The sequence below is a fragment of the Homo sapiens genome, chromosome 1 (assembly GCF_000001405.40).
Source record: "Homo sapiens chromosome 1, GRCh38.p14 Primary Assembly".
Lineage (NCBI taxonomy): Eukaryota > Metazoa > Chordata > Mammalia > Primates > Hominidae > Homo > Homo sapiens.
This window is the reverse complement of record NC_000001.11, coordinates 118,744,806-118,869,707: the sequence shown is the minus strand read 5'-3', so window position 1 is coordinate 118,869,707 and position 124,902 is coordinate 118,744,806. Positions and strand designations below refer to the sequence as shown.

At 38.1% G+C, this 124,902-nt stretch overlaps 1 long non-coding RNA gene across 1 annotated transcript, besides 3 other annotated features; it reads left to right on the top strand.

The window, feature by feature from the left end:
* Positions 3,401–4,600: an enhancer, noted in NCBI's record as "CDK7 strongly-dependent group 2 enhancer chr1:119407731-119408930 (GRCh37/hg19 assembly coordinates)". NCBI's record gives its function as "activates an origin of replication core promoter dependent on BRD2, BRD4, P300/CBP, MED14 and CDK7 cofactors, with strong dependence on CDK7, by STARR-seq in HCT116 cells {active_cell/tissue: HCT116}" and the evidence as "EXISTENCE:reporter gene assay evidence [ECO:0000049][PMID:35650434]".
* Positions 3,406–61,769, top strand: LOC107985447 (uncharacterized). The gene is made up of 3 exons (XR_001737805.1): positions 3,406–3,834; positions 60,747–60,857; positions 61,690–61,769. It is a non-coding gene; the product is annotated as an uncharacterized LOC107985447 (long non-coding RNA).
* Positions 16,441–17,062: an enhancer, noted in NCBI's record as "NANOG-H3K27ac-H3K4me1 hESC enhancer chr1:119395269-119395890 (GRCh37/hg19 assembly coordinates)". NCBI's record gives its function as "activates a minimal SCP1, AML or CMV promoter by ChIP-STARR-seq in naive H9 embryonic stem cells {active_cell/tissue: H9 hESC(naive)}" and the evidence as "EXISTENCE:reporter gene assay evidence [ECO:0000049][PMID:30033119]".
* Positions 26,955–27,155: a silencer, noted in NCBI's record as "peak393 fragment used in MPRA reporter construct". NCBI's record gives its function as "represses an SCP1 promoter by STARR-seq MPRAs in K562 erythroleukemia cells {active_cell/tissue: K562}" and the evidence as "EXISTENCE:reporter gene assay evidence [ECO:0000049][PMID:32103011]".
* Positions 61,770–124,902: the final 63,133 nt, after the last annotated feature.

Here is a 124,902-nt window from a genome sequence, read left to right as displayed (position 1 = left end):
TTTCAAGCAAATACCATTTTATCTTTATGTCAGAATACTGAGCTAATTGGTAAGGATAATGCTATCACATAGCAAATCATACTATGGATGGGACATTTGACAAAAATTTTAAGATATTTTGGGGATAAAATGGTGAGTCATGGACCGAAAGACAATACAGTCCAAGCTTGTAGAACTGAAATACTGTTAATGAGCTGACCACTCTAAATTCTCGAGGGAGCCCCCAGAGCTACACTACAGTGGATTTTGTACTTAGCCTTATCTTCACCAAAATCTTTGTTAGCAATTTAGGAGAAGTAGATTGCATATCAGAAAAATTTGTAACATATTATCACTGAGAGAAGAAAATAAGACACTGAACAAGGGGATCAAGATGAAAAATATGTTAACAGTCTTCAAAATGCGTCAGTAATTAAAATTAGCGAACTTAACAGAGGTGTGTATTTATTTTTACTTTTGAATTCCAAAATGTTTAGAATGTACAGAAAAAGGGGAGAACTATGTTGAAAAAGCACAAGTGAAAATAAATCTGTTTTTCTCTTTCTTTGTGGAGTTGTTGACTGGAATTTCAATGCAAGTCAAAGTATGTTGTGATTCTTAAAATAGCGGGTTCAATTCTAGGCTGAAGTGACCAGATTAAGTAAGAGAATACAGTAGACTCCCATCAGACTATGTGTATGGTAGTGGCAATAGTAGCAGTGGTGATAGAGGTGCTGTTAGTGGTAATGGTAGCTAATATTTATGGAGCATTTCTCTACCTGACACGGTTTTTCCATGGAAGTATTAGCTTAATATACATAGCAGCATTAGACTAAGGGCTGAAAGAACTTTAAAATCTCAGTGACTTAATATAGTAAAATTTTATTCTTGCCCCTGTTGCATACCATGGGTCAAGGGAGAGATGGGGGTGAAGAAATGCAGTCATGCGGAGACTCAAGTTTTTTTAATTTTGTAGCTCCATCCTCCTGTAAGTCCTTGGAGCTGTTTCCATTCAGTAGGCAGATGAAGAAAGGGAGGGAGGATCACACACAAAAAAGATGGACTAAACCAATTAGTGGGGAAAAAATAAGAATATGTGGAAATTTGCTTTTAACCTTCTTGCATGAAAAACAACCATTTACTCCATGTAAAAGCACTGATTTATTTGCCAGAAAAGCACACACACAATGTCAGACTTAGTCTGAAAGTGGTATATATCCTTAGGCCCACCTTCCCTTCCTGGAAGTCAGTCATATGGTCTCTTCTAACTACAAGGGAGGCTGGAACGTGGACTCCAGGGTGCCCAAGAGGATGAGCAGAGCACAGATGCTGGTAAAAACAAACTGTTTTTACCAGGCATAAATGAACAGGAATTGGTGCTATTTCTTTTAATGTTCAACATACACCTATGAGGTAGAAAATACTACTAGCCCCATTTTGAAGAAGGAGAAAAACAGATTCAATGGTGGCACAGTCCAGAGCTGTGTATTATACTTAAAGAAAAATAATGGCAAGTAACATATTTCAAAGCAATGGGATCTTCATAGGTATTTCATGGGATCTCTATACATGAAATAGGATCTTCATAGTAAGTTTGAGGGAACTGTTTATATATAACCTGGAAAGGATAAGATGACATGGATGCTATGATAAATATCTTTCAAATGGTTGATGAGTTGATTTCAACTTGACTTGAAATTATTTTCTGGAAGCTAGGGGCATTCTATTAACAGCCATGATTCCTGGCATTGGTAAGAACTCTTTGAACCAATCTAGATGCCCATCAATAGTGAACTGGATAAAACCCAGAAATATGGTACATATACACTATGGAATACTATGCAACTATTAAAAAATGAGATCATGTCCTTTGAAGCAATGTGCATGGAACTGGAGGCCATTATCCTAAGTGAATTAATGCAGGAACAGAAAACCAAATACGGTATATTCTCACTTATTAGTGGGGACTAAACATTGAGTACACATGGACACTGGGACGCATTTGAGGGTGTCGGGTTAGGGGAGCAAGAGAATTGAAAAACTACCTATTGGGTATTATGCTGATTACTTGGGTGACAAAATTATCTGTACACCAAACCCCATGAGACACAATTTACCCATGTAACAAACTTGCACCTAAACCCCTTGATGTTAAATAAAAATTTGAAAGAAAAAAAATGTTCCTATGCAGGCAAAAGGAGTACCTCTTATGGATATTGTTGAAGGAACTCCCAAATTGGGTAGAAGCATCTGTTCTATGATTTTGTGGGATAAAAAGACACTATCTGTACTTTAAACTTTTGCCATGGGGCTCTGCTTTCTTACTTGGCATTATGGCTGGAAACAGTCTTCTACAAATTTACCATTTGAACACAGTAAAATTTCTTTAATTTAGATGTACTGGGCAGGGTGTGTAAGTGTGAAGTTGTGGGGGTGGTGGTAAAGAGGAAGTAGGATATAAACAAGCTGGTCTGAATTAGGTATTAAGAATGAATAAAATACTATTAAAAATAAATTTAGTTTTATTCTATTATTTTGAACTGGATTAATATCACCTCCTTTTTGGATCTATTTTTAGTGACTAATCCTGATATTTTGTATGTGCTTTTCTGGCAAATAAATCAGTGCTTTTAAATGGGGTAAATGGTTGTCGTTTTTCATTCAAGAAGGTTACAAGCAAATTTCCACATATTCTTATTTTTTTCTCACTAATTGGTTTAGTCCATCTTTCTTAATATTGTATTACAAATGCAAACTAAATTTCAGACCCTATTCTAAAGATTAGAAACTAAATTAGGGACATTTGAATGAATGAGAAACATATACATCATTTTGTTCCTTAAGGCAAATCTTTGAGGAGTTTCTACTAATGCCTCACTTACGTGAAAACAACATAGTAAAATTTAATTTAATTTTAAAACATTCCTTTATTTAGATAAATTTTTATTAGACTGGAATTCTTATTCCCTTCTTCCTTCCCCTTCTTCTCTGCCCACCATCTGCTTGCTCTTAAGTTTGTGTTTTTTTTGTACTTGATTAAGTTTGTTGTTTTTTTTTCTTAATTCTTGATTAAGTTTGTGTGATTTTTTTTTTTAAAAAAGCTCTCACCCACAAATGTTGGCAGTAGTTAGGTATCCTGGGCTCTAGAGCCCTAAGAGAGCTTGAGAGGAAGTGGATGGAGCTGGAAGGAGGGGCGGGGCATGGAGCTGCTAGAATAACAATTTGCTGAACTGACTAACATTTTCTATGATTCAAATGATGGACTTTACTGGTGTTGTGTAGACTGAGTCCTACCGGAGGAGGGCGGAAGGCGTGGGCAGGAGTTCCAGCTCTCCCTTCCATGAGCTATGAAACCTTAGGCGAGTGGTTTAAATGTTCCAGAACTCGGTTTCCACATTTAAAACATGAGTATAATAAGATGACCTGCCCTATCTTCATCCACTTTTCAGAGTAATGTGTCAATATTGCAATGGATGTGAAAGTGCTCTTTTTCCCTCACCTCCATCTCTCTTTTTCTTTCTTTCTTTTTTTTTTAATTTAAAAATTACTTCAGAGACCACAACAGCCAAAAGATACCTAACTTTTGGGCAATTTTCTCAGAATCACCCTTAACGTTTTACAGGATGGGGGTTGTGGAAATTTGGCTGATTGAATGAGTCTCCTCTCCGGGGCTCCAAAAACCCGGTAGAGCTGATTTGCGCAGCGAAAGAAGCATTCTGGGGGAAAAGCTTCACTTCCTCAAAGAGACAGGACAGAGGCATCTTCAGCAGAGAACATTGTTCTGCTTTTGGGGGAAACAATGGCTGAAGAACAACTTCACACAGGAAGAGGCTGGGATAATTGAATTCCTTGCGGGTAAGAGTCAAGGGTGGATCTGGTTTTGTTATTAACTCCATGTGAAGTTCCATGTGGTGGTCATGAAAATGCACCCTAAGGACTTGCGAATACAGGGAAAATGACCAAGGGCCTAGATACTGCTCCTGAAATCTCCTTCACGCCAAGGCCACACCTCCCATGTGTGCTGCAGCCAAGGGTGAGCACGGCTGGGATTCTGAGGCAGGACCGTTCCTGGGAGATGTAGGGGCTGGGAGCTGACTCTGGCTGGCTCAAAGAGGCCCCAACAGCCTCCTCGAATCTTTTTCTTAGATGGCACAGCAGTCTAGGGCTCTTCCACCCAACCGTCTCATTCTCTTCTTCACTCCGGGTCAGACTTGCTTCCTGGTCTGAGTCTCCCATCTTTCTCCCTTTTCTCTCACAGAGCCGTTTCCTCTAATAAAATCTTTGCACATTTAATCCCAAGTTGACTTCTGCTTTTTATAGGATCCAGAATAACACAATTGGCAGATTGTCTAAATGGCTCAGCTTTACCTTTTATATCTTGCAAATTGGGAGAAATGGGGGACAGAAAGAGAAGCTAGAAGAGCAAAGGGGAACCGAGGTTTATTCAGTTACGTCTCCATGACAGAAGGAGACATACACGATTTCACATAATTATCTTACCAATTTAAACGTTCTAGGTGCTGTCTTACAGAAGAGGAAGCCCGTGTTCAGAGAAATTAAATAACTAGCTCAAGTTCACATAACTAATCATCGCAGAGCCTGGATTGGAACCCAGCTTTCTTCTAACTTCATGATTTTGTCTTTTCTTCCACTTTCTCTCCTTTTCTGGATGCTTTATTGTGAGGATCCAGATGAGATAACAAGTGTGAATGCCCTTTGAAAACGTAAAAAAAAAGTGTTACTCCGAAGCCAGAGGTATATTTTTATTGGTTGCAGTCAGGATCACTACATCTTATGCAGGATAGTGCAAAGTGAAAATGTGGGTCTCCTTGTTCAAATTTATTGAGCATTTCAAGATGACAATGGCAGAGCATTAAACGATGGGACTTCCTGAGTGTGAAACTCATGAACCTAGCCCTGGTAACAGAATCGTCAATATGGGGCAATCAAATTGAGCTTGTGGGACGTTTTCTAGAAGAATAAATTCTAAAACTTGATAGTTCCGAGAGGTAATGTAGAAAAGAAAGCCCTAGCTTTCAGAGGCTCTCAATGCAGTAGAAATGACCTCTGGCTATCTTTTGAAGTCATCTTGCATATTAAACAAAAACAGAGACTTCTGGGCCCAAGAGATCCAATAATGTTTATGGGAAAACAAGGGGCAAAGGGCAGGATGTGCCTGTAGCAGTTCCCTCCCAGGTCCTGTGTTTCTGGTGCTGGATACCTAGGCTTCATCTAAAGACATGAAGGGGTTTACCTCATGGAAAAGTACAGGCCCTGCTGCCTTTTCTGTCCAGCAGTATAAAGCCATACTTACTAAATTAGTTATGGGCTCAGTTTTTGGGGCAGCCTGCTCTCCTGAGGAGTGCTGCTGTCTTCAAGTATGGGGCAAACATTCATCATGGGCCACCAGAAGCCCATACTCACTTCACTTAACCAGATGAAGCCTGTGGAGGCTTCAGATCCAAATTGCCTCTTTAAGGGTGCCAGACAAAAAAAACCAATGTGATTCCTCCTGTGGCTGGGGACATCTTCTGTCAGGTCAAATATCTATTTGTCTGGAAAAACCTAGATAAGCCTCTTTGTAAGCAGTGTGAGGCATACGTGCACATTATCCTGGCCCTTAGTGCAGCTAGTTTCCAGTGAGCATACGGATCCTTTTAAACTAGGCAGGGAAATCCATCAGCATTGTCCTCATTCCCGCTTGGATTTGACCTTTCACTTTGAGCTTTTGACATGGTTAATAAGAGCTACTCTATCATTTCATGGCACATAAGCTGGTGACAGCCTGAAGGAAAATGATCATGAGTCTTAGAGTTATTGAGTGGTAGGGACCTCAATTGTCCACCCTTATGCCTTTGGGCAATCTAGCACCAGCCTCATCTCTTACCACTTCCTCATTTGTTCTTTGTGCTAACTAATGCCATACTGTTTTATATGTATTCACTTTTGCAGAGTCTTTTAACTGGCCTGGAATACCGTGTGTAGAAAGTAAAAAGTTTCCTCCTCAAAGTTTCCCTTCTTGTTAAAGAATAAATCATAAGTGTTAGAAATAATAGTTTCTTTTAAAGACTAACTTACTTCAAGCCTCCTTGCTTTGTGCTAATAACTCTTTGTTAAGCCCTATCCTATGTAACTGTTGGACATGCTCACAGACACTTTCCAGCTCACAGCCTACGCCCCTTCCTTATTTGGAAATGTTATTGCTTCCTTAAACCTTTCATGAGCAACTTCCTCTCCTTCTTTGTTCTTCCTTGCACTTACCTATTTAGGAAAGTTTTAGGTTATTAGCAAATCGGGTATTAGTTTAAGATTGTGAGGTCCAGTCCCAGCCAATGGATGCAGGACACAGCAGTCAGGACCATCCAAATGTGTAAGGGATAAATATGTCTGCTTTTCCTTTGTTCAGGTGTGCTCTCACCATTGTTCCATCTGTGATTGAGCACCCTTTCTGCAGAAAGTAAAGATTCCCTGGCTGAGAGATCTTTTGTCTCCGTTTTGACATTTCTTCGTGGCACTGATTATCTATTTCTAACACCTGTCTATTTTGTTCATGTGGGGAACTCTTACTTTTTAAAACTGCTGCTGAGAAATGTCAATAGCTTGCTCAGGGCCTCGTTCCTCTTTCTCAGTATTAACTCACATATAGTCATTATCTACTGTGTGTTGTCTTTCCTACTAGTGGTTGTGAGCTTAAAGGCCTGGAATTGTCCTTGCTGGTCTCCATAAGCCTGGGTATTGTGGTATGTAAACCACAGTAGATTTTCATTAATGATTGATGAATAGAAGTGAATGAATGAATCATCCCATGTCCAGAATATCTCTCCCAGGGTCTTTCCACAGAACCAAATAGTTTCCTAGTCCATGTTCTCTTAGTCTGGCCTCAGTGGAAATGTAAACATTGTCTTTGTATAACAAACTGTGGACCATACTCAGTCTTCATCTTTCACGGAGAAACAATGCTTGCTTCTTTCATAAAGTTATACAGGCATTTTTGTTTTGTTTTGTTTTGTTTTGAGATGGAGTTTCGCTCTTGTTGCCCAGGCTGGAGTGCAGTGGTGCAATCTTGGCTGACCACAATGTCTGCCTGCTGAGTTCAAGCAATTCTCCTGCCTCAGCCTCCTAAGTAGCTGGGATTACAGGCATGCGTCACCATGCCCAGCTAATTTTTATATTTTTTTGTAGAGATGGGGTATCTCCATGTTGGTCAGGGTGGTCACCCGACCTCAGGTGATCTGCCCACCTTGGCCTCCCAAAGTGCTGGGATTACAGGTGTGAGCCGCCGCACCCAGATGGGGAATTCTTTAAAAAAAAAATTTTTTTTTTAACTTTCAGCTACATTCAATGTTCTTTCCAGAAATTTCTACAGGAATGAGTCATAGCAATAAGGGGTTTATTCTTTGATAATATTCAGAAGGCCAGGATACAGTCAGCATGGCTTAATGGACTGTCCAGCTCTATAAAGTCACTCTTGAGTGGTGTTTGATTGAGTCTCTAGTTTGGGTGAGAAGAAAAATTTTCCCCAAAGATCAAAGGGGACCCATGTCTTGGAACTAAGGATGAGGTAAATCAATGTCATCAAATAATTCCACAGATTAGAATAGTTTAAGGATTGTCAGAGGCCCACTCCTGGCTTATAGTATTTATATCATCCACTGTTTATACCTGGAAGTGTTTAGAATCAATTCTATTTCACTTTTCCTGCTGAGAGTCATGGGACAGTTATTTTATAAGAGGAAGATACTGGCATATTAACTAAGTATCATTTCAGATTTTGGAGAAATATTAAAGATGATTTGTAAGACCATGACCAAGCCTGTAACAAGTTGGAAACATTTTTCAAAACCAAAAACACTTCGTTAGCATAGATCTTTTGAGTGGAGAAATAAAAGATATGACAGAAAAAACCCTAGGTTTATGGTAAAGAAAACACAAATGTCCATTTCTCTAGGCTGTAAGAGTTTTCAGCCTGTGATGTTTGCAGATGCCTCCTATATGCTGAGCACTGCACGATGGGATAAGGCTTTAACTCTGTTTCAAATTCAGATTTGTCAGAAGTACACAAGGTGTGGTTTGTTTTCATGGCAAAGATTAGAGGATGGGTGGGTGAGATCCAGTCAGTCATATCTTTACCCCATGAACCAAAGAGGGGGCTGCCATGACCCTATGGAAGGTGGTCTCTACCAAATGACCCCATGGAAGGTGGCCTGCCTTTGTGCCTGAGCACTCAGGCTTTTAGTGGCTGACTGCTGCATGGTAGAGCAGGCAAGGCTGGTGGAATAACAGTATCACTTTACTGTCCCAGGAGGATTTCAGAGATAAGCCTGGACATATTAGTGGTAAGAGCTCCCTCTGAGGGGTTGAAAAAATCTGGCCTGAGGTCTACCATGAAAGGAATGTAGGCAGGACCACATATAGATGTCTTAGATTTGTTTAGGTCTCTCCTGATTTCAAAGATCTTGTCTCATTTTTAGGCCATGTCAGATCAATGGGTCAGATCATGTTGTCTGATTTTTAATAAAAAAATATCGTTATGAACAATGTGGATAATTTGCAGAGGGTATTATCCACCCTTCAGATGATTATATGCTTCTCTTGGAAGGATTTCTTTGAAATTCTGAGAGGAGAAGCACATAGAGTTTCTTACATTTCAGGGAAGTGTTTTCCAAACTGTTTTCCAAGGAAGTGTTGATACGTGTTTATCAAAAATCAAGGGCTGTGGTTTAATAAATATTGGGAACATTGGGCCTAACAAAGTTAAGCAGACATATTTATGCAGGGACTTCTCAGAGCTCTTAATTTGCTAATATAAGTTGTGATTCTCTAAGACAAAATGAGAGATGTTTTCCAAACTTATTGCCTAAGAAAACATATTGCTCTGGCATCTTCTGATGGTATCATTCAAAAAGAATGATACCATCTCTTTTTGAAAACATAGTTTGAAAATAGGGTGTGTTTATAATTGGTCATCCAAGCAAGGACAATTTTGAGAGAAAAAGAGGCACTGTTAATATCAGTTTAAAAAACATAGTTTGAAAATAGGGTGTGTTTATAATTTGTCATCCAAGCAAGGACAATTTTGAGAGAAAAAGAGGCACTGTTAATATCAGTACAAGTGAAGCTAGGACTGTGTAAAATAAACTGAAGACATCTGATACCCTACTTAGAAGACATAAGCTTAGCTTCTTTCAGAGCTAACTCGATGGGAGACTTGGAGCATTGGGATTTTTAAGGAGAAGTTGGCATTGATAGAGACTGTTGTTGGGAATGCAAGAGGCATCAATAACAAATTCACAGTTGACTTAGGGATCCTTGTGCACCGCAAAGGAGGAGGACTTTGGAAGACTGCTTGGCAGAGCTACAAACAGTAGCCATCAGTGATAGAGGTGGGAAATACATTGCCATCCTCAAGCACAGCCTATCTCCCATGCAGCTGACCTTACCCAAGTCCTGTGTTTTAGCAGAATAACGTGCTCACCGGTGGCATCAGGTCTCAGTGTGAGTGCTCATGACCCCTACTTGTAAAATGGCCAATTGCAAAAACAAACAAGCAGCTTCAAGCACCTTGGGAAAAGAGAATGCCATTTCACTCAAGATGTGCCAAATAAAACAGTCTAGAAAAAACAAAATGAATAACTTTCTTGGGCCTAATGAGAAAAGGCAAATGTTTCTAATTCAGGCTTCCTCTGAGCCTCATCCCTTGATGGGCCATTGGAACATGGTCTTGCCGAAGTTGCTGTTATTTGCCCAGCTGACTGAACCTGCCTCACAGTTGGCTTAGATGTCCTGGGCTTCCTCTGAATGGTTGCATTTATTCCACATAGCATAGTGTCCAATTCCTACTCTGTACATCATACAATTTCACCAATCTTCCATCAGCTAAGATCTGGTGTTTATTTTGCCTGACTCCTAATCCTTGGGCCTCAACCAGAGGAAGACTACTAGATGATCACCCCAACATTCTTCTGTCCCTGGATCAGAAGAAGCAAGGTCTGCATCATTTATTATTTCAATATATATTTTTTGGTAAGAGTTTTTAAGCAGAAAGTAAACGGCATGATTAGATTTCAAAAATTTGGAAATAATCCTCTGGCCACAGTGAGAAGACTGGATTGAAAGGGACAATTTTGGGGGCAGGGAGTTCTGCAGGGAGGATTTTGTAGGAGTCCATGTCCATCTGTACTAGAAGCTGAGAGATCTCAGGTCCTCCAGCCTTCGAAGTGATTCTCCTGTTTGTCTTGTGTAGCAAAAGGACAGGAGTTGGCAGCAGCCTGTAACAAAGACTTACATTGTATATAGATTATTAATACACTTTTACAATGATCCCATGTAATCCTCACAGCTATTTTGTGAATTTGGAAGTACAGGGGTTTGTATTTCCATTGCAGAGACAGGGAACTCTGAGGTTCAGAGAGGTTTAGTATTTCTGCTAAAGGCCACTATGGTGGTTAATGAGGCAGCCAGGACTAGAACCCATTTCCTAATTCCAGTCCTGAATGTGTTTTACCTTAGCAAGCTCCTCACTAGACAGCAGTTCCTTTGGAGTTCAGAGTATCTGTGGTGAGTGTGTGAGGGGACATAGCGGGCATAACTCACCACTCAAGGCTGAGAAAATGTGTCTTCTCCATGGAGGCAAGGATTGGACTCCTGTTTCCTGAAAAGGACAGGTTTAGACATTGTACTGGCTTGAATACTGTTGTATAAATTTATATCTTTCCTAGAACCTTAGAATGTGGCCTTGGTTGAAAGTAGGATCTTTGATCATATTGGAGGTGGGTGGGTCTTAAATCTGACATGACTGGTGCCCTTAAACAAAGAGGAGAAGAGACAGAAACAGAGACACACTGAGAAGAATACCATTAAACAGTGGAGGCAGGGACTGGATTGACGCATTTACAAATAAAAAACTCCAAGGATTGCCAACAACCACCAAAAGCTAGGAGAGAGGCCTGGAGCAGATTCTTCTTCAGAGCACTCCAGAGGGACCACCTTGTTGACATCTTTATTTCAGACCTGTGGCCTCCAGAACTGTGAGAGAATACATTTCTGTTGTTTTAGGGCATCTAGCTTATGGTACTTTGTCAGGGTAGCCCTAGGAAACTAACATAGCCATGCTTTGGAATAGGGCTGTCCAATAGAAATATACTGTGACTCACATATGTGATCTTAAATATTTTAATAGCTGCATTAAAAAAGTAAAAAAAGAATAAGTCAATTTAGTAATACATTTAATTTTACCCAATATGAAAATATATTACAACGTAATGATAAGTATGTGAGGCGAAGGATATGTTAATTAGCCTAATTTAATCATACCACATTGTATACATGTATCATTTTTTTTTTTTTAATTTTTTTTTTTATTATACTCTAAGCTTTAGGGTACATGTGCACATTGTGCAGGTTAGTTACATATGTATACATGTGCCATGCTGGTGCGCTGCACCCACTAACGTGTCATCTAGCATTAGGTATATCTCCCAATGCTATCCCTCCCCCCTCCCCCGACCCCACCACAGTCCCCAGAGTGTGATATTCCCCTTCCTGTGTCCATGTGATCTCATTGTTCAATTCCCACCTATGAGTGAGAATATGCGGTGTTTGGTTTTTTGTTCTTGCGATAGTTTACTGAGAATGATGGTTTCCAATTTCATCCATGTCCCTACAAAGGACATGAACTCATCATTTTTTATGGCTGCATAGTATTCCATGGTGTATATGTGCCACATTTGCTTAATCCAGTCTATCATTGTTGGACATTTGGGTTGGTTCCAAGTCTTTGCTATTGTGAATAGTGCCGCAATAAACATACGTGTGCATGTGTCTTTATAGCAGCATGATTTATAGTCCTTTGGGTATATACCCAGTAATGGGATGGCTGGGTCAAATGGTATTTCTAGTTCTAGATCCCTGAGGAATCGCCACACTGACTTCCACAATGGTTGAACTAGTTTACAGTCCCACCAACAGTGTAAAAGTGTTCCTATTTCTCCACATCCTCTCCAGCACCTGTTGTTTCCTGACTTTTTAATGATTGCCATTCTAACTGGTGTGAGATGATATCTCATAGTGGTTTTGATTTGCATTTCTCTGATGGCCAGTGATGATGAGCATTTCTTCATGTGTTTTTTGGCTGCATAAATGTCTTCTTTTGAGAAGTGTCTGTTCATGTCCTTCGCCCACTTTTTGATGGGGTTGTTTGTTTTTTTCTTGTAAATTTGTTTGAGTTCATTGTAGATTCTGGATATTAGACCTTTGTCAGATGAGTAGGTTGCGAAAATTTTCTCCCATGTTGTAGGTTGCCTGTTCACTCTGATGGTAGTTTCTTTTGCTGTGCAGAAGCTCTTGAGTTTAATTAGATCCCATTTGTCAATTTTGGCTTTTGTTGCCATTGCTTTTGGTGTTTTGGACATGAAGTCCTTGCCCACGCCTATGTCCTGAATGGTAATGCCTAGGTTTTCTTCTAGGGTTTTTATGGTTTTAGGTCTAACGTTTAAATCTTTAATCCATCTTGAATTGATTTTTGTATAAGGTGTAAGGAAGGGATCCAGTTTCAGCCTTCTACATATGGCTAGCCAGTTTTCCCAGCACCATTTATTAAATAGGGAATCCTTTCCCCATTGCTTGCTTTTCTCAGGTTTGTCAAAGATCAGATAGTTGTAGATATGCGGCATTATTTCTGAGGGCTCTGTTCTGTTCCATTGATCTATATCTCTGTTTTGGTACCAGTACCATGCTGTTTTGGTTACTGTAGCCTTGTAGTATAGTTTGAAGTCAGGTAGTGTGATGCCTCCAGCTTTGTTCTTTTGGCTTAGGATTGACTTGGCGATGCGGGCTCTTTTTTGGTTCCATATGAACTTTAAAGTAGTTTTTTCCAATTCTGTGAAGAAAGTCATTGGTAGCTTGATGGGGATGGCATTGAATCTGTAAATTACCTTGGGCAGTATGGCCATTTTCACGATATTGATTCTTCCTACCCATGAGCATGGAATGTTCTTCCATTTGTTTGTGTCTTCTTTTATTTCGTTGAGCAGTGTTTTGTAGTTCTCCTTGAAGAGGTCCTTCACATCCCTTGTAAGTTGGATTCCTAGGTATTTTATTCTCTTTGAAGCAATTGTGAATGGGAGTTCACTCATGAGTTGGCTCTCTCTTTGTCTGTTGTTGGTGTATAAGAATGCTTGTGATTTTTGTACATTGATTTTGTATCCTGAGACTTTGCTGAAGTTGCTTATCAGCTTAAGGAGATTTTGGGCTGAGACGATGGGGTTTTCTAGATAAACAATCATGTCATCTGCAAACAGGGACAATTTGACTTCCTCTTTTCCTAATTGAATACCCTTTATTTCCTTCTCCTGCCTGATTGCCCTGGCCAGAACTTCCAACACTATGTTGAATAGGAGCGGTGAGAGAGGGCATCCCTGTCTTGTGCCAGTTTTCAAAGGGAATGCTTCCAGTTTTTGCCCATTCAGTATGATATTGGCTGTGGGTTTGTCATAGATAGCTCTTATTATTTTGAAATACGTCCCATCAATACCTAATTTATTGAGAGTTTTTAGCATGAAGGGTTGTTGAATTTTGTCAAAGGCTTTTTCTGCATCTATTGAGATAATCATGTGGTTTTTGTATTTGGCTCTGTTTATATGCTGGATTACATTTATTGATTTGCGTATATTGAACCAGCCTTGCATCCCAGGGATGAAGCCCACTTGATCATGGTGGATAAGCTTTTTGATGTGCTGCTGGATTTGGTTTGCCAGTATTTTATTGAGGATTTTTGCATCAATGTTCATCAAGGATATTGGTCTAAAATTCTCTTTTTTTGTTGTGTCTCTGCCCGGCTTTGGTATCAGAATGATGCTGGCCTCATAAAATGAGTTAGGGAGGATTCCCTCTTTTTCTATTGATTGGAATAGTTTCAGAAGGAATGGTACCAGCTCCTCCTTGTACCTCTGGTAGAATTCGGCTGTGAATCCATCTGGTCCTGGACTCTTTTTGGTTGGTAAACTATTGATTATTGCCACAATTTCAGAGCCTGTTATTGGTCTATTCAGAGATTCAACTTCTTCCTGGTTTAGTCTTGGGAGAGTGTATGTGTCAAGGAATGTATCCATTTCTTCTAGATTTTCTAGTTTATTTGCGTAGAGGTGTTTGTAGTATTCTCTGATGGTAGTTTGTATTTCTGTGGGATCGGTGGTGATATCCCCTTTATCATTTTTTATTGTGTCTATTTGATTCTTCTCTCTTTTTTTCTTTATTAGTCTTGCTAGCGGTCTATCAATTTTGTTGATCCTTTCAAAAAACCAGCTCCTGGATTCATTGATTTTTTGAAGGGTTTTTTGTGTCTCTATTTCCTTCAGTTCTGCTCTGATTTTAGTTATTTCTTGCCTTCTGCTAGCTTTTGAATGTGTTTGCTCTTGCTTTTCTAGTTCTTTTAATTGTGATGTTAGGGTGTCAATTTTGGATCTTTCCTGCTTTCTCTTGTAGGCATTTAGTGCTATAAATTTCCCTCTACACACTGCTTTGAATGCGTCCCAGAGATTCTGGTATGTGGTGTCTTTGTTCTCGTTGGTTTCAAAGAACATCTTTATTTCTGCCTTCATTTCGTTATGTACCCAGTAGTCATTCAGGAGCAGGTTGTTCAGTTTCCATGGAGTTGAGCGGCTTTGAGTGAGATTCTTAATCCTGAGTTCTAGTTTGATTGCACTGTGGTCTGAGAGATAGTTTGTTATAATTTCTGTTCTTTTACATTTGCTGAGGAGAGCTTTACTTCCAACTATGTGGTGAATTTTGGAATAGGTGTGGTGTGGTGCTGAAAAAAATGTATACTCTGTTGATTTGGGGTGGAGAGTTCTGTAGATGTCTATTAGGTCTGCTTGGTGCAGAGCTGAGTTCAATTCCTGGGTATCCTTGTTGACTTTCTGTCTCGTTGATCTGTCTAATGTTGACAGTGGGGTGTTAAAGTCTCCCATTATTAATGTGTGGGAGTCTAAGTCTCTTTGTAGGTCACTCAGGACTTGCTTTATGAATCTGGGTGCTCCTGTATTGGGTGCATAAATATTTAGGATAGTTAGCTCCTCTTGTTGAATTGATCCCTTTACCATTATGTAATGGCCTTCTTTGTCTCTTTTGATCTTTGTTGGTTTAAAGTCTGTTTTATCAGAGACTAGGATTGCAACCCCTGCCTTTTTTTGTTTTCCATTTGCTTGGTAGATCTTCCTCCATCCTTTTATTTTGAGCCTATGTGTGTCTCTGCACGTGAGATGGGTTTCCTGAATACAGCACACTGATGGGTCTTGACTCTTTATCCAACTTGCCAGTCTGTGTCTTTTAATTGCAGAATTTAGTCCATTTATATTTAAAGTTAATATTGTTATGTGTGAATTTGATCCTGTCATTATGATGTTAGCTGGTGATTTTGCTCATTAGTTGATGCAGTTTCCTCCTAGTCTCGATGGTCTTTACATTTTGGCATGATTTTGCAGCGGCTGGTACCGGTTGTTCCTTTCCATGTTTAGCGCTTCCTTCAGGAGCTCTTTTAGGGCAGGCCTGGTGGTGACAAAATCTCTCAGCATTTGCTTGTCTATAAAGTATTTTATTTCTCCTTCACTTATGAAGCTTAGTTTGGCTGGATATGAAATTCTGGGTTGAAAATTCTTTTCTTTAAGAATGTTGAATATTGGCCCCCACTCTCTTCTGGCTTGTAGGGTTTCTGCCGAGAGATCCGCTGTTAGTCTGATGGGCTTTCCTTTGAGGGTAACCCGACCTTTCTCTCTGGCTGCCCTTAACATTTTTTCCTTCATTTCAACTTTGGTGAATCTGACAATTATGTGTCTTGGAGTTGCTCTTCTCGAGGAGTATCTTTGTGGCGTTCTCTGTATTTCCTGAATCTGAACGTTGGCCTGCCTTGCTAGATTGGGGAAGTTCTCCTGGATAATATCCTGCAGAGTGTTTTCCAACTTGGTTCCATTCTCCACATCACTTTCAGGTACACCAATCAGACGTAGATTTGGTCTTTTCACATAGTCCCATATTTCTTGGAGGCTTTGCTCATTTCTTTTTATTCTTTTTTCTCTAAACTTCCCTTCTCGCTTCATTTCATTCATTTCATCTTCCATTGCTGATACCCTTTCTTCCAGTTGATCGCATCGGCTCCTGAGGCTTCTGCATTCTTCACGTAGTTCTCGAGCCTTGGTTTTCAGCTCCATCAGCTCCTTTAAGCACTTCTCTGTATTGGTTATTCTAGTTATACATTCTTCTAAATTTTTTTCAAAGTTTTCAACTTCTTTGCCTTTGGTTTGAATGTCCTCCCGTAGCTCAGAGTAATTTGATCGTCTGAAGCCTTCTTCACTCAGCTCGTCAAAATCATTCTCCATCCAGCTTTGTTCTGTTGCTGGTGAGGAACTGCGTTCCTTTGGAGGAGGAGAGGCGCTCTGCGTTTTAGAGTTTCCAGTTTTTCTGTTCTGTTTTTTCCCCATCTTTGTGGTTTTATCTACTTTTGGTCTTTGATGATGGTGATGTACAGATGGGTTTTCGGTGTAGATGTCCTTTCTGGTTGTTAGTTTTCCTTCTAACAGACAGGACCCTCAGCTGCAGGTCTGTTGGAATACCCTGCTGTGTGAGGTGTCAGTGTGCCCCTGCTGGGGGGTGCCTCCCAGTTAGGCTGCTCGGGGGTCAGGGGTCAGGGACCCACTTGAGGAGGCAGTCTGCCCGTTCTCAGATCTCCAGCTGCGTGCTGGGAGAACCACTGCTCTCTTCAAAGCTGTCAGACAGGGACACTTAAGTCTGCAGAGGTTACTGCTGTCTTTTTGTTTGTCTGTGCCCTGCCCCCAGAGGTGGAGCCTACAGAGGCAGGCAGGCCTCCTTGAGCTGTGGTGGGCTCCACCCAGTTCGAGCTTCCCGGCTGCTTTGTTTACCTAAGCAAGCCTGGGCAATGGCGGGCGCCCCTCCCACAGCCTCGTTGCCGCCTTGCCGTTTGATCTCAGACTGCTGTGCTAGCAATCAGCGAGATTCCGTGGGCGTAGGACCCTCTGAGCCAGGTGTGGGATATAGTCTCGTGGTGCGCCGTTTCTTAAGCCGGTCTGAAAAGCGCAATATTTGGGTGGGAGTGACCCGATTTTCCAGGTGCGTCCGTCACCCCTTTCTTTGACTCGGAAAGGGAACTCCCTGACCCCTTGCGCTTCCCAGGTGAGGCAATGCCTCGCCCTGCTTCGGCTCGCGCACGGTGCGCACACACACTGGCCTGCGCCCACTGTCTGGCACTCCCTAGTGAGATGAACCCGGTACCTCAGATGGAAATGCAGAAATCACCCGTCTTCTGCGTCGCTCACGCTGGGAGCTGTAGACCGGAGCTGTTCCTATTCGGCCATCTTGGCTCCTCCCCTGTATACATGTATCATAACATTGCATTCTACCTCATAAATATATACAATTATTATTTGTCAACTAAAAATTAAAAAATCATTTTAACATGTAATCCATATAAAATTATTAATGGTATATTTTATAATTTTTTTCACACCAAGCCTTTGAATCTGATGTGTATTTCACACATATAGCACATTTCAAATTCATACTATTTCACGTCCTCAACTGTCACATGTCACTAGTGGCTTTCATACTAGATAATGCAAGGTTGGATTTTCTTTCTTTTTCTTTCTTTCTTTCTTCCTTCCTTCCTTCCTTCCTTCCTTTCTTTCTTTCTTTCTTTCTTTCTTTCTTTCTTTCTTTCTTCCTTTCTTTGTTCCTTTTTTTTTTTTTTTTGAGGCAGAGTCTTGCTCTGTTGCCTAGGCTGGAGTTCAATGGTGTGATCTTGGCTCACTGCAACCTTTGCCTCCCGGGTTCAAGCGATTCTCCTGCCTCAGCCTCCTGAGTAGCTGGGATTCCAGGCATGTGCCACTACACCCGGCTAATTTTTGTATTTTTAGTAGAGACAGGGTTTCACCATGTTGATCAGGCTGGTCTCAAACTCCTAACCTAATGATCTACCCGCCTCGGCCTCCCAAAGTGCTGGAATTACAGGCAAGAGCCACCGCGCCCAGCCAAGCCTGGATTTTCGGAAGGCCTTTTCCCTTACAACCCTGCTTCCTGGTGCTCTCTCAGTTCCTATTGATTTGTTCTACATACACAGTCCCTCAAATACCCACTGCTTCTCCACTGGGGGACATCAGGGTCAGCCCTGCCCCTGGTGCCACCAGAATATCTTGCATGGAGGAGCTGGGGCAGAATTTTTTTCCAGACTTGCTGCTTCCTCACTATGGTTCCAGGACCTGTCCTAGGACTTTCTCATTGACTTGGGTCAATCTTGTTTTAGCCCCTGCTTTCTCCCGGGGGCAAGGTATTGTCAGTCCTCTGGCTCCATAGCTGAACCCCAAATCTCCATTGTCCCGAAGCACATATTTAAGCACATGTTCTTCCTTTTCTCCCTTCCACTACTGCCAGGAGTGAGGAAGCAGGCAAAGGTCTGAATCTGACACTGACAGATTCTCATGCTGATTCTAAAGAGATGCCCAAGACCAAATGTTATAAAGACAAACCATATGGGAACCCCAGCACTCTGGGCCATTAATAGGAATTTTTAAATGACTGTGATTGATGGCACTGCTCTTACAAGTCCAAGATCAATGAAAATGCATCTTGATCTTTTGAACTTGCTCGTTTTATCTTGGATCCTTTTTCTGTACAATGAGACCCACTTCTGTGATGCCTGGAGGCATCTGGAGCCCCTGCAATGGATTTGCCATCTATGCCCTTGCCAGCCAGCTGGAATGACGTAGGAATGGTGGAGGGTGAGAGCCTTGGAAACTAGAATTCTCATTGCAATGCTAGATGCCAAACCAGTCCTTACAAAGTGAAAATTTCACACTCTTCCTAGAAAAAGACTCTGGACCAAATTAGGAACATCACCCACATCGTTACTGACCCGGGGATGTTTAATTAATAAATGTTTATTAGATAAACATTTGTGTTCTTGAGTTTGTTTATGTGCCCCCATTTACCTGGGCATGAAAATAATTCCCTTTCTCCTTCGCCCATATTGTTCCAAAGTAATGAAGAAGGATTTGGTAGAGAATTTGCCTTAGTTTGGAGTCTTGAATTCTCCTCAGATCTGAAGGCCTGTCTCCCAAGAATACATCAGTGAATATAATTTTGCATGCAATTTCAGGGCATTCACAAACCTTCTGGGACTCATCCATGGACCTCTCACATTAAGGACAATTGGTGCAGAAAAACTATTATGGGCTCCAAGTGAGGGCATAAGATTGAGGTGGGACACTATGCCATTTGTTTAAAAAGAGGCAGAAAACCATATCTTTTTCTTCCTTTATGTGTTTCTCAGAAAGCCACAATGCTGCTTTATGAAGATAGGTTCTTTGGTCAAATGAGTTTGGGAACTACTGAACCAGTTATTCTCTCTTCACTTCCACTTTGGAAGTTAGTGATACAAAGCAACATATTGCATGCTTTTAAGACATTCAGAAGAAATTCCAAATTAATTTGACCAGATAATCTTATTTTTGTCCAACACTTCAAACAATCTGCCGAATACACTTTGGGAAACATTAAATCTGGACCATATAGACCATTCCATGTTTTGGTTTCTCCCATAAAAGCCACGGCGTTCTACTTTTCTCTCCACTTCAAACTATAGTGTATGTGTCTGCCTTTGCAGTGTCCTGGGTAGCATGGCTATTGGCACACATTGTTAAGTGTGGGGAGGCAGGGCCACAGATGAGTGCAGCAGGGCTGCCTTTTTTCCCATCCCCAGAAGTCATTATTATGCACATTGTTTTTTGCTAGGGAGGATGCCATTCTCATTGAATACAAAATTAACAATGTCCCCTGGAGTTGTGCAGTGGTGTGGTACTGGAGTGCAGACTTAGTTCTCAAAGGTGCTAACTGGCTTTTGCTCGTTCTTTGGGTTGTGGACAACTAGGGTTTTGCTTTGGTCCAGCTGTCTGGAGTCACCCAACAGGAAGGGCAGTTGTCAGGTTGGGTGGAGGACCTGGCTGAGAGAGGGACAAAGAAAATGTCTCCAAGAAGTTGGCATTGGAGGTAAGCCTTGAGGGACATGAGGGGTTAATTCAGCAGAGATACTCCTTGGCAGAGAGGATGGCCTGAACAATGGTATGGGGGCTTGCACATCATAGAACAAGTGATCTGTGGAGCATATACTGGGAAACAGATCTGCATAACTAAGGGGTGTCTGGCTGCATTTCCAATGGTTCATATTCTAGAGAAGGCCGCAGCAGTATACAAACCTAACTTCATTTAAAGCTCATAGTTTTGGTATGGTAGATAATAAAGGACCCCACAGAGTTAGGTGTCTGGCAGAACATTCCAACCCTCATTCAAGGGCTCAAACTTGGACAATGGCCATACATGGTTTCCCTTTTTAAAACTTGTTTTTGTTATTGTTAATTGTTAAGCCCTGGGTATTCTGTGAGAAACAATCCATCTGTTTCTGCTTCTTTCACACTTAACTTATTGAAACCTTTTGTAAGAGCTTTTGGATAGTGAACCATCCCTCAGAACCATTTCCATAAGCCTTTTAAGACTGTTTATTCTGAAGTAGGAAGTTGCTATTTTGCCAAAAGAATACGAATCTTGGGCCTGAGGACTCTACTGCTGGACATTCTGCCAATCTCATAGGCTTTCAACCTGGCCAAAGTGTCTCCCCATTCTGAATTGGAAGCTGCAGAGTTTCCCCCAGTTCTGTGACCTTATTGATAGAACAGACTCAGTTTTCTCCATCCTCATAGCATCTGTGAGATTGATCAGCTTCTTGGCACCTTCAACTTGCATAAAGTATGGAAGTAGGTGAGCTCAGCATGCATTTTCAAAATGTTCATTTCCAAATAAGATTTCTTCAAACAAGGTAACTCATAAGAACACGTGGATACTCATTCAGAGGGCAGCTGCCTCTCCAATTTCCCTTGGTTCATGATGTCAGGAACCACTTCTTACTTATCTTTGTAGCTCCAGTATTTATTTCAGGGTTCAGCATAAGACAAATGCTCAGGAAATGTGTGTTGATTGACCAACTACTGTCTAAGGGATCCGTGTGTGAAAACAAAAATCACAGAAGTTCTCCTCAACCAAACTAAACTAAATTTAAAAATATTCTTAAGGAATTATTATCGGTATGGATATTAAAACATGTATTAGTTCTGGGAGGCAAGTTTTCCCTCTGTTATATAAAGACAAATTTAGTGCTTTAATAAAAAGAATATCAAGCTTACCAGAATCCAAGGTGGTTTAATTTCCATGAGGGAGACTGGCTTGACTTGGAAAATATAACTGTTTTTCATATGGAAAGTGAAAAACTGGTGACTGTACTGGTTCATGTCCACCAGTCTTAAGGCTTTTGTCATAATAGTTTTGATGAGCTCAGTCAGAATTTCCAGTGGAATTTGAGAGTTTGAAATATTAATGCCTCTGATCTGAGGGAGGAAAAACCCTGAGCAAAGTGGAATCAGGCAGGAGTTATGGACACAGGCAGCAGATAGAGGCTTTGGCACCAGAAGACTGAGTTTGACGATAATGGTGAAGGCTTATTAAGCACTCAACAGCTGCCAGACACTGTTCTAAGTGTCTAACTGGCATTATTTTATTTAATTCTCATAACAGTAACAACCCAATGAGGTAGGAACTATTATTCTTTCTGTTTACTAATGAGGAAACTAAGGCACAGAGATGTTATCACTTGCCTAAGGTCACACAGCAGAGGATGGACTTGATCCCAAGTAGTAGAACTCTAGTCTCGGTGTTCTTTTTTTTGAGACAGAGTCTCACTCTGTCACTCAGGCTGGAGTGCAGTGGCGTGATCTCGGCTCACTGCAACCTCCGCCTCCCGGATTCAAGCAATTCGCCTGCCTTAGCCTCCCGAGTAGCTGGGATTACAGGGGCGCACCACCATGCCTGGCTAATTTTTGTATTTTTAGTAGAGATGGGGTTTCACCATGTTGGTCAGGCTGGTCTCAAACTCCTGACCTCGTGATCCACATGCCTCGGCCTCCCAAAGTGCTGGGATTACAGGCGTGAGCCACCACGCCTGGCCCAGTCTCGGTGTTCTTAATCTCTGCCTGGTAACAACACTGCTCATCAGCTATGCAATATTGAGAAGGGCATTTTGAAACCTTGACTCTGGGTACTCAGGACCATGATTGGAATATTAATAAGAATAGTAGCTTTGCTTTGTCTTCAGCACAGGATAATTCTGTGTACCATTTCAGGTAATGAATATTAAAACATTTGTATTAAAGCCCGAGATATACAATACTTACCTATTTATCTGAACAAGTGCCTGGCTCAGAGAAATGGCTTAACAAATATTTTTTGAATAATGGAATGAAGAAGAATAGATTTATAATAAAGCAAAACTCACTTTTTCTCCAAATCTGCTACGTATTTATTCACACAGGCTCTTTTAACATGCCATAATTCTTGCAGGTAAATGTAAATCTTATACTTGATATAAACATGGTATAGACTAAACACCTCCCAAAGATCACCTGCAATTTAGGTGCATTTCAGGGTCTTTCTTTCTTGGAATCATCTTATTTAATAATGAATATCAGGTAAGGTGGCAAACCTTATCATTCAAAAATTTAAATAAATGTCTATTATCTATCCTGTTCCATTCTTGAAAATTATGATAACTCAAGAGGTAGGTATCTCAGGGAAGAACACTGTGATGTGTGGCTGGAGCAAGAAATGTGTATCTCTTGTTCAGTGTTGAGTTTTGGCTCGTAGAATAGAGACTGGCTCATAATAGGTACTCAGATATCTGTTGAAATAACCCAGGAAGAGGTGTGATGGGGGGATTAGCAGCAGCTAGTCATAAACTGCCTGAGCAGTATGTGGGAAAGTGCTGGCCCAGGAGATAGCTGGATATCTGGGAGCCTTTTCATCCCAGGAGGCTCTTCCTGGGGGCCTTCCCACTCAGCCATGGGAAGCTGCTTCTCTCTCTATGAAGTTTAGACTTTCCTGTGCACCCAGAGGTATCTTTCAACAATCAGGAGCTGAGTGCTTAGACAAAGGGTGAGGTGAGCTTGGACAAAAATCAAGATGAATATCTGTGACTATGCACATACTTGGTACAGACACGTCCATATATGCAACAGACACAAATACATGGAGATTGAACTGAAGTAAATCAGGAATCCCTGGATGATCTACTGAACTCAAACAGAAACCACTTACGAATATTTTTTCTGAACTTTCAACTGAAACCTCTTCTACAATAATAATTGTAATAAAAACCCCAAACACAGACCTGCACACCAAAGAAATGAAAATACTCCTATGAATCAGTTTGAACTAGAACTGACCTCCACATTTAAAACAAACTACTGAGCCCCTGGATTAAAATATTATCCAAACAGACCATTAACCAAACTCCTATTTCCTCTCTTTAAATTCATTTAAATAGAATTATTTAATTATTTAAATTAAATTCATTTAAATAGAGCTACACTGTACTCTATGCAAATAATATGTTCAACGAAAGGTGAATGGACCTAGTTGTGAGAACCAAGTGTATTTTAACAGTAGCAGAGAATGGAATACATAAAATAACCTTATTCTGAATAATTTTACAAAGAAAGATCCCACTTGTGATGAGAATAATTGGATCCTGGTTTGTCTTTTAAATCGATTTAGATTTCCATATCTTGGCTTTTCCTAAAAAGTGGCCCCACCAATATTATGCTAAGTTAAATAAGCCAGGCACAGAAAGACAAATACTGCATGATCTCACTTATATATGAAATCTAAAAAAGTCAAATTCCTAAAAGCAGAAAGTAGACAGGTGGTTCCCAGGGACTGTGGGGGTTGGGGAAATGGAGAGATGGTGGTTAAAAGGTACAAAGTTTCTGTCATGGAGGGTAAATAAGTTCTGGGAACCTTATGTGCAACACGATGACTATAGTTACTAACGTTGTATTGTATACTTGAAATTTGCTAAAAGAGTTTATCTTAAATGTTCTTACCACACCAAAAAGGGTAACTATTTGAGGTGATAGATACATTAATTAGCTTGATTGTGATAATCATTTCACAATGTGTACGTATATTAAAACATTGTATTGTACCTGTTGTATATAAATACATATAATTCTTATTTGTCAAGTATACCTCAATAAAGCTGGGGAAAAAGTAGCTGACATGGTTTGGCTGTGTCCCCATCCAAATATCATCTTGAAGTCCCACGAGTTATAGGAGGGACCTGGTGGGAGGTAATTGAATCATGGGGCCAGGCCTTTACTGTGCTTTTGTTTTCTTTTCTTTTTTTTTTTTTTTGAGATGGAGTTTTGCTCTTGTCGCCCAGGCTGGAGTGTGATGGCGCGATCTTGGCTCACCACAACCTCCGCCTCCCAGATTCAAGGAATTCTCCTGCCTCAGCCTCCCAAGTAGCTGGGATTACAGGCATGAACCACCACAGCCAGCTAATTTTTTGTATTTTTAGTAGAGATGGGGTTTCTCCATGTTGATCAGGCTGGTCTCGAACTCCCGACCTCAGGTGATCCACCTGGGTCAGCCTCCCAAAGTGGTGGGATTACAGGCGTGAGCCACAGCAACCAGCTTTTCCTGTGCTTTTCTGGTGATAGTGAATAAGTCTCATGGGATCTAATGGTTTTAAAAGGGGAGTTTCTCTGCATAGCTCTCTCTTTGCCTGCTGCCATCCATGTAGATGTGACTTGCTCCTCCTTGCCTTCTGCCATGATTGTGAGGCCTCCCCAGCCATGTGGGACTGTAAGTCCATTAAATCTTTTTCTTTTGTAAATTGTCCAGTCTCAGATATGTCTTTATCAGCAGCATGAAAATGGACTAACACGGTAGTCTACAAAAAAAGTGGCCCCACCAGCCTACACATGTAGATGCATTTCAGCACCCTGGATCAGGCTGAGTATTGGTTTTTATTGTTCCTTGCAGGCTCCTTTGTCATTAAACCTCTGCTTTGAAGTATTTTACTGAGCCCGGTCCAAAGAGTTTCTGCTATGGCCTCCTGCCCAGGTTTCTGATCAGGGTCTTGGGAGCTGCACAGACACCTCAGGCTTGGACAGTGATATCACTGTTCTCAGATGCAGGTGAGCCAAAAAGTGTCCAAACACTTAATGGTGGTGGTGTCTCCAGTCTTGATCCAAAAGGAGCTGCTGTAACTCAGGAATTGATGAAGGAGCTAAATGATGATGGCACTCAGGCTCATCCAGTCTCAGGACACTCCAGAGATTTTACACAATACCACATCACACACAGCATGGATGTGGTTTCCACCAGCCTTTAGAGATTCACAGGCAAGTGAGCATGATCTGACTTCCCCACTGTGAAATGTCTGTTCATAGATTCTGGGGCCAATGAAATTGTGAAATGTAAGTGGTTTTAGCTACATTGCTCAGTCACCCACCATAATCCACCTTCTTGATTCCTTCATTATGCAACACTATACAAACACTACAATAATTTTCTAAACTTCTTGAGTTATTGTTATATAAACCTGATACCTGTCAACAGGTAGGAAGGTTATTGTATTTGACTCGGCACTATCTTGAAACTTTTTCTACCATGAGTAATTTTCAAGCTAAATTTTGTTTTAATTTGTTTTGTGTTAATTACTCTTTTATTTTTGTTTTTATTCTTATTATTTTTTACAGTTTCCATTAAAGTGCATATCCTCAATTCATTTGTAAAAATTAACTTGAGGAATCCTCTGAATCTACCTTTTTGCTATATCTCACTGTTTCCAATAAGATTTTCCCAGGAGTTTTATCTGGGTCTATATTAGAGGGTCACAGCAAATGAGTTTTAAATAATTTTCAATTCTTGGCCAATTTTAAAGCTCAATGCTTATTTCTACTACTCTGAAAGCATTGCTTCTGGATTTTGCCTCCATAGCTTTTCTTAAAAACTAAAAATTATCACACATTTAAAACATAAATAAATTCTTGTTATAAAAATCCAAAGTATAGTTCTAGAAAGAAGTTATAGTTTTTTCTTTCTCCAATTCCTTCTCAGGAAAGATGCACAGAATTGTGGCCCTTGTGCCTAAACAGTTAAGTTTGCTGGAGTTTCGGTGAGTCTTCCTGATACAGGAATTCTTGGATACTCACCAATTCCCTACAATAATTATGGATAGTTTAGCTGAAGTTAATCATCATTAGTAATCTCCATCTTCTACAATTTGATAAGCACCTACCATGTGCTGGGCACTGTTTTCTTTAAACCTATGTTTTTAACTAATAGGTGTTTATTCTGTACGATCCCTGTTTAAAATATGAGAAATATAAGGCTCAGAGAGGCTAAGTAACTTGTCCAAGGTCACATAGCTACTAAGAGGCAGGCCCAGATTGGAGATGAATATGTTTGACTCCCGGAATCCACGTGCTCATCTGCGGGATGCTGGAGCTAGCTATACCAGCTCACCACCATGATTCTGCACATCTTTTTGCAACTCTACCTTCCCTGACGTCACAATGGTAGTTTGAAATCCTGTATTTAGGCCATGGAAATCTGAAGATTGTACAAGTCAGAGCTTTTTGTAACCTTCGGAGACCTGCTTTTACTACTTTGCGTGTTCTCCTTTGCCAAACTACTTCTCTGAAGAGGAAGGACACAGAGTAAATCTACGGAAGCAGTGAAGGGAAATGGTTTCCAGAAACCTTTGCCCAAATACGTCATACTAGTTTTTGTGGTCGAATGAGCTATAAAAACTTCCTCAGCCAGAGAGCTTTTATTGACCGGCACTCAATACCCATCCTCAGGCCCCCACAAAGCACTTTTTATGGAAATTGCGTCAATATTTGCACACCCTTAACGAGGCCGTGTCTCAATTCCTGGTACTTCAGCATCTCCTCTGAGTTTCTCACACACTCTTGGGTAGAAAGGGGATTCTGCAAATCTAGTTAAACCAAATCTTCAGGGACTGATTACACAGGTCATGGATAATCCAAGCCCTCTTTCCCCCTACTTCTTTTCACCTTCTGGCCTTTTTACTGCTCATTAGCACCTCGGCCAGAGACCTGGGCCTGGGAAGGAGTGAGTGGGTGTGGAAGTCCCATCGGCCCCTCTGGCTTCTGGCCAGCAACCCTTGTGTAGCTTTTGTTAGGAGGAGTAACCTAGAGACGAGGTAAATTGATCCCTGGCATATGTGGGGTTTTATTCAGCTGAGTTACCGACATTGGCCTCACCCACTCCCAGCACTGCTTACACTGATGCCACAAATCATTAAGTGTTGGTTGCATTAACTGTCGTCCTACTCCATGGTTATTTAATTTGCTTCAAAATTTTTCACTGGTGGCCAGTTTAGTTACCACCATTTGTGAATCTGGTTGAGCATCGTGCAGCGAAGAGAAAGGAAGACAGAGACAATTCAAATTAAATAATGCTCATAAAGTAGGCCTTGAGAGAAGTAAAAGGCTGCTTTCTATGTAAGTAAAAGGCTGATTTCAGGGATATCTCATGAGCTGCTGCCCTTTAGTGCTTCCTGAAATTGTACTAGGAAGATGAAATATTTTATTCCATATCACTCCTTCCTGAAAAAAACCTTACATGTGTTGAATCATTATTAAACAAAAACATAAGCTTTAGTAAAGTCTTTGGGTATGGTTGTTTATTTGGCTGTGCATTTACCTGCTCATTAATGTATTCATTTATACAATACTAGAGCATCCACCATAAGCTGGATACAGTGCTTGGGATGTATTGCTGAGTAAAACAGACATGGTCTCTGTTCTTGTGCTGCTTGAAGTTTTGTTGGCAGTACAAAGCTAATAAATAGGGCACAGCTATACAGAATAATGAGGGATCATATTTTAGATATGGCAGGGCTGGTCAGAGAAGGTTTCTCTGTGAAGAGACATTTAAACTGAGATGTGAGCAATGGGAAGAGACCCATCATGTAAAAAGCTGGGAAGAGCAATCTTTTCTCCAGATTGGTCAAACAGTAAGCTCAGAGGCTGTGGGGTGAATCTTACATGCTGAGGAACTGAAAGAAGGTCAGTGTGGCTGGTGTGCATGAGGAAGGGGGAGTGGCAGGAAACTGGATTGGAGAAGTCACTGGGGACAGGGGTGAATGGGGGCACATTATGCAGGACTTGCAGGCTTTAATAAGGAATTTAGACTTAGTATTCCAAGTGCAATGGGAAGGTATATCAGTCAGAGTTCTCCAAAGGACCAGAGCCAATAGGATGTGTGTGTGTGTGTGTGTGTGTGTGTGTGTGTGTGTGTGTGTGTATCTATGGGTGGGGAGGATTTTTTAAATAAGGAATTGACTTACAGGATTATGGAGGCTGAGAAGTCCTGATCCAGGCAAGATGGTGGTACAGTTTCGGCACAAATTCCAAGGTCTGAGCAGCAGGAAAGCCAATGATGTATGTGTGAGTGTGCGTCTGAGTCTGAGAAACAGTAAGGCCAATGATGTAAGTTCCAGTCTAATTCTGAGTCTCAAGGCAGGAGAAGGTCAATATCCCAGCTCAAAGACAGCTATCCAGAGCAAAAGAGTTCTTTCTTCCTTAGCTTTTTATTCTACTCAGGTCTATAATATATTGAATGAGCTCCCCACCCCATATTATGGAGGCCAATCTACTTTAGTCAGTGCCATCGTCTGAATGCTTGTGTTCCCCCAAAATTCATATATTGGAATCTAATCCCCAATGAGATAATATTAAGGGGTGGGAAGTTTTTTGGTCATGAGAACTTTGTCATCACGAATGGAATTAGTGCCCTTATAAAGAGATCCAGGGAAGCTTGTTATCCCCTTCTGCCATGTGAGGATGCAGCAAGAAGGCACCATCTATGAGGAATGGGCCCTCACCAGACACTGAATCTGCTGACATCTTGATCTTGGACTACCTGGCCTCCAGAACTGTGAACAATGTCTTTCTTTTTAAAAAAGATTATCAAATTTTATTTTAGATATGGGGGTATATGTGCAGTTTTGTTACATGGTAATATTGTGTTATGCTGTGCTATAGAATATAAATTTCTGTTGTTTATAAATTACCCTCTCTGAGGTATTTTGTTATAGCAGCTCAGATGCATACTCAGTCTATTCATTCAAATGTTAATCTTACCCAGAAACACCGCCCTTGCCTCAGATACACCAATAAATAATGTTTAACCAAAAATCTGAGTACTCAATGGCCCGGTCAGATCAACACATAAAATTAACTATCACAGAAGTTATGGAAGGGTTTTAAGCAGGGAAAGAACATAAAACATATTTTAAAAGTTCTACTCTGGCTTCTGCATGGAGAATGCCTTGTAGGGACTAGGAGTGGAAATGAGGAGGTCAGTTAGGTGGCTATTGTGAGATTCTAGATGAGAGACAGTCATGGGATATACCAAGTTGGCAGCAGTCAGGATGAAGACAAGTAGATAAACTCAAGATATAGTTTGGAGGGAGAATTTATGAGACTTATTTGATGATTTGCACATGTGTCTGTGTGGGAATTAGGGATCAAGATGATTCCCAGGTCATATGGTTTGATTGTGTCCCCACCCAAATCTCATCTTGAATTCACACATGTTGTGGGAGGGACTCAGTGGGAGATAATTGAACATGGGGGCGAGTATTTCCCGTGCTGTTCTCATGATGTGAGTAAGTCTCATGAGATCTGATGGTTTTAAAAAATGGGAGTTTCCCTGCACAAGCTCTCTTTTGTCTGCTGCCATGTGAGATATGCCTTTCACCTTCCGCAATGATTGTGAAGCCTTCCCAGTCACGTGGAATTGTTAAGTTCATTAAACCTCTTTCTTTTGTAAGAGTATCCCTTTATCAGCAGCATGAAAATGGGCTAATATACCAGGTTTCTGTATTGATGATGGTACCATTTCTGGGTTGAGTGAGACTGGGATAGAGTTAGGTTAGGTGGTAGTGGGGAGAATTAAGAGTTCTGTTCTGAACATGTTCATCTTGAATACCACTCCCTTAAGCTTCAACTTGTTGTGTACATAAAGATGTTAGGAAAAGCTTCCTGAAATAAAAAAGGAAAAGCTATTAAAGGAAACTTAAATGTTTGAAATGAAGTTTACACATCACGCATTATTCACTTTCTTATAGTGATTTATTTCCCTGAGTACTCACAGTAAGCAGCACACACATATGCTTGAAAACTTTCTTAGAAGTCAACGAAGTTTCTGGAAAACATTGTTTTGCTCTTTCTTGCAGATTAGTTAGTATAGTTATCTTTAGCCTTCTGCCACTTTTTTCATATGCTAAATTATATAGAATCATTGATGGAGGTTATGAGCTCTCTTCTGTTTCTTCTTTTAGCATTAATAAGAACTATTCACATGTATTGAACACTTATTATTTGGCATCCACTTTTCTAAGAGTATGACATGTATTTATATATAAATAAATAAATTCTGGGAGATTACTATTATTATTTCCATTATAAAAGGGGGAAATGAAGGAGAAAGTGTATTTACTTGTCCAAGATCATATAGCTCACAAGCAGCAGAGCCAAGATTGTATGCTAGATTGTTATATCCTAAGAGAACTTGATCTTTTGACCATCGAGTCCTATTGCTCCTTGACAAGAGGTTGGAGAATAATCCATGTGAACTTGCCACTTAAACCATTTTAATTGTCTAAATCACTGTTTCCAAAACCAGCTGCTCATCAAAATCACCTAGAAAGCTTGTTAAAATAAGACTCCCTGCTCTGTGCAGACCTAAATCAGTGTCTGTTAGAATTGGGGTTGGGAATCTGTGTCCTTTATAAGTTTTCCAAGTAATTCTGATGTAGCCAATCTACACAGCAATATTTTTTAAGAATAAGAGATACAAATTATCTTTTATCGCTTTTCATCCTTCTGAGACAAAATTTACTTTTAAATAGTGCTTGTTCTATTCTTCCCTGTTTTCAGACTGTTCTCTTTGATTATGAGCTGAAAGCTCCATAGAATCTCGGAGTTTTGCTGTCTGCATTCAGTTAGGATCATTCTTTCACATTTCCCCATTAATTCAAAGTAAACTTTACAGTTGAGAAATTATATTTTAACTTTTAAACTTTTTTAAGAGAAGGTCAACATTTCCCTAAGACATTTTCCATAGTTTCAATATTTCACCACAAAGGCTAGTTGTTTTCAATTTGAAACAACTAAAATGAAAAAATGTGGCTTTTATTTTAGATTTTTTTAGTTGAAGCATCCTAATTTATCCAGAATAAAAGAATTTTGGGGAATATTCTACCCATTTTTGAATTTTCATATTTTTTAGTCTCAAAAAAATGGGTTAAAGCTCTTCTTCAATCAAGACCTGGGTCTCTACAAAACTGTGAGGGAGGTAGTTAGTCTATTGTGTTGTTCCAGTTACCACTTCCATGCTACTCCCCAGTCCTGCTGTGTGTGCTTAGTGGCAACTCAGGACTTCACGTGGTATGTTCAGAGACGACGACCAACCTTCTTGCTTTACCTGAAACTAACGGTTTATTTGGGGATGTGGGATTCTCAGTGCTAAGACTTGGTCAGTCCTAGGTCCAGGAAAGTTTGTTGCCCTACCTGTATTATAGAAAGAGAATCAGCAGGAGGAAAGATTATTATTCTTTTCTGTTTCCCTGAGATGCTATTAGCAGGTACCCCAGAGCAAGAATAGGTTTATATTCTAAGTGTGAAAGGAAGCAGTTGTTAATAACATGCTTGGGTACCACTGTGTTGGTGAACCTGCTTGGGCAAAGAAAAGTCAAGAACTGGAGAAATTATGCTGAAGGGACCCTTTTTTCTTCTTCCACTGAGGAATAAAATACAATTTCTCAATGTGGCTCTATATGAAAGTTATAGTCTAACATTTTCTGTGTTAAATTTGGGGCTTTCCCATAGTTCAGCGTGCATTTTAACTGTCAGATCTTTCACATCAGATAGGTAAATTCTTCATACTAGACCTGAATCAGGTAAGAGATGGTGCTGGAAAATGATTTGAGAAATCAAATGTGGCATTTGAGGTAAATTTCTACTTCTCCCATGCAGAGGGGTGGAAACTCTTATGTTCCCCGACCCCCCTCTCTCACTGCACCATGATCTCATCACTTTCTGCAGAGTGTGTATCATGTATTGTAAGTATGTAATTATTTGTGTATTGATATGTTCAATGTTCACTCCTCATTTAGCTCTTTGTCTGCCTATGCACTTTACAACTTTGGCTTTTATTTTATTTTATTATTATTATACTTTAAGTTTTAGGGTACATGTGCACAATGTGCAGGTTAGTTACATATGTATACATGTGCCATGCTGGTGTGCTGCACCCATTAACTCGTCATTTACATTAGGTATATCTCCTAATGCTATCCCTCCCCCCTCCCCACACCCCACAACAGTCCCCAGAGTGTGATGTTCCCCTTCCTGTGTCCATGTGTTCTCATTGTTCAATTCCCACCTATGAGTCAGAACATGCGGTGTTTGCTTTTTGTCCTTGCAATAGTTTACTGAGAATGATGATTTCCAATTTCATCCATGTCCCTATAAAGGACATGAACTCATCATTTTTTATGGCTGCGTAGTATTCCGTGGTGTATGTGTGCCACATTTTCTTAATCCAGTCTATCATTGTTGGACATTTGGGTTGGTTACAAGTCTTTGCTGTTGTGAATAGTGCTGCAGTAAACATACATGTGCATGTGTCTTTATAGCAGCATGATTTATAGTCCTTTGGGTGTATACCCAGTAATGGGATGGCTGGGTCAAATGGTATTTCTAGTTCTAGATCCCTGAGGAATCACCACACTGACTTCCACAATGGTTGAACTAGTTTACAGTCCCACAACAGTGTAAAAGTGTTCCTATTTCTCCACATCCTCTCCAGCACCTGTCGTTTCCTGACTTTTTAATGATTGCCATTCTAACTGGTGTGAGATGGTATCTCATTGTGGTTTTGATTTGCATTTCTCTGATGGCCAGTGATGGTGAGCATTTTTTCATGTGTGTTTTGGCTGCATAAATGTCTTCTTTTGAGAAGTGTCTGTTCATGTCCTTCGCCCACTTTTTGATGGGGTTGTTTGTTTTTTTCTTGTAAATTTGTTTGAGTTCATTGTAGATTCTGGATATTAGCCCTTTGTCAGATGAGTAGGTTGCAAAAATTTTCTCCCATTTTGTAGGTTGCCTGTTCACTCTGATGGTAGTTTCTTTTGCTGTGCAGAAGCTCTTTAGTTTAATTAGATCCCATTTGTCAACTTTGGCTTTTGTTGCCATTGCTTTTGGTGTTTTAGACATGAAGTCCTTGCCCATGCCTATGTCCTGAATGGTAATGCCTAGGTTTTCTTCTAGGGTTTTTATGGTTTTAGGTCTAACGTTTAAGTCTTTAATCCATCTTGAATTCATTTTTGTATAAGGTGTAAGGAAGGGATCCAATTTCAGCTTTCTACATATGGCTAGCCAGTTTTCCCAGCACCATTTATTAAATAGGGAATCCTTTCCCCATTGCTTGTTTTTCTCAGGTTTGTCGAAGATCAGATAGTTGTAGATATGTGGCGTTACTTCTGAGGGCTCTGTTCTGTTCCATTGATCTATATCTCTGTTTTGGTAACAGTACCATGCTGTTTTGGTTACTGTAGCCTTGTGGTATAGTTTGAAGTCAGGTAGCATGATGCCTCCAGCTTTGTTCTTTTGGCTTAGGATTGATTTGGCAATGGAGGCTCTTTTTTGGTTCCATATGAACTTTAAAGTAGTTTTTTCCAATTCTGTGAAGAAAGTCATTGGTAGCTTGATGGGGATGGCATTGAATCTATGAATTACCTTGGGCAGTATGGCCATTTTCACGATATTGATTCTTCCTACCCATGAGCATGGAATGTTCTTTCATTTGTTTGTATCCTCTTTTATTTCACTGGGCAGTGGTTTGTAGTTCTCCTTGAAGAGGTCCTTCACATCCCTTGGAAGTTGGATTCCTAGGTATTTTATTCTCTTTGAAGCAATTGTGAATGGGAGTTCACTCATGATTTGGCTCTCTGTTTGTCTGTTATTGGTGTATAAGAATGCTTGTGATTTTTGTACATTGATTTTGTATCCTGAGACTGCTGAAGTTGCTTATCAGGTTAAGGAGATTTTGGGCTGAGACGATGGGGTTTTCTAGATATACACTCATGCCGTCTGCAAACAGGGACAATTTAACTTCCTCTTTTCCTAATTGAATACTCTTTATTTCCATCTCCTGCCTAATTGCCCTGGCCAGAACTTCCAACACTATGTTGAATAGGACTGGTGAGAGAGGGCATCCCTGTCTTGTGCCAGTTTTCAAAGGGAATGCTTCCAGTTTTTGCCCATTCAGTATGATATTGGCTGTGGGTTTGTCATAGATAGCTCTTACTATTTTGAGATACGTCCCATCAATACCTAATTTATTGAGAGTTTTTAGCATGAAGGGTTGTTGAATTTTGTCAAAGGCCTTTTCTGCATCTATTGAGATAATCATGTGGTTTTCGTCTTCGGTTCTGTTTATATGCTGGATTACATTTATTGATTTGCATATATTGAACCAGCCTTGCATCCCAGGGATGAAGCCCACTTGATCATGGTGGATAAGCTTTTTGATGTGCTGCTGGATTTGGTTTGCCAGTATTTTATTGAGGATTTTTGCATCAATGTTCATCAAGGATATTGGTCTAAAATTTTCTTTTTTGGTTGTCTCTCTGCCCGGCTTTGGTATCAGGATGATGCTGGCCTCATAAAATGAGTTAGGGAGGATTCCGTCTTTTTCTATTGATTGGAATAGTTTCAGAAAGAATGGTACCAGTTCCTCCTTGTACCTCTGGTAGAATTCGGCTGTGAATCTATCCGGTCCTGGACTCTTTTTGGTTGATAAGCTATTGATTATTGCCCCAATTTCAGAGCCTGTTATTGGTCTATTTAGAGATTCAACTTCTTCCTGGTTTAGTCTTGGGAGGGTGTATGTGTCGAGGAATTTATCCATTTCTTCTAGATTTTCTAGTTTATTTGTGTAGAGATGTTTGTAGTATTCTCTGATGGTAGTTTGTATGTCTGTGGGATTGGTGGTGATATCCCCTTTATCATTTTTTATTGCGTCTATTTGATTCTTCTCTCTTTTCTTCTTTATTAGTCTTGCTAGTGGTCTATCAATTTTGTTGATACTTTCAAAAAACCAGCTCCTGGATTCATTAATTTTTTGAAGGGTTTTTTGTGTCTCTATTTCCTTCAGTTCTGCTACGATTTTAGTTATTTCTCGTCTTCTGCTAGCTTTTGAATATGTTTGCTCTTGCTTTTCTAGTTCTTCTAATTGTGATGTTAGGGTGTCAATTTTGGATCTTTCCTGCTTTCTCTTGTGGGCATTTAGTGCTATAAATTTCCCTCTACACACTGCTTTGAATGTGTTCCAGAGATTCTGGTATGTTGTGTCTTTGTTCTCGTTGGTTTCAAAGAACTTCTTTATTTCTGTCTTCATTTCTTTATGTACCCAGTAGTCATTCAGAAGCAGGTTGTTCAGTTTCCATGTAGTTGAGCGGTTTTGAGTGAGTTTTTTAATCCTGAGTTCTAGTTTGATTGCACTGTGGTCTGTGAGACATTTTGTTATAATTTCTGTTCTTCACATTTGCTGAGGCGAGCTTTATTTCCAACTATGTGGTCAATTTTGTAATAGGTGTGGTGTGGTGCTGATAAAAATGTATATTCCGTTGATTTGGGGTGGAGAGTTCTGTAGATGTCTATTAGGTCCACTTGGTGCAGAGCTGGGTTCAATTCCTGGATATCCTTGTTAACTTTCTGTTTCGTTGATCTGTCTAATGTTGACAGTGGGATGTTAACTTCTCCCATTATTATTGTATGGGAGTCTAAGTCTCTTTGTACGTCACTCAGGACTTGCTTTGTGAATCTCGGTGCTCCTGTATTGGGTGCATATATATTTAGGATAGTTAGCTCTTCTTGTTGAATTGATCCCTTTACCATTATGTAATGGCCTTCTTTGTCTCTTTTGATCTTTGTTGGTTTAAAGTCTGTTTTATCAGAGACTAGGATTGCAACCCCTGCCTCTTTGTGTTTTCCATTTGCTTGGTAGATCTTCCTCCATCCTTTTATTTTGAGCCTATGTGTGTGTCTGCACTTGAGATGCGTTTCCTGAATACAGCACACTGATGAGTCCTGACTCTTTATCCAATTTGCCAGTCTGTGTCTTTTAATTGGAGCATTTAGTCCATTTACATTTAAAGTTAATATTGTTATGTGTGAATTTGATCCTGTCATTATGATGTTAGCTGGTTATTTTACTCGTTAGTTGATGCAGTTTCTTCCTAGTCTCCATGGTCTTTACAGTTTGGCATGATTTTGCAGTGGCTGTTACTGGTTCTTCCTTTCCATGTTTAGTGCTTCCTTCAGGAGCTCTTTTAGGGAAGGTCTGGTGGTGACAAAATCTCTCAGCATTTGCTTGTCTGTAAAGTATTTTATTTCTCCTTCACTTATGAAGCTTAGTTTGGCTGGATATGAAATTCTGTGTTGAAAATTCTTTTCTTTAAGAATGTTGAATATTGGCCCCCACTCTCTTCTGGCTTATAGAGTTTCTGCCGAGAGATCTGCTGTTAGTCTGATGGGCTTCCCTTTGTGGGTAACCAAACCTTTCTTTCTGGCTGCCCTTAACATTTTTTCTTTCATTTCAACTTTGGTGAATCTGACAATTATGTGTCTTGGAGTTGCTCTTCTCAAGGAGTATCTTTGTGGCATTCTCTGTATTTCCTGAATCTGAATGTTGGCCTGCCTTGCTAGATTGGGGAAGTTCTCTTGGATAATATCCTGCAGAGTGTTTTCCAACTTGGTTCCATTCTCCCCGTCACTTTCAGGTACACCAATCGGACGTAGATTTGGTCTTTTCACATAGTCCCATATTTCTTGGAGGCTTTGTTCATTTCTTTTTATTCTTTTTTCTCTAAACTTCCCTTCTCCCTTCATTTCATTCATTTCATCTTCTGTCACTGATACCTTTTCTTCCAGTTGATCACATCGGCTCCTGAGGCTTCTGCATTCATCACGTAGTTCTTGAGCCTTGACTTTCAGCTCCATCAGCTCCTTTAAGCACTTCTCTGTATTGGTTATTCTAGTTATACATTCATCTAAATTTTTTTCAAAGTTTTCAACTTCTTTGCCTTTAGTTTGAATTTCCTCCTGTAGCTCAGAGTAGTTTGATCATCTGAAGCCTTCTTCTCTGAACTCGTCAAAGTCATTATCCATCCAGCTTTGTTCAATTGCTGGTGAGGAACTGCATTCCTTTGGAGGAGGAGAGGCGCTTTGCTTTTTAGAGCTTCCAGTTTTTCTGCCCTGTTTTTTCCCCATCTTTGTGGTTTTATCTACTTTTGGTCTTTGATGATGGTGATGTACAGATGGGTTTTTGGTGTGGATGTCCTTTCTGTTTGTTAGTTGTCCTTCAAACAGACAGGACCCTCAGCTGCAGGTCTGTTGGAGTTTGCTAGAGGTACACTCCAGACCCTGTTTGCCTGGGTATCAGCAGTGGTGACTGCAGAACAGCGGATTTTCATGAATCGAGAATGCTGCTGTCTGATCGTTCCTCTGGAAGTTTTGTCTCAGAGGAGTACCCGGCCGTGTGAGGTGTCTGCCCCTACCGGGGGGTGCCCCCCAGTTAGGCTGCTCGGGGGTCAGGGGTCAGGGAACCACTTGAGGAGGCAGTCTGCACATTCTCAGATCTCCAGCTGTGGGCTGGGAGAACCACTGCTCTCTTTAAAGCTGTCAGACAGGGACATTTAAGTCTGCAGAGGTTACTGCTGTCTTTTTGTTTTTCTGTGCCCTGCCCCCAGAGGTGGAGCCTACAGAGGCAGGCAGGCCTCCTTGAGCTGTGGTGGGCCCCACCCAGTTTGAGCTTCCTGGCTGCTTTGTTTACCTAAGCAAGCCTGGGCAATGGCGGGCGCCCCTCCCCCAGCCTCGCTGCCACCTTGCAGTTTGATCTCAGACTGCTGTGCTAGCAATCAGTGAGACTCCGTGGGCGTAGGACCCTCCAAGCCAGGTGCGGGATATAATCTCCTGGTGCACCGTTTTTTAAGCCCATTGGAAAAGCGCAGTATTAGGGTGTGAGTGACCCGATTTTCCAGGTGCCGTCTGTCACCCCTTTCTTTGGCTAGGAAAGGGAACTCCCTGGCCCCTTGCACTTCCCGAGTGAGGCAATGCCTCGCCCTGCTTCGGCTCGTGGGCGGTGCACTGCACCCACTGTCCTGCACCCACTGTCTGGCACTCCCTAGTGAGATGAACCTGGTACCTCAGATGGAAATGCAGAAATCACCCATCTTCTGTGTCGCTCATGCTGGGAGCTGTAGACTGGAGCTCTTCCTATTCGGCCATCTTGGCTCTAAGCCACAACGTTGGCTTTTCTTCTCCAGTTTGCAAGTTACATAGCACGCTTCTTCCTGCTTGTGGAGCCAAATTTTAAGCCTCACAGACATGGGAGTGTATTATGTGAGTGTGTTGCAGGGTGGAGTGGTTGTGCACTGTGTTAACTCCTTTCAGGCAAGAGTTAGATATAAAATAAATCAAGGGACATTTGGAGCAAGGGGAGATGGCAGATATTATCTTCTTCAACCTCTTTTCCACTATTATTTGATAGACACGTAACTTTTTTGGTATTTATGTCTTTCTTATCTTTGCCTTTAGTTTTCTACTATTTCCCCTCCCTGCTTTACCAAGTAGGGTGGGTCGAAAGGAATTGTTGGGCCCAGCAGTAGAACAGGATTTGGGCCCCATTATATTGCATATCAATCCTAGTTCAATCTTTCTGCCCCAGGGCCTATATTCCCTCTCAACGACCCAATTCTAACTGATTTTCACTGCTCAAATTCTATTCCTTCTTCAGTGTGCATCTCAAATGCTTATATTTTCCTTAGATCCTTCAGACAGAAGGTATAGCTTTCTCTCCTTTTCTTTTTTATAGCACTTCATTGTTGTAGGTTCTTGTGGCTATTTGTGGGCGGGTCTCTTCTCTCCTGCTTTTTAACATTCTTCAGGTCTGGGACTTTTCTTTACTTCTTTGCTTCTCCATCTGCACTTAGCACAACTCTTGGCACAGAGAGACTTTAGTAAATGCTTGCTGGTGGTTGCTACTACACTTCAACTACTCTAATTTCCTTTAATGAATCCTATGATAGGGTCATCTTCCATGGGTTTTTCTCACTTATTTGTGTAGCCATTTATAGTTTCAGCTTGTTTCACATCTTGGGGGTAATGGGTTCCATAATCATGAAATCTATCATGACAAATGACTCATTTATTTATTCCTTCTCAGTTTGCCTCTTTCTAGGTTCAGGCAGTTGTCTCCTAATGAAAGTGTGTGTCCCCTAGATGGACTTATGATTCATTAGATTTCTAGCATGTCCCCTTTCAGTCTATCTTGAGTGTTCACAACTTATCCAGTTCCCCCACCCGCTTCTTCCATTACTTTATTACTCTTCTCTATTTCTCCAGCTCCATGTTATGCTTCCTCCTGTGGGTGGAGCCTCCTACCAGGAATGGTGTAGAAATGGAGTGGGAGGAAATGAAGATACAGAAGAGAAGGAAGTAGAGATTCATGTCCTTAAGCAGCTTGCAGTTTAGTAGAGAAGCTTACTACATTTGAGGTGTAGATACCGCTTGTATTACCTGGATATAAAGTGGTGGAAATGGCATAAAAGTGGAACCCTAAGCATTTTGTGGTATAAGCCATAGGTATCCATTAGCGTGTGAAAGCAAGTCTATCTATCTGTATAATTTACAATCTGACCACATGGGTGATTGGACCATTATAGATACCAGTAGATAATGACAGCAACTATAATAGCTATCATTCACAAAGCATCAATTCTGTATCAGGTAGGTACCATGCAATTTTCTCACTTTGCTTTATCTTTTGCAACACTGCAAAGTTGGTATTTTCCATTCCATTTTACAATTAAGGATACTGAGCCTTAGAAAAGTTAATTAACCAGCTGGGCACAGTGGCTCATGCCTGTAATCCCAGCACTGTGGGAGGCAGAGGCAGGCAGATCACAAGGTCAGGAGTTCGAGACCAGCCTGGCCAATATGGTGAAACCCTGTCTCTACTAAAAATACAAAAATTAGCCAGGCATGGTGGTGCGTGCCTGTAGTCCCAGCTACTCGGGAGGCTGAGGCAGGAGACTCGCTTGAACCTGGGAAACTGGCTCTCAGTGAGCCGAGATCACGCCACTCAATGATCTTACTTGGACAAGTAAGATCATACTTGCCCAGCACTCCAGCCTGGGCAACAGAGCGAGACTCTGAAAAAACAAACAAACAAAAAAAGGTAATTAACCAGGATAAGTTCTTGGGACAGATTGTAGTTTAAACTCAAAGTCCATGATCTTTCTACTACAAAATAAAGCATTTTTCCTTAGGGACTTAAACAGTAAATCTGTAATTTTAGGACTTTCTCAGGACAAATAAATTTTTGAAAGAACTGCTTTTCCTGGAAATCTGTCCTATGTGGATAGGATATCCAGTGAGTTGTTAAGATGGACAAGAAAATTCACGTAGACTGGCTTATGGTAACTATCTTGCTTGAGGATTGCCTAACCTGCATAGTCTCTAAAAATAAGTTAGAACCTTTGATTAAAATACATTTACTCTTTTAGGCCACTAGAGTACCATTTACATAATATGAGAAACCAATGATTGATATTATTATCAAATCAATATTTGGATCAAAATATATTGAGTAATGTAAACTGGAGGACACAATGAGGTTTAGTAGGGCTGATATCCAACTGGGACACACTAGAATGGCTGAGCTCCACTCTCACTGGTTGGTGCCTGATGTATTAGCTGTTAAATATTTTGATCATTACTCCAAGATATTAGGGATAATTCCCATCCTCAAGGAAATAACAGACCAATTGAAAAAATGGAACATCAATAAGCAAAACTTTAAATAATAACAGAATTAATGAAAAGGCAAACAACACTCTATCCACCTTAACTTGCTTTATTTTTCTTCTTAGTGTGCATCTGCCACTAAACATACTTTAAATTTGTTCATTTTCTTATTGTTTAATGCTATATCTCGAATACTGACAACACTGCTTGATCCTGTTGAATAAATGAATACATACGGTAGGCATTTAAATCAGTAAGTTTGTGCTGGAGTGGTTAGGGATAATGTCACGGGGAAGAAAAAAAGAGCAGAATCTGGAAGGAATAGATAGTTTTGGAAAAAAAGAGGTTCAGGAAGGGGGAAACTGTTCTATGAACAACAGCATGGAATTTAGATAATACCCTTCAAGCAAAGGATTTGTGAGTAAACTACTCTGGTTTGAACAAAGGGAGACCTTGAAGTGGCCAGTTTATACCAAAAGGTGTAATGCGCAGTCTGTGAGAACTCTTTGGGGCATTTAAGTTGACTACTGACTGTCTAAAAGCACTGAGGAGGTGAAATCTGTAATGACTGAGACTTTTAATTGTCAACAACAAAACATCCATCTTTATTCCTTTGCATGAGTAATATGGGTTGAAACTTCATTTATGAGAAACAATAAATGGAGGTTACAAATATTTCTTAGCTGATGCTCCAAAAAGGAATGCCACTAATGAGAAATGTGCAAATGAGTACTGCTGGCTGAGATTTTAAGGTTGATGCATGAAATTCTAATTTTTTAGATTGTGGTTTTATTTTCTTTTGGTGTTCCCCTTGCTGTATTGCAACTTTCTCATTTAAAACAATAATTTAAAACCAATTTAAAGACAAACACATGCACATATAATTGTGCACTTGTGTGGTGCATGAAGACACACACACACACACACACACACACTCTCTCTCTCTCTCTCCCTCTGTCTCTCTCACACTCCCAGGCACACAGCTTCTTTCAGCTCAGCTTCTATTTCCTCTCATCTGGCAGCTTTCAGAATAATCTCACCCACCTGTTAAATCAGAGCATGTCAAGTTTAATTTATAACAATGAGTAAAAACAGGATGCTACAGAAAGCATTTTAATTAAAATCCTTTAATTGGATACATGCTTCTTGTGAAAAGGGAGCTGTGGAGAGGGCCTCTTTGTCGGCACCTTTCACTCCAGTTGCCAGAGATTGTTGCAGGAATGGCCTTGCAATTGGAACCAGGTCTCCAGGGTGGAGGAGGTGGGGAAAGAGGTAGAGGCTGAGAGAGGGAAATTGGGAGCAATAGGGAAGGACAAAGCGGGTGAATGTCCATGGATTTTGTGTAGAAACACAGCCTGGGTGTTTTCGGGAGGCAGTTCTACCAACAGCTATTGATATCATTTCACGTTGGTTTCTTCTTAATCCTTTCATCATTCTTAGGATGGCATAGTCTCTAGGGGGAATCCACAAATACCCCTGACTTCAGATACTAGTTTAGGAAACCTTGGCAGTGTAGGCCAATTGGTGAGTGTGGGCAGTGGGCAGATGACAGCATGGGGTTTGGAAAGCCTAGCTCTTACACCTGTAGTTCCTTAAATGACAGCACTTAGCACTGTCCAGCCTACACTGCAGAAATAAAGTGTTGGACTCAATTAGAGCCCAGTTTAAGGAGGGGACTGTGTGCTAAAGCCAGGGGCTTCGTCTGGAAACTATCCCAAGTGCTCATATGGGGTGACAGCAATAGAGTGTGCCAAGAGAGCAGAAAGGCATGGAAGTGTTTTACTGGATGCACTCAAAGTAGCAGGGAGAAGTGGGAAGTGGAAGTAGTTTCAGTGTCAGGTATGTTGTCAAAGAAACAAGATCCTAAACTGAGTTGATGAGAGAGGGGAGGATGAATGGATTTTTACCTCCTTGGTTTGGCTTCAACTTGCAGTGCCAGAGGATGACGCAAGAGAGTCTAAAGGATATTGGTTCTTCCCTCTGAGTGAACAAATCAGCACTATGTCCTTTCGGGTGTAGAAAAGAGACACACCTTGAAGGATTTTTTAAGTGCTGTTCATCCATTGCTACTGCTTGGCTCCCAGAGGCTCTGTTTGCCAAGAAAACAATAGTAGCCAGTTTTATTTGTTTACACTTATTGGTTCCCTCTAGCGGTATGCTGGTAAATGTTGAACAACTACCCTTGGGGAAGTGAGGAGAGGGTAGAGAAGTTCAATTTGTAGCATTTTCCAACTTCCATGGTGTGAAAATTTCCATCAAAGTCCAGTTGAAGATATTAATGGATTAACAATCAGCTGGCCAAAACTCTGAAATTAAAAAATGACTGTTGGCTGTAATCCTAGCACTTTGGGAGGCTGAGGCGGGCAGATCATAAGGTCAGGAGTTCGAGACCAGCCTGGCCAATATGGTGAAACCCTGCCTCTACTAAAAATACAAAAATTAGCAGGGTGTGGTGGAAGGTGCTGGTAGTCCCAGCTACTCGGGAGGCTGAGGCAGGAGAATTGGTTGAACCCAGGAGGCAGAGGTTGCAGTGAGCCGAGATCGCACCACTGCACTCTAGCCTGGTGACAGAGCGAAACGCCATCTCAAAATAAATAAATAAATAAATAAATAAATAAATAAATAAATTGTTGTTAGAAGCCAGTATGAGCTGGTTCTAGCATACCACTGGCTCCTTTATGCCCTAGTTAAGCTTTCCTGTAGGAGGTATCTACTTTCCTGCCCCACTGACTTTGGGATTGGCTATATAACTTGCTTTGGGCCTTGAAATATGAGCAGATGACATAAACCACCTTCAAAGGTTTAAATGTGCTTGCTTGTGTGGTTTGGCTCTGCTCTCCCCACCCACTTTGAGCTTCTGTCCTCTATTTTGGAAACAGCTTGCTCCAGTTAGTGGCTCATCCTTCAACCTGAGTCTCAGAATGAGAAGGCACAGGGAGCTGCCTAAACTGAGGTATTCTCAGCATAGCCTGACAAACCCACAGCAAAGCTGCAACCCTCATGTAATGTGAGCAAACAAAAGTTTGTTGTTATAAGACACTGAGGTTTTGAGATCTGAATAGTACAGAAATTTTCACCTAATCAATAAACACTAAACAACTGTTGGCACATAGCCAATGCTGTGGGGTTGTATCTAGGTGATGCAAAAGAACTAGAGATTCCAAGTTCTAGAAGAAACTTAAAAACCCAATTATTTCAACAATCTGTGCTACTTAAACCTCTTCTATAACACCTGTGCCAAATGTTTGTCTACTTTAGTTATTCTCTTTAAACTTGAAAACCTCTGTAGCTGTGGACATCTTAGTACCTCTTGAGAGTGTCCATGCTATCTTTGGCAGATCTGAATGTTGGAAAATTCTCTGTATGAAACAGAAGCCATTCCTTGTAGCAGACACATAGTAGCCCTAGTTTCATTTTGCCAGGCGACACAGAAATTTTATTTATTCTTCTACAGGCAAACACTTCAGATTTTTGAAGATAACCTATATTTTCTACATTAAATTGTCTCTCCATGTGAAACTCCTTAAAATTCTGAGGAGGAAAATGTAAACCTAGAATTTTTTTACCCAGTAAAAGTGTTATTATTCAAGAGTAAGAATGAAATAAAGATTTGTTTTTGGATAAACAAACCCTCCACTTGACATGATTTTGAGGCTTGTTACCATTCTGGCCCATCCTGTCCCATATCTCTACTTTGTTTATATTGACGTGCATCAACCTATTGAAAGTGCAGCAGAATACTGGACTAAGATATAGGCCCAAGAAACTAGAAGCCAAAATTTGAATACTGTTAAGACAACAGGAGACATAGGTGTAGACATATAAATGGGAGGAGCTAGAATGCAAATCCCTGCGTAAGGCTAGTACCTGGAAGAGTAGAGATGAAGACAATGCCCAGAATGTAGCCTCGGTACATAACAGGATAGAAAATATGAATGAGAAATTAAGAATCATGGAGGTTAGAATTAAAGGGATAATATATATCTAATAGGAGCTACAAACAGAAAAAATGGAGAGACTAAGAAAAAGGTAATATTTAAAGATTATATCATAGCTGAGATATAAAAATTTCAGTTGTGAACTCCTGTTTGAAGAAGCACAATGAGACTTGAACAAGACCAAGAAAAATATATTCATACCTTTTAGTATAACATATTCATAACTTTTAGTATAACAAAGAATAAAACAAAAATTAAATGTAGCCGGAGGCCAAAGAAGAAATATTGTCAACCTAGAATTCTAGTCTTATTCAAGAGTGAGTATTGACCATTCACAGGTCTCGCTAAAAGAATTTCTGAAGACATTTCTTCAGAAAAAAAGGGACCCAGATGGAAGGCAAAGGTGTACAAAGAACAGAATGCAAAAACGTTGGTATGTATGTAGTCTTTTTTTTTTTTTTTAGTAGATAAGATAGCAACGGAAGTGTGCTGGGCCCATAAAAAAAAGTGGATAGATGTAAGCAAGCACGAATTGTAAAAAAAAAAATACAAAATATGGGAGGAAGATATCATAGTTAAGGTACTTTAGAGTCCTGCATCTTTCTGGGGGACAGAGATAGTGATTTTCAATTTTGTTATGTCAAATATACAAGTTAAAAGTGCAAGGTAACTACTAAAGGAATAGTGATAGAAGGTGTAATTCCGACAAGCAGAGTGATCAAAAAGTATGCAAACACTGAAAAGAAGAATACATATCAACTTCAAGTTATTGGTTATTTCCTATAAGGAATAAAAATGCATGGGATATAGTAAGATTGGTAGGAGAGGGGGACTTGTCAGCCATATTTGCAACATTGTATTTATTTAAAGACTCTAAGGCAAATAAAACAAAATGTTAAAGTATTAAATCTAAAGGGTGGGTACATTGGTGTCTCTTACATTAACTTTTGTATTTTTTATATACTTCAACTTTTCACCCTTAAAAATTCAAATAATTAAGAGTAAATCCAAATTTCTACAAACCTATGAAAGGATGCCAAAATTTACTAGTAGTCAGAGAAACTGACTACTGTAATGTAATATGATATATTACATATATATCATAATACATAATATCAAATAATGATGAGATATTACATTTAGACCACTGGATAGGCACAATTTTAAAAGAACTATAATAAGAATTGCTGAACAAGATGTATGAAAAAAGACAGTCTTTTGTAGTAGAAGCATTATGGCTTTTTTTCAGAAGTTAAAATAAAAATACATAAACTCTTTTACCTAAAAATTTCAGTTCCAGGAATCTATCCTATCAGGATAGATTGTATTTATTGCAGTGATGTTAGTATGAGCAAAATACGGAAACAAAACAAATGGCCACCCTTATAGGTGTGATTAAATGAGTCATGTATTCACAAATGGGTAAATTGTGTAATAAAAAGGAAAAAATTAAAGATACGCCAGTTTACTTGGAGGCTTTTTTTTAAAATAAAGAATTGTGTGATAAAAAACAAGATGTAGGAAAAAAATGTAGATGGTATTATTCCATTTTTGTTAAAACAATGTTCAAAAGATTTTCTTATATGTGTGTATGCGTATATATGCCTCATAAAATTATATGATGCTAGTAAAAAAGCAAATGAATACAAATTGGTTATAAACGTGGGCCTCTTTGGTGGGTGTGAAGATATTTTGGACAGAAATGGGGAAAGAAGAGTGACAAGAAGCCAACCAAAAAAAAGTGTTTGGGGGGAGACTTACAAATATTCAGTGTGTCGTATGTTTATAGCGGCACTATTCACAATAGCAAAGACTTGGAACCAACCTAAATGTCTAACAGCGATAGACTGGATTAAGAAAATGTGGCACATATACACCATGGAATACTATGCAGCCATAAAAAATGACGAGTTCATGTCCTTTGTAGGGACATGGATGAAGCTGGAAACCATCATTCTCGGCAAACTATCGCAAGGACAAAAAACCAAACACCGCATGTTCTCACTCATAGGTGGGAATTGAACAATGAGAACACATGGACACAGGAAGGGGAGCATCACACACCGGGGACTGTTGTGGGTGGGGGGAGGGGGGAGGGATAGCATTAGGAGATATACCTAATGCTAAATGAGGAGTTAATCAAAATAATAAATGATAACCCTGTTATTGAAAAAAAAAGAAAATGGTATTTCCTATGCATGCCGTAGGATTTGGCAATCAAATAAATAAATATGCATGCGGTAAAAAAAAAAAGAAGAAATACATTTCCATATATTTCTTAGTTTGAACATTACAGTTTTAGAAAATTAAACACAATTTAAAAGTTCAATTTTAAGGTACATTTTTATTGAAGAGAAGTATGACAGAGGATCAGTTAAAAACTTTTAGAAATAAAAATGATTACATTAGGGCAAAATCCTATGGGGAGATAACTGGAAATGAGTTTAAGCAAAAAAGTGTATATAAATTTTCTAACTCTTGAATTTTTTTTTAATAAAATGGTTGCTGGTGTATATCAGAAAAAAAATTAAATAAATAAATAAAATACAAATGACAAAAAAAATTCAGTGTGTTAGTTAACAATCACATTCATGTGCTTATGTAAAAATATATGAACATGTAAACATAACTAAAATTCAAAGCACAGAATTCAATGATAGAAAGATTAGAACAGTTTGGCATACATTTCTCAGCTTCAGTAATCACTATGATTTGCACCCTCCCCCTGCCGCTTGTTTTTATAGCGTTTTACTCTGCCACTGTCATGCGAGGTCACTCTACAGTTCTCTTCCCTACCTCTGAAAACCGTTGCCCTTTTATCTGGAATATTTTCCTTACCAACATTAATCTATGTATATTGGAGTGAATTGAATGAAATTCACAAAATTTGCAAAATAGTTAAGAAACTGAGTTAAGGGAGACAATTGAGGCAGAAGTAAAAAATGAAGCCTCTGTGTCTGAGAAGGAATAGGGCATGTTGCCCAGAAGTGACTTTTTACCACTGGAGGAAGTATGTTGGCAGCTATTGGGAAGTACTATTGGATGAATTTGGTAAGACTGGTTGTAAGGAATCCAGAAAGGCTAGCAGGGAAGGCTGGGCTTGAGACAGTATTTACCAGAGAGCTCCTGTATGTTTTCAAGCAGTGCAATTACAGCGTTTAAGGAAGATTTGTTTTCAGTGGTATTCAAGATAGGAAAGAGTGTTGGGTAATTCAGATACTGACTGATGAAAAACTGATATAGAGGAAGGAGAGGAAATATAATGCAAGTGGCAGTAAAGGGATATCTGGAAAGACCTATGATTGTCTGGATATTATGGAGGGAGGTCAGTAATGAGTCCAACATGACTTCATTTGAATTTAATAATTAGGAAGAAATTTGGTATCACTGGGAAATGGTTTAGAATGATTAATTATGAATAATTCAGTTATCATTGCAGTGTGGTTTTGATATTAGTTATTCGATTCATCCTCACATCACTGTCTTTGATTTCTTTAACCAGAAGTGGAGAGTGTGGAATGTCCAATAGATCCTCCAGTTTCAGGTGCTGGTTTTGCATAATCTAGTGATCTGCTTTCATGCTTCGTTCTCGTTTATGCTGATCGCTGCCCTATGCAAACCTAATTTTTCTATACAGCTGATTTACTAATTGAGACCATTTAAAAATCCTCATTTTCTTCCAGATTGTACAAATATCAGTTTTAAAATAGTCTCTATCAAAACATCATGGATTCCATGAATTACATTCGCACATTTCCAGTTATGTATTTTCCAACTAGCTGTTGTACAAACTTACACATATTCAGAAATGCTGAAAGGTTTCTCTTTCAATGAAGAGCTGTTTTGTTAATTCAAATGTTATTTTCTAAAGAAGTGGGAGGATTTTATACATATTTGCACAGCCAAATGTTATGAAGAACATTCTGTGCTCATAGTTAGAAACTTTTTCCCTTGTGATTCAATCCTTTCACATGTCCTCCTGGCTATAGCATCAGAAAGAAAAGGTTATCCAGTTAGTGTTTTGTTGAAACTCTCTGTCAATGATTTAGTTTCTACCTAAATGTGGTTTATGTCCATCCTGTGGGAGTCTATACAATTTATATAAGAATCTGAGCAATGCTAATGGCCAACCTATCAGTGTAGACCAGAAATCCCTCTGGAGTCAGAATTAACCCTAGTTGCTCTTGCTGCTAGCATCTCTCTTTTTACCAGGAAGACATGGCTTTCAATTGAAAAAAAATTGAGGCAAATTCTCTGTATAAATTTCTTTTTAAAAAATATTTTTTACTAATTTTTATTGGTTGCTCTAAGAAGTACAGTATGCCTCTTTTAAAATACCAACTTTCAAATTACAACTGCAGATTTGTCACATGGAAATATCGCATGATGCTGAAGTTTGGAGTGCAGATCCCATCACCCAGGTGGTGCGCATAGTACCTCGTAGGTAGTTTTTTTTTAATCTCCCACGCAGTAGTCCACGGTGTCTATTGTTCTCATATTTCTGTTCATGTGTGCTCAATGTTTAGCTCTGACTTATAACTGAGAACATGTGATGCTTGGCTTTTGTTCCTGTGTTGTTTAGGATTATGGCCTCCAGCTCCATCCATGTTGCTGCAAAGGACGTGATTTCATTGTTTTATGGCTGCATAGTATTCCATGGTGTACATGTACCATATTTTCTTTATTCAATCTACCATTGATAGGCACCTGGGTTGAATACATGTCTTTGCTATTGCGAATAGTGCAGCAGTGAACATATGAGTGCATGTGTCTTTTTGGTAGAATGATTTATTTTCTTTTGGGTATATACCTAGTAATGGGATTGTTGGGTTGAATGGTAGCTCTGTTTCAAGTTCTTTGAGAAATCTTCTTCAGATTGCTTTCCACGGTGGCTGGACTAAGTTACATTCCCATCAACAATGTATAAGTACTTCCTTTTTTCTGCAGGTTTGCCAAAGTCTGTTATTTTTTGACTTCTTAATAATGCCATTTTGACTGGTGGGAGATGGTATCTTATTGTGATTTTGATTTGCATTTCCCTCATGATTAATGATGCTGAGCATTTTTTTCATATGTTTGTTGGCCACATGTACGCTTTCTTTTGAGAAGTGTCTGTTCATGTCTTTTGCCTTTTTTTTTTGTTGTTGTTGTTTTTGAGATGGAGTCTCACTCTGTCGCCCAGGCTGGAGTGCAGTGGCGCGATCTTGGCTCACTGCAAGCTCTGCCTCTCAGGTTCACATCATTCTCCTGCCTCAGCCTCCCGAGTAGCTGGGACTACAGGCCCCCACCACCATGTCCGGCTGATTTTTTTTGTATTTTTTTGTATTTTTTAGTAGAGACAGGGTTTCACTGTGTTAGCCAGGATGGTCTCCATCTCCTGACCTCGTGATCCATCCGCCTCAGCCTCCCAAAGTGCTGGGATTACAGGTGTGAGCCATTGCACCTGGACTCTTTTGCCCATATTTTCATTGGGTTATTTGTTTTTTGCTCATTGATTTGTTTAAGTTGTCTATACATTCTGGGTATTAGGCCTTTGTTGGATGCATAATTTGCAAATATCTTCTCCTGTTCTGTCTGTTTGCTCTGTTCATAGTTTCTTTTGCTGTGCAGAAGCTCTTTAGTTTAATTAGGCCCCACTTGTCTATTTTTGTTTTTGTTGCAATTGCTTTTGGGGACTTAGGCAAAAATTCTTCACCAAGGCTGATGTTGAGAAGAGTATTTCCTAGGTTGCCTTCCAGTATTTTTATAGTTTGAGATCTTACATTTAAATATTTAATTTAGTTTGAGTTAGTTTTTATATATGGTAAGAGGTAGGAGTCTGGTTTCAATCTTCTGGATATGCCGAGCTATTAATAGTTTTCCGAGCACCATTTATTGATAAGGAGTCCTTTCCCCATTGCTTGTTTTTGTCAGCCTTATGGATGATCAGATGGTTGTAGGTATGTGGCTTTACTTCTGATTTTTCTATTCTGTTCCATTGGTCTATTTGTCTGTTTTTGTACCAGTACCAAGCTGTTTTGGTTATTGTGGCTCTATAGTATAGTTTGAATTCAGGTAGTGTGGTGCTTAGGACTTCTTTGGCTATTCAGGCTCCCTTTTGGTCCCATATGAATTTTAGAATTTTTTTTCTAATTCTGTAAAGAATGATGTTGGTAGTTTGATAGGAATAGCATTGAATCTGTAATTTTTTGCACAAATTTCTAAATCTCAGATAATCTTTGCAGAAGTAGGTGCCTCATCCTCTAGAAATTTCACAATTTCCAGAGAGGTCTTTCCTTATCTTCCTTTATGGGAAAAGAGTAATTCTTTCTATTGACAGATGTCTGTGTGATCTAATAAACACTTGAAGCTGGAACCATAAGGAAAAGATTTGTTTTTAAAAAGGCAAAGTTTTTAAAAAGGCAGAGTTTAATCTTGAGGTAAACTTAAAAAAATAAGATGTTGATATATACTCCAACCTCAAACAATCATAAAGCAGTTATCTTTATACCTTTCTGGGTGTTGAGTTGTGTTATTCCCTTAAAATGTGAGAATGGATGTCCACACAATCAAAATATATAACTTGGGACCAGAGGGCATTTTTGGCCAAATCACCTGTTGTAGGAAGAATACTCATACTTAGTATAAACATTTACACCTCGATGTTCATGCAGAGATAATTTGATTTAAGTGAAGTGATCCACATAAGGTTATAAACAAGGTGAGGTCCAGAGCAGATCCTTTTTTACTATGTTTTTTATTATGTATGCTCTCCTTTAGACCCACGACTCCTGTAGTATTGTTTTGAGAGGCCTCCAGGTAACCTAAAAGTTGGTCTTAGGTAGCATTTATGCGTTTTTATAATATAACTTTTGATGCTACTATTCTGAATCTCCAAATAGAGATTTATTTCTAATGATTAATAAAAACCTAAGCATTTTATCTGAGTTACACTAGAGAGAAGACTCTACATTTTCTTGTAATTTTTTTTTTCAGCAGTACAGTGTAGCCAGCAGGTCTTATCTGGCTAATGATCAGAATTATTGAGGCAGACCAAAGTGCCCTTTTATGGCATCTAAACTTAAAAATTAATTTTGCTTTTCATAGGCTTACTGAATAATGTCTCATTGTAATTCCTAAGATATGTAAGTATTCCTAGATATTTAAAAAACCATATTGGGTGCATCAAACAATGGGAAGCATTATGGAGAAGCTATCTCACGTATTCTTATTTATTTCGTGATATCCAACATGGACATCTTACAAACGTAAGACAATTTTGCTTCCAAGCATTCTCCCTTTGAAGATTATTTATCAATTGTCCCTTTGGGTGAGACACTGCTGTCTCATCCCCATTACCTTGTCAAGTCCTAAAGGATGTTAGCAGACCTCAGAGAAGGTGAATTTCCCCTTTCTTCTAGAATAGATATGTCTAGGCAACATCAAAGCAAGCTGACTAAAAAAAGCTTTAATCAACTGAACATGTCTTTTTGGTATCTAATGCTTTGTTGAATCTGTTTCTGTCTTTTTCCCTCTCCATTTCATTTAGCTGACAGGTGTGGCCATTTAGAAGAATGTTTAAGCTTCAAATTCAACGAAACCCATGTTTTTAAATTAGGAACTATGTATATTTCTACCCTGAAAGATCTCAAAGCACTTTAAAATTTTCTCTGTGCTCAAGCACAAACTCACTATTGGGATCATTTTACCTTCCACTACGTGTCTATATTAGAGGTGGAATGCGGCAGCTGTTTAACCCTGAGAGGCTTCCCAGAACTTGAAGACAGGGAATGAAGAATTATGTATTCTATTCCTTCTATGGTTTCAAGAGGCAGAACTAGAATCTAGTGTGACCAGATTAGAATCTGCCAAGCCTTCTCAATTACTCAATCAGTAGGAGTTGAATAAATGCAGATGGTTAAGGTCTTATATTCAGGGCCTTGTTTCATACATTGGTAAGGGATGGTAGCTTCTTACATTGATTCTCACTGAGGAAGTATGTGGGTTGAGAAACAATTTAGAGGCAAATTCCATTTTGTCAGGATGCAGAAAAAGGCTAATTGGTGAAAGGTGGCAGAAAGAGTGCAGGGTTGTGAATACAAAGACTTGGGAGTCCTTCATCATGTATGAAGATAAAGTGATGTAGATGAACTCCAGGTAATTGAGTATCTTCCATATATATGGAAAAACCCTAATTAAATGAGAACTGGGCCCTAGAACCTTTCTTCAAACAAACTTTATGGTCTTTTCCCTCCTTATTTGAAAAGTAATACATTATTCTAGTTAAAATTTTTGAAAATATTAAAAACATATGACTCTTTATCCCATTATCTATAGTTAATTGTTATTATTTTTTTGTGTGAATTTCCTTGTAAGGTTTTATCTGCATATAAAAAATATAAGGAAAGGAGGAAGTCCTCAGTATTCATGACCTACCCAGGCACAAAGAAACAGAATGTGACTGGGGTTATGAGGCTCATCATCATCATCCAAATATAATATTTTCTTCAGAAGAAGAGAGGTTTAGGAGCTAGAACATATTATTGATGATAATAATTTACAGTAAATTATCTGGAGAATGTTCTCAGTTCTTCAATTTCCTGAAATAGATCTGCCTTATGATTGTGTAAATATTTGTAGAACACGGCTTGGTTGAGACAAAAACAAGACAGGAATATTCTGAAACTCTGAAACTTTGGGGAAATTATAATTTTATTTAGTGTAAATAAACATTCATATATTTATAAAACCTTCTGACACATCACTCTCTTATCCTCGTTTCCTTTTTGGCTTTTTGTGCTTTTGGAAGGGAGGGTAGTGAACTTTTACATAATTATGAAACCTCTGACGCATCACTCTTTTACCCTCATTTCCTTTTTGACTTTGTACTTTTGGAAAGGAAAGTGGTGAGGAATCAAAGGTTTTGTGAAATAGCACCAGTTTAGAAGGGGGTCCAAGTTAAAGCTAAGTGTTTTTTGTCACTTTATTCAGCCTTTATCTGCCCTGTTGGTTCTGTTCATCTGTGGAATACATGGTGGATGGCCTATGGACATTTCCACCATTTTACTTACAGTGGATTTAGCTATAATGATCCTAATGAATCAGGAAGACAACAGATATAATGTACTGATGACAGCTCATGGTAATTATAAAACCTCAGAGATGCCCCTACGGATCTCATTTTATCAGATGCTTTCTATGCTAAACTAAATCAAGACGTTCCCTCATCATTTCAGGTGCTAGTTAATGTGCTAAATGGTGTGGAATTTTATGACCATAAAAGGTCAAGTTTCAAGAGTTTTATTTTTAATGAAAATTTCCTGGCATCTAAAATGTGAGGTCCAATCATACTGAATTCATTGGCAACCAGACCTGCTTAAAAGTGAAACCCCACTTCCCCAGGGCTTTCAAGTCAGAGAGGAGAAAGTCCCCTCAGGTTGCTCCTACTCTTGCCAGGTTTCAGTTATAACAGAGAATCTTTTCACAAAAGGTAGTCAATTTATATTTCAAGCATTTGAAAGCATATTTCATTGGCTCATCTGGACACTGGAAAATCTTATGTCTCTTCCTGAGTGATTTGGCGCATTACTTTGGCACACAGCAAGAACTCGCACACCTGGCAAATCATCTCAACTTTTTTGATGCTCAGAAGGAGGCTTCAAAACTAGAAGCATTTTGGATGGTGAGCTATGCTCATTGTGCCCAAATCCAAAGAATGTGAAAACAACTATTTATATTCAGAGATGGGAAGTGGGAACAGAGAACAAGGGCAGGGGGCGGGAAAGAAGACACAGTTTCAAATGAGAAAAGAAAAAGAAATATGGATGTATTATTTGATCAAAACTTATTTATTTATTAAATATATATTTTTATATATATATATATTTGAGACAGGGTCTCACTCTGTTGCCCAGGCTAGATTGCAGTGGGCGATCATGGCTCACTGTAGCCTCGACCTCCCCAGGCTCAGGTGATCTTCCCACCTTAGCCTCCCGAGTAGCTGCGATTATAGGCATGTGTCACCTCATCCTGCTAATTTTTGTATTTTTAGTAAAAACAGGTTTCACCCTGTTGGCCAGGCTGACTTCGAACTCCTGACCTACTGACAAGCAACCTGTCTGTCTCAGCCTCCTAAAGTTCTGGGATTATAGGTATGAGACACTATACCCATCCTGATCAAAATTTAATAAAGCCATGAACATATTCCAATGAGTGTATTATTGATTTTATTAATGTTCTGTCTCAGATACTCAGTCATCCTCTTTGTGACTAACTTGAAATTAGGTTTCTCATAAAGCCAGAGAGTAATGCAATTCTAATCTAACATCGAACAAAAGGTTCTTTCGGCAGGCTTACAATTTTGTAAACACAGGCAAAGGAACCAGTGTTTCCTCTAGTGGGATCACAATTCTGTAAACACAAGCAAGATCTGTGTCTTGATCTGTAACTGTGTTACAGTTGCATCTGTTACTTGTGACTCAGTTGTTTTACAAGAGCCAGAGGACTTGAAGTGTAGGGAGCTGGAGACCTCTCTTAGACACACAGGCTCAATGTACTAAAACAGTATCCAAGGACATCATTCAAGTTCCATGGTAATGATTCTTTATGACATATGAAAAGCATGCAGTATAGTGCCTGGCACATAGTAGAGACTCAGTAATATTTGTTTCCCTATACTCATCACTGAAATGGGATTCAGCACTAGGAGTAACTTGGGACTTCAGCACTAGGAATACGTTCTTTCTTTGCCAGATCTTGATTATTATTATTATTATTTTTGAGACGGAGTCTCACTCTTGTTGTTCAGGCTGGAGTGCAATGGTGCAATCTTGGCTCACTGCAACCTCTGTCTCCTGAGTTCAAGCAATTCTCCTGACTCAGCCTCCCAAGTAGCTGGGATTACAGGCGCCCACCACCACACCCGTCTAATTTTTGTATTTTTAGTAGAGATGGGGTTTCACCATGTTGGTCAGGCTGATCTTGAACTCCTGACCTCGGGTATTCCACCCGCCTCGGCCTCCCAAAGTGCTGGGATTACAGACATGAGCCGCCATGCCCAGCCCAGATCTTGATTATTGAACTGCAACTACTGGAGGTTCCATATTGGATGTATCTATGTATCAGTATGAATAACAGAATTCAGAAGTCACTCTATTATTTGTTGAAAGAAAGAATGGACTAATACATAAATGCACAAATGATTAAAATCAGGGTTTGAATGGGGGCATAGTAAAGGCTAGTAGGTGTTTTTTCCTGAGCTCTCGTTTCTCTTGCACACGTTTTAATTTTGTTCTGTACTTGGAGATAGAAGAACGCCGGACTTAACTGTGGGGATCAGTAGGGACTAGAGGGAGTTTGAGAAGGGAGGAGGGGGTAAATGGGTGTCTGAAAATCGGGGCCAGCTGGTAAGAAGATGAGACAGAGTGCTGGGAATCCAGAGGAATCTGGAATATAGTGCTGGATTTAGGGTTTGGAAAAACTTATAGGATTGAATTCAGGTCACAGATGGGTGGCGGGGAGAATCATAATACAGTTCATTGACTCATTTATTATTTATCCACATTTATTCATTCCACAAATATTGAGCTTCTACTATATGATAGGCACCTTATTGCTTACCAAGATACAACAGTGAACATGACAGACACAGCTCATTAAAGTCTAATCGAAGGAGAGGGCGAAGGTCACTATTTTAAACCTGCATCAAGTTCTGCATTCTGTAGTGTCTTGCTAGAGACAAATACATCACAAGTTTTGTCTCATTTGTGAAGGGCTCCACTAAAAAGAACACTTTTACTTATGCTGGTACTCTGATTAGGAACTTTTTCTAACGTGTGTGTGTGTAGAATTTCTAATTGCACCAATGAACTTTCCTCTAAATTCAAAATATGAAACATTTGATTGCATGGTATAGTATGTGAGCATAATGGTCCCTAGAAGCACTCATTGGTAATGAAAAAATGGTATCTTGTGGCCATGACTGACCGAGGGAATTAAAGATGGTGGCAGTTTTTCTTTTCTAGCAGAAAGAGGGAATGTGTTAGCAGAGTTGGTTCTGGAAGGAAAATGGCAAAGGAATTAGGTATTAAAATATCCACATTTTTGGAAATTATAGCCTGTGATCTATGTATCTTGGGTCATAATCAATTTGAGTAAGGATTATTTCCTCGGAATGGTTTTCAGGTATTTGAGAGTGATATTGAGCAATATTTGGTACAACCAAATTGCAAAATCCTGGAAGCAATGGGACATCCCTTTATGCTTCTGGAAGCTCGTTGTCACGAGATTTGACCTAAAACTTTTTACACAGCCAGCTCTTAGTCATTTGTGGGAATACAGGCCAAGATTGGTATACTTTTTTTCTGCCCGTTTGTAACAATTCCAGATAGTGTAAATGATCAGCAGAAGTTCTGTTGCAGTAATTCATTTCTGGTTCAAGTGTAGTTTATGACTGTACCTCCACAGGTCTCCATGCCGTCTCCTCTTTCTTTGTGCTTCTCCTATTGATACTGCCTTAGGTAAGAGCTGTTAAAGGTATAACAGCAGAGTGGCATGTGAGGAGAGACCATTCATCAATAGGCAAAAATAAGTCTTAGTTGACTAACTATAGACTTTAATCACTTGTCTAAAATTACATTTCTTTAAATTACTGGTTTCTAACTGCACTCTATTTTAGCATCCATTTCTAGTCTTTGACTACTATAACTTTCGTTTTATTTATTTACTGTTTTTTAAAGAGAGGGTCTCATTCTGTTACCCAGGCTGGGGTGTAGTGGCATGATCATGGCTCACTGCAGCCTCAATCTCTCAGCCTCAAGTGATCCTTCTGCCTTGGCCTCCCAAGTAGCTGGGACCACAGGCATGCACCACCATGCCCAGCTAATTCTTAAAAATTTTTCATAGTGATGATATGTCAACATGTTGCCCAGGCTGGCTTCAAACTCCTGGGTTCAAGCAATCCTCTTGTCTCAGCTTCCCAAAGTGGTGAGATTAGAGATGGGAGCCACCACGCCTGGCCTGGCTACGCTACTATATCTTATTTTCTATAATTCTGTCTTTGAACTGTTACAGAACAAGTGTGGGTCCGGGAAAAATGATAATGTCAGTGATTTAACTTTCACTTCTTTGGAAGCCTCTCCCATATTTTTTGTAAGGTTCTTTTCACTTTCTTTTTGTTGCCCAACGTCTCTGAAAGCTTCTTCTCAGAACAATATCTGTCACAAATTATTCATATCTTGATGTAAATTTAGATCAGTATGTTACATTTCTTTGGGATGTTTCCACTTTAAGATTTTCCTATAAATATGTAATAGCATTTTTTTTCCTGTTTCTAGAGGAATTTAAGCTTTATTGCCCCAGGAGCAGGACTAATATTTTACTGGGTAAGAGCCTTCCCTTATGTCCCTATTATTCCACCAGGCCACCCTTAGGTTAAAGGCTGGCTCCTCCCATAAACTGTACTTCAATTGCCCATCTTGGATGCAGACTGAAAGTCTCAATTCACTTTGACTTAGGCTCTATAGAAGCCAAGGAGAGGCCAGTATTTATCTCTGTAATGAGACAAAGGGCCTTTGAGAGAAGGATTTGTAAAAAACTGGCTGGATATGGCCCATCTTCTTTGTTTGTATGATAGCTAGCCTCCAAGATGACCCCCAATGATTCATATCTCCTAGAATTCACACTGTTGTGTAGTGTTCCTCCACTTTGAATCTGTGTGACCAATAAAATATGGTGGGAATCACAGTATGTGACTCTTGAGGCTGAGTCATTAAAGGCATTGTAGCTTCCATCTTTATGTCTTAGATCCTCTACTCAGGGGGATGCTAGCTGCCATGCCGTAACACATACTCAAGGAGCTCCATGGAGGTGCTAAGGCAGAGGTTTCCACCAATACCCAAAACCAACTGGACAACCATGCAATTGTGCCACTTAGGAAGTGGCCCAGCCCTTATCAATCTTTACTTGATTGCAGCTACAGCTGACATCTGACTGCATTCTTCTTTCATAAGAAATCCCAAGTGAGAATATCCAGCTAACTTATCCTCAAATTCTTGACCCACAAAAAGCATGAGACATGATAAATTATTATTGTTATTTTAAACGACTAGTTTGGAGTAATTTGTTACTTGGCACCATCTCTCAGCTTTCCAGCACTAATCGCCGACTCTGGAAATCTTTACATAAAATGCTGGCAACAAATTTGCTCCAAAGTGAATTGTAATTTTTTTCTAACAAGATAGGGTGATTCAACTGAAGGCAATTTAACCAAATACAATTTCATATGAAGCAAGCTGACCAATATAATCATGTGTTGGAGTATGAATAGCCTGTCTCTAGTTTCATGACATTTTTAATTTTGGTACATCACGGAAAGTTGTTTTGTAACCCCTATGAATCTTCAGGAATTTTTTTCTGCCTTTTAGGATTTGGGAAGTTTCTACTTTTATTTTACTTTTATATATCCATTTCTCCAGTGACTAGGATATATTTTGACCAAATTGTTGTTGGACCACTCTATTTCCACAAAATTGCTTTCAGTCAGATTTTTTTTGGCTAAATCATCCATCATATTGTAATACTTTCTATATGTTACCTCTAATTGATCCATAAAACTTTAAGAAACAAATTCTATAAATTCACACAAAACAAACCCTTTAATTAAAGTGAATCAATGATAAATAATGTAATAGATGGCCTCTAAGACCATCTTAATGATCCCAAGTATTCATACTTTTGAATAATCCTCCATCCTTAAATGTGGCTTGGACTAATTGATCCACTTTTGCTGAACAGAATATGGCAGAAGTGTTCAGATATAACTTCTACGTTACATACTTTTAAAAATAACCTTCTAAGATTAGGTTATAAAAATAATGTGACTTTTATTTTGGGAATATTCTGTTGCTCTCTTTTGGATTGCCCACCCTTGGGAAAGCCATCTGCAATGTTACCAGACAGCCTTGTGGAACCCTCACTATAAAGATCATGTAGAAATTAGGTCGGGACTAGAAAGAAGACTCAGTAGTTGGACTAGTAATAGTTTTTCTGTTTTAATAACAACAGACTCCCAAAACAATGAGGCCAGATCTCTCTGAGGGTTGTTGGACAGCCTCAGCATTTGCTGAGTTCTAAATTGCCCAGTGTTTTCACTGAGTTAGCAGACAGTGGTCCTAGCAGAATCCTTGGTATGAGGAATTGTATCCTGCCAATGACCGCATGAATGCGTTTGGAAATAGACCTCCCTCAGTCAAGTGTTCAGATAAGACTGTAGCCCCGGCCCATAGCGTGACTGCAGTTTCATGAGACAATCTGAGCCACACATACCCATCTAAGCTGTGTCTGGATTTCTGATTCAGAGAAACTATAAAATGATAAATGTTAGTCATTTTAAGCCTCTATTTTTGGAGTAAGTTGTTACACAGTAATAGAAAACTAATAGAGGGGACAAGAGCATTGAATTCAAAATGTGTTCTAAAAGATGGATTTAGATTCTTTGCTTTATATCTTTTGTAAAATCAAGTCTTACTCCTGACCTTTCCTGGTAATTCAGGAAAGCAACTTACTGGGGTTAATTACCAACTCTTCCCTCTTCCTTTCTACCTTTTCCTTGATCCAGTCACCCCCAAACATAAGCATAGGGTTGATCTCTGTTTCCTGCTACAAACCTGTCCTCTCTCCCTCCACCTCCTCCTACTTCCTTTCTTGTTTTTATTCAGAATAATAAAGGGGTAAAGTGATTTGAATTAAAGTGCGACATTAATGCCTCTGAACAAATGCGCTTTGGAGAGAATGTGACAGACTGTCCAGGGGAATGGGCTGGGGCCCTCAGAATCTGGACAAAGATGTGGCTGATTATCACCCAAGATAGCAAGCAGAAGCTGGGTGTTGAGAGTGGGGGCCCAGGTGACAGTTGTGGTTTTTATAGTTTGGCTCTGATGACAGTTTGGGAGGGATCTGTTTCTGGGGCAGGATTTATGTTTGTCCTTAGAATCTGGAATCTTCCTGGTTGCCAGTAAAAGCTGAGCTTGGACTGATTATCTTTCTCTAGAATCACCTCTGCTTCTCATGTCGTGGGTCAACGGTAGGAGTGGTTGCTAAGTGAATGACCTTTGTGTTTCCACTGAACAAATCTTCAAAGAGAAAAAAAATACCTATTCAGGTAATACATCATGATTTCCTTCATAAGCTTCAGAACATATGTCCTGAGAAAAACACCCCCATTGGAAGTTATTGCAAAAATAATAGAGACATTCAGTGGTAGATGATGGAGACATTTGAAAGATACCGACAATGCAGGAACTCACACGGGCAGAGTTTGCTAATGACTTTGCTATTCCTTGGTGGCAATGAAACCTCTAATCCATGACCTGGCCACAGGCAAACTCCAATAAGGTTTTACAACAAGGATCAATGAGATAGAAATTAATAAAAATAAAAAGACTGACCACTTGTCAGGTATCTCTGACTGGGCTTGAGCTGCAAGGACACTGTGTACAGAAGTAGTCTCCTTAAGAGCATTACAAAGATTTGAAGCAAATAGGCCGGGCGCGGTGGCTCACGCCTGTAATCCCAGCACTTTGGGAGCCCGAGGTGGGTGGATCACCAGGTCAGGAGATAGAGACCATCCTGGCTAACACGGTGAAACCCTGTCTCTACTAAAAATACAAAAAAAAATTAGCCGGGTATGGTGGCGGGCGCCTGTAGTCCTAGCTACTCGGGAAACTGAGGTAGGAGAATGGTGTGAACCTGGGAGGTGGAGCTTGCAGTGAGCCGAGATTGTGCCACTGCACTCCAGCCTGGGAGACAGAGTGAGACTCCATCTCAAAAAAAAAAAAAAAAAAAAAAGATTTGAAGCAAATATAAAAAGTTAAGACTTTGGGGAAGAAGAAGTACATCTGTGTGTGTTATATTCATCTCTATAGTTACTTGTGTGATTGAAAAAAAAAGAAGTAATCTTTTTAAGATGGCCTTTTCACTTTCTCTGAATGCAGGAATGAACAGAACACTTTGAAAATGTCACAGGGGACTTGGAACCAACCCAAATGTCCATCAGTGATAGACTGGATTAAGAAAATGTGTCACATATACACCATGGAATACTATGCAGCCATAAAAATTGATGAACTCATGTCCTTTGTAGGAACATGGATGAAGCTGGAAACCGTCATTCTCAGCAAACTATTGCAAGGACAGAAAACCAAACACCACATGTTCTCACTCATAGGTGAGAATTGAACAATGAGAACACTTGGACACAGGAAGGGGAACATCACACACAGGGGCCTGTCGTGGGGTGGGGGGAGGGGGGAGGGGGGAGGGATAGCATTAGGAGATATACCTAATGTAAATGACGAGTTAATGAGTGCAGCACACCAATATGGCACATGTATACATAGGTAATAAACCTGCATGTTGTGCACATGTACCCTAGAACATAAAATATAATAAAAAAAAGAAAAAAATAAAAATAAAAAGTTAAGACTTTGAGGAAGCAGAAGTACATTCGTGTGTGTTATATTCATCTCTATGGTTATTTGTGTGATTAAAAAAAGAAATAATCTCTTTAAGATGGGCTTTTCACTTTCTCTGAATGCAGGAATAGACAGAACACTTTGGAAAATGTCACAGGGCATTACGTTGCAGGGCTGGCCCCATGTGGTTCATTTCTTCCTCCTGCAGCACACTGCACAGTGTCAGATCTTTGGCATATAGTAGGCCATCAGATTCTGCCTGATTGAAAGGCTGTTCTATTCTACCACCAAGCCTTCAGTGACAAGCATTCAGAGAAAAATAGGATGAGAGGATAAGACCAGAATAAAAGAGATCAATAAACCAAAAGAAAAAATAAAAAGGAATAGAAGGCAATACAACAATAGCAGAAGATTGTATTCTCTCTGACTCTTCTCTTACTCTTCCATCTAGAGGAAATTTTTCTTTTAGATTTCTCTCCAAGTCCACAATGGAATAAAAAGCACTGGTCCTGAGCCCTATGAACTCCTTCCTGTTTAAATTCCTACCAAAGAAGAACTTGATAAAAAGCAGATGATCTAAAAAGCAGATTGTGACTGGAGAGAAGACTGAGTAGTTGGACTAGTAACAGTTTTTCTGTTTCAATAGGACAAATTCCCCAAACCATGAGGCCAGGTCTTCCTACAGACGGCTGGACTGCCTGGGCATTTGCTGAAGTCCTAACCTGCAAAAGAGTTCCACTGAATTAGCAGACACTGAGCCTGCAGTATCCTTGGTGTGTGTGAAAGATTCAAGTATGGAGCTGATACTCTAAGGCCACATCTCAGTGAGGCAAAACCAGAGCGACATAAAGGGTACATATGAAAAATTGTCTCTGCATAGAAAAGCATGTTCACATTTGGAGGAAGTCAGAAGGATTAGATTTTTTTACTTACATTTCTTTTGATTTAAGGTTGACAAAAGTGATAAGGTCCTGACTGGGTTATGACTGGTGCTTAAGAAAGTAATCAAGCCAACAAACAAACGGACAAACTAACAAAGCAAATAAAAGTAGTATTGTGGCAAGGGAAAGAACTCTCATAGAAACAAAAGGTCTGTATCCTAGTTTAGCACTGTGCAATAGAATTACATTTTGAGTGACAAATATGCTTTAAAATTTTCTGGTAGCCCCATTAAAAATAAATGATTAGGTTAATTTTAATAATATATTTTATTTAACCCAATATAGAAATATTATAATTTTGGCAGGTAATTGGAACAAAAAATTATTGAAATATTTTATGTTCTTTTTACCAAGTCTTTGAAACTCAGTGTGTACTGTACACCATGGCACATCTCAAATTTGACTAGCAACACTTTTAATTCTCAAGAGCAATGTGTGCTTGGTGGCTATCATACTGGGCAGTGCAATTGTAGCCCTCCCTCCCTCTTTCCCTCAATCACTCATTGTATGACTTTGGCCAAGACGTTCTCTTCTATGGCTCATTTCTCTCTTTCATAAGATAAGAAGACCGGTCCTCATCACTCTTTTTCATATTTTTGGCACAGAATCTTATACAGAATATCAATAGCTAAAATAAATAATACCGATGGAGTTTAAATCATAATTGATGGGCAGGAAATTGCTACTTGTACTATTTGTTTGTGAACTCCACAATTTTTAGAGTCCCTTTTAAACCTAGAATTCTATTTAATGACTGATCACCCTTTGTTTTGCTCACATTTGTCCAACATTAACCACATGTCAAATCTTGACCACATTTGCTCCAACCCTCATGCTACTTGGTATTAGGAGATGGAAGGAAAATCAAGGAGGGGGATTTGAAGGAGAAAACCATCTGGAGAGCAAAGCAGGAGAGGCAAGGAAAGAAAAAGAGTTGAAAATCAAGGAATGGAGTGAAGAAGGTAATTTATGCTTGCTTAGATATTGTGGAACCAAATTCAAGCCAAGAAAAGAGGAGGATCACTGCTCTGCCTCCTGCCATCCTTAAACCTCATTAACCCTATCACAATTAAAGATTGCTGAGAACCATACAACTTAAGCCTATGTTTGCTGAAAGAGGCATCTTCTTTGGATATTTGCTGTCACCTATTATTCTTCTGTTTTGTTATGGAACAGATGCACACTGCTCATTTATTAGGGTGGTATACCAGCATCTGTATACTGCACAGACACTGTGCAGGTGCTAGTGGTATAGAGATGCTTGTAAGGAGCCAGTCTACTCATCCTGTCTCCTCTCTTCCCATTGCATCCTATCGCATCTCATCCAATTTTGTCTTAATACAGACATGACCAAATGTTTCTATCTGAGTGGATTGTGCTACAGTTTAGTGTGTAGGACCAGAAGGTGGTTTGCTGAACTAGGACTAAGGCTTATGGAGTCCTATGGAGACTATTAGTGCCCATCTCTGTCCTTTGTGTTCCTCTGCATTGTCCAGCCTGTCTCACAGTTAGTTGGCCATGTGACTAGCATACCTAAGGATTGTGAGAAGTTAATGCTGCAACGGCTGAGATGGTAAGTATCTGACATGCCTTCCTCATACTTTCATTATTCTTTCATCTAACTGTTGAATAATGTCTAAGCCACAAAAAGGAGGCAGCCTGAAGAAGAACCACCCAACATGCATTGGACTGTGACATAAGTAAGAAAATAGCCTTAGTTGTGTTAAGCCACTGGTAATTGGGAGTTTGTTACAGTTGCTGGTATTACTACCCTGATGAGTACAGTGGCCCCTGACTGGTGAATTTGCTCCTTTCCAAGGAAGACATTGTGTTTGGGTGGCAATCTGATAATGACCATGGGCCAGGGCTATTACTTTATTCATTTTTACTGCATTAAGCATATTGAAAAAAATCCTGGCCAGTACCTATAAGTCTTTCTAAGTGAACAGGAGAGCTGTGCTCAGAGGCAGACAGTTCCTAAGACTCTAACATCAACAGAGGAAATGTGGTTCTTTCATTGGACAATACCCAGTGAAGCTTCCACATTTTTTTTAAAGAAAAACACAAAATATGCCTTACACTTTTATTGTTCTTAATACTTTTCAAAGGATATTCCCATCAATAATGTTAATTGACTGTCACTAGTATCTGTAAGATAAACACGACAGGTATTACCATTTTTTAAATTGCTTTTGAAAAATTTCCATTTTATTTTAGATTCAGGGGGTACATGAGCAGGATTGTTACAAAGGTATAATGCATGGTGGTGAGGTTTGTACTTCTATTGATCCCATTACCCAGATAGTAAATATAGTATCCAATAGGAAGTTTTTCGGCCCTTGCCTCCCTCCTTTTATACCTCTCTTTCCTTTTGGAGGCCCTAGTGTGTATTGCTTCCATCTGTATGTCCTTGTGAACCCAAGATTTAGCTCCCTCTTATCAGTGAAAACATGCAATATTTGGTTTTCTGTTTCTGTGTTAGTTCACTTAGAATAACAGCCTCTAGCTGCATCCATGTTGCTGCAAAGGACATGATTTAAAAAAAAAATTTTAAATGGCTGCATAATATTCCATGATGTATATGTACCACATTTTCTTTATCTAATCCACCATTGATGGGCACCTAGGTTGAATCCATGTCTTTGCTATTGTGAACAGTGGTGCGATGAATATATGAGTGCATGTGCTTTTTGGTAGAACAATTTGTTTTCCTTTGGGTATATACCCAGTAATGGGATTGCTGGATTAAATGGTAGCTCTATTTTTATTTATTTGAGAAAACTCCAAACTGCTTTCCACAAGGGCTGAACTAATACACATTTCCCTCAACAGTGTATGAGCATTTCCTTTTCTCTGCAACCTTGCCAACATCTGTTATTTTTTGCCTTTTTGATAACAGCCATTCTGATTGGTATGAGATGCTATCTCATTGTGGTTTTAATCTCTCTGATGTGATTTGCATCTCTCTGGTGATTGGTGATGTTGAGCATTTTTAAATATATTTCTTGGCCACTTGGATGTCTTTTTCTGAGAAGTGTTCATGTCCTTTGCCTACTTTGTAATGGAGTTGTTTGGTTTTTGCTTGTGTATTAGTCCGTTTTCACGTGGCTGATTAAGACATACCAAGACTGGGAAGAAAAAGAGGTTTAATTGGACTTACAGTTCCACATGGCTGGAGAGGCCTCAGAATCATGGCAGGAGGTGAAAGGCACTTCCTACATGATGGTGGCAAGAGAAAATGAGGAAGATGCAAAAGCGGAAGCCCCTGATAAAACCATCAGATCTTGTGAGACTACCACGAGAACAGTATGGGGGAAATTGCTCCCATGATTCAAATTATCTACAATCAGGTCCCTCCCACAACACGTAGGAATTATGGGAGTACAATTCAAGATAAGATTTGAGTGGGGACAGAGAGCCAAACCATATTGGCTGTTTAATTTGTTTCAGTTCCTTATAGATTCTAGATATTACTCCTTTGTCAGATGCACAGTTTGCAAATATTTGCTCTCATTCTGTAGGTTGTCTGTTTGCTCTGTTGAGAATTTCTTTTGCCATGCAGAAGTGCTTCAGTTTAATTAAGTCCCATTTGTCTACATTTGATTTTGCTGCATTTGCTTTTGGGGTTTTCTTCATAAATTCTTTGCCTAGGCCAATGTCTAGAAGAGTATTTCTTAGATTTTCTTCTAGAATTTTTGTAATTTGAAGACTTACCTTTAAGTCTTCACTCCATCTTGAGTTATTTTTGTCTATGGTGAGAGGTAGGGGTCTTGTTTCATTCCTCTGCAGGTGGTTAGCCAGTTTTTCCAGCACTATTTAGTGAATAGGTTGTCCTTTCCCCGTTGTTTATTTTTGTTAACTTTGTTGAAGATGAGTTTGTTGTAGGTGTATTTTGGGGGTCTCTATTCTGTTCCATTGGTCTATGTGCTTATTTTTGTAACTGTAATTTAAAAATTGTTTTTATAAACATGTAATTTAAGGTAGAAACTATACCACAAGTAGAAGCTAAAAGTATAGTAACAGTGTTATAGGAGCTCGATTTTCTTTCTTCTATTTCTTCAATGATATTTTAAGACAATTTCTTAAAATCTATCAGCTTCATTTTTCTTAATGGTAAAATTAGAAAAAAACCCACTACTTTTCAGAGCTATTATAAAGGCTGGAAATAATGTAAGTACAAAGTAAAAATAATGGTTGTTGCTTTTAATATATCCCTAATGCAAGTACCATTTTAAAAATAAATTTCTTAGAGTTGTTCGTTATTTATGCTTTAATAAGTGGGAGTCCATCTGTTGAGAAAACACTGGCCTTGGTGATATGTGTGTGTGTGTGTGTGTGTGTGTGTACACATCTTAAACCCACGGTCTGGAGATGAGTTGCACTTCTCTAGTTTAAGAATTTAAAAACTATAGAATCATAGGAGGGACCATAAATTCGGGAGAATGGCAGAATAAATATCAGAGGCTTATCCTCTCCTTTTATTTTTTCCCATATTCAAACATTGTAATGCCATCTACATGATATTTTGCCATCTATACCTAACAATTATATTATGGTGATGATGTAATATTTCTTTAAATTGACCTTAATTAAACTCATTCATTTTACATCACATTGTCTTAATAAAAAATACTTTTAAAATTATAAATAATATAGGCATATCAGGTCTATACATAACATTTATATTTTTTCAAGAATCAGATTAAATGAGATAAGGCCACATTTCAAAAGATAATAAAATTATATCAAAAGATAAATATTACTGAAATTATTATTGAAATTCTATGTCTCTATACTCTTACTGTCTCAAACTCATGACATTAGTTGGAAAAAGTTGAGCTTTCTTTCTTTGTTATGTATTTTTTGACTGTTAACGTGGCTGGCTCTTTCTTGTAAAATGAAATTTTCTTAATATGTTCACACACTTATGGTTACATATTTATAGCACATAATGCCTTAGTCACTCAGAGATTGTCTCAAAATATTTCTGTCTAGCTCTATAATTATTCCATTTCTTAACTGTTTCATAATTTTAATGGCAAAATTTTAGTTATATTAACAACTTCTCTACTCCTGCCAAGTGAAGACTTCTGTAATAAAGATTTCCCAGAATTTGTAGATTTTACTTTTAAAGGCTGTACATGCTTGGAAACAATTAATAATGAAAGTGCTAAACAATTTGAAACACCTGAGTTTAAATACTGACTTTTGTACCTGATTAGCTGTTTAACATTTCTCAGCTGCAATGCTCTTATTTTACAAACAAATTGCTAAGGTACATTGTGGCTCTAAATTGCACCTGAGAACTTCCTTAATGTAGAAAAGAGTGTATAGAATTTTGATACTGTATTTATTTAAAAAAACATTTATTGAGGTACAACTGACATATAAAATTTAACCCTTGTTTACATATGTATAAACTTAGTATATACAACTTAGTAAGTACGTATACAACTTAGTATGAAAGTAGGTATACACCCTTGAATTCATCACCACAGTCTATGCCCTAAACCTATCCATCACTTCCAAATATTTCTCTTGCCCTCTTTGTTTATTACTATTATTATTGTGATAAGAACACTTAGCATAAGATCTATCCTTTTAATAAAAGTTTAACTATATAATGCACTATTTTTAATTATAGGCACTATGCTGTATAGTAGATCTCTAAGAGTTATTCACCTTGTATAACAGATACTTTGTACACTTTGACTAGTACTTAGTCTTTTCCCCCTTCTCATATTCCCTTTCACCACCATTCCACTGTCTGCTTCTGAGTCTGACTATCCTATATTATTCATATAAGTGATATCATGTAATATTTGTCCTTCTTTGTCTGGCTTATTTTACTTAACATAATGTCCCACAGGCTACTATTGTAGCAAATAGTAGGATTTCTTTTTATAAGGCTCAATAGCATTCCATTTTATGAATATACCATATTTTCTTAATTATACATCTGTTGATGGACATTTAGGTTGCTTCCATGTGTTGACTATTGTAAATAATGCTGCAATGAACATATGAATGCAGGTATCCTTTTGAGATTCTGATTTCAATTCTTTTGAATAAATACCCAGAAGTTGGATTGCTGGATCGTATGGTAGTTCTATTTTTAATATTTTGAGGAACCTCCCTATTGTTTTCAATAATGGCTATACTAATTCACATTCCCACCCACAGTATACAAGTGTCCCTTTTCTCTATAAAATTTACCAACACTTGTTATCTTAAAAATATATAATAGCAATTTTAATGGGTGTGAAATCATTGTCATGGGTTTTAATTTGCATTTCTCTGATGATTAATGATGTTGGCATTGTCTCAAACTCCTGCTGACCATTTGTATATTTTTTTGGAGAAATATCTATTCAGGTTTGCCCATTTTTAAATTGGGTTATTTTCTTTCTTGCTATTGAGTTGTAGGAGTTTCTTATCTATTTTGAATATTAATCCCTTAACAGATATATGGTTTACAAATATTTTCTCCTATTCCGTAGGTTGTGTAGTCACTTGTTTCCTTCACTGTGCAGAAGCTGTTTAGTTTTAGCTTTTGCTTTGGTTGCCTGTGTTTTTGGGGTCACATCTAAAAAATTATTATCCAGAGCAATGTCAAGAAGCTTTTCCCAATTAATTAGGAAGTTCTAACAATTGTAATCTATTAATATTTGCTTTATATATTTAGGTGTTCTGATGTTGGGTGCATAACAATAAACAATATATGCACCCAACATCAGCACACCTAAGTATATAAAGCAAATACTAATAGCTCTGAGTGGAGAGAAAGAGTGCAATACAATAATAGTAGGAGGCTTCAATACCCCACTTTCAACACTGGACAGATAATCTAGATAGAATATCAACAAGGGAACACTGGACTTGAACTAACTTTAGACCAAATTGACCTAACATATTTACAGAAAATTCCATTCAACAGCAACAGAATACACATTCTTCCCAAGTTCACATGAAATATTCTACAGAATGGATGATATGTTAAGCTACAAAACAAGTTTTAACAAATTTGAGAAGATTTAAATCATATCAAGTATCTTTTCTGACTACAATGGCATGAAACTAAAAGTCAATAACAGGAGGAATCTTGAAAAACTCACAAATATGTGGATATTAAACAACATGCTTCCAAACAACTAATGGGTCTAAAAACAAATTAAAAGATATATTAAAGAATATTTGAGACAAACAAAAATGGAAACACAACATACCAAAACTTTCAGGATGTAGTCAGTGCAGTCCTAAGAGGTAAGCTTATAGCAATAAACACCCACATAAAAAAAGAACAAAGACCTTAAACCACCTGATGTTACATCTTAAGGAACTAGGAAATAACAAAATAAGCCCAAACTTAGCAGAAGAAAGGAAATAACAAAGATCAGAGCAGAAATAAACAAAATAGAAACTAGAAAACAATAAAAAAGATCAACAAAACTAAAAGTTGGTTTCTTGAAAAAAGATGAACAAAATTGACAAAACTTTAGCTAGGCTAACAAAGGAAAAAAGAGATAAGTCTCAAATAACCAAAATCATATATGAAGGATGAGACATTAGAATTGTTAACACAGAAATACAAAGGATCATAAGAGACTACTATGAACAACTACACATCAGTAAATTGGAAAACCTAGTAGAAATGAATGAATTCTTAGAAACATGCTACCTATCAAGACTTAGGAGGAAATAGAAAATCTGAACAGAGTAATAATGAGTAAAGAGATTGAATCAGTAATAGAAAGTAGCCAATCAAAGAAAAACCCAAGACGCAATGCCTTCAGTGCTGAATTCTACTGTACAGAGAAAGAAATAATACCGATTCTTCTCAAACTCTTTCAAAAATTTAAGAGAAAGAAGCACTTCCAAACTCATTTTATATAGCCAGTAGTGCTCTGATACTAAAGCCAGGTAATGACCCTACAAGACAAGCAAACTGCAGGCCAATATCCCTGATAAACATAGATGCAAAAATCCCAACAAAATACTAGCATACTGAATTCAACAGCACATTAAAAAGATCATTTTTCACTAGCAAACTGAATTCAACAGCACATTGAAAAGATCATTTATCACGATCAGATGGGATTTATCCCAGAGATGCAAGTATGGTTCAACATACATAAATCAATAAATGTAATACACCATGTTAACAAAATGAAGGACTAAATCTGTATGATCATTTCAATAACAGAAAACATTTAACAAAATTCAACATCCATTTAGTATTAAAAAAAACTGGACAAAATAGATATAAAAGGAATGTACCTCAATAGAGGCCTACAGCTAATATCATACTAAATGTGAAAAGTTGAAAGCTTTTTCTTTAAGACCAGGGACGAAACAAGGATATCTACTCTCACTACTTTTACTCCACTACTATGTTTATTCAACATAGTACTGGAAGTCCTAGCCAGAACAATAAAACAAGAGAAAAAAAGAAAAAGCATCCATATCAGAAAGGAAAAAGTGAAACTGTCTCTGTTTGTAGATGGGATAATCTTATATATAGGAAACTCTAAAGACTCCACCAGAGGCTGGGCATGGTAGTTCACAACTATAATGCTAGCACTTTGGGAGGCTTGACGCCAGGAATTTGAGACCATCCTAGGCAACAAAGCTGAGATCTCATCTTTACAAAAATATTAAATTAGCTGGGCATGGTGGCATGCCCCTGGGGTCTCAGCTACTTGGGAGGCTGAGGTGCGAAGATCGCTTGAGCCTGGGAGATCAAGGCTGCAGTGAGCTACAGTTGTGCCACTGCACTCCAGCTTGAGTGACAGTCAGAGCAAGACTCTGTCTTCAAAAATAAATGAATAAAATAATAAAAATAAAGACTCCACCAAAAAACTTGTTAGAATTAAATGAATTCAGTAAAGTTGGAGAATACAAAATCAACTTATGAAGATCAGTAGCATTTCTTTTTTTTCTTTTTCTTGTCAAACTTTATTCATGACTACCAATATGACAGTTCCATAATTTCCTTTTCAGATCTAAACAGAAAAAAATATAATATAAAATTTTCTAACCTTAAGCTTAAATATGTTGTGGAGAAAAATGCCAAATTATCTGCTACGTGTAAGTTTTCTTAAATTCATTTTTTTTGTAACAATAACAGTGTTGAATGGGTTTTTCTGTAACAGAAAGTCTAGCAAATACAATCAATAGCATTTCTATACACTAAAAATGAAGTATCTGAAAAAGAAATCAAGTAAACAATCCCATTTACAATGCATAAAAACAGTTACAAATAAATTTAACCAAGGAGATGAAAGATCTGTACACTGAAAACTATAAAACATTGATGTAAGAAATTAAAGAATACACAAATAAATGGATATCAATGTTAATGGATTGCAAGGATTAATATTGTTAAAATGTTCATATTACCTAATGTAATCTACAGATTCAATTTCTATCAAAATCCCAGTATCAATTTTCACAGAAACAAAAAAATCCTAACATTTGTATGGAAACAGAAAAGATCTTGAATAGTCAAAGCAATCTTGAGCAAACAGAGCAAAGTTGGAAGCATCACACTGGTTGATTTTCAAATATAAAGCGATTATAATGAAACAACATGGTACTGATATAAAAATAGATACATCAACCAATGGAATGGAATAAAAAGCCCATTAATAAACCTAAGTATTTATGCTCAGTTGATTTTCAGCAAAGGTGCTAAGAACACACAATGGGAAATGGACAGTCTCTTCAATAAAAGTGTTGGAAAAACTGGATAACCCCATGCAGAGGATGAAATTGAACTCTATGTCACACCATAGAGAAAATCAACAGAAACGAATTAAAGATTTAAATGTAAGACCTAAAACCATAAAGCTACTAGAGGAAAGCAAGGAAGAAGCTCCACTACTTTAGTCTGGGCAATGACTTCTTCGATAGGATTTGAAAGCACATGCAACAAAAGCAAAAATAAACAAATGGGAATGCATCAGACTAAAAAGTTTCTGCACAGTGAAAGAAACAATGAACAAAGTGAAGAGACAGCCCAGGGATTGAGAGGAGATATTTGCAAACCATAACTCAGATAAGGAACAAATATCCAAAAGACATAAAAAACTAAAACAACTCAACAGCAGAAAAAACAAATAACCCAGTGAAAAAATAGGCAAATGATCTGAACAGACATTTCTAAAAGGAAGAAATGTAAATGGCCAATAGCTATATGAAAAAAAAGTCCAAGTTTTCAAATCATCAGGAAAATGCAAATTAAAACCACAATCAAATATTATCTCACATCTGTTAGAATGGCCATTATCAATAAGATGAATAATAACCAGTGCTAGTGAGGATGCAGAGAAAAATTAGCCCTTATACACTGTTGGTGGGAATGTAAATTAATACAATCATTTTGGAAAATAGTATGGAGCTTCCTAAAAATGGAATTGCCATATGACCCAGCAATTCCACTTCTGGGTGTATATTCAAAGGAATTGAAATTGGTATGTTGAAGAGATATCTTTGCCAAGATATGGAAGCAATCTAAGTTTTCATCAATAGATAAGTGGATAAAGAAAATATGGTATGTATACAAAATGGAATACCATATAGCTGTAAAAGAGAAAACGTGGATGGAACTTGAAGACATTATGCTAAGTCAAATAAGTGAGGTCAGGAAGACAAATTCTGTATGATCTCACTTGTATGTGGAATCTAACAAAAGCCAATCCCATAGAAACAGAGAGTAGAATGGTTGTTGCCAAAGGCTTGGGGATAGGGGAAAGGCAGGCATGGGGAAAGGGGAGATGTTGATCAAAGGGTACAAATTCCAGTTAGATTCAAAGAATAAGTTTTAGTGATCTATTGCACTGCATGGTGACCACAGTTACTAATAATGTATTGTATGCATCGAAATTGCTAAAATGAAAGCTAATATCTTCACCACCAAATAATGAATGAGAATTTGGTGAAGCATTGGATACGTTAATTAGCTTGATTGGGTCTCTCTACAATGTACACATGGATTGAAATGTCACACTGTACCCTACAAATATACACAATTATTTGTCAATTAAAAATAAATTAACAAAAAAGCTTTTCTTCTAGTAATTGAACAGTTTCAGGTCTTATGTGTAAGTGTTAAATTCATTTTGAGCTAATTTTTATATATTTTGTGAGACAAGGATTCAATTTCATTCTTCTGCATGTGGATTTCCAGTCTTCTGAACATTTATTAAAGAGACTGTCCTTTCTCCATTGTGTGTTCTTGGCACTTCTGTCAAAGATCGATGAGCCATAAACCTATACACTTAATGCTGTAATCTATATTCTGTTCCATTGGTCTATATGTCTATTTCTGTGCCAGTACTGAACTGTTTTGCTTCCTATAGCTTTGTAGTAAAATTTGAAATTAGGCAGTGTAATGCCTTCAACATTGTTCTTTTTACTCAAGATTGCTTTGGCTATTTGGAATTTTTGTGGTTTTATATGATTTTAGGATGGTATTTGTATTTTTGTGAAAAAAAGTCTTTGAAATTTTAATAGGTATTGCATTGAATTTGTACATCACTTTGGGTAGTATGGGCATTTTAATAATATTAACTCTTGCAATTCATCAACACTGATATCTTTCCATTTATTTTTGTCTTCTGCAATTTCTTTTATCAATGTTTTATAGTTTTCAGAGTACAAGTCTTTCACCTCCTTGGTTAAATTTATGCCTAATTATTTTATATTTTTGATGCTATTCTAAATGAGATTACTTTTTGGCTTCTTTTTTGATAGTTCATTGTTTGATAGTGTATAGAAATGCTACTGATTTTTGTACGTTGGTTTGTATTCTGCAACTTTACTGAATTCGTGTATTCTAAAAGTTTCTCAGTGGGGTACTTAGGGCTTTATATATAAGATCAGTCATCTGCAAGCAGAGGCAGTTTTACTTCTTTATTTCCAACTTGGATGTCTATTTCTTACTTTTGCTTAATTGCTCTAGCTAGGACTGCTAGTTCTATGTGGAATATTAGTGTCAAGAGTGGGAATCCTTGTCTTGTTCCTGATCTTTGAGAAAAAGCATTTAGTTTTTCACCATTGTGTATGATATCAATTGTAAGCTTGTCTTATATGGTCTTTATTGTGTTCAGATAGGTTCCTTCTATACCTAATATGTAGATAATTTTTATCATAAAATAGTGTTAAATTTTCAAGTGCTTTTTCTGCGTCTACTGAGATGACTGCATAATTTATATCCATCATCTGTTAAAGTGGTGTATCACATTAATTGATTTTTGCATATTGGCTTATTTATGCATTTCAGGGATAGATCCCCATCCTCATCCCCATGGTCTATGGTTCTTTTAATGTGATGTTGAATTTCTTTTGTTAATATTTTCTAATTATTTCTGTATCTGTGTTCATCAGAGATACTAGCCTGTAGTTTTCTTTTCTTATGGTGTCTTTTTTCTGGCTTTTGTATCATGTAATGCTGGCCTCATAAAAAGAGTGTGAAAATGTTCCCTCTTTGATTTTTTGGAAGAGCTTAGAAAGGATTGATATTAATTCTTCTTTAAATGTTTGATAGACTTTGCCCACGAAGCTATCTAGTCCTGGGCTTTTCTATGATGCAAGGTTTTCAATTACTGATTAAATCTCCTTATTTCTTACTGGTCTTTCTATTTTTTTCTTGTTTCAATCGTTGTAGGTAGATTGTGCATTTCTAAAAATTTATTCCTTTTTTATAAGTTGCCCAATTTGTTGCCATGTAATTGTTCATAGTAGTCCCTTATGATCTTTTTTATTTTTGTGTTATCAATTTTCATGTCTCCTCTTTGTTTCTAATTTTATTTATTTGAGTCTTCTCTCTCTTTTTTTTGGTTAGTCTAGCTAAGGATTTGTCAACTTTGTTTGTCTTTTTAAAAAACCCTAACACTTAAGTTAATCAAGTTTTTCTATTTACCTCTGCATTAACCTTTGTTATTTTTTCCTTCTACTAACTTTAAGCCTTGTTCATTTTTTTTTCCAGTTCCTTGAGGTGTAGTGTTAGGTTGTTCATTTAAAATCATTCTTATTTTTAAATACAGGTATTTATAGCTGTAAACTTTCCTCTTAGTAGTGCTTTAGCTGCATCCTGTAAGTTTCAGTGTGTTACATTTCATTTTTGTTTGCCTGAGATATTTTATAATTTCCCCTTTGATTTTTGTATTGACTCAATGATTGTTCAAGAGTACATGGTTTAATTTTTATGTATTCATCAATTTTTCCATTTTCCTTTTTTATTGATTTTAACTTAATTCTATTGTGGTCAGGATAGATATTTGGAATTATTTGAATCTTCTTAAATTTATAAGACTTGTTTTGTGACCTAGCATGTGATCTAGCCTGGAAAATGTTTCATGTTCACTTTAGAAAAATATATATTCTGCTACTGTTGGCTGGAATGTTCTGTGTATGTCTGTTAGTTTGATTGTCAAGTCTGCTCATTCCTTGTTGATTTTCTGCCTGGAAGATATGTCCGTTACTGCAAGTGGGTTATTTAAGTCTTCTACTATTATTTTATGGTTATCTATTTTTCCCTTCATATCTGTCAATATTTCCTTTATATATTAAGTTCTCTGAGGATGGGTGCAAATATATTTATAATTGTTATATCTCCCTGTTGAATTGATCTTTTATTATATAGTGATCTTGTCTCTAGTGACACATTTTTAACTTTAAGTTTATGACTTAAAGTCTATTTTATATGATATAAGTATAGCTATAGCCACCCCTGCTCTCTTTTGGTTACCATTTCCATCCCTGTGCTTTCAGCTTATGTGTATCTTTAAATGTAAAGTAAGTCCCTTGTAGACAGCATATAGCTGGATCTTGTTTTTTTATCAGCTATTTTATATCTTTTGAGTGAAAAGTTTATTTACATTTAAAATAATTATTCATCAGAAGGATTTATTATTGTCATTTAAAAAATAGTTTTCTGTCTCTTTGTAGTTCTTTTGTTCTTCTCTTCATCTCTTTCTAATTTTCTTTGTGGTGTGATGACTTTTTGTAATTATATGATTTCATACTTTTTATCTTCTGTGTATCTACTACAGGTTTTTTCTCTCTAGTTAGTATGAGGCTTGCATTGAAACTCTCATAGTATAACATTCAATTTTTAAGCTGATAATGACAACTTTAATGACATAAAAGCTCCAGACTTTTACTGTTCACTTTATGTTACTGATGTCAGAGTTTATTTCTTTTTATATTGTGTATTTAGCAGCAATTTTTTTGTGGTTACAGTTATCCTCAGTTTTTCTGTTTTGACTTTTATGCTAGGGTTAAAAGTGATTTACACATCATTATTACAGTATTATGTTATTCTGTGATTGTTTATATATTTACTTTCACCAGTGAGATTTAATATTTTTATCTAGTGCTGTGCTCCATAGATAGGAAGACCTGGTGCTGCAGTCTGGGATTCATGGGCAGCCCTAGTGCCAACATCTATATGCAAGTGAGCCTGTTGCTGTGGCCTAGGTTCCACAGGGTGGCCTGGTGCTATAATTTCTTTCTTAGCACTGCCTTAGCTGTGTCCCAGAGATTCTGGTACATTTTATCTTTGTTCTCATTAGTTTAAAAGAACTTCTTGATTTCTGCTTTGATTTTATTATTTACCCAGAAGTCATACAGGAGCAGGTTATTGAATTTCCATGTAATTGTATGGTTTTGAGTGAATTTCTTAGTTTTGAGTTTTAATTTGATTGCACTGTGGTCTGAGAGACCATTTGTTATTATTTCAGTTATTTTTCATTTGCTGAGGAGTGCTTTTTACTTCATATTATGTGGTCAGTTTTAGAGTAAACACCATGTGACAATAAGAAAAATATATATTCTGTTGTTTTTTGGGTGGAGAGTTTTGTAGATCTCTATTAGGTCCATTTGATTCAGAGCTGAATTCAGGTCCTAAATATCTTTGTTAATTTTCTGTCTTGATGATGTGTTCTAGTACTGTCAGTGGGGTGTTAAAGTCTCCCACTATCATTATGTGGGAGTCTAAGTCCCTTTGAAGGTTTCTAGGAACTTGCTTTAAGAATCTGGGTGTTCCACTCTTGGGTGCATATCTGTTTAGGATAGTTAGCTCTTCTTGTTGAATCAAACCCTTTACCATTACGTAATGCCCTTTGTCTTTTTTTTGTCTTTGTTGGTATAAAGTCTGTTTTGTCAGAAACTAGGTTTGCAACTCTGATTTTATCTGTTTTTCATTTACTTTGTAAATTTTCCTCCATCCCTCTATTTTAAGCCTATGTGTGTCACTGCATGTGAGATGGGTCTCTTGAAGACAGCATACCAATAGGTCATGGGTCTTCATCCAGCTTGCCATACAGTGTATTTTAATTGGGACATTTAGCCCATTTATATTTAAAGTTACTATTGGTTATGTGGATTTGATCCTTTTATTCTGACGCTAGCTAGTTATTTTGCAGACTTGTTTATGTGGTTCTTTTACAGTGTCACTGGTCTGTGTACTTCTGTGTGTTTTTGTAGTGACTGGTAATGGTTTTTCCTTTCCATATTTAGTGCTTCCTTCAGGAACTCTTCTAAAGCAGATCTGGTGGTTACAAATTCCCTCAGCATTGATTGTCTGAAAAGAATCTTATTTCTCCTTCATTCATGAAACTTAGTTTGGTGAGATATGAAATTCTGGGCTGGAATTTCTTTTCTTTAAGAATGTTGAGGGGCCAGGTGCAGTGGCTCACACCTGTAATCCCAGCATGTTGGGAGTCTGAGGTGGGCAGATCACAAGGTCAAGAGGTCGAGACGATCTTGGCCAACATGGTAAAACTCCACCTATATTAAAAATACAAAAATTAGCTGGGCATGGTAGTCCACACCCATATTTCCAGCTACTTGGGAGGCTGAGGCAGGAAAATTGCTTGAACTTGGGAGGTAGAGGTTGCAGTGAGATGAGATCACACCACTGCATTCCAGCCTGGAGACACAGCGAGACTCCATCTCTAAAAAAAAAAAAAAAAGAAAAAGAATGTTGAATATTGGATGCCAATCTCTTCTGGCTTGTAGGGTTTCTGCTGAGAGTCCTACTGTTAGTCTGATGGGCTTTCCTTTGTAGGTGACCCGGCCTTCCTCTCTGACTGTTCTTAACAGTTTTATCTGTTTGCTTGTTTTTACATTTTGACCTTGGATAATCTGATGATTGTGTCTTGGGGATGATCTTCTCATGTAGTATTGGGTTTCTCTGCATTTCCTGTATTTGAATGTTGTCCCATCTAGCCAGGTTGGGGAAGTTCTCATGCATTATATCCTGAAATATGTTTCCCAAATTAGTTTCATTCTTTCCATCTCTTTTGGGTACACCACGTAGTTGTAGATTTGGTCTTTTTACATAATCCCATATTGCCCAGAGGTTTCATTAATTTTTAATTCTTTTTTCTCTATTCTTATCTGCTTGTCTTATTTCAGAAAGATAGTCTTCAAGTTCTGAGATTCTTTCATTTGCTTGGTCTATTCTGCTATTAATACTTGTGATTAAATTATGAAATTCTTGTACTGTTTTTTTCAGCTGTATCAGGTTGGTTATATTCCTCTCTATACTGGCTATTTTGACTGTCAGCTCCTGCAATGTTTTATCATGATTTTTAGCTTCCTTGCATTGAGTTAGAATGTGCTCTTTTAGCTCAGAGAATATCATTTTAATCCACATTCTGAAGTCTACTTCTGCCATTTCAGTCATCTCAGCTTCAGCCTGGTTCTGAACCCTTGCTGGAGGGTTGATATTGTCATTTGGAGGACAGAGGGTACTCTGGCTTTTTGAGTTTTTGGTGTTCTTTCACTGATTCCTTCTCATCTTTGTGGGCTTATCTACCTTCAGTCTTTGAGGTTGCTGACTTTTGGATGAGGTTTTGTCTGTTTTTCTTTTAACAGCATGGCTTGTGTGGTTTGTTGGGTATCTACTCCAGTCCCTAGTCACCTCGGATTTTCTGTCACCTGGAGGTATCACCACTGAAGTCTGTGAAATAGCAAAGATGGAAGCCTTCCCTTTCCTCTGGGAGCTCTGTCCCAGGAGGTATGGATCTGTTGCCAGCCCAAATGCAGCTATAGGAGGTGTCTGGAGATCCCAGTTGGGAGTTTCACCCAGTCAGGAGGAATAGGATCAGGGCCCCACTTAAAGAATCAGCCTAGCCATGCTTTTGTAGAGCAGCTGTGCTGTGCTGGGGTACCACTTCCACCTCCAGTCAGCTTGGGCTTTCCAAAGCCTGAAGGTTAGAATGGCTAAGTTGCCAAAACATCAAAGATGGTGGCCTGCATCTCCCTCTAGGAACTCTGTCCCAGGAAGTTTTCAGACCTCTGTTGGCCAGAGAACATTGGCAGGAGTGGCTGGAGGCTCTGGTTCAAAGTCCTGCCCAGTGAAGAGAAAGAGAATGGGGACCCACTTAAGGAAGCAGCCTGGCCACACTTTCATAGAGCAGCTGTGCCATGCTGGGGTACCACTTCTGTCCCAGTTGACTTGGTCTCTCCAAAGCCCACAGGCTGGATCAACTGAGTCACCCAAACAGCAAAGATGGTGGCCCACCCCTCCCCTGAGAACTCTGTCCCAGGAAGAAACAAAAATTCTGTCAGATAGAAGCAGGGATGGCTAGAAGCTCTGGTTGGGAAGTCCCACCCAGAAATGAGGAACTGATCAGGATCCCAATTAAAGAGGCAGTCTGGCAACATTTTGGTAGAGCAGCTGTGCCATGCTGGGGGATCCCTTCTGTCCCCTGTTGGTTTGGGCTGTCCTAAACCCCCAGGCTGGAATGGCTGAGTCATCTAAACAGCAAAGATGGTGGCCTTCCCCTCTCCCCGAGAACTCCATCCTGTCCCAGGAAGGTGCAACACTGCTGCTAGGGGCTGGCTGAAATTCCAAGCCAGTGGGTCTTATTCTGTGAGGCTCCATGGCAGTGGGGCCCACAGACTGACACTGCTCAGCCCCCTGGATCCAGCCCTCTTCCTAGTGGCATATATGGACTTCCTGCCTTGCCTGAGTTGCAGTCACCTTTGGCAGGGATCCCAGAGCCAGAGAATATAAAACTCCTGGGTGTCTCTGCATGACTGAGCAGCTGCTCTGCCAAGACTTCATGCAGCTATGTGTGTCAGACCAAAGGCCCTGGTGGAATGGGTTCATGAGGGGATCTCCTGACCCGAGGGCTGCAAAGATCCATGGGAGAAGTGTGGTTTCTGGAGGTCACACAATCACTCACCATATCCTTGGGCTGGGGGACTTACCAATTTTAAAAATGGAGAAATTGATACTTGAGGAAGCTAAGTGACTTGTTGAAGATCATATTGAGAATAGAATGGTCTAAATTTCTACTTTTCTTTAAGGTGAGCATCCCTTATCTATAAAAAACCCAACGCTAATTAGAGGTTTTCAACAATATATGTAAAATTATGTATCAACACATATCATGTAATAAATGTGAATTATTTGTATTGTCAAGCTATACCTTATATATACTAATGAAAGCTTGTATTTCATTTGTGCAGTAAATTACAGTTTCCTATGAGCTTTCATATTGATCATCTTATTTAATTCCTATAAAAACTATAAGGGAGGCAGCAAAGCTATCATACCCAGTTTATATAGCTGAGGAAACAGGCCAGAAAAAATAAGAAAATGTCCAAGATGGGCATATACAAGATTGAAATCTATGTCTTTTAATTCCAAACCACCGCTTTAAGAAATAATATGAAGACATTTGTTTTACAAATGTCTTAGGTCATTTGTCCTGCTATAACAAAATACCATAAACTGGGTGCCTTATAAACAACATAAATTTATTTTTCACATTTCTAGAGGCTGAAATGTGCAAAGTTAAGGCATCAGCAGATTCAGTGTATGGTGAGGGACCCTCTACTGGTTCATAAACAGCAGTCTCCTTGCTGCAACCTCACATGGTGTAAGAAATGGGAGTCTACCTCAGATCTCTTTTGTAGAAGCATTGATCCCATTCATGAGGGCTCCACCTTCATGACCTAATGACCTCCCAAAGCCCTCCCCTCCTAATGTTATCACCTTGGGTGCCATTGCCCCACCTCCTAATGCCATGCTTTCTAAGTTTATCACTTTGGGGATAAGGATTTCAAGGTACGAATTTAGGGGTGGGGACACATTCTGACCACAGGAAAAAAATACAACTTATTAAAAAAATCTAATAAAATACAATTTAATTTGTACTAGATGCTCTTGAGTCTCAAGTGTGATAGAACTGAGACTGGCCTATCTTGCACAATCTGCCAGTTTCTGGTAAATTGTTTCTGTGTCAGAAAGGTCCTAGCTTTTCTTGAAGAATTAATTCAAAGCCCATTTAGTTCAGGCCCCACAGATCTTCTCCATCTTAAGAATTGAAAGGTGTATCTCCTCATGAAGATGCAGAATGACCAGTGCATTTAGAAAAAGGAGACATGCTTAAGGACACTCTTACTAACAATCTTTCAAGTCATAGTGATATGATTTTGTTCTGTGACCCCACCCAAATCTCATGTTGAATTATAATCTCCTCATGTTCAAGGAGGGGCCTGGTTGCTAGGTGATTGATTTATGGGAGTGGATCACCCCCATGCTGTTCTTGTGATAGAGTTATCATGAGATCTGGTTGGTTGAATGTGTGTAGCACCTCCCCCTTCACTCTCTCTCTCCTGCTTTGCATGATTGTAAGTTTCTGAGACATTCCATCCATGCTTCCTGTACAGTCTGCAGAACTGTGAATCAATTAAGCCGCTTTTCTTATAAATTACCCAGTCTCGAGTAGTACTTTACAGTGGTGTGAAAATGAAATAATACACATGAGTGATAGGTAGGGGTTACTTGTGTGATTATTAGACTCTCAGTTGCTCTGGTAGTGGGGATAGCACAATACTCCCTGGGGAATGCTGCAGTCGGGTGTCTCTCTGCTTCTTGCTGATCACAACTGTGTCTCTAGGAATGCACATTCAGTGGTGCTTTAAGACTGCTCCCTCACCTGAAAATTTACCTGTCACTTGACATTCCAAATTGACTGAATAAGCAAAGTTCAGTCATTCGGAAATACTGAATACATGCTATGCCATGCTGACATATACAGGTGTGCCAATAAGTCAGTATTTATTTTTTTTTATTGGGAGCTTTCTAGAACCACTTCTAGTAACACTCACTACCAAAAGTACTCCAATATTAGGAATACGACAGCTGAATTATTCATTCGTGCATTCGACATTTTTTAAATGAATGCTAACCGTGTAGCAGACATTGAGCTGACCACTGGGCATAGAGTTGGGCACAAATGTAGACATTGTTTCTGATGGTGTAGTTCATGTTTTTGGAGAAGTAAGCCTTTTTGTTTCTTGTGAATCATATAAATTCAAAAAATTATTCAAACTGACACGTTGCAGGACAGTTTTGCACTATAAGAGTGGGGTTTAGTGTTTTAAAATCTTGTTCTGCCTGCAGAGTGCTTCTAAGAACCCAATAGTGCCTGTTGGTTCACTGACCAAAGTCTCACAATAAATTATACAGATCCACACTTATCAAGTGCTTTATTTTTCTTTCCATCTCTAGCCAGTTCTAGGTAAATAAAGATGAAGCTAGTAAGTTAAGGAAGTTTGAGACAACAAGTCATGGTTATAAAGGACGACTTGAGTGAACAGTCTCATCCAACTTTGTTCCCTTTTCCTAAATCAACTAGATTTCCTTAAGTCTCTCAAAAACCCAGATTCTGAGCTGATGAGATTAAAGGTGGGCCTGCTCTTCATAGACTCTTATTGGTTATGTTCTGTAGGGACGGGGGTGATCCCTTGCCAGCAGCAATTTCTCATAATTTCTTCCTTGCCTGCAGGTTTGAGGCCCACAGAAAGCTGTGTGTGACCCAGGCCTTTCTGTAAGTCAGCTAACAATCACCCAATCCACTGGAGAAAACTGATTGTGTCAAAACTCATGAAGAGATTCACGTTGATCAATGTCTCACTGAAGTCAAGTTTCACACAAAACTGCCCCAAGCTGGAATTAAATGTCAAGTACAATTTAGCACTGATGCTCTAGCAGTGCTTTTGGAAAGTGAGGCTCGTTCTTGATTCTGCATGTTAGACTCCTTCCCCCATGGCAGGATTTCCTGGCTAAGTGATCAGGGCCTGGCAAGCTGCCACACCACAAATCTCTTGGTAAGATCTGCAAAAGTGAGAACTTGGTGCTCAGGGCTGCTCTGAGGCTGTGGATCCTGTCAAGTCTAGAAGGGAAATGTCCTGGGTAAGAAAACAGAGAGATGCAGTGTGTCAGGTCTGATTTACATAAGCCTGTGGCATTGATTGGGGAGCCTGAAATGGTAACTTTCTGGAATGTATCCTATTAGGAACAGAGGACGACTCACAGGGAGTTGGAGGGGAAGGCTGCTGTGTGCCATACATGACCAGGTTTCAAAGCCTCCATGACTGAGTTCTGCCTAACTTCTTGCACTAAGCCCAGTAATGGTCTTTACATGCTTTCTAATCTAGTCAAAGAGCTAGTTTGCTCTGTAAAAGCCGTGTCTTCCTTGTGCCTGTTCTTCCTTTTCCTGTATCTTCCCTTCTGCATATATTAAGTTCTATCATTCTTCAATGCCCAGATCAAATGTCACTTCCTTCATAAATCTTCCATTGATTCCTGCAGCTTTAAGGAATTTCTCATCCCCTGAACTGCTGTAGAACCTAACCATATCATTTTTATGTCATGTTTACTTCCATTTTGCACTATAGTCATTTATTTTTGTGTTTTATCTTCCCCATTGTAAAGATAGTTTCAGAATCCGTTTTTTCCTAACCTCTTAGAAGAGGTTAGAAAACCACTTAGATCTTCTTTTTCTAACCTCAAAGCCTGATCTCTAACAAAAGAAACTCAATTTTTGCTTTGTAAGTTTGTAATTAAGACTTCTTACGTTTGTACAGTGCTTAACAGTTTAAAAAGTAATTTCATATAACTCTTATTTGATTCTTCCAGCAACCAAACAGAGTTAATCAACTCTTAAAGATCAATAATCTTAAGAACTAGAAAAACTAAGACCACTGTTCAGGATAACACAGCTGGGGAGTGGCAGACCTGAACTCAGAACCTCTTCTATTTCTTATTTTCAGTTTTTCTTTATTATATATATATCTCTTTATATTTTTATGTGTATATTTTCTCTATATTCTCTCTCTCTCTCTCTCTCTCTATATATATATATATATGTATATATATATGTGTATATATATATATATATACACATATATATATACATATATATATATATATAAAATCTAGGAAGAACTTGTAACTCCAACTTTGGGGCTCTTTTTATTACCCACAGTGGTTCACGAGCTTTAGTAAATGCCCCTAAATTGGAATTGCTTTTGATGCCTGAGGCATGATCTTGAAATATCCTTAAAGAAACAACATATTCTTCTCTGGGAAGCACTGCTATTCTAAGCAAGCACCTGAGAACCTAGTGCTGATCCAAATGAGCAAATCTATTTAGTAAAATTGAAGATGTGACTCTAAAGTCAAGAGACTGGTTCTGTACATTTGTTTGTGTGTGTCATGAGTGTGACTTACAAAAAGAGGTTTCCAAAGTGCCTTGAACCATAGCAGCATTTTGGGGTTGACCAAGGCAGCTGACGGGGAAATAAACATGTCCCAAGCTAGTTATTTAGAGTGGACTATATATCTATCAAGAAATCTATCCCATCGCTAGACAGACATCGAATATTTTTACTCAAAAGCTCACTGGGTAGGAAAGAGAAGTTACAAAGAGAAGAAAGTAGAAGACAGACTTTGCCCTTGACTGGTTTATGAACAAGGTGGAAAGACACGACTGGCAAGAAGCAAGTATACCTCTTGAGTTCTCTAGGATAGTCTTTTCACTCATTTTATCCATGTGATCATTCATCTGATCACATCATGGGTTCAGACTGTTGGTCATCAAAGTATTAGACTCTGGTTCCTTGCTTGCTGTCTTAGGTTTGGAATTGCAGTAGACAGGTGTGGAGAGATTCTCAGTGCTGGGAACAGCCCTTTTCAACGGCATCTTAATCACCATGGACAATTGCCATGAATGCTCTCTGCTTTTCCTGCTAGCACCTGCAGGAGAGTCTGTTTCCTGATACTCACTTAATGCCAGACCACATGCTGGCAAAGAGTCTATTTGCATGAATTCTTTGTGAAAATGTGTAGTTGTTACATTTTAAGTTTAAGCTTATTGTTGGATTAACAGTTTTTATTGTGTTATAATATATATTGTGTTATAATAACAGTTTTAATGTGTTATAACATGAAAATTTTTAAAATACATGAACCTTTCAGAAAATGATGACAAAGCAAACATTTTGCATTCACCACTCAATTTAAAAACTAGAACATTAATAACTGAAAAGCCCTCTTTGTGCCCTGCCAGATCACTCCCCAGAAATAGTTACTATTCTGAATTTTGTTTTACTATTTTCTTGTTTTTTAAACAACTTCTCACTGATATATAAATTCATAAGAAACAGGTTTTCGGTTTTACTTGTCTTCAAATTTCATATGAACTTTATCACGGTGTGTGTATCAGGCTGTGACTTGCTTCTCCTGCTCTAAAATTTTGCTATTGGAATTTTTCCATGTTAATGTTATAGGTAATTTATTAACATTATTTCTCTTTTAGAAATGTGCCATAGTTTATTTTTCCATGTTATTGTCCATAGATTTTTTTTTCTCTTTACTATCATGGACAGTTTTGCTTTGGACATTTGCACGTGTATCTTGTTACACGCACATACAAAAATTTATCTCTAGAGCGTGTAAATGTGTAGGAGTAAAATTTCTAGTCATAAAATGTAAACATGTTTAGATTCACTAGGTAATGTTGAATTTATTCAGTGTGGGTGCACCAACTATACTCCTATTATTAATGAATGGCATTTCTTTCTGCTTTATATCCTTGCCACCTCTTGGTGTTTTCAACTTTTCAAATTTTTGCCAATCTAGTGGGTATAAAATTACATACCACTGTGGTGTTTTAGTTTTTATTTTTTCTATCTGAATTAGAAAGGAAGAAGAAAAAATTGCCTCAGTTTGCAGATAATATAATTTTATGTATAGAATAGAAAGCTCTAAAGAACACTCACACACACACACACACACACACACACACACAGTTAGATCTTGTAAATGAATTCAGCAAAGCTGCTGGATACAAAATCAACATACAAAAATTAGTTGCATTTCCATACTAATAATGAATAATCAAAATGAAAATTAAGAAAACAATTCTATTGACAATAGCATCAAAAAGAGTGAATTATTCAGAAATAAATGTAACCAAGGAGGTGAAAGACTTGTACACTGAAAACTATAAAACATTGCTGGAAAAAATTAAAGAAGACATAAATAAATGAAAACATATCTTGCGTTCATGGATTTGAAGGCATAACACTGTTGAAATGTAGATACTAACCAAGGCCATCCCCAGATTCGATGCACTCTCTATCAAAACCCAATGGAGTTTTTTGCAGCCGTAGAAAAATCCATTCTAAACTTCATATGGAATGTAAGGCACCCTTAGTGGTCAAAATAATCTTTAAAAAGAAGAATAAAATTGTACATCTCATACTTGCTACAAAGCTATAATAATCAAAACAAGTGTGGTACTGGCATAAAGGTGGACATATATTACCAATGGCATAGAATAGAGAACCCAGAAACACACATTCTTTTGTATATAGTCAAATGATTTTTAACAAGGTTGCCAAGACCATGCAATGGGAAAAGATAGATTTTCAACAAATAGTTCTGGGAAAATTTGATGTCCACGTGCAAAAAAAAAAAAAAAAAAAAATGGAGTTGGACCTTTAGCTTATATAATATTCAAAAATTGAGTCTAAAAAAAAGATTCCTGGGCAAGATGATTGAATAGGAACAGCTGTGGTCTGCAACTGCCAGTGAGACCAATGCAGAAGGCAGGTTATTTCTTCATTTCCAACTGAGGTACCTGGTTCATCTCATTGGGACTGGTTAGATAGTGAGTGAAGCCCAGGGAAGGCAAGCAGAAGCAAGGTGGGGCATCACCTCACCTGGGAAGGGCAAGGGGTAAGGGAACTCCCTCCCCTAGCCAAGGGAAGCCATGAGGGACCGTGCCGTGAAGGATGGTGCTATCTGGCCAAGATACTGTGTTTTCCCCATGGTCTTTGCAACCCACAGACCAGGAGAGTCCCTCAGGTGCCTACACCACAAGGGCCCTGGGTTTCAAGCACAAAACTGGGCGGCCATTTGGGCAGACACTGAGCTAACTGCAGGAATTTTATTTTTTGTACCCCAGTGACACCCGGAATGCCAGTGAGACTGAACCGTTCACTCACCTGGAAAAATGGCTGAAGCCAGGGAGCAAAGTGGTCTTGATTAGGGGATCCCACCACCACAAAGCCCAGCAAGCTAAGATCCACTGGCTTGAAATTCTGGCTGCCAGCACAGCAGTGTGAAGTCAACCTGGGGTGCTCCAGCTTAGTGGGTTGAGGGGCTCCTGGCATTACTGAGGGTTGACCAGGCAATTTTCCCCTCACAGTGTAAACAAAGCCACCAGGAAGTTTAGACTGGATGGAGCCCAGTGCAGCTTGGAAAAGCTGCTGTAGTCAGACTGCCTCTCTAGATTCCTCCTCTCTGGGAAGTGCATCTCTGAAAGAAAGGCAGCATCCCCAGTCACGGGCTTATAGATAAAACTCCCATTTCCCTGGGACAGAGCACCTGGGGGAAGGGGTGGCTGTGGATGCAGCTTCAGCAGACTTATACATTCCTGCCTGCCAGCTCTGAAGAGAGTAACAGATCTCCCAGCACTGTGCCTGAGCTCTGCTAAGGAACAGACTGCCTCCTCCCGTGCCTTCTGACTGGGAGACACATCTCAGCAGGGGTTGATAGACCCCTTTTACAGGAGAGCTCCAGCTGGCATCTGACGGGTGCCCCTCTGGGGAAATTAAGGCAGAAATAAATAAGTTCTTTGAAACCAATGAGAACAAAGACACAATGTACCAGGATCTCTGGGACACAGCTAAAACAGTGTTTAGAGGGAAATTTATAGCACTGAATGCCCACATGAGAAAGCAGGAAAAGATCTAAAATTGAAACCCTAACATCACAATTAAAAGAACTAGAGAAGCAAGAGCAGACAAATTTAAAAGCTAGCAGAAGACAAGAAATAACTAAGATCAGAGCAGAACTGGAGGAGATAGAGACACGAAAAACCCTTAAAAAAATCAATGAACCCAGGAGCTGTTTTTTTGAAAAGATTAACAAAATAGACCACTAGCCAGACTAACAAAGAAAAAGAGGGAAGAATCAAATAGACACGATAAAAAATGATAAAGGGGATATTACCACTGATCCCACAGAAATACAAACTACCATCAGAGAATACTATAAACACCTCTATGCAAATAAACTAGAAAACACAGAAGAAATGGATAAATTCCTGGACACATACGCCATCCCAACACTAAACCAGGGAGAAATCAAATCCCTGAATAGACCAATAACAAGTTCTGAAATTGAAGCAGTAATTAAAATTCTACCAACCAAAAAAAAAAAAAAAAAGCCCAGGACCAGAAAGATTCACAGCTGAATTCTACCAGAGGTACAAACAGGAGCTTGTACCATTCCTTCTGAAACTATTCCAAGCAATAGCAAAAGGACTCTTCCCTAACTCATTTTATGAGGCCAGCATCATCCTAATACCAAAACCTGGCAGAGACAAAACAAAAAAAGAAAATTTCAGGCCAATATCCCTGATGAATATTGATGTGAAAATCCTAAATAAAATACTGGCAAACTGAATCCAGCAGCACATTAAAAAGCTTATCCACCACAATCAAGTTGGCTTCATCCCTGGGATGCAAGGCTGCTTCAACATATGCAAATCAATAAATGTAATCCGTCACATAAACAGAACCAATGACAAAAACAACTTGATTATCTCAGTAGATACAGAAAGAAGCCTTTGATAAAATTTAACACCGCTTCATATTAAAAACACTAAATTAACTAGGTATTGATGAACCATATCTCCAAATAATAAGAGCAATTTATGACAAACCCACAGTCAATATCATACTAAATTGGCAAAAGTTGGAAGTATTCCCTTTGAGAACAAGCACAAGACAAGGATGCCCTCTATCACCACTCTTATTCAAAATAGTATTGGAAGTTCTGGCCAGGGCAATCAGGCAAGGGAAAGAAATAAAGGGTATTCAAATAGGAAGAGGGGAAGTCAAATTATCTCTGTTTGCAGATGACATGATTGTATATTTAGAAAACTCCATCATCTCAGCCCCAAAACTCCTTAAGCTGATAAGCAACTTCAGCAAAGTCTCAGGATACAAAATCAAAAAATGTGCAAAAATCACAAGTATTTCTATACACCAATAATAGATAAACAGAGAATCAAATCATGAGTGAACTGCCATTCACAATTGCTACAAAGAGAATAAAATACCTAGGAAAACAACTTACAAGGGATGTCAAGGACCTCTTCAAGAAGAACTACAAACCACTGCTCAAAGAAATAAGAGAGGACACAAACAAATCAAAAAACATTCCATGCTCCTGGATAGGAAGAATCAATATCGTGAAAATGGCCATACTGCCCAAAGTAATTTATAGATTCAATGCTATTCCCTTCAAGCTACCATTGATTTTCTTCACAGAACTAGAAAAAACTACTTTAAATTTCATATGGAACCATAAAAGAACTCATATAGCCAAGACAATCCTAAGCAAAAAGAACAAAGCTGCAGGCATCACACTACCTGACTTCAAACTATACTACAAGTCTACAGTAACCAAAACATCATGGTACTGGTTCCAAAACAGATATATAGACCAATGGAACAGAACAGAAGCCTCAGAAATAACACCACACATCTACAACCATCTGATTTCTGACAAACCTGACAAAAACAAGCAATTGGGAAAGCATTCCCTATTTAATAAATGGTATTGGGAAAACTGGATAGCCTTATGCAAAAAACTGAAACTAGACCCCTTCCTTATAACTTATACAAAAATCAACTCAAGATGGATTAAAGATTTAAACATAAGACTTAAAACCATAAAAACCCTAGAAGAAAATCTAGGCAATACTATTCAGGATATAGGCATGGGCAAAGACTTCATGACTAAAACACCAAAAGCAATTGTTACAAAAGCCAAAATTGACAAACGGGATGTAATTAAACTAAAGAGCTTCTGCAAAGCAAAAGAAACTATCATCAGAGTGAACAGGCAACCTACAGAATGGGAGAAAATTTTTGCAATCTATCCATATGACAAAGGACTAACATCCAGAATCTACAAGGAACTTAAACAAATTTACAAGAAAAAAAACAACAACCCCATCAAATAGTGGGCAAATGATATGAACAGACACTTTTCAAAAGAAGACATTTATGTGGCCAACCAATATGAAAAAAAAGCTCATCATCTCTGGTCATTAGAGAAATCCAAATCAAAACCACAATGAGATACCATCTCATGCCAGTTAGAATGGCGATCGTTAAAAAGTCAGGAGACAACAGATGCTGGAGAGGATGTGGAGAAATAGGAACACTTTTACACTGTTGGTGGGAGTGTAAATTAGTTCAACCACGGTGGAAGACAGTGTGGCAATTCCTCAAGGATCTAGAACTAGAAACACCATTTGACCTTGCAATCCCATTACTGGGTATATTCCCTAAGGATTATAAATCATTCTATTATAAAGACACATGCACACATATGTTTGTTGTGGCACTACTCACAATAGCAAAGACTTGGAACCAACCCAAATGCCCATCAATAATAGACTGTATGAAGAAAATGCAACACATATACACCACAGAATACTATACAGCCATAAGAAAGAATGATTTCATGTCCTTTGCAGGGACATGGATGAAGCTGGAAACCATCATTCTCACCAAACTAACACAGGAACAGAAAAACAAACACTGCATGTTCTCACTCATAAATGGGAGTTGAACAATGGGAATATATGGGCACAGGGAGGGGAACATGACACACTGGGGCCTGTTGGAGGGTTGGGAGCATGGAAAGGGATAGCATTAGATGAAATACCTAATGCAGATGATGGGTTGATGGGTGCAGCAAACCACCAGGCACATGTATACCTATGTAACAAACTTGCATGGTCTGCACATGTATCCTAGAACTTAAAGTATAATAAATAAATATAAAAAATAAAAAAACAGTTGTGACAGCCATATAAGCTCTGCCTTCACAAGACATGGAAGACTCCCACAAAGACTTCCCTGAATGTTGAGCTGAGTATTGAGGGTTGAGTAGATCATCATTGGAAAAGAGGGAGCCTCTGAGACAGGGGAAATCAAATGTGCAAAGGCAGCAAGGTACAGGTTACCAAGTTGTATCAATTTTACACCAAACATGCCTGGTTGCCCTCCCCTCCTTTCTACACATATGGCCATTCTCCTAATTCCCTAATTCGGGCCTTATGTGTGAATCAACTGAACCACTGCAGAACGTTCCCTCCTGCTTGAACAATTCCCCCTCCCTACTGCTGCCTACAGTACAGGCTGATAACCCTGTTTCCTGTGGTATAAATACATAACTGACACATGCTCTGACAGCACCCCTCCCCCACCATGAATAATCATGTCCCCAATTCATACCAAGGTACCCTAGCTTTCTAGCCTTGTCTGTACTTCATACTAACCTGACTCTACCTACAAATCTACTTGTCAAGTTCCCAGCCCACTGGACTACTTGCAGTTGTCCAGTTGTCCAGTTCTATCTCTCACTTCCATGTTTCCATGTTTTTGGTCACTGTATTAGCTACCTATTCCACAATAATGCTATGAGACAAATAACCACACACTTCAGTGGCAAACAACAGTAGGCATTTACTGCTCATGTATCCACAGTCAGAAACTAGGTAGCACTGCTGATCTTAGCTTGACACACTCATAAGTCTGGGGCATAAGTTCCAACCAGAGGCTGTTTTGCCCCTCGGGGGCATTTGGCAATGTCTGGAGATATTTTTGGTTGTCACACCTTTGGCGGTGGGGTGGGGGGGGGGGTACTACTGGGATCTGGTGAGTAGAGGCCAGGGATGATGCCATCCATAAATGAACAGCTCCCCACAACAAATAATGATCCAACCCCTAACTTCAAAGTGCTTCTACGGAGAAACTTCACTGTAGGTGCTGGCTGGCTATTAGCTGATCTAGGATAGCCTTCTCTGGGGCAAGTGGGGCAACTTGGCTGTGTCCAAGTCTCTCCTCCTCCAGCAGGCTATCTGGGGCATCTTGTCATAGTGACGGCAGAGGAGCAATAATGAGCAGAATTACCCAAGGCGTCTTACAGCCTAATCTTGAAATAGGCTCCTCATTACTTCTGCTGCATTCCACTGGCCAAAGCAAGTCAGAGGGCCAGTCCAGATTCAAGGAGTCAGGAGACAGACTCCACCTCTTCAGGGAGAAGAACTGCAGTCACTTGGCAATGGGTGTGTATACAGGAGAGGATGGAAAACTCGTATAGCCAACTACATCAATTCAGCTCCCTCTGCGAGGGAAGCACGAATGTGGAATTATAAAAGTGGCCCCCCTCTCTCTACTCCCTCTAGTTTACATTCCTCTTTGGGTGTTTAAAATATTGCACTTGGTATTACCTATACTCAGGGCTGACAGACAGCTGGTATTCACCATGGCAGGGGCTACTGTGACTGGGTCTGCTCGGATTGGTTGGTGCTGTGCTGTACAGTTATTAAAGTTTCGTTACCTTGTCTTCCACTTATTTGTGCACTTGTTTGTCTCCTCTACTGGGACAGAGAATCACTCACTGGGTGCTGGAATCTATATTAAGATATTAGTTTAAGAATAAGGTTAAGATCTTCCTTGGGCATTCAGTGCCTTGGACATTAAATATACATACCTGGCACACAGTAAGTGTTCAAGGTCTGTTTATTGAATAAATGAATAAATGAGGACATTTATACAAAGGAAAAAAATAACTCTAAATGGATCAAAGATCTAAATATAAAAGCTAATACTATAAAACCATTAGAAGAAAACATAGAGAAAAGCTTCATGACACTGAATTTGTCAATGATTTCTTGGCTCTGATGCCAAAAGCATGGGTAACAAAAGTTAAAATAAGTGAATTGGCCTACATCGAAATAAAAAAACTTCTGTGTATCAAAGGACATAATCAACAGGGTGAAAATATAACCTATGAAATGAGAGAAAATATTTGAAAATCATATATCTGATAAGGGATTAGTAACCAAAATATATAAAGAACTAAAATTCAATAACAAAAAAAATCAAAAATGGGCAAAACTTGAATATGCATTTCTTTAAGGAAGATATACAAATGACCAATAGGCACATAAAGAAAGATGCCGGCCATTGCTAATCATTAGGGGAATGCAAATCACAAACACACTGAGATACCATGTCAATCCCATTAAAGTGGGGTGGCTATTTAAAAAAACACACAGAAAATAACAGTTGGTGAGGATGAAGAGAACTTGGTCTTTGTGCATCTTACTTGGGAATGTAAAAAGGTGTAGCCACTATGGAAAGTAGTATGGAAGTTACTGAAAATGGTAAAGATAGAATTACCATATGATCCAGAGGTGTCACTACTGTGTATATATAAAAAAATTGGGAGCAGCATCAAAAGAGATATTTCTACACCTATACATAGCAGCATTATTCACAATAACTAAAACATCCATGCAACCCAAGTTTTCGTTGATGGATGAATAGATAAATGAAATGTGGTATATAAAAACAATGGAATTTAGTCAGCCTAAAAAGGAAGGAAATTATGATACATGCAATAACATAGATGGATCTTGAGGACATTATGCTAAGTAAAATGAGCAAGTCCCAAAAAGAAAAATATTGTATGAGGTACCTAGAATAGTCAAATTTGTAGAGACAGGAAGTAGAATGGTTGCTGCTGGGGCTGGAGGGAGGGGAGAATGGAGAGTTCTTGTTTAAAGGATATAGAGTTTCAGTTTTGCAATATGAAAAGAGTTCTGAAATTGATTGAACAACATTTTGAACATACTTAACACTTCTGAACTGTACACTTAAAAATAAGATGATACATGTGATCTCATTGTTCAATTCCCACCTATGAGTGAGAATATGCGGTGTTTGGTTTTTTGTTCTTGCGATAGTTTACTGAGAATGATGATTTCCAATTTCATCCATGTCCCTACAAAGGACATGAACTCATCATTTTTTATGGCTGCATAGTATTCCATGGTGTATATGTGCCACATTTTGTAACTAACCTGCACAATGTGCACATGTACCCTAAAACTTAAAGTATAATAAAAAAAAGAAAAAAGATGATACATTTTGTTTGTGCATTTCACCATATATTTTTTTTTTTTTTTTTTTTTTTGCTAAAGAGGTAATGAGGACCAAACTTTTTATCTTTGCATCTGGCATAGGACTTAAAAGTTCCTTGCTTATAGTAAATGTTAATGAAATGTTTTGATTGAATAAAACAATGAAAGCTGAATCACAGCAATGTTAATAGGGTTGATGTTTGGATGTAAGACAACACAATAGTGGTCTTATTTCTTATTTTTCTCCTTCACATGGTAAAGAGAGAGATCTATTCTGTGGACCAACCAGAGTTTGCTGTGGAAAAGGTAGATAATAAAAGCCTACCTTTCTTTTTGCTAACTCTGATGCCATGAAATTGTAATGTTGGCATTTCCTGTTTCTACATAGTTACTTCAACTACAAAGATGCATTGGGCCAGGCAGGAGGCATAAACTAACTTTACTTTGTGACTCATCAAGTAAAAACCAGTATTAGCAATTACGGAGCATGTCATTTGGCAGGCAGTTTTATCCATTTTAATGTATTATCTCATTTAATCCAAAATAAGTATGAGAAATAACATTATCCCCTCATTTAATAGATGAAGAAACTGAGACACATAAGGGTTTAATATCTTAAGGCCACAGAGTTAATATTTGAAGTAGGTAGTCTGATTTTGGAGTCTCTAATGTGATGCCTTTAAATTTGTTCTTTTTGCTTAGTGTTGTTATGGCTATACAAGCTCTCTTTTGGTTCCATATGAATTTTAGGAATTTTTTTCTAGTTCTGTGAAGAATGATGATGGTATTTTTATGGGCATTGCAATGAATTTATAAATTGCTTTTGGCAGTATGGTCATTTTCACAATATTGATTCTACCCATCCCTGAGCATAGAATGTGTTTCTATTTGTTTGTGTCATCTATGATTTCTTTCAGCAGTGTTTTGTTGTTTTTCTTGTAGAGATCATTCACCACCTTGGTTACATATATTCCTAAGTACATGATTTGTTTTGTTTTGTTTTGTTATGTTTTTGCAGCTGTTGTAGAAGGGATTGGGTTCTTGATTTGAGTCTCAGCTTGGTCACTGTTGGTGTATAGCAGTGCTACTAGTTTGTGTACACAGATTTTGTGTCCTGAAACTTTATTGAATTCATTTATCAGATCTAGGAGCTTTTTGGATGAATCTTTAGGGTTTACAATCATATCATCAGTGAGCAGCAACAGCTTGACTTCCTCTTTACTGATTAGGATGCTCTTTATTTCTTTCTTAAAAGCAAGGAACTTTTAAGTCCTGTACCAGATGCAAATTTTAGTAATTTGGAATGCTCTGGCTAGCACTTCCAGAGCTATATTGTATATAAGTGGTGAGAGTGGGCATTCTTGTCTTGTTCCAGTTCTCAGGGGTAATGCTTTCAACTTTTCCCCATTCAATGTAATGTTGGCTGTGGGTTTGTCATAGATTGCTTTTATTACCTTAAGATATACCCTTTCTATGCAAATTTTGCTAAGGATTTTAATCATAAAGTGATGCTGAATTTTGTCAAATGGTTTTTCTGTGTTTATTGAGATAATCATATTATTTTTGTTTTTAATTTTGTTTATGTGGTGTATTGTGTTTATTGACTTGGACATGTTAAATCATCCCTGCATCCCTGATAGGAAACCAACTTGATCATAATGGATTGTCTTTTTAACATGCTGTTAGATTCGGTTGGCTGTTATCTTGTTGAAAATTTTGGATACAGGTTTATCAGGGATATTGGTCTGTAGTTTTTTGTGTTTTTTCTTGTTGTTATTGTTGTTGTTATGTCCTCTCCTGGTTTTGGCATTAGGGTAACATTGGCTCCATAGAATGATTTAGAGAGGATTCCCTCTTTCTCTATCTTATGGAATAGTGTCAATAGGATTGGTACCAATTCTCCTTGGAATGTCTGATAGAATTCAGTTGTGACTCCATCTGATCCTGGACTTATTTTGTTGGTAATATTTTTATTACCATTTCAATCTCACTGCTTGTTATTGACCTGTTCAGAGTTTCTATTTCTTCCTGGTTTAATCTAGGAAGGCTGTATATTTCCAGGAATTCATCCATCTCCTCTAGGTTTTCTAGTTTATGCGCATAAAGGTGTTCATAGTAGCCATGAATGATCTTTTGTATTTTTGTGGTATCAGTTGTAATATCTCTCATTTCATTTCTAATCGAGCTTATTTGGATCTTCTCTTTTCTTTTCTTGGTTATTCTCACTGATGATCTATCAATTTTACTTATTTTTTCAAAGAACCAGCTTTTGTTTCATTTATCTCTTGTATTGTTTTTTGTTGTTGTTTCAATTTTATTTAGTTCTGTTCTGATCTTTGTTATTTCTTTTCTTCTACTGGGTTTGGGTTTAGATTGTTCTTGTTTCTCTAGTTCCTTGAGGTGTGACCTTACATTGTCTATATTTGCTCTTTCAGACTTTTTGATGTAGGTATTTAAGGCTATGAACATTCCTCTCAGCACCGCTTTTGCTTTATTCCAGAGGTTTTGATAGGTTGTGTCACTATTATTGTTCAGTTCAAAGAATTTCTAAATTTCCATCTTGATTCCTTTGTTGACCCAAAGATCATTCAGGAGCAGATTATTTAATTCCCATGTATTTGTATAGTTTTGAGGGTTACTTTGGGAATTAGTTTCTAATTTTATTCCACTGTGGTCTGAGACAGTACTTGATATAATTTTCATTTTCTTTGGGACTTGTTTTGCAGCCTGTTATATGGTCTATCTTGAAGAATGTTCGATGTGTCAATGAAAAGAATGTATATTCTTCAGTTGTTGGGTAGAATGTTCTGTAAATACTTGTTAAGTCCATTTGTTCTAGGGTATAGTATAAGTTCATTGTTTTTCTTTGTTGACATTCTGTTTTGGTGACGTGTCTAGTGCTATCAGTAGAGTATTGAAGTCCCCCACGATTATTGTGTTACTGTCTATAACATTTCTTAGGTCCGGTAGTAATTGATTTATAAATTTGGGAACTCCAGTGTTTCATATATATAACACAGCACATCATATCAGTGCATATGCTCTCAGGTTGAGTTATCACTGATGACATTAAATTTTTTTAATCACATAAATTTTTATTATAATTTGACTGAAATATTTTTGCAAAAGGTGGCATTTAAATATGCATCTGAATTAAGGCAAAATAAAACTTACCTTAATTTTTAAGGTCATCTTTAAGAGGGAAAAATAGTCACTTTACAGAGATTAGGCAGACACCACCTTAACCAAAGTGATTGAAATTGATGTCACCAGGAATAAGACATATGAACACCATGTACCCCCAATATGATGCACTGAGAAGAGCACAATGTCACATCTGGGGTATTCTTGCTAAAATGCATAACCTTGAATGGACGCGGTGGCTCCTGCCTATAATCCTAGCACTTTGGGACTCTAAATCCTTTCGTACTTTTAGTAAAGATGGGGTTTCACCATGTTGGCCAGGCTCGTCTCGAACTCTGGTGATGTTAATTTTGATTACCCAGCCAAAGTAATGTCAACAGTATTTTCTAGTGTAAAGTTAATTTTCCCCATCTCTATATTTTTTACAAGGAAATCACAAAGTTCAGTTAATACTCCAGGAGGAAGGAAATTAAACTTCATCTCTTGGAAGCTAGGGGGTTAGCTACATAAATTATTTGGAATTTTTTTTTGTAGAGAAGATTTGTCTGTTTTCCCTTACTAATTTATTCATGTCAGCATGAAATCATATACATTTGTTTTATGCTTTGTGTAATAACTCAATACTATGTTATTTATTTTGTTTCTCAAATTGCTCCAGCTTTGATCATTGGGAGTTCCTCCAGGTTGATTCCTGTGTCCATTTGAAATGCCCTCATCTCTATGTTTTTTGAGCACTTACTTTCTGTCATTATTAGATGCTCCAGTCTCACCTTCTATTTTCTTTCTTGGTTCTAGAATCAGTCACTTCTCCCAGGGTTTTGATTCCTTTATTGGGGAATGGCATTCAGAAATCAGGATCTGATTGTGAATGCTTTATTTATTACTTACTTTATTTTCTGTCTATTACTAATTTTTCTCAAATGTTCCAATGGATCTGCCAGCTGTCTTTTAATTTTATTTCCAAAATCTCAAACAAGTATATATGTTGTCAGTTCTATTTTCCTTTAGACACCTGTCTCCTAGAGTCATGTGTCCTCTTGATTCCATTTGGCTTTTATTCCAGACCTGCTTCATTGCTGTCTTGCCATGCTTTTCTTTTTTGTCATAATAGAATTTTTCCTTGTTACTAAATTATAATAGAGTTTCTTTCTGCTGGATCCCCAATATGATTGCTTTTTGGTTTTACTGGAACATATAGTCACTTGCTGGTTAACATACTTGGTATATATTTCTAAAAAGGAACATAGGAGATAAAATTTCTTATTGTAAGTCTTAAAATGTATTTATTCTATTCTCACACTAAGTGGATAGATTGCTGTGAATCTGAATATATATTTTTCTCAACTTTATTTTAGTTTCAGGGGTTGTACGTGCAGGTTTGTTACCTGGGTAAATTGCATGTTGCTGGGGTTTGTTGTACAAATGATCTCATCACCCACGTAGTGAGCATAGCACCTAATAGGTAGTTTTTCAACCCTCACTCGCTCCCACTCACCCTGCTTCAAGTAGTTCCCAGTGTCCAGTGTCTGTTATTTCCATCTTTATGCTTATGTGTACAAATGTTTAGCTCCTACTTATAGCATCTGAATGTTTAAGGCATTATTCCACTATATATGTATTCGATTTTCCTTTGTCTACAGTAGTTGCTATTGAATAGTCTGAAGTCACTCTGATTTCCTATTTATATGTCATTTGTTATTTTTTTCCTCTTGCAATACTTTAAATGTTTTTATTCATTTTATTTTTTTTTGACTCATGATAATGCCCAGAGTGGAGCATTCTAATCTGGAGACTCATGTCTTTCAGTTCTGAGGAATTGTTTTTTGTTGTTGTTGTTTGTTTAGCAGTTCTATTTTCCTCCTTTTCTGCCTCCTCTTTATTTGGAGCTACAGTTAGTTAAATGTTCCTGAATTAATTTTCTTTTATCTTTTATTGTCTTTTATTTTGACATTATTTTCTTTATTTTCTGAGGTATTTCCTTGACTATATTGCACCATGCTTCTATTTAAATTATTATATTAACTTTCCTAAAATAATGTTTTGACAATTCTTTTTATCTGTCATTTTGTCTCTCTCTCTCTTTGTTCACTCAGTTCCCTCTTCATGGTATCCCATTTGTTTTATAGATGCATTGTCTTATCTTCGGTTTATGAAGATATCAATGGTAATATTTTCCCAACCACTAGTCAAATTGTTTCTACACAGAATTTTTGGTTGAAAGTCATTATTTCAGAATTTTAAGGCATTATTCTTTTTCTAGCTTTAGTGGTTATTGGTGAGAAGTCTGATATTACTCTGATTTACAGTTGTTTGTACATAATCTAGATTTTCCCTATCTACTAGAAACCCTTCTTTATCTCTGGCTTTCTGAAATTTCATATTATATGTCCCTTTCCTTTATAGTATAGGGCACATAGTGGTGCCTCAATCTGAACACATATTTTATCTATAGATATAAATAACAATAATAACTCCTAACTTTTACTGAGTGACTGCTAAGTGAGCCCTCTATAGTAAGCAGTATGACATGGCAACTCAGAAAAGTTGTGCCAGCTACCAACAGCCAATTGAAGGGAGATTCAAATATTTACTGAGACTTTTTTGGGGTGTTGCTATATCTGAGTGAATTAATCATTGGGGAGACAATTTTGCTGGATGTTAAGTATACTGCAAAGTGCAAAACTGGGAAAAAGAATGGAAAGCACTCCAGTTCAGTCATGTGTAACATATTTTTAATAAATTGTCATTCAACTGAAGTGACTGGTCTTTCTGAGTAAAGCTTTTTGATCATAAGTCAAAATTACTAGGGAGTTAACGGTACTTCTCTAGAATAACCTTCTGAATTATCCAAAATAAGCATTTAAACACAGGCACTTAATGCTGAGTAATTAATGTCTGTCTGGATAACCCAGCAGCTAATGAGGTGGGGTGTAGCAGGGGCATACTGAGTCACTGGAGAGCCCCAGAGGGCTGGCTGTGAAAATAGCCCTGAACTTGCCAGGGTTTTTGGTAATAGCTGGAAAATTTTTATAGGTGATTCATTATTGACTTCTTGCCTAAAGATATATTGGCTGTAGACAAGTTTTCGTGTGCCCTATTATATTGCAGGTACAAATGCATCTTTAGATAAATTGTGACAATCAACTTATACATCCTCTATGGGCAAAACTTTCGAAAGTATAAAGCTCTGTAGTAAATTAGACTTCAGCTGAGATATAGATTTGGCCTGAAACCCCAAATCATTGAGTAGATAATCTTTGGTGTCTCCCTTTTATGAAACATTTATTTCCCTTTTAAATAATCCTTTTGCACACTTCCCAGCCCCTGATATTTTTAATCCTCAGATGGATCTCTGCAAGAGGAATACTTATAGTTTACCAATAATAATTACTGAATTAGCATTACAACATAATGTTCTTCCCAACAATATTTGCATTTAAGAAGCTTTGTAGTAAATGAATTTAAAGGAATGATGTATGATCAAACCTCAGGCCTTGCATCTATTCGTAGAAAATTAATTGATATTCTGCTATATGTCAGATGCTGAAGAAGCAAAGATTCATAAGATGTGGCTCTAATCTTTGAGATGTTCACTTTCTAGCAGGGGAGGGAGAAACATATAAAGCTAATTGTAAAATAGAATATGACCAGTTTTACAGACAAATGAAGGGGTGATTTATTACATCTGGAGCAGGAGGCTGAAATTATGAGAGGCTTCATGGAGAAAGTCACATTTGAATAGTCCATGGGGTTAATAATAATGGGAGACTTTAAGCACCCAATACGTTTAAAGGAGGGAAAAGATTTTCAGGACTCAGGACTCCCTTGGAATCTGTTGAATCATATCAGTTAGATGGACTCTTACTCTGTTTGTCCTGAAGCAGCACCAAGAGCAGCAAAACCAGAAACTGAAGCAAAGCCAGAAACGGCAAAGCGCAGGAGGTGTTACACTTAGCTTTCTTTAAGGGAAACAGCAATGTCTATAACATTAAAAAAAATGCTGGGAAAGCTACTCTGCACCCTCCTAAGTCCAAATTTATTAAGTGCACTAAAATGATGCTGCCAAAAGGAAATAACTGGATAATTTTCTGGAGCCAAGGCGGGCAGAATATGCAGTGATGAGAAGTTGGAAAGCAGCATTATCATTTTCCAGACCGGATTTCACTTTGTTCCACTTCAGCCAATGACCACCTTGGTCCAAGACAAAATTTTAAAAGACCATAGCAAGCCTTTGTTCCAAATGAGAAGATGGAAAATAACAAATACAATAGAAGTAAGGAAATCCTTCTGCGAGCCTCCTTGGCAGAAAAAGGTGCTAGGGCAAGGCAAGGAAAAGGTGGAGGAGCAGGGGAGGGAGGAGTCTGGAATCAGTGGCTGTTAATATTTTACAACAAGGCTTTGTGTAATGGTTGAGTACATTGTTGAAGTGCACAATGGTCAACTATTCCTTACTTCAAAATTGACTGCTTAATTGGCTAATTATCTTATTGATCTGGAGCCTTCCTCCTGTGTTTGAGTCAGCCCTCAGTAGGGATGAAGTGGTGACAGTGGGTGCCCAGAGAAAGGTGTGGCACTGTCAATTTGTGCTTTTTTGTTTGTGACATTTAGGAAGCAAATGTAAAATCTAACATTCTTTGTCGACTGTTTTTGCTGTCATAACTTCTAAATATAGAGGCTGCACAGATGATTTTTTTAATACTGAATATTGTTGACAGTTAAAGAAGTTTCTTAGGAAAAAAATATTGCGCATAAACATGGTTTATATACCTATCTATGCTATCCCAATCCAAGCACAAATTATTTTCTATTAGCAATTATTTTATTCAATGCATTCCTTATGTTTGGTTCTGCAGGACAGCATCACTCATTTAAAAAAAATGTCCTTTTGAGTACCCACTGTGTTCAAGAACTATTTTTGCCACTTAACATGCTACAAATTTGAGTTGAATTTTGAGAGTTGAATTTTGTTTTCAAGGAGCTTAGTGTCTAATAGGGGAGATAGGTATAGAACAAGGTAGAGAGTGACTAATGCCAGTAGTATAGCTACTGTGCTCACAACATTTGAATAAAAGAAAACTTACTTCATTTGTGGCACTCAGAAAAGATTTGTGGAGAAAGTAGTGCTTGATTTGTCTTTGCAGGAGTCTAAATGTAAATAGATGGGAGCTAAGTAGAAAGGTCATTTTAGTGGAGCATAAACTGGTATGAGTTAAAACAGACACAGGAAAGGTCAAGATTAGACAGAGACAATGAGTAGGCAATGACTTCAGGGAAGGAGTCATCCAGGGGAGTGGTGGAAGCTAAGGATGTTAGCTAAGAATAATAATATGGCAAGGAAGGATAGCGACAGACTGTAGAGAGCCTTGAAGACTGAGCCAAATAATTTGAAATTTTGTTCAAATAAGTAGGATCGGCCGGGCATGGTGGCTCATGCCTGTAATCCCAGCACTTTGGGAGGCCGAGGCGGGCAGATCGCGAGGTCAGGAGTTCAAGACCAGTCTGGCCAACATAGTGAAACCCTGTCTCTACTAAAAATACACAAAAAATTAGCCAGGTGTGGTGGTGTGTGCCTGTAATCCCAGCTACTCAGGAGGCTGAGGCAGGAGAATCACATGAACCTGGGAGGCGGAGGTTGCAGTGAGCCAAGATTGTGCCACTGCACTCCAGCCTGGGCAACAGAACGAGACTCTGTCTCAAAAAATAAAATAAAATAAAATAAATAAAATAAGTAGGATCAAGTCAATAGTTTTTTAGAAGATATATCTTTTCTTATTCTTGTCTTATTATGGTAAGAACACTTAACATGATATCTATCCTCTTAAATTTTTAAGTGTTAACTATAGGCACATTTTGTACAGCAAATCTCTAGAATGTATCCATCTTGTATATCTGAAACTTTATACTCTTTGATTATCAACTTCCCAATTCCCATTCCCCCAGGCCATCAACCAACATTCTACTCTCAGCTTCAATGAGTTAGACTATTTTAGATACCTCACATAACTGAATCACGCAGTGTTTATCCTTTTGTGACTGGCTTATTTCACTTAGCAAAATGTCCTCTAGGTTCATTCATTTTGCTGCAAATGACAGGATTTCCTTATCTTTAAGGCTGAGTAATATCCCATTGTATATGTTTATCACATTTTCTTTTTCCATTTATCCATCCATGGGCATTTAGGTTTTTTCTACTTCTTGGCTATTATGAATAGTGCTGCAGTGAACTCAGGAGTGCTAATATATATATATATTTGAGATCCTGATTTCAAATTTTGAATAAATACCCCAGAAGTGAGATTGCTGGATCTGATGGTAGTCTATCTATAATCTTTTGAGGAACTCCATACTTTTTTCCATAATAGCTTTATCAATTTATATTCTCAACAATAGTGTACATGGGTTCCAATTTCTCTAAATCCTTGCCAACACTTGTTGTCTTAAAAAAATACTAGCCATACTAGTAGGTGTAAAACAGTATCTCATTGTGGTTTTGATTATCGTTTCTCTGACAATTAGTGACATTAAGCAATATTGACAATTACTGATACCTGTTGGCCATCTGTTTGTGTACTTTGTAGAAATGTGTATTTGTGTTCTTAGCCTATTTTAAATTTAGATTATTCATTTCTTTGAATAATTTTCTTATATATTTTGGAAATTAACCCTTATCAAGTATATGGTTTGCAAATGTTTTCTCCCATCTCATAGGTTGGCTTTCATTCTCTTGATTTTTTCCTTTGTTGTGCAGAAGCTTTTTAGTTTGTAGTTCCACTTGTCGACTTTTTGCTTTTATTACCCGTGCTTTGGTGTCATTCCAATGAAATCATTGCTAGGACCAATGCCATGAAGCTTTCCCTATGTTTTCTCTAGGATTTTTACTGTTTCACGTCTTATGTTTAAGTCTTTAATCCGTTTTGTAATTTTTTTGTGTAGTCTAATATAGGCAACCAATTTCATTCCTTTGCATATGTATATTCAATTCTCCCAATATTTCCCAGGATATTGAAGAGACTATCCTTTCCCTTTGGGGCACCCTTGGTACCCTTGTCACAAATCAGTTGACCATATATGTGTAGATTTATTTCTGGGCTTTGTATTCTGTTCGATTAATCTATATGTCTGTCTTCACATGAGTACCATACTGTTTTGATTACTGTAGCTTTGTAATATATTTTGAAATAATGCAATATGATGCCTCCACCATTGTTCTGCTTTCTCAAGATAGTTTTGGCTATTAGTGGGTCCTTTGTGCTTCCATATATTAGAGAATTGCTTTCTTTATTTCTGTAAAAAATGCCATTGGAATTTTGATAGGGATTGCATTGAATCCATACATTGCTTTAGTTAGTATGGACATTTTAACAATATTGAGTCTTCTAGTATAGGAACATGGGATGTCATTCATTTATTTTTTATCTGCTTTAATGCCTTCCAGCAATATTTTGTAATTTTAAGGTACAAGTCTTTCATTCCCTTGGTGAACTTTATTCCTAAATATTTTATTCTCTTTGATTACATTGAAAAGAGATTGTTTTCTTAATTCCTTTTTCAAATAGTTCACTTTAATGTATAGAAATGCAACTAATTTTTATATGCTGAATTTGTATCCTACAGCTTTATTGGAGACATTTATTAGATCTTTTCTTCTGGCTTTATCAAGACATAATTGACAAATGAAAATTATATATAGTTGCAGTGTACAATATAATATTTTGAAATATGTATATATTATGAAATGATTAATCAACCTAATTAATATATTCATCACTTCAAATACTTACTTTTTGTAGTGAGAACATTTAATATCTATTGCCTTAGCAATATTCAAATATACGGTATTTTGTTTTGTTTTGTTTTGTTTTGTTTTGTTTTGTTTTTGAGATGGAGTCTTGCTCTGTCTCCCAGGTTGGAGTGCAGTGGCATGATCTCAGCTCACTGCAACCTCCAACTCCTGGGTTCAAGCCATTCACCTGCCTCAGCCTCCCCAGTAGCTGGGATTACAGGCACGCACCACCATGCCCAGCTAATTTTTGTATTTTTAGTAGAGATGGGATTTCACCATCTTGGCCAGGCTTGTCTTGAACTCCTGACCTCATGATCCACCTCCCTTGGCCTCCGAAAGTGCTGGGATTCCAGGCTTGAGCCACTGTGCCTGGCCACAATATTTTGTTTATAACTACAGTCATCACGCTGAGTAACAGATCTTCATAAATTATTCATCCTCTCTAAAACTTTTTGCCCATTGGAATCACCATTCTACTCTCTGCTTCTGTTAGTTCAACTTTCTTAGTGTCCATCTGTAAGTGAGATCATGCAGCATTTGTCTGTCTGTGCCTGGCCTATTTCACTTAGAACAATGTCCTCTAGGTTCATTCATGTTTTTAAAAATGACAGGGTTTCTTTCTTAAAGGCTGAGTAGTATTTCATTATATATATTTTTATATATTATATTAGTTATAATTTATATATGTTTATATCACATTTCCTTCAGAGATTCATTAATCAATAGACACTTAGGTTTGTTCCACAGCTTTGACTATTCTGAATAATGCTACAGTAAACATGGAAGTACAGCTATTTCTTTGACATATTACTTTCATTACTATGGATATATACCCAGAAGTGAGATTGATGGATTATATAGTAGTTCTATTTTTAGTATTTGGAGGAGTCTCTATATGTTTTTAATAATTGTTGTACTAATTTACACTCCCACCAACAATATACAAAGGTTCTTCTTTCCTCCTTATTCTCACCAACACTTGTTACGTTTTTTCTTTTTGATCATACTCTTTTTTACAGGTGTCAGGTGACAGCTCATTGAGGTTTTAACTTGCATTTACTTGATGATTAGTGACGTTGAGCATTTTTCATATACTTTTTCGCCATTTGTATGTCTTCTTTTATGAAATGTCTATTCAGGTCCTTTGCCCATTTTTAAATCATTTTCAAATCATTGAGTTGTATGAATTTCTTTTTTTTTATTATACTTTAAGCTCTGGGATATATGTGCAGAATGTGCAGGTTTGTTACATAGGTATACATGTGCCCTGGGTTTGCCATACCCATCAACCTGTCATCTACATGAGGCATTTCTCCTAATTCTATCCCTTCCCTTGCCCCCCACCGCCCAACAGGCTTCAGTGTGTGATGCTCCCATCCCTGTGTCCACATGTTCTCACTGTTCAACTCCCACTTATGAGTGAGAACATGTGGTATTTGGTTTTCTGTTCCTGTGTTAGTTTGGTGAGAATGATGGTTTCCAGCTTCATCCATGTCCCTGCAAAGGACATGAACTCATTCTTATTTTTATGGCTGCAAATTATTCCGTGGTGTATATGTGCTATATTTTCTTTATCCAGTCTGTCATTGATGGGCATTTGGGTTGGTTCCAAGTCTTTGTTATTGTGAATAGTGCTGCAATAAACATACGTGTGCACCTGTCTTTATAGTAGAATGATTTATAATCCTTTGGGTATATACCCAGTAATGGGATTGCTAGGTCAAATGGTATTTCTAGTTCTAGATCCTTGAGGAATTTCCACACTGTCTTCCATAATGGTTGAACTAATTTACACTCCCACAAACAGTGTAAAAGCATTCCTATTTCTCCACATCCTCTCCAGCATGTGTTGTTTCCTGACTTTTTAATGATCATCATTCTAACTGGCATGAGATGGTACCTCATTTTGGTTTTGATTTGCATTTCTCTAATGACCAGTGATGATGATCTTTTTTCATATGTTTGTTGGCTGCATAAATGTTTTCTTTTGAAAAGTGTCTGTTTATATCCTTCACCCACTTTTTGATGGGGTTGTTTTCTTCTTGCAAATTTATTTAAGTTCCTTGTAGATTCTGGATGTTAGTCCTTTGGCAGATGGATAGATTGCAAAAATTATTTTGCCCACATAGAATAGCTACAGGCTTTTTATCTTGCAGTATAACAAGGGAAAAGCATAGTATCTTGGCCAGATAGCATCGTCCCTCAGGGCAGAATCCCTCATGGCTTCCCTTGGTTAGTGGAGGGAGTTCTCCGACCCCTTGTGCTTCCCGAGTGAGGCAACATCCCACCCTGCTTCTGCTCCTTTTCCGTGGGCTCCACCCACTGTCTAACCACTCCCAATGAGATGAACTGGGTACCTCAGTTGGAAATGCAGAAATCACCCTCCTTCTGCATTGGTCTTACTGGGAGCTGCAGACCAGAGCTGTTCCTATTCAGCCATCTTGCCAGACCCTCCCTGAATTTCATATTTTTTACATATTTTGAAAATTGACTCTGTAAGACATGTTGTTTGTGAATATTTTCTCCCATTCTGTAGGTTGTCTCTTCACTCTGTTGATTGTTTTCTTGGCTACATGGAAGCTTTTTAGTTTGATGTAATCACATTTGTCAATGTTTGCTTTATATATTTTGGTGCTCTTTTGTTGGGCACATATATATTTATAATAATTATATATTCCTGGTGAATTACTCCTTTTACCATTTCATGATAACCTTTTTTATTTCCTGTTACAGTTTTTGACTTAAAGTCTACTTTGTCTTATATAAATATAGCCATCTCTGCTCTCTCCTGGCTACTGTTTGCATGGAATATTTCTTTTTATCCCTTCACTTTCAGCCTAACGGTGTCCTTAAATCTAAAGTGAGTCTTTTGTACACAGCATATAGTTGGATCTTGTTTCTTTCTGCATTCAGCTACTGTATGTCTTTTTCTTTTTTTCTTTCTGTTGCCCAGGCTGGGGTGCAATGGTGCAATCTCGGTTCACTGCAACCTCTGCCTCCTGAGTTCAAGTGATTCTCCTGCCTCAGCCTCCTGACTAGCTGCGTCTACAGGCACGTGCCACCACGCCTGACTAATTTTTGTATTTTAGTTTTAACTGGATTTCACCATGTTGGCCAAGCTGGTCTTGAACTCCTGACCTCAAGTGGTCTGCCCACTTCAGCCTTTCAAGTGCTGGGATTACAGGCATAAGTCACCATGCCAAGACTATTCTATGTTTTCTAATTGGGGTGCTTAATCAATTTATGTTTAAAGTAATTATTAATAGAAAAGAATTTACTATTGGTAAGTCAATTTTACCAATTTACTACTGTTAAGTTAATTTACTATTGGTAAGCTAGTTAACAAAATTAACATTTTTTAATTGTTTTCTGCTTGTCTTATATTATTTTGGTTCCTGTTTTTCTTCTTGCAGCTTTCCTTTTATAAAATTGATATGCTTTGAATCTCTCTTTTCTTTTGTGAAACTTCTATGGGTTTTTTTTTGCTGGTTGCTAGGGGCTTTTATGAAATATCTTATAGTTATTACAGTACTCACAGTTGATAATGATTTACTTTGAATCACATAGAAAACCAATACACTTTTACTTCTCACTTCTTCACACTTTGTGTTATTAAGGTAACAATTTACATTTATCTATATTTTGTATCCATCAATATATTTTTGTTATAGTTATTTTTGATACTTTTGTCTTTTAATTTGTACTAGATTTAAAGTGTTTTACCCACCACCATTATGGTAATATAATATTCTCTATTTGTCTATATATTTGGCTTTACCAATAAGTTACACGTATTAAATTTATTTCAACCTATGATATTTTTATCTTACAATGGATTTATCAGGACACAGCACCATCATAAGCCAAGGAGCATCTTAATTTTTTGATTCTACTTCTATGAAGTACTTAGAGTAGTTAAATCATAGAGACAGAAAGTAGAATGGTGGTTCCCAGTGGGTGGGGGAAGAGGAAAATAAGGAGTTATTATTTAATGGGTATTGAATTTAAGTTTTATGGGACTAACAGAATTATGGAGATAAATAGTGGTGATGGCTGTACAACATTATGCACATTTAAAAATGATTAAGATGATAAATTTTATGTTATATATATTTTACACACATAAAAATAAAAGAAAAGCTAAGGGAATTCATCACCACTAGACCTGCCTCTCAAGAAATGCTAAAGGAAGTTCTTCAACATGAATCAAAAGGATACTAAATAACAACACAGTAGTAGAAGAAAGTATAAATTCATTGGTGAAGATAAATATATAGGCACATGGAGAATATTGTATTACTGTAATAATGGCATATTCTCCTGAGCTTATTGAGTATTTGTACAATACTTATTTTAAATTATCTTTCAGGTAATGCATTTATCTCTGTTTCATTAGAATCAATATTTGCAGTTTATCTTGTTTTTTGTGTGGTTTATGTTTCTTGAATATTTCACTTGTCTTGACTCTTTGTGTTGGTATCTATGCATTAGAAAAAACAACCATTTCTCCCAGTCTTCATGTACTGACCTCATACAGAAGGCTTTCACCAGTCAAGCTGGCCAGAGTTTCTGTTTGTGTGACTCCAAATTGTTCTTAGCAGCCTCCAGGTGTCTAGATTATGCTGGCTCCTGTCAGCACATGACAGGTGAGATGGAAACCAATTCTTCAGGTATTACCCAGAGGAGTTGGAATGTTAGATGTGTGGTCCAACTCTTTCTCTCCCCAGAGAGAATATGGGAACTGGAGGTTTTTTGCCTACTTACTCTGTGCTGGGCTAGGGGTAGAGCCTGTGGTAAGTGCTTATATGCTAGTTGAAACCACCTTTTTTATACTCAATGGCCCTAGGCATTTACAATGTGCCAGTGCACAAAACCAGGCAAGACAAAAACCAGTCCCTGGGGAAATACCTAGAAAAGGTGAGATGCTGGATTTATGGTCCAACCCTTTCTTTCCTCAGTGAGAAGTTGGGAGCTGGATATCTTTTTCCTTATCATATGGCTCTGTGCCAAGGGTGGGTATTATGGTGACAAGGTGTCTCCAATTTTCTTACAAGTTTTGACGTGGCTGGTTTTGCATTTGTCAGGGATGCAGGAGCCTCTCAGCTGGACTTCTCACAAAAGGAATTGATCCATACATTGGTGTTGAATAGGTGTATCTGTGGAGTGAAGGAGAGTCCAGGGCTTACCATGATTTCGTCTTGCTGATGTCACTCTCAATTGGGTTTTTAATTAAGGTATTGATATAATCAAAGAGGTGATTGCTGAATATTTCTCTCACGTAAATGTTATGGGCTTGCTAACAAGTATATTGATGCAGATGAGCCACATCTAGGTATGTGCTCCCGAAAGTTCAGTTTTTTTCATTTAGATGAGGTCATAGAAATTATCTCAGCTTTATTAGTCTTACCACATACCAATCATTAGAGAAGGTTTGTGCAATGTATTTTTATTTCTACCATCCTCCCTTCCTTCATCCATCCACCCAAACATAATTTTAAAGAAATTAATATTTTTCTATGCATCTAAGCCATACATTCTGTGTACTCCCAACTCCCAAATCACATAAAATAGATATATGACTTCTAGGAATTTGCATCCATAGGAAAATTCTATCTGATTCATATGATCAAACTTGAAGACAAAATCAAGTGTCCTAGTTAAAAGTCTTTTGGCTTGAACTAGTCAAATTAACCATATAATGAACAGACAACACTTTGATTTTGTCTGTGGGGACTCTAAGTCTATACTAAGCAAAATGAAGTGGAGAATTAAGCAAATTTGGTCCCTACACCTTTTTTTTACCCCTAAAGAAAGGTAGGATTAAAAAACATTTGCAGCATTGGGGATTGCAGTTTGACTAGAGTTAGCCAAATTAGTAATATCTAGTAATTATTCACTAAATAATTATTTGATTTTCACTCAATTTTCTTCACATAGACATTGTAAATAATAAAATCCTTATTTAGTAGAAGAGCCCTTAATCTGTCTGATTTTATATCCATGGAAATAGTAATGTCCCATAATGATCACTCGGTCCTTTATGGTTTAATGGTCCTAGAATGTCTCCTCATAACCATCCTGTTTCCTCATAACTATCCTTTAGCAAACTCCATCAATATGGCCAAGATTTGCACCTAAAGTGTCCCAGAGTTGAAACTTGAATTTCTTGCATTTTTTAAACCATTCACCTCCTAAGTAATATCCTCTGGTCTCATTTTAAACAACATCTATATACTGATAACTCCAAAATTTACATCTTGCATTTGAACCTCTCTGCAGAAATCTAGAGTTATAAATCCATTTCTCTACTTGACATTCCCACTTGGATAAAAGTGATTTCAAATATGGCAAGTTCAGCTGATTTTCTTCTCGAACCTTGCATTTCCATCCAATAAATATCACCTTTATTCATCCAATTGGCTGGGACAAAAATGCTGTCATCCTTGTTTCCTCTATTTCTACCTCACTTTAAATCCATTAGCTGATTCTTTCAGCATTACCTTTGGACTCCATCCAGAATTTTTAACACTTCCGCTGCTACTATCCTAGTTTAAGCCATCATTATATCTTGTCTAGATTATTGCAATGCTATCCCTAACTGGTCTCCATGCTTCTGCCCTGGACCCCCTATAGTCTTTTTCAACTCAGCAGGCAGAGTAATTTGCCCACATAGAATAGCTACAGGCTTTTCATCTCGTTAGTGTAACTAACTTTCTTGCTCTTCAGAGGCTACCTATCATGCTCAGTTCTGGTTCACACATTAGGCCTGGATTGGTATGGCTCCGTGCCCAGAGCAATCTGGTTTTCTTCACTAACAGCAGCTTACAGTTTCACTTGTACCTTTAAAGAAAAATGTATAGAACTTCCCAAAGAGCATAATGCTATGGTATATGTAAGGACTCCAGCATTCCTTTCAGAGCCGTCCATATGTGACCAGCTAGGATTTAATGACTCTTGGCCCATTTCTTTAAGGCTGGGCTGTGGAATGGGTAGAAAATTTCAAGAGTTTAAGCTTTATTGCTCATTGATTAGTTTCACTTAGGTGCATTTGAATACTGAAATTCTCTATTTGCTGGTATCTTTATCTGTGATACAGGATTATTAAACCTATTTTTCTAACAACAAACACCTATGCTGATTTGGTCCCTATGCTGAGAAGTTCTGATATTTATTCCCAGGAGAGGTAAGATTGCACTTGCCTCTCTTCTATTTTAATGAACTGTGTGAATGCCAACAATGGCATGCTGTCTCACTGTAGGCACCTAGTTGTGTGGCTGCACACCTAATGGTATTTCTCTAGGAATATATTCGTCTCCTTTACGCTTAACACGTGCATTCTTTTCTTTTCTTTTCTTTTTTTTTTTTGAGATGGCGTCTCGCTCTGTCACCCAGGCTGGAGTGCAGTGGCGTGATCTCGGGTCACTGCAACCTCCGCCTCCTGGATTCAATCAATTCTCTGCCTCAGCCTCCTGAGTAGCTGGGATTACAGGCACCCGCGGCCACACGCCTGGTTAATTTTTTTGTATTTTTAGTAGAAACGGGGTTTCACCAGGTTGGCCAGGCTGGTCTTGAACTGCTAATGTCGTGATCCACCCTCCTTGGCCTCCCAGAGCTCTGGGATTACAGGCGTGAGCCACCGCACCCAACCAAGCATTTTCTTAGTTTTCAGAGCCCCTTGAGGTGTGCTGTTAGTTGCAGGATATGCAAACTGACAGGAGAGTGTATATGAATCAATCAAATATTGAGTGCTTGCAATGTGTAAGGCATGGTGATAAGCTAGGTTTAAGCAGAGTATTAAGAGGAGATGGAGAAAAAGTGTGTTTGTTTTAGAAGATCTCAGAGGCTCAATGTCAGACGGAGGGGGAAAGCTATAAAGGAATACTTTTCAATTCTGTCGAAAATTGTGAATTAGGAGTTTTACCTCCCTGTTTTAACTTATTTCTCTTTCTTGCTTCCTCCTCTCTCACATCTTTTCCTACTTACCCAGGTCCCTTAGACCCTCCCCCCATTGCAACCACACTACCCAGTAGCAGCATGATTTCCTTCAGTTATGCTTCGACTTTCCAGCCCCACTGACATTTACTAAACATCTCATTTCTTCAATTCCATTCCCGTGGGTTACAACTTGCTCTCTCATCTCATTTATATACTAATGTTCAAAAACCACTTAGTGCATTGATTTACCAGAGGCATTTACATTTTAATAGGCATCTTATTCATGACAATACTTGCTTTGAAAAAAAAACAAAACCTCTAATAATGGCATTAAAGGTGTTCTAGCAGGTTAGAGAGGGATATTTGTTTCTTAGATAGGTATGTATTTCTGGAGTCCTTCAAATTACACTTCTGTTGGCAGCCACCTATCTTGTTCAGAAGTAAAATTAACTCTATTTACTACTCATTTACTCCCCACATCCCACTGCCATGGATTCAATTTAAAAGAAACTTGCAACTGCTTAAATTACCTTAATCCACCTTTTTCACTTTCATTTAGCAGATTCCTGAAAAAAAGTGTTGCATTTTAGACTCTGTGAACCCTAGAGTTCTTTTTTATTTTTTTCATGTATTTGGTATATATTCACTGATGCACAGGTGATTGTTTCTTTAGATTTTTAATACATTACATCTGCATTTTCCAAATCAGAGGAGCTCTCATATGAAGGTTATGCTGAAGTATTGCTGAGGCTCTAAATAGGTTTTAAAATTCTTGTGCTCTAATAAAAAATTGATTATAATTTTAGAGAAAGACAAAAAAGACCAAGTAAATGTAGGCTAGCTACATGATAGATAAAGGTGAAGAGCCACATAGAAGAATGGCAACAAGAGGATTCCTGGACAGTGGTAAACCTGCAGCCAGGAAGCACTGCTGAAACATGAATGCTGGTCCATATGCCTCACACTTCTTGTGTGCTCAGTTGGAGCTGTATGAGGAGTAACAATTGTGAGAACTGTGTGCTCTTCTGACTGTAAAGGGAACTCCAAGATGCAGAGAGGTAAGGACAGCCTGAGGAACAGGAAAAGATAAAGTACTATCTAAAGAAGTAAAGAAAGCAAGACATTACAAGTTTTGACAGAGGCTTAAAATGTTGAATTTTTATAAAATGCTCTGAATCCCAGAAACCTCAAAGAAATCCAGAGATCTGGTGAATAGCAATGTCAGGAATATAAGACAAGTTGAGGACAAGGTGACTCTTATCATTAAAAGTTAATATAAGAAATTGAGAGTAGAAAATACGTACATGACTAGGTTGTATTTCTGTCAGTCTTTCTACCTCATGTGTAATCTTTTAAAGTCATCTGAATATTATCCTAAGCAAACTAACACAGGAATAGAGAACCAAACACCACCTGTTATCACTTATAAGCAGAAGCTAAACACTGAACACACATGGAGACAAAAATGGGAACAATAGACACTAGGAACTGCTTGAGCAGGGAAGGTGGGAAGGGGGTGTGGGTTCAAGGCTGCCTATCAGGTACTATGCTCAGTACCTTGGTGATGGGATCACTCATACACTAAGCCTCAGTGACATGCAATTTACTCATGTAACAAACCTGCACATGTACCCACAAATCTAAAATAAAAGTAAATAAAAAGCAACAAAAAAGAAAATAAAATCATTTGAATAATAGTAATTTTATAGAAAAAACTTTACTACTTAGATTTTGTGTGTTTTTTCCTTCTCTGGACCACACATTGCTGCATGTTGGACTAGACTCTCACTAATGGCAAAGTTTTCCCTCTTGGCAGCTACAAATTAGAGAAATAATAACATAAAAAGCAGCACAACAGATATTTAGACTTATTTTGCAAGTCTAACTAGTAAGTGATAGTAAGCTATGATCCCACAACACTGTTAGAGCCAATATCACACCGGTGGGCACATTTAAGACATAAATTTGAAAAAAATTAGAGCATCCTAATTAGACAGAAAGACATCCTGGCATCCTAGTGTTTATAGCTTCGCAGATGCTTGGCACTGACAGTATTTGTCTCATTGTGGAATGGTCAGGGCTAATGTCATGCATATTAACAAATATGTTTTTCGTTCCCCTCTAGCAGTTTTCTTGAGATGATAGGCTCAGGCCACAGGTTAGAAATCAAGACAGGACTCAAGAATGTGTGTGCAACTGGCTTAGAAGCACACTGCACTTGGGGAGGTGGCTGCTCTTGGGACTGAGAAATTAAAATAACTTTCTCCCACGTGGCAAAAGAGCCCACTCCAGCCCACTGAAGACTGAATGTGATAGATCATGTCTTCAGTGCTTTCGGATTCTAACTTGGTGAACTGCTTTAGGATTTCACCTGTGACCTAAATAAATCTCTTACCCTCATCTCTTGAGTTCAATTTCTCTATTGTGCTGCTTCCTAGTTCCTCAAGCATATGTTGATTATTTAATTATTATTAAATAATAATTCCTAGTTCCTCAAGCATACGTTAATTATTTAATTGAGATGGGGCTGCTCATAATGAAAGTGGAGGAAAAACACTTGTCTCATAGGGTTATCTGGATTACTGAATGTAATAATAGTAAGCAAGATACAAGGCATAGTCCTTGGAATACAGTGGGTATTCAATTATTGGAACAAAAATAATTCCCTTCCTGCCTTTCCACTCTTACCTTTCTGCCATTTCTCAAGATAATTTCTTTCTGTTAAAATAGCTCTTCTTTTGTGAATAAAAACACCATTTGGTTGCCTATTAATGTAAACAATCCACCAGAAATGAATAAGCAAATTACAAGCTAAAGTTTCTCAACTTTGGCATTGCTGACTTTTTAGGCTGGATAGTTATTTGTTGTAGGGGGTTATTGTGTGCATGGTAGGAAGTTTAGCATCATCTCTGGCTTCTAGTCACTAGATGTTACTAGCACTCCCTTAGTTAGAACATCCCAAATATCTCCAGACATTACCCAGTATCTCCTGGGCTGAATGGTCCCTGCTTGAGAACCACTGATTTAAACCAACTGGATTCATCACATCCATCCCCGTTGACCACCTCTCAGCTCTCTGTTTTTGGATGAATAGTGAAACAACAAAAGAAGCAAACATCAGACATTTGTTGAGAACAGTAACAGTAAGGTTTCACGCAATATTGTCATTTTGGGGGGTTGCATTCACAACGTGACTGGCACCCTAGAACAAAGTTTTTAGTATGAATGGTGTCCTCTGGAATTGGGTAGTGTCATAAACTTTGGAGAATGATATGACCAGGACACAGGCAGCCTACTTCTTTACCCCTTCCACCTGTAGTCTTAGACAGTGAGAATAAAGGTCTGTGACACTACACATTTCCCAATAGCAGAAAAACTCTAGTATGTTGACCACACCGTGTGGAAAACTGCAGGAAATTATTTCCAAAAATATAGAGACCAGCTGGGGCAACATAGGGAGACTCTGTCTCTACAAAAAATAAAAACTTAACTGGGCATGGTGGTGTGCAGCTTTGGTTCCAGATACTCAGGAGGCTGAGGTGGGAGGATTGCTTGAGCCCAGGAGGCCAAGGCTGCAGTAAGCAGTGATTATGCTACTGCACTCCACCCTGGGTAACAGAGCGAGTCTCAGTCTCAACACGATGCAAAACAAAAGAAAACAAAAATATAGATGAGAATAACAGGAGTTTTCTGAATAATTTTTAGTTTACCAGTTAGGATTTTTTAAACAGAATGACTCATATCTTGAATATTTTGTTTATTTGAGGGAGTTGTTGTCTCAATAATAACTGTTCTATGATATTTTGGCAAATAATGGAAATAGTTGTTGGTCTTGGAATGGCATAATTTATTGATTGACATTTGTTTCAAGATAAATTACCACTTGATAAAATACACAATTCTGAATCCTGCCAGTAGTTTCAGATACATCTGCTTACAATCATCCTATCATTGGCTAGTTATTTCTTCTGATGATTCACAGCTCTCTATATTCTCTGAATGTGATAAAAGCCAAATGGCTTTACTCTTAGCTTGAATTTTTCTTCTCTTCTTTAGTCTTATTCCTGACTTCCACATAAGCTCTTTAATACATTAAGCTTCTGAGTCAGTGGTCTAGTAAGAATTTGAATAACCCTCAATTTTTTGTAATCTACAACTCCAGGGTAGCAGAACATCTTCTTTTGGATATTTAATGTGCCATCCTCCTTATTGTCATTTTCCCAAGTATTTACAGATGCTGAAGTTATAAAAATTTCTGAAACTACACAGCTGTGATGAAAGATTACTATTTTTTGTTATTCATTACTTGAAAGTTCAAGTTTTAACACATGCAGTAGCAGCCAGGTAAAGACCTAGTACCTTGATCTTATCTTTTCTGTACACATTTTTCCCCCAGTTTTTAATAATGCTGTATGCAGCAGGCGTTATTGTGCTCTTTTCCTGAGAACATCCGGAGCTTTATCCATAGGGAAATAATCAGTATTTTACATTAGTGAAACCCAGATGAGCTGTGAGAGAAACATGCCATGAAGGGGAGGTTGAGTACATATGAGTACAGAGAGAAGAATCAGGCTGAGATGATGCCGAGAGTTAGAGGGTATAGCAGGGGTCATTTAGAGTATGAGGGCTGGAGGGGCTATTTTCAGATATGTGATGTTCAAGGTGAATTGTGATACATACACAATTGTCACCCTTACAGCTCTGTTATTGTCCAGTTTCAGTTCTGACCATTACTGAGCCCTTTGTGTTTTTTGAAAGAATTCTTTGTGCTAAATATTTATTTCCTTAATGGACTCCAAACATATTAAAGGGCAAAGAGTATGTTGCCTAAGCTTCTTCTTTATTTGACAAGAGAGCACACCATTTCCCTTGCTTGTCTTTAAAATCATCATTATCACTTTGTCTTCATAACAAGACATATTTATAGCATGACTACTATTTTTAGGGCACTGCCCATGGCCCAGTGATTAGAGCTCCTCATTGACTTGCCATTATACCATGAATCAAACTTTAATACTTTATGCTTTCTTTCATGGTGTCATACTGGAGTGCCCCCAATTTTTTGTAATCTCCTATTCTCCTATCCTCTCAGCTAATTTTAGGCAAATCTGTTCAGTACCCCTTCACCATTCTAATCCTGCTTTAACCTTGCCCATTGTCTGTACTGTTCTCATTTTTCTTTCCTTGCTTCCAGAGAACTCCTGAAGTTACACTCCACAAGGATCCTCTGTGAGCCATAAACAAGTAGCTTGTATGACTCTCACAGTGTCACCCTCCGAGAATATGAGGAAACCAAGATGCTTCAATTCTTGTGACCTGTAAGATTCAAAGGGGTCATATGCAACTGTTGCTGGACAAATTTCAGAGTGAAGACATTTTAACAGATATGTAGCAAGGTATTAGAGCTGACACAATATGTCCATAAACATCTTGATTTCTATCTGAGTGACTATAAGGAAATGCCTCCCTCATTCCACTGGAAGCAAAGGGCAGACATAAAAGAAAAATAACGCATATTAGTTATTTCCAGTTTGTATCCATTGCTTGCTTCATTTTCATATGTAGTACTGATGTTCATGCATTTCCTAGTTTGTAAACTCTCAAAAGACAAGAATTGTGACTGTTCACTTTGCAGTTTTCCCAAAACATGATCATAGATAGATAGGTATTAATGAAGTGTTTTGTTGATGATGCCGTTTAACTAAATAATTCTCACCTATCATTGTAGTATTTACTATTGGTGGTCATTGCCCATCTTTTTTTTTTTTTTTTTTGGAGACTGAGTCTTGCTCTGTCACCCAGGCTGGAGTGCAGTGGCGCAATCTTGGCTCACTGCAACCTCTGCCTCCCAGGTTCAAGCAATTCTCCTGCCTCAGCCTCCCGAGTAGCTGGGACTACAGGCGCCTGCCACCACGCCCAGCTAACTTTTTGTGTGTTTTTAGTAGAGATGGGGTTTCACCATATCGGCCAGGCTGGTCTTGAACTCCTGACCTTGTGATTCACTAGCCTCGGCCTCCCAAAGTGCTAGGATTACAGGCGTGAGCCACCGCGCTCAGTCTTGCCCATCATTTTTTGTTCCTGTTTTGTGTAAACACTTTGGAAATCTAATTTATTCAATTAACATTTGGCTGAGGGACTTAGAAACTGTGAATCCTGCTTTTGTCCACTGTCTTCTTTCTATGGGGTCCCTCAGGGAAAACCACAGAAGACGTATGAAGGCACTCTTAACTTTATAAAGCTATAAAGTGAGAACAGAGGTCCTAATTTGGACCAGAAACCATGAATTACATGGTGGTAATTCTCATATTTTCTTGTATGACCATGACCAAAACCAGTTTAAGTTTTCTGTGATTTTACTTCTTGCCTCATACGCTCTTCCCATGAAAGAATAAAAAATATGGGGCAAATTATTTAGTCTATTTGAACCCCAGTTTCTGCATGTGTATGGTCATAATAATACCTCATATTGTCATTGTGAAAATTAGATGGGTTAACATGTGTAAAGTGCCTAGAATACAACAGTGTATAATAGTAAGTGCCAAATACGTATGCATTATTACTATTATCTGGGGTACCTCTTAGTATGAAGTAATAGTCAATGATTTCCATAAGTGTTCTTTTACCTTTGAATAAACGCCCCTGGCAATTGAATTACAATTAGCTGTGTTTCTCTAAAGAAAGGGCTAATACCTTAATGGTTGAGGATGAAAGTATTTTTACTTGTTATGACCAGTATTATAGAAATGTTGGGAATATTTACTAGGAATTTTTGCCTAATGAGTACAAATTGCAGTAAATAGATACAAATTGAAAATGTATACACATTAATGACACAGGAAACACTCTTTTAAAAAAGCATGGATAAATTATATTTATTTGGGTTTTCTCTGTTTTTTTCTTAGTCTAGCTAATGGTTATCTTTTCAGAAAACCAACTTTCTATTTCACCGATCTTTTGTATTTTTTCTAGTCTCTATTTCGTGTAGTATTTCTCCTCTGATCTTTATTATTTCTTTCTTTGTACTAATTTTGGGTTTGGTTTGCTCTTGCTTTTCTAGTTCCTTGAGGTATATTGTTAGGTTGTTTATTTGAAATTTTTCTGTTTTGATGCAGGCATTTATTTCTATGGACTTTCCTCTTAGTACTACTTAGATACTGCTTTTGCTGTATCCACAGGTTTTGGTACGTTGTGTTTCTATTTCATTTGTTTCAGAGAATTTTTAAACTTCCTTTTAAATTTCTTTATAACCCATTGGTCATTCAGGAGTGTGTTGTTTAATTTTTATGTATTTGTACAGTTTCCAAAATTGCCCCTGCTATTGATTTCTAGTTTTACTTCATTGTGGTCTGAAAATAAATTTGTTATAATTTTGATTTTTAAACATTTGTTAGGCTAGTTTTGTGGCCTAACATATGGTCTATCCTGGAGAAGGTTTCATGTGCTGATGAGAAGAATGTGTATTCTGTAGCAGTTGGATGAAAAGTTCTATAAATGTCTATTAGGTTCATGTGATCTGTAGTGCAGTTTATGTCAGATTTTTGTTGTTGATTTTCTGTCTAGATGATCTGTCAAATGTAAGAATGGGATGTTGAAGTCTCCAACCATTATTAAATTGTGGGGATCTATTTTTCTCTTCAGATCTAATAATATTTGCTTCATAGATTTGGGTGTTCCAGTTTGGGCGCATGCATATTTATGATTGCTATATTCTCTTGCTGAATTGATCCCTTTGTCATTTTATAATAATCTTCTTGGTCTCTTTTTGTAGTTTTGACTTGAAATCTATTTTACCTGATATAAGTGCAGCTACTTCTGCTTTTTGGTTTTTGTTTGCATGGAATATCTTTTTCAATTCCTTCACTTTCAGTCTATTTGTATCTTTTCAGGTGAAGTGTGCTTCTTACAGACAGCATATAGTTTGGTCTTTTTTATTTTTATTTTTTCTAATCCATTCACCCAGGCTATATCTTTTAATTAAGGAATTTAAGCCATTTACATTCAAGGTTATGACTGATAGGTGAAGACTTATTCTTGTCATTTTGATAATTGTTTTGTTTATCTTTTGTTCCTCTCTTACTGTTTATTTTTGTGGTTTGGTGGTTTTCTGTAATGACAAGTTTGACTCTTTCATCTTCCTCATATGTGTATCTGCTCTATCAGTGAGTTTTTTATTTTTATGTGCCACCATGATGGTAGTTATTGTTCTGTTGCATCTACATATAATACTGTCTTAAACATTTTTCTAAGGCCAGCCTAGTGATGTTGAATTTTCTGTTTTTGCTTGTCTGGGAGACTTTATTTCTTCTTTATTTTTGAAGGATGGCTTTACTGGGTAAACTGTTCTTGGCTGACAGATTTTTTTTTTTCTTCTAGTGCTTTGAATATATCATCTTATTCTTTTCTGGCCTTTAAGGTTTCTGTTGAGAAATCTGCTGTTAGGTTGATGAGGATAAACTTATATGTGGCTTGTTGCATTTCTCTTGCTGTCTTTAGAATTCTCTATTTGTCTTTGATTTTTGACAGTTTGACTATAATGTGCCTCAGAGAGGACTTTTTTTTTTTCTTTTTTCTTTCTTTCTTTCTTTTTTGTTTTCTGAGACGGAGTCTCGCTCTGTTGCCCAGGCCGGAGTACAGTGGCATCATCTTGGCTCACTACAAGCTCCACCTCCTGGGTTCATGCCATTCTCATGTCTCAGCCTCCTGAGTAGCTGGGACTGCAGGCACCCGCCACCATGCCTGTCTAATTTTTTTGTATTTTTAATAAAGTTAGGGTTTCACTGTGTTAGCCAGGATGGTCTCGATCTCCTGACCTCGTGATCCGCCTGACTCAGCCTCCCAAATCGCTGGGATTACAGGCGTGAGCCACCGCGCCCTGCTGAGAGGACTTTTACAGGTTGGGGACTTTTAAACTTTCAGAATTCGAATGTCCATATTTATCTCTCCCAAGACTTAGGGATTTTTTATCTATTATTTTACTAAATGCATTTTTTAATGCCTTTCCCATCTTTTCTCTCAAATCAATGGGAAAATTATATTGCAATGATTTAAACACAGAAAGTCTCTCTGATGAGCCACCTCACACATAATCCTATATAGATAATATTTGTATACTGAATTATTGTATACATGAATTATTTAAAAATAATCAGCAGAAGCTTTGTCAAAAACTTACTAAATTGCGCGAAAGACACAATATATAACACTTTTAAACTAGTATTTGCAGAACAATTTTCCTTAAGTAAAAGTACTTTGTGTTCTAGCCACAGGATGAACTGCTGTTATCTTTTAAGTTTCTTTAACATTTTGTTTCACCTGGTTTTCAGGGAGCTAAAAAAACTAAATATCATCAGATGGAAAATAAATAAATATTTTGAAGCCTACACAAACAATATGGAAGCATTCCATATGCTTCCACATGGAGGGCAGAGGAAAAGTCAGTAACAGATATGCCACAATGTTTAAAATGGTTAGAGGGTGTGGACTGAAAATTTGTCTCTGAGCTTCCTATTTACAAAATAATAGCAGAATATATGAATTACAAGATTCTTCCTGGCCATTTAATAAATAGACCACTGAATTTCTTAAGAGAAGCAAAGAAGTTTTTGACCCTGAAGTCTAAGAAAAATTTAACACATGGATCTTTACAAAGGGGATACTGGATAGTGTGGTGGACATTGTTTTTGGTCACCTAGTTACCACAAAAACAGTAGCAAATATTATAAGATTCCTTTTTGTGTCCCTCAGAGAAGCCAATGGCAGAACATCAACTGACCTGATTAGAAGCAACTCTGCAAAATATCAAAGTAGGGAGTTTGGGGTAATATACTCTGGAAGACCTGAGAATTACTTTTTATAGCTTAACTTTAAGGAATCTGTGGAGAGGTGAGAAATGTACTGAGGTAGGAGGTAGAAGACATAAACTGGCCTGGTTCTGTTGGGTGTAAATGTAATTATGGGCATATCCACTCCTCTCCCAGGTGAGTTCCTCAGAAGCAAACTCCTAGGCATGTATTCAGGTACCAGTGACCTATTATGGTAGCGCTTATGGATAAGGTTAGAGAGGAATTGGGGGAGCGGGATAGGAAAAGGGCAGAAGCCAAATGGGGGTGCAGTTTCAGAAGTCTCCGCCTCAGCCTGATCCCTAGAAATTTAGAGATTAAAGCTCAACTAAGAATTTTCCTGGAGGTAATGTTCCTGATTTTTATAGCCTTACCTCAGTCAGTTCTTCGCTGTGATGGGCTGGGTAGGGGCTGGAGAGGAACCTAAGCAATCAAGATCCTCAAGCTCTCTATAAAAGGCAAGGGCTCTGGGGCTGAAGGGCAATTCTCCAAAGGACCTAGGGCAAACTGTTAGCCACTAAGGAAAATTAATCCTTTGAGTAGAATATGAAAAAGTTCTGCCTCAGCCCCTTCTCTGGGTCTCATGATTTCATCTATAATGTAAAGTGATAGGATTTGATGACCTCTTAGGTATTGTTAGTATGTGATGACAAAGTCTATGGTTCTAAGGTTACATTTTTTAGCTCTTTTGAGAATACTGTTCAAATTACTACATAGCTATGTAGCTTTAAGAGTTGAAAATGAAGAATTATAACCTTGTA